This window comes from Macadamia integrifolia, chromosome 9 (genome assembly GCF_013358625.1).
Source record: "Macadamia integrifolia cultivar HAES 741 chromosome 9, SCU_Mint_v3, whole genome shotgun sequence".
Classification (NCBI taxonomy): domain Eukaryota; kingdom Viridiplantae; phylum Streptophyta; class Magnoliopsida; order Proteales; family Proteaceae; genus Macadamia; species Macadamia integrifolia.
In genome coordinates, this window is record NC_056565.1 from 12,501,547 (window position 1) to 12,645,725 (window position 144,179).

Consider the following 144,179-nt stretch of genomic DNA (forward strand, 5'->3'; position numbering starts at 1 on the left):
TGACACAAAATAAAGGTGCTGACTCCAACAATTTAAAAGCAGTACGATTGGCCCTCTTGAATATACCACCGGGGTTGCCGACTGTCCTAATGACCAGCCAGGTGTATGTCTAACCACCACAGTGACCCGACAACTGCGACCACTGCTTCCCCCAAATGGTAACCCAACACCTCAACCCCTGTTGGGAAGGGTCGTAGCACGGGAGGATGATAATCCTAAACCGCATGCTCCTATATGACATAGTACGATTGTATAGTGCCACCGCGTCCCATTCCACGGGCCACCAAGGCACTCGTTTCCAAGCCGACTATGGCATCTAGTCTGTTAATGCATCATGCACAATGATGTCAACATTTATCACATAAGCACATCATCATTGACATTTAGAAAATAAACACATCACACATGTCATAATAATATGAGGATGGCTAAGCTACATATAATTTGTATGATGACATGGCTAGTCTAGATACAATTAATGAATGCCATACAAGCCTTAAGATAATGCCAAACGTCCTCTCCCCACTTACTTGTAGTGTACAAAGACTCATGCCCAGTACAGGTGAGATCCGGTGCGAGAAGCGTAAGTTTTGGTGAACCTATCATAAGTGAATGGGGTTAGTATTTCACCACTTAGGGATCAAAACTAACAATATTTGATGATTAAATCATGTTTAAAATCCTAAAAGAAGGTCGCACGTCCGTTTTGGGTCCATTCGGACGTAAAAATCACGTTGGGAGCCTCTCGGGTGGGTCAGACAGCCCACCAGTTTTGACAGGTGGGTGGGTCAGCCCACCGGTCTTGACCGATGGGCAGGTTGGCTTGCCAATCGGCCCACCGGTTGGGCCCACCGGTGGAGGCCGAATGTCGACTAGGACCGACAGGCAGGTTGGCCTGTCGGTCGGCCGGTCTGGGCCCACCGATCTTGATCGACGGGCAGGTTGGCCCACCAGTCGGCCCACCGGTTGGCCCCGAGGTCCTGCCCTCTCAAGCGGGTGCCCTCAGGTGGGCCATTTGGCCCACCGGTCTCAGCCCACCTGAGAGCGAAAAACTGCCATTTTCCCTGAAACTTCCCCCAACCTTTGGGGAATCAAATGGGACTTTTTTAATCCAATTTTCCACACATTCAAGGTCTCATAAGGTGATTCTAACCTAGATCTAGGTTAGATTTAAGGAATGAAAAGCCATCTTACCTTCTTTGCTCAAGAACTCCTTCAAAACTCCAAAATCACTTCAAATCACCAATGCTTCTCCAACCTTGTAAACACTTCTTCAAATCCTTCAAAATGAACACATAGACCATCTATTAAACCTTAGATTCATCATCTCAAGGGGGATTTACAAGACCTCAAGGAACTCTACCCAAATCAAGGGTTTTACTTGGGTATGGTGAAAGTTTAGGGAACATAGCCTTTGCTCACCTCTAAACGTAGATCTCGTGTTGGGGGTCGCTCTCCCGGCATCGGAATGGGAAGATCAAACCTTGGCGCCACTTAAATCCATTTCTTCTTCCTCTTCCTTCCCCTTTCTTCTTCGTTCTCTTTTCTCTCTTCTCTCTTCTTTTCTCTCTCCTCTTAAATCTTTTCACCCACTTTTTCAGTGTAATAAATGAAATATAGAAAAACACAAATAATGCTATTTATACTTTCTAAAAACCATTAGTAGCACATGGGTGGGTCACTCAGGTGGGCGGATGCGCCCACCTGTGACCGCCCACCTGAGGGCCGAAAATTGGCCAACAAGTGGGTTTTTGATGGAGTTCGACTCTCGGCACAAGGTATGTTATACGTATGCGCATTAGGATACGACTACATACCAGCTTTATCCATACATAGCCTTATGATATGTGCATGTACACGGCTTGGGTACACCCGTCTCCTCTGGCACTGACTCGGACTTGTCTGGCCAACCGGTGTTCAAAGTCACCCTTGCCATCATGGTCTATAAGGAACCCGCCTTAACCCTCTCCAGTTCGGGTCCTGCATAGTTAAACTGGGTCAACCGTGTAATTAGACCGGGTTTAAAAAGTAGGGTATCACATTTTTAATGTTAGATGGCCTCAACCAAGTTCTCTCACTGAGCTAGCTCAATGGTGGTTCTCCAAGGCAAGCTCAATCCGTTCAAAAGAGGCGTGGCTGGATGAATTTTTACTTATTCCATATCATATTTGCTATGAATGAAATTGAAGATGATATGAGAGAATGGGTGTCCATCTGGTCTAATTTTGAAGGCGGCTTTAAGTAATATTGGGGAGTCATCTCATGTGAGGGCACTTCTCTTATGGTCAATTGTCGATTTTCTTCTATCTAGAAGCCTGGATTTTAAGGTAAAATTTACCTCTACTTCTCTCGCAATTGAAGAGCTGAAGTGGACTAGACCTATTGTTGGACTAGTCAAGTTGAATATAGATGGTTGTTTCTTGAGAAATCCAGGTTTGTTAGAGGTTGGTGGAGTGGTTCGTAATTGCTCTGGATTGGTTTTATTTAGTTATGCTATCCCGCTTGGAAATATGACTAACTATAAAGTGGAATTCTCCTCCCCATTTATTGGTCTGAAGTATGTAAAGGAGATGGGAGAGGAGAGGCTGTGGGTGGAATGTGATTCACCGACAGTGGCGGAGGTTGTCCTTAGGAAATCTATTCCTTGGGACTTTCTTCAACAATGGAGGTTATTTAGTCCCTTTCTTGAATCGATTGCTTGTAAGTTAACGCATTGTCTTGCGGAGGTAAATCACAGAAAGTGTTGGTCTAGAGCTTGAAACTAAACTAGAAGAAGCATCCTAAGCTCCCTTGATAAATAGGGATCCAGAAATGGAATGAAAGTTAAAATTCCACGACTGAAAAATGGCTATATGTCAGCGATGTTTCAAATGGACGACTAAGAACATCTTTTTTCCTCAAAGTCAACTTCATTCCTTCATAAATATCTTAAGAGTTTTTGTTTCCTTGAATTAATTAAAGGGTAAAAATAAAAGACTTTATTATTTCATGACATATTATCAATACAGATTACAAACAATAGATAGATCAAACTCTAGCTATCCAGGGTAATCTGATTATGCAGAAGATGCATCCCTATTGCATGCATTTTGTAAAGAGATTGGTGGGTCTGAAAATTTTCCAGTCACAATTTTATCGACAATAAATTTATTAGCTGCCTCAGTTAAATGGCTTCCATCCCAGTTAACTCTAACAGAAGGGTTTGCGCAAGATCCTATGAATGTTCGTTTCCCATCCACAACTACTGTCTGCCCACATCGTGCGGTATTGCTGAAGTTATATTTTCCTCCAAAGCCACAACAAGCTACCAGTGGTTGCTGAAATCCTGCAAGAAGAATCACAAATGTGTCAATCATCTCTCTCTCTCTCTCTCCCTCTCTCTTTCTAAAATTTTAGATGATGATGACTTACCAAAGTCCTGAGGTTGGCTCATAAGGAGGTACTTGACAGAGTAAATGTCCACATATGTGATGGCAGCCAAGGGAAGTTGCTTTCTTATTTTCACAACAGCTTCCTTCAACTTCTGATTGAAGTATTGTGATACCTCATTATAAGGAGTTGCACAACCAGCTTTATCTATGTCAGATGCATTACACACTGGAAAGTTTGTAAGGATATATGCAAAACAGCCAATAGGACCTGTGTTATGGATCCAGAATGATCTCCCTCCTAAACCATACACTGCCTGCAAATTAGAACCACATCCATCCATAAGGGTATGAAAATCAAACTGTAAATCATTTATCAAAACCGAACCAAGCCATTGACACAGAAATCATGAAATCGTTTAAGAAGTGGTCTAATGTTGGCTTCAAAATTGACATCGTTTAGTTGAATGGTTTAAACCTAACTGAACCCTTTTAAACCGATGACAAACTAATTAAAACCAATAAATGGTGACATAGTAAGTTAAGTCATTCAATGTTAAGTTTACATCCATTTCACTAAAAAATTAAAAAGGAAAAAAGACATTTGACAAAAAAAAAATTAAATTAACGATCTTGATTTCATTATCTAATCCCGTTTGTTAGACAATTCGGTTTCGGTTTAACCTAATATAGTTTACAAGCCATTTGCTCATCGACTGGGTGGCCCAATTGCAACATAATATACAAATCCATAATGTGATTAATGAAAACTTAAGAACCTCAACAAGTGATACACACCAACCACACTACTGCCTAGGAAATAATGAATTTACCTGGTTATTAAGATGGTTCAAACATTATTAATTACCTGAATATTCATGGAGAGCTTGCTAATTACATCAGGAATGTCAGCTTTGATTTTCGCTAAAGATTGGTTGCTGAATAAACCCAAACCGATATCATTTTGACCAATATCAAATGTGTACAAAGCTTGACCAAAAAACTCCTCCTTGGGTAACAAATTTGTGTAGATTCCACCTATCAACAGATGATGAATAGGATTTTATAAACCAGTACTGCTAAATGATTTATAGCTATAGAGAGATTTTAACTAATTAAATAATTACCTCAGTTCCTGATTAAATGTGATCTGGATTTGAATTGTTGGAACTGGGAGACTTGCACATCCAAGTAGAAGGGGCTGGGTCCTCTCCCAATTCGGCTTCTATCCGACGGCCTGATTGTTGCCCCCGATACCGCGAAATTAGCACCATGGCTGAAGTTAGTTCCCAATGAATCGAGATATGCGCTGAGGTTAGGTAATCTGAATCTTTCAGCTGATCAAAATATTCATTATTTTAAAAACAATAATCAAGTCAATAACTGTTCTGTTGTCTTTGCATTAACAATAAGAGATTCGATGAAAAAATAGGATTCATGTAGCCATCTTGTTGTTTGTAGATTTTTAGCTCAAAAGAAATGGGAAAAAGGCAGGGGGGAAGGGGGGTGTACAATTGGGGTACTCCTTAAAGCTTAATCCCATTACCTATAACTCATACTATTTGATCTATCCAAACACCACTTTACTTCATAGCCCATAGCATTGGCCTATTTCAGTCTCCCAACGTAAACGGCTTGAAAGCAACATATTCTGTGGTTTTCCCTACAAATATTAGGAATGGCAATGGGGTGGGTTGGATAGAGACTTGCCCCACTCCACCTCTAGTGCAGTGGCTTTGTATCACCGATATAGGGTTTGTGTGGTAGGCTTTAAAAACCTGAATTAGGATCTTGATCAGTCCCAGTTCATTCAGGTCTAGATCGATTCAGATCAGCCCTGGAATTGATATATTAAAGGGTTTTCACAGAGAAACAGCTTGAGTTCACACCCAACTATGTCTAGGTGTAAGTAGTGAGGGTGGAGTTCCTTCCCCCCACCTCAACAAAAAATCTAGGAAATAATGAAACAAAGTTTAATTTCTACCCATGAAATCAATGGTAAGCCTTCCATCTGAAGGTCTTCCAGCAGGCATGTGAAAAAAGTACTCCCCATAGGGTGGGGTGACAAGAGAGAAGGCAGCAGAATCAGCTCCTGTATCAGTATTTGAGTCCCCAAAGTTGAAGATTGCTGGAAAATTGCAACTTGTATTTGAAGCCAAGGCCGGAACACTTAAAATCACTATGGAAGACAATAACCCAATATAGAAAGGAGTCATCAGAATAAGTATACCAAAGGTATGAGAAGAATCCATCATCTTGAGAGACTAAGAGATGATGAGCAGTAGAGACTAGAGAGGATAATATTACTTTAGAGAACTGGCAGAGTATATATAGAGAGAGAGGACAACATAAGTATTGAATTACTTACTAGCTAAAGTGCTAAATGGAGTAATACCTGTAGTTTCCATTAGATTTTGGAAACAATTTTCCTATTTTTATTCCTAAAATTAAACAGAATATTTACTAAATTTAGTGTTTGGTTATATTTCTACAACTCTTTCAAAGTTTTCAAAAATTCCAAGAGAAGAAATCCAAAGAAAATAACCGGAATGGAGAGGATCTAAGAGACCAGCTAGTAGAGAAAATAAGGAATCATTCAGTGATAACATGTTCACTTTATTTTCACTCTGATGATCATTGGATCCAATGTCTCCACTATACTTTATATTGTAGTAGGGGACAAATAACACCAATAAAAAAAATACAATTTTTAGTGAACGAACCAATAAATAAATACACAATTGGTATGTGCTAATTAAAAAGAGTTTTGATTTTTACCCCCCAAAAAAAAATCGATATTTTATTTGATTCATAGGGGCTGGAATGATTGGACATTTTGGAATCCAAAGCTGATCTTTTTCCAAATTTGTTATGTTTTTAAAAATTGATTCAATACATAACCAGCCAAATAATATGTAAATCTAATTTATTCTATTATTAATCGTATCAGAGTTTATTTTCAGAATTTATTTCCCATGGATTGACCTATAGCTTGGTCATATGATTTTATCTGTTGCTTAAGATAGTTATAAAAAATGGAACAGAAAAAAAAATTTAAATAAACGATACATGTTTTAAATTTATTTTCACTAAGAATCATTTGTATAAAATATAGAAGAAAAAAAAAAATGGAATAATTTAAAAACTGAATGGAGCCAAAAAGAGACAGCCAAACAGCCAATAGGATGACTGAGGCCGACCTCGTAATCCACCGTCGGCATTTCCATCAGCAGAAAAAGAAGATCCAACCACATCAACCACACATGAGACGCAACAAATAGATCATAAAGGAAAAAGACACTAAGTCATCCTATATCTGGGACGACCCGAAGCGTCCATATTTAGATCCTTCTTGACCAAAGCCGGCAATGCCGTCACAGGGTCAGAGATATCAAAACGTGCAGCAGACTTGGAAAGAAAGTCAGCAATAGAGTTAGCCTCTCGCTAGCAGTGACTGATTTCCCACTCAACCGGATATAGGAACCTCATGATTAACCAATATAGGAGTTCTCTCCCCATTAGGAATCTCTATATGTTGTTTACATAATGAGAGTTCCTATGTTGGGAAACTGTATATATAGGCTGCATATTATGAATTCATATCCCTTGTATTAGTCAAGCCTCTCACATGTAGAATCCTACCTTATCATAATCTTTTGTATTCCAAATCTGTTTCAATTGACTAGGACAACCTCTTGTAATATATTTATACTCTCTGCGTGTGATATGCTTGACTAATACAATGCATATGAATTCCTATTATGCAGCCCGTATTTACAGTTTCCCAAAATAGAGACTCTCATCATGTAAATCGAATATAGAGTTTCCTAATGAGGAATTCCTAATATGCAGCCCATATATATAGTTTCCCAAAATAGGGACTCTCATCATGTAAATCGAATATGGAGTTTCCTAATGGGGAGAGAACTCCTATATCGTTTAATATTCATACAAGCTATCCACCTTTGATGAATGATCCATGGGACTTTTCTTTTCTGAACCAAAGTAACCACTATGACTAAATCACATTCAATCCATAGCCTTTGCACCCCTAATTTTTCAGCATGTTCAATCCCTGAAATCACAGCCATAAATTTTGCCACAAAGTTTGGATGAATTCTAAGGGAAATCCTGAAATTTGCCATCACCTCCCCTTTATCATTGCAAAATACACCTCCAGCTCCAGAGACACTTGGATTCCCAATAGAACACCAATCTATGTTTACTTTCCATAATCCACTCGGGGGCCAACATCAGAAAATTTCAAAAATTTCATTAGGCCTACCCTAAACACCTGAAAACTCTAGCCTTCAAGCACTTAGTGATCCGAAAGGGAGATCAACTTCCCTGAGTTAACTAAGGACTGTGATGCGATTTCACTTCTGATCATGGCAAAGCAGCACTCCATAGACTTTAAGATTCCATCATGTCTTCTAGCATTCCTTTCCATCCAAATGCTATAAGGAGTCAGCAAATTTTAATTTTTGGGGATAAAACCAAATGTACCGATTATTATCGTCAATAAAAATAACAAAGTATCTATGGCCATCAATAGAAAAAGAGGAGGAAGGATCCCATACATCACTATGAACGAAGTCTAAAGGAAACAAACTATAAGAAAAAGTTTACCCTAATGACAATCTACTAGCTTTGCCTAATTGGCAAGGAGGGCACACAGAACTGAGCTTGATGGAGAGAAACGACAAGGCATTTGCACCAACCATGAACTTGAGAAGACCAAAGTGAGGGTGACCAAGCCGTTGATGCCAACTATTGATGGAAGTGCACTCAGCGATATTGGCGACTAGAGAAGAATACGGAGAAGATAGGGTATAGAGACTCCCCTTACTCGGTCTGGAAAGCAGAATCCTCTTGGTTACCTGATCATTAACAAAGAAGTGAGGAGGGTGAAATTAAAAAAAGACTTTATTTTCGCGAGCAAATCACTGAACAAAAAGGAGAGGTTTTATGATAGAGGGAACATGCAAGACATCACATAAATTAAAAGAACGAGAGGGGGAGAGAGAAGGGAGAAATGAGGAACGAATATTACTGATAGAGAGTCCCTTACCATTACCCACATGAAGTTGGTCGTTACCATTGTACCCATCATACGACGTGAGAGAGTGAAAATCAGGAGTGACGTGATGGGTTGCACCAGTATCAGGGTACCAAGTCAGAGTGGCAAATGGGTTATAGTATGGTGGGTAGGTGGGTGTGGGAAGAAGAGGAGGGTTGGTTGTGAAGTGAACCGCTGGTCGAGGGTTGGATTAAAGCCAAGATAAGGTTGAGGGTTGGGGTAGCCGGGTTAGGTAGGGGGTCAGTAATAATAGGTGTTGGCATTGTGGTTTGTGCGGTTGCAGATGGAGCACCACATGTGCATGCCTGGTTGTGGAAAGCAGCCACCACGGCCACCACGACGAACTTGTCCACGCCCACCGCGACCACTATGACCACCTTTCCCATATTGAGAGTTGGAAGAGGTGGAAGAGGCATCACATTGAGCAGTGTTAGCTAATGGAGTGTCTATAGAGGCAGGAGGATAGGTCTCTAATGTGTTACGAGCAGAGGCCTTATTCATGAACTCGTGGCTGAGAAGAAAGCCAAGAAGATCAGTAGCGGCTCAAAATGAGCAAGGAGCATCGGAACAATGTCTTGAAAATCTTTGCAAAGAGTGCAAAGAATGTGAAGACAGAGGTCGGATTGTTTTATAGGAGACCCAGCAGCAGCAAGCTCATCAGAGAGGGACTTGGCTCATTGCATAAGGCTGGTCATGGATTCATCAGTTTCTATGTCAACGATGAGAGGGAGTGCTTCATCAAAGAGGGAGGATATAAGGAGACTCATAATCAGGGAGACTTGAACGTCTCAGTCAGAAGCAGCGGTTGTCTGAGTGGGCTGCGCTTTGGAGCCATCGAAATGGCCAAAAATTTCTGACCCTTGAGGAAGGGCCGTATCTGAGCATGCCAGAACAGAAAGGGAGCAGCTGTCCCTCTCCTACTTCGTGCTGTTATATAATTGTTGTTGTACACATATTAGAAGGTAAAATTCTTCCACCTTAATTGTTGTACAGTATTTCTATTATCGAGGAACAAAATTCACCTTGGTTCCCAAGCATGCAGCCACCCAAAGTGCGCAACCATAGACTGCATGCATGCGATTTGAGTGGAATTTAAATACAGAGACTGAATAAATTTAGTCATGCATGCTGTACCTATAAAAATTAGGTAATATACAGGTTGTATCTGGTCCCTGTAGCTATGCACAGCTGGGTTTTGGGCTGCATGCATGGGACTCATCATCCCAGAGATGAAAACCCAGCTGTAGCACCCATATAAATAAAATATGCTTGCTGAAATTGTAATTAGAATAGTGTACAGACCTTTGATGGTCTCTATAAACTCCCAGAATTTGGGTTCAGACCTTGCACGCAAGGGGTTTTATCCCAAGGTGGAAGTGAGTAACCTGAAATTTGAGTTTTGCTAGTTGGGTAAGCATTGGACTACATAAATTTAATTCTTTAGGATTGGTTGCCAAAGAATCCAAGACAATCAGAATATCTCCCCCTTCTCAGCATTCTGATTGGCTGACTGTCCAACACAAATAGAAGGAGATTTGTGCAGTTCCTCAATTGATGTTCTTTTAGTGTTTGCATTCAAATCGTGGCCCTCCTTCCCAACTACTTGATTGGTAGGTGAAGCTACTATTATGGAAAGAGGATCATGAGGGGCGATTTCCACAATGGGCGTTCTACCCGAGTGAGAGGCAACTCGGACCAAGTCCACTCTATCTTTAACGTATACTGCACCAGGTACAGAGGCCGACCTGTCCATAGCAGCTTGTTTTTCATCTTCAAGTGTCTTGGATCTACATTCTCCCACCTTATGTCCCAACCTCTTGCAGAAGCCACATCGACTAATGTCATCTTCATACTGGACTTGTTGTTTGAATCCAAAAACTCGCGTTGTATCGGGTTTGAGACGTTCAACTTGAACCTCCTCTATGCGAGATGCATTTTCAGTAGTGTCCATTTCAACTAGTACTCTAGCATAGTGACCCATTAATCCCTGCTTGGTATGGTGATCCAGGGCAACAGGTCTCCCTACAACTTTTGCAATGGATAAGAGAACATTCTCGTGCCAATATTCTAAGGGGAGGTCAGGGAATCGTATCCAGATTAGCTTGGACCAGGTCTGCTTAACATGGATGTTGAAGTCCAGTTTCCAGTGTTGGAAACGAATGAGTTGCGAGCCTATTTTCATAGGGCTTCTTCTCCAGACTGCCACCTTATCCCCTTCACGTTGAAATTGGAAGATAACAAAACCGTTTCCAAGGGGATGCATAGTAACCCTCTGGCTTAGGTTCCATTTGTCTGCGGCCTCCTTTCTTAGAGCATCCAAAGAAAGAGCTCTGAAATTGACCCTTCCAATAAGGGCAAAGCGGAAAGACTGCCTCTTAGATTCGTAATCCCATTGAGGGATTATGATTCTTCTAATCTTCCCTGCTTGAATCGGTTCTGGAAGAGAGTCGATCACAGGCCTTGATGCATTCCCTACCGCTTTAGCATAGGAGCGGTTGGATCTCAGTGCATCTGATTTTACTCCACCCATAGCCATGGTTGCCTGGGGCGCAGGACCTCTATCTAGATCCTCATGAGCCCCACCATCATCATCTGCTTCTTCGCCATTCCTCCTATTCTCTGGCATCATCATCTCTCCCGTCACTTCACCCGTTAAACATAGCCATTGATGTAGCTGCTGCGTTGGAATATCTTCATTTTGATTGCGAAACACCTATCATTCATTGTGATCTCGATAATAGTAGAATATATTAGATTTACATATTATTTAGCTGGATATGTCTTGAATTAATAATTAAAAAATTATAAAATTTGGTAAAAAATCAGCTCTGGATTCCCGGATGTCCAGTCATTCCAGCCCCAGTGAATCAAATAAAATGTTGACTTTTTTTTTTTGCTTAAAGATAATTTTATTAAAAGGTAGAGAAATACAAGAAACAAGGGAACAAAAGGACGAGGCCGAAACTCCTAAGCCAACTTGCAAACTCCACCTTCGGCATGGCCATCAGCAGAGAGAGCAAGCAAAATGCTTAGCAGAATAAAAAACGGTGCCTATCCAAAGCATCAGAAGCAATCTCTGACGCAACATGGTCCGGAAGGGCCACCAAATATTCTGAGAGGCCAAACTTTGACGCCTTTTTTTATTGGTTCGTTCAATAAAAAAATATATTTATTTATTGGTTTTATTTGTCCACTGCTGCAATATAAAGTGTAGTATAGACATTGGATCCAACAATCATCGGAATAAAAATAAAGTGAATATGTTATCACTGAATGTTTCCTTATTTTCTCTACTAGCTTGTCTCCTAGATCCTCTCCATTTCGGTTTTTCGTCTTTGGATTTCTTTTGTTAGAAAGTCTGAAAACTTTGAAAGAGTTGTAGAAATATAACTAGACATTAATTTTAGTAAAGATTCTGTTTAATTTTGTCAATCAAAACCGAAAAACTGTTTCCAAAATTTAATGGAAACGAACAGGTATTACTCCATTTAGCATTTTAGCTAGTAAGCGGTTCAATAATTATGTTGTCCTCTCTCTCTATATATACTCTACCAGTTCTCTATAGTAATACTATCCTCTCTAGTCTCTACTGCTCTTCATCTTTTAGTCTCTCAAGATGATGGATTATGCTCATAGCTTTGGTAAACTTGTTCTGATCACACCTTTCTATATTGGGTTGTTGTCTTCCATAGTAGTTTTAAGTGTTCCAGCCTTGGCTTCAAATACAAGTTGCAATTTTCAGGCAATCTTCAACTTTGGGGACTCAAATACTGATACAGGAGCTGATTCTGCTGCCTTCTCTCTTGTCACCCCACCCTATGGGGAGACCTTTTTTCACATGCCTGCTGGAAGACCTTCAGATGGAAGGCTCACCATTGATTTCATGGGTAGAAATTAAACTTTGTTTCATTATTTGCTAGATTTTTTGTTGAAGGGTGGGGGGGAGGGAACTCCGTCCGCACTACTTACACCCAGGCATAGCTAGGTGTGAACACAAGCTGCTTCTGTATCAATTCCAGGGCCGAACTGAACCAATCTAGACCTGAATCAACTGGGAGTGATCAAGATCCCAATTCAGGTTATTAAACCTTGCCACACCAACCCTATCTCGGTGATACAAAACCACCTCATTAGAGGTGGAGTAGGGCGAGTCTCTATCGAAGCCACCCCATTGCCACTCCTAATATTGGTAGGGAAAACCTTAGACTCAGAATACCCTTCAAACTTGTGATTTTTCGCTTTCAAGCCGTTTAGGTTTGGAGACTGAAATAGGCCATTGCTATGGGCTATGAAGTTAAGAAGTAGTGTTTGGATAGATCAAATAGTATGAGTTATAGGCAATGGGATTAAGCTTTAAGGAGTCCCCCTCCCCCTATTCCCTTTTCTTTTGAGCTAAAAATCTGCAAACAAAGAGATGGCTACATGAATCCTATTTTTGCATCTAATCTATTGTTGTTAATGCAAAGGCAATGGAATAGTTATTGACTTGATCATTGTTGTTAAAATAATGAATATTTTGATCAGCTGAAAGATTCAGATTACCTAACCTCAGTGCGTATCTCGATTCATTGGGAACTAGCTTCATCCACGGTGCTAATTTCGTGGTATCTGGGGCAACAATCAGGCCGTCGGATAAAAGCCGAACTGGGAGAGGACCAAACCCCTTCTACTTGGATGTGCAAGTCTCCCAGTTCCAACGATTCAAATCCAGATTACAGTTAATCAGGAACCGAGGTAATTATTTAATTTGTTAAAAACCCTCTATTGCTATAAACCATGTAGCAGTACCGGTTCATCAAATCCTATTCATCATCTATTTCTAGGTGGAATCTACACAAATTTGTTACCTAAGGAGGAGTTTTTGGGTCAAGCATTGTACACATTTGATATTGGTCAAAATGATATCGGTTTGGGTTTATTCAACAACCAATCTCCAGAGGAAATTAAAGCTGACATTCCCGATGTAATTAGCAAGCTCTCCAAGAATATTCAGGTAATTAATAATATTTGAACCATCTTAATAACCAGGTAAATTCATTATTTCCTAGGCCAGTAGTATTGTAGGTGTGTATCTGTTGCTGAGGTTCTTAAGTTTTCATTAGTCACAATATGGATTTGTATATTGTGTTGCAACTGGGCCACCCAGCCCATGAGCAAATGGCTTGTGAACTATATTAGGTTAAACCCAAACTGAATTGTTTAATAAATGGTTTTAGATAATGAAATCAAGATTGTTAATTTTAATTTTTTAATTTTTTATTCAAATGCCTTTTTTCCCTTTTAATTTTTTACTTAAATGGATGTAAACTTAACATTGAATGACTTAACTTACTATGTCTCCATTTATTGGTTTTAATTAGTTTGTCATCAGTTTAAAGGGTTCAGTTCGGTTTAAACCATTCAACTAAATGATCTCAATTTTGAAACCAACATTAGACCACTTAAATGATTTCATGATTTCTATGTCAATGGCTTGGTTCGGTTTCAATAAATGGTTTTTAGTTTGATTTTATGCCCGTATGGATGCATGTGGTTCTAATTTGCAGGTAGTGTATGATTTAGGAAGGAGAGAGAGAGAGAGAGAGAGAGAGGGAGAGAGAGATGATTGACACATTTGTGATTCTTCTTGTAGGATTTGAGCAACCACTTGTAGCTTGTTGTGGCTTTGGAGGCAAATATAACTTCAGCAATACCGCACGGTGTGGGCAAACAGTAGTTGTGGATGGAAAACCAACATTCATAGGTTCTTGCGCAAACCCTTCTGTTAGAGTTAACTGGGATGGAAGCCATTTAACTGACGCAGCTAATAAATTTATTGTCGACCAAATTGCCACTGGAAAATTTTCAGACCCACCAGTCTCTTTACAAAACGCATGCAATAGGGATGAGTCTTTTGCATAATCACATTACCCTAGATAGCTAGAGTTTGATCTATCTATTGTTTGTAATATTTACTGATAATTTGTCATGAAATAATAAAGTCTTTTATTTTTACCCTTTAATTAATTCAAGGAAAAAAAAAAAACTCTTAAGCGATTTATGAAGGGATGAAGTTGACTTTGAGAAAGAAAGATGTTCTTAGTCGTCCATTTGAAACATCACTGAAATAGCCATTTTCCTGTCATGGAGTTGTAGCTTTCATTCCATTTCTGGATCCTTGTTTATCAAGGGAGCTTAGGCTGCTGCTTCTAGTTTAGTTTCAAGCTCCAGACCAACACTTCTTGTGATTCACCTCCCTAAAACAATGCGTTAACCTCAAACTAATAGATTCGAGAAAGGGATTGAATAATCTCCATTGTTGAAGAAACTCCCAAGGAATAGATTTCCTAAGGACAACCTCCACCACTGCCTGTGAATCACATGCCACCCATAGCCTCTCCTCACCCATCTCCTTTACATACTTTAGACCAATAAATAGTGGGGAGAATTCTGCTTAATAATTTGTCATATTTCCAAGCGGGATAGCATAACTAAATAACACTAATCCAAAACAATTACGAACCACTCCACGAACCCCTGACAAACCTGGATTTCTTAGAGAACACCCATCTATATTCAACTTGATCCATCCAACAATAGGTCTAGTCCACTTCAGCTCCTCAATTGCAAGTGATGCAGAGGTAAATTTTACCTTAAAATTTAGGCTTCTAGACAGAAGGAAATTGATCATTGACCACGAGAGAAGTGCCCTCACATGAGATGACTCCCTAATATTACTCAGGGCCGCCTTCAAAATTAGACCAGATAGATGCCCGTTCTCATCATATCGTCTTCTATTTCGTTCATACCAAATAGGATAGGAAATAAGTAAAAATTCAGCCAGCCACGCCTCTTTTAAAGGGACTGAGCTTGCCATGGAGGACCACCATTGAGCTAGCTCAGTGAGAGAACTCAGTTGAGGCCATCCAACATTAAAAATATGGAAGAAATTGAACCCGACCTTACAAGCAATTGGACACTCCCAAAGTCCAATCTTGTCACAGCACTGGTTCTACATGCAAAAAAATGATGCAATGCATGCCTAAACAAATTATATGATGCTCATGATCCGATTTTAGCAAACAGTACCTAGCAAACAATTACTAAGTCCAGGATAGGGTATCAGTGCTATTACAACATAAATCGTATCCTTAGTCCTAGAAAACCCATCAGTCACCCCGCAAACCCCTAATGTGTGACCCCACCCTATAGCCTCTATCCTTGAAAATTCATCAGCCCCCCAAGCTGTAGAATAGTCACGGTCTCAAAAATCCCCTCGGTCACCCTTGCTGTGGGGCAGCGACAGTCTCGAAAAACCTACTGGTCACTCGTGCTGCATCACAAACATACCATCCCTGGGATTAGCCAGTACCTAACCCCTACTAGTAAGGGATTTAGAACCAGGGTCTATGAATCCTAACTAGATGCAATCTACATTTTTTCGCTAAAAAGTCATGTATATTAAAGGAAGAAAAAGAGGAAAAAAGAAATATAGTACATCAGATGAGAGAGTGAGAAATACCCAACACTCACAATAAGAAGAGAGGGAGAAGCATAAATTCCACCTTCGGCATTGCCATCAGCAGAATTACGCAACTACCCAACTCCACCAAAACAAAAAATCTGGAAAAAATTCCTACGTGAATCTGAACATAGGCCGACCCGATGCATCCATGTCTAATTCCATCTGGACCAGAGTTGGCCAAATTGAAATCGGCTCTAACACTTCAAAACGGGCGGCTGACTTTGACAAAAAATCTGCCATTGAATTTGCTTCCCTATAGCAATGGGTTATTTTCCATTCCACATCCTCCAAATAAGAAATACAATTTATCCATTTTTGCCGAGCTATCCATGGACTTTGCCTCTTCTGAAAAATAGTCACAAGTGCAACTGAATCACATTCTATCCATAGCTGTTTCACATTGTGCTGCTTAGATAATTCAATCCCTATCATAATGTGTATACTATCATCATTCATCACACACCATACATACACACATCCTCTGACCTCTAGGCCCAAGGTACCGGAAAGAATCTCGGCCACACTGTGCCCCAGACCGTCAATACCACAGTTACAATTATAGACCTCATCCATAGAATCACAATAACTTAACTCACTTACCTCTGCAGTTCAAAACCATTCTTCAGCCTCATCCTTCCATATTCACAAGTTAGCAATAATAATAGCACAAGGTAAATAAGTCCATAATATCAAACAACATGCATAGCAGCAATATGACATGTCATTCATGCACACAGTTCATGCAAAAATACAAATAATGCATAAACACTCCATAAAATAAAGTCAAACACCCATTCACCTCAAAAACCAAATCACATGTGCGATAGGATTCCTGCAATCAACTTTGTATTCTCGCCCGATTGTTTTAAGTTCCTAAACCAATGTGTATCATTTTTTTTAAGCATTTATACACCCAATATGACTATGTATAGGTTCACTACTAAAACCAAAAATGACTCTCAACAGCACATGCTCAATCTTAATTTGAAGTCTCGGAAAAGCCCTCGAACTACCCCTACCCATAGGGCTAATTTGGGTAAACAAGGTAGGGAACATAACCCACAAGGGCAGGTACTGTCAAGTAAAATTGGGGCTGATTTGGGCTTAACACCCCAACCAGTGGGAGACAACCAGCTGGCCGTTTGCCCAACTGGTGCGTCGATTTCTGCAGCATTTCTTCACTCCCAAAGGCTGTTCTATAGATTTCCTTGGGTTGGGCAGCTCATGGCTGATAGGTATTGACCATGGCAACATGGGGAAGGTTTCCTAAGGCCTCTAGGGTCCTTTTACATCCCCTAAAACTCCTAATTACATGAATTAAAATTCTTCCCTAATGAATTCCCTAATTTTCTTCCATGGGATAGTAGATTCAGGTCTAGGAACCCATTCCTGAACCTGCGGAGCTCAAACCCAATTTATGGGTAGCAGTAGGGTTATGCTATAGGTCTGAAAACTACCAATTACACAATTTCAGCACAGGAAAATTCTGCAAAATTAAATTTATATAGTCCCTATGCTTACCCAACTAGCAAAACTCAAATTTCATGTCACTAACTTCCACTTTGGGATAAAACCCATTGCATACAAGCTCTGAACCCAAATTCTGTGAGGTTATAGAGACCATCAAAGGTCTGTACACTATTTCTAATTACAATTTCAGCAAGCATATTTTATATATATGGGTGCTACAGCTGTGTTTCCATCTCTGGGATGATGAACCCCATGCATGCAGCCTAAAACCCAGCTGTGCATAACTACTTAGACCACATACAACCTGGATATTACCTAATTTTTACAGGTACAACATGCATGACTAAAGTTATTCAGTCTCTGTATTTAAATTCCACTCAAATCCCATGCGTGCAGTCCATGGTTGCAGACTTTGGGTGGCTGCATGCTTGGGAACCAAGCTGAATTGTGTTCCTACAAAATAGAAATACTGTACAACAATTAAGGTTGAAGAATTTTACCTTCTAATATGTGTACAACAACAATTATATAACAGAAGGGCAGTAGGAGAGGGACAACTGCTCCCTTCTCTCCTTCTATTTCTTCTTCTTCTTCTTCCTTTTTCTTTCTTTTTCTTCTTCTTCTTCCCTTTGCTGCTGTTCCACTGAATTTGCAGCAGCAAATAAGGTGAAACAGTGATGGTGGCTTGCTATATAATTCAGCCAAAGGGTCCTTAGGGCCCGTTTGGATGAACACCCTAAAAAACATAAAATTAAAACTAATTAAAATTAATTTTTTATTAATAGACCCCACCAATATTGACTTATTAGGTTGGATTTGGTCAGTATCATGACCTCTACATGTTAGGTAAGTGCGAGGCTCGGGGGTGTAGGGATGTGAGCCCCACAAGAAAAACCCAATTTTCCTGTATTCTACCAGCCGAACTGACTAGCCGGTTGGCAGCAGAGTATCCCACTGGTTTACCCATTTTAATCTCATTTGTTGTCCTAACTTTTGGGTTCTTAAGTCCATCTAATGTAAGACTGGTCCCACTCATATATTGGCTATTTTATGTACCTTCCTTGGCCAATAAATCAATCAAATTCCCTCTCTCTTACTACTATATATATCCATAGTAGAGCAACCTACTCTCTTATGCCAACTAGGCTATAAGATGAAGGTAAGTTGCTTCCAGTTTAGGGTGTTACATGCCTTGCTCGAGCTCCAAAGATGTTTCCTAAGCTCAAAGATTAGCTCAAAATGGGTTAAGGGTTTCGGACAAAAATTTCATGGAAATCACCACAAAATACACATGACAGATCAATGTTCATCTATTTACCTAAAACATCTCTGATCGGGATACCATTAAGATCTCTCCGAAAGAAAATTTTAAATTTAGGATGGATATGAAGTTTCCAAAAAAAATTCACCACATGGGAGTGAAAGTAAAAAGAGAATGGCTCCAAGGGGTCATCTCCCCAAAAAGGTCCTGTAAGAAGTGAAGATTGGAAGGTAATTAAGAAGATAACAAACTCACACATTTAAGATTAGAGGGTAAACAAGAAGATACAAGTTCATACATTCCATTGGTTATCAAAACTCTCGATTTTCCTTGTGAGAACATAAGCATCCAAGCTTAAATGAAAGGTGGGAAGTCCCTCTACAAATAAAACGCCCCGCCCCCATTAAGCTTGCAAAATATTGTCCTCTTTGGCCAATGGGCCTCAAACCTTAAAAACACTTTGTAACATGTTAAGGAGACTAGAGGTTACCAACTAGTGTAGTAATCTCTCCCTAGGCGATGTGGGACTAAAGTTTGCACACGCTCACCGATCTCCCAAGCTGCCTTGTACTTGCCATACTCTTGATGGAGACACCTCATCGATCTCCTAGGTGGGTCCGGTACTTGCCTTATTCTTTGGTGTCACAATCTTCCCCCTTTTGTCACAACGTCCCCGTTGTAGCCTCACACGCTATCGGGGTTTCCTTTAATATCATTTATAATGCCTCGGCCCCATTAACCTTGCACAGTATTCCCCTCCTTGGCCCATGGGCCTCAAGGCTTTAAAACGCATTGTGCCATGTTAAAGAGGCTAAAGGTTATCAACTTGCCCAGTAATCTCTCCCTAGGTGATGTGGGACTAAAGTTTGCACACCCACACTCCCAAACCCCTTGATACTTGCCGTATTCTTGGTGGTGACATTGCAATGATCTCCCAAGTGGGTCCAGTATTTTTCATATCCTTGGGTGTCTAAACAAATCCCACTAATCATATAAGGTCATCGGACCCGAGGAGTACAACACTTTCTGGGCTATTACCGGTAGATACCGAACGGTAGATCTATTATCATCCGATGACCATCTACCAGTTGATGGTTGGATTGAATTAAGCCTCTGTTTAGGTCACCTATAGATCAGACACCTTCTGGTGACATCTACTGGTGGTGTTTCTGAAGCGAAATTGGATTGGACTCTATGTCTGTCATCGGTAGGACCACTGGTAGATCATACATCCATCAGTGGACAATACTAAACTGTCTTTAAGGAAGTTTAAGGGGTTTTTAAATGAGCCTTTAAGGGGTTTTTTAATGGGCCTTTTGAAACCTTTAGACAACACTTACCCTTGTAACTAAGATACAAACATTCTCCTTTTGGTGAGGTTGAGTGGAGCACATTTCGGGCATTCTTTGATGGAAATTTCTTCTCCAAGTGAACAGACAAAGTGATGGGTGGTATGATTTCTTTTGAAGTGATGTTAAATTTTAAAACTAATGTATGCCATTTCACTCATGTGTTTTAAATTATAATCTCATGTATGCTTTACTTTCAAATATATCAAATGTTTGAGTATGAATTGTGGATGTAATGTGATTATGAATGGGTGGGATCTGGTGTGGCTGAGGGAAATACTGGTATTGTGATCGCCACGTGTTGTATAATGCATTTTGTGTGTATTATAGCTTAGATTGGGCATGGGTTGTGGTGTGGTTATTGGTAATTCCAGTGTAATAATGCCATACTAACTGTTTTATGCTAGAGTTAGGCTTGGGCATGGGATGCTGTGTTGCCCATGGTGATGCTGGCACCATATTTACAATTTTACAAGAATTTTCTGAATGGAATAAGTTGGGAAATTTCACACTGTTACAGGGAAGTTAACGTTGCTGCAGATAAGCTAGCAAAGCATGGAGCAAAATCAAAAAGTTCTACCTCATGGCTAATAGGTCCTTCATTTGTTTTATCTGATGTTAGCTGGGATTTTTAGAGAAGACCCAGATTTCAGTTTACATAGTCATTGTTATTGGGCTAAAAATCTTCTGATGGCCATTCAGAAGGTGGACTTTTAGTTCAATGATTTTCGTTTCTATTGTATCTTCTTTGATTATTAATGATATTCTTTACTGATAGCAAAAAAAAAAAAAAAAATTATCATTGCTAAAGACATGTATATTATTGTGGTTAACAATCTATATCCTATGCTACGACCCTTTGTCAATAGGGTGCAATGTTAGATAAACCAATATGGTAGGTTCGATCAGACTTTTTGGGAAGCAACTTTTGTGGTACTATGTGATTGTTGCTAGAGGTAGAAACTAGCCCAGTTTTGTGGCTATTACACCCCGCTTCTATTAGGAAAGCTCCAGTCAAGGTTAAAGGTATCGGGTTTTGACCCTTTAGGAGACCGAAATTTTGGTCAAAACCTGAGAAATTTCAAGGAAACCAGGGAATTTTTCCCGATTTAGTGGAAACTTAGGTTTCGACCACCAAACTATGTTTTTTTTTTTTTTTTTTTTCCTGATTTTTTGTGTACATCATATTTTAGACATTTATAACACGTTCACATCATTAGTTTCATAAAAAAACATATAAAGTCATACTTGTGTGGTGAACCAAAGGTTCGGTAATCATTACGCTGAGTTGTTGAATGAAATATGTTATAGGTAAATGCATTTTCAAAAACAGAAAAAATGCATTAACATGCAAAAAAATATTCGGTCACTGTGAATGCATAGATCGGGTCCTCCTAAGTAATATATAAAATATTTACATAATTTTACTCTATTTACAAGTATATTCTATAAAAAAAAAATAGTTTTTGGGGAAGTTGGAACTTACCTTTTTGGTCCAAGCTGTCTTTCTTATGTAGATGAAGCAAGAACCACCATTTGATTCAACTTTGTTAAGAAAAAAGTGGTAATCTCCATTATTTCCCCAATTTTCCCACTCCTAGGAGACAAAACTATGTAGGGAGAGTCGAATTCTACTAAAGAAGGCTTGGGTTACTTTTCAAAGTAACTTATATAGGACCTGGTTCAAGTCAAACTAGTTGGTTTGGTTGAAATTTCCCATGTTTTAGTTGAAACATGGGAAATTTCGTCGAAACATGATCGAAACCCATGACTTTTAAAAGTCACAGGACATATTGTTTCGACCCTTGGGGATACAATTGAAACCTGTGAAATTTCGTAAGTTTCGACCGATTTCTTGAACCATGCCTCCAGTGTGACTTGGACACTTACCAGTCCTATATCTCTACTAGGATCTCAAATTGTACTATCTTAACAATCTCAACCATCAAATGGATGAGGTCACCTTGTCGCAGACCACGCTTCACACCAAAAATCCCCTGAGGGCCTCCATTCACCAATATAGAAATTTTTGTAGATGCAAAAATTTGCTCAAGCCAGTTGATCCATTTGTCAAAGAAGCCAAATCTGTGCAGGACCTGGAAGACAAACGACCAAGAGATTGTGTCATATGCCTTCCTTATATCAATCTTCATCTTAAGGCCAACCCCTCTAGTTACAAAAAACATTAGGTTGGCCAACTCAGAAGCCACGCTAATGTTGTTATGAATCATCTTCCCCTTCTGGAATGCTCCCTGCTCATTTGAAATCAATCTAGGGAGGAGAATCTCCAGTCTCAGCACCATCACTTTGGAAATTAATTTGTAGAAAAAATTTCCCATGCACTAGGGTCTGAATTTATCCAGATAGTCGGCTCCATCAACTTTGGGATTAAGACAAGGAAATTGTAGTTTACCCCATTAGGCATAGAGCAAGTACTAAAAAATTGCCTTACCACGTTGCACACCACCATCTCAACCACTACCCGGCACATCCAAAAAAAGCCTCCATAGAAACCATCGGGGCCAGGGGAGTTGCTTAGGTCCAACTCCCATACCGCCCTCCTTATTTCATCGTTCCCAGGGAGCGAATCCAAGCTATAGCAATCAGCCTGATCAAGGACCCTTGGGATGCAGTCCAGAAGCTCCACATGATTCACTTTTGGGGTAGCTCTATGAAACTTTCATAGAAGTCAACAATGAAATCTCCCAACTGCTACTGCCCTTCCACAATATCCCCATCCTGCTTCTTTAGAGCTCTGATCATATTCTTATTTCTTCTCATCTTGACTGAAAGGTGGAAGAATTTGGAGTTTCTATAGCCAAATTTCAATCATTTTATTCTAGCCTTTTCTGCCCAGAAGCATTCATGGTACTCCAAGGCCTTGACCATGGTCGTCTTCACATCAACCTCTAAGGAAAAAAAATAGTCACTCATCCCTTCTCTCTCTATCTGCTCCTGAACCTGAGAGAGAGCAGTCTTTGCACATTCCAGTGCTCTATAAATGTGAAGAAAGGAAGAACGTGCCCAAGACTTCAAAACCCCTTTTAGGCATTTTAGTTTTTTCATAAGAACAAAAATTGGGGACCCGTAGATCCATTTAGACCAGGAGGATGCCACCACCCTGTCAAAATCTTTATGCTTCATCCAAAATTGATGAAATTTGAAGGGGCAATTAGGAGGGTGCTGACTAATCACAGAGGATACCAGTAGAAGGGTATGATTAGAAGAAAATCTTGGCATAACCTTCTACGAGCAATCTTAAAATCTTGCCAGCCACTCTTCATTGTAAAAACTCCAATCAAGCACTTCACAGACATTCCCTACTCTCCTATTGTTGCTCTAAGTGAACTTTCTCCCAATCGAAGGCTTCTGGGTCATGAACCATAGCACTGAATTCTGCTGCTGAGCCCAAACTGAGAGATCCAGGCCCTCTTTTTTCATTTGCTTGGAGGGTGGCATTAAAGTCACCAATCAAAGTCCACAGAGTTGGAGAAAGAGGGGAATCTATGACAAATTTCTGCCAAAGATTCCTTCTCTCCGCTCTGAAACTACTCGCATGAACAAAGGAAACTTGAACCTGGCGGAGATCCCGAGTCAAAGAGATCGTGATATATTGCTCCGAATATGAGACAACCATAGGAACACACAAATTTCTCTTCCACATAATCCACATATTAGAAATTCTACCATCTCTATTATTATAGATAAAACAATTATAAAACCCAATTTATTAAAAAATAAATTAGGGAAATCACTTACAGGCACCATTGGTTCTAAAATACACAGAAGGTCTAGATCCTTTTGCTTGATCAAATCCTTCAAGGCACACCTACCTACCACCTTCTTAATACCTCTGATATTCCAAAAGAGTATCTACATAAGATCACTTTTTGGAAACAGTCAAACAGTTAGATTTGGAGGTCTGCCCCATCACTGCGACATTCTTTCCCTTCCTTTTATCAATGTCCTCTGCCTTGACTAGGACATTGTCGAACTCTGCTACTTCCTGGTGTTGGATGATCACCCTCCCACCCCTAATGTGAGAGGGGGATAGACCTGAGACTACGTGTTCCTCACCACCCCAGTCCTGACCACACCAACTTTTACTGCCTCTTGATTGGTGTCGACCCCTGCACAGATCAGCGTACAACACTCTGTTCTTTCGAAGGCACAGAGTGCGAGCGATCTAAGCCAAATCCACTTCATTCATTTTTGATTCCCTAACATTAGTGTCCTCCACCATTTCTTCCTTGTCCTGTGTAGAAGCAAGGGATTCCTCCTCTGAAGAGGAGACTTTAGATCTGCCTGGGTCCGAACCGGATCCATACCCGCTGCCAAGTGGATTATCCACCATGACAGGTTTGTGCCGTGGGGCACTGGCAAAATCACTTTAATATTCCTTGATTGGCATTTCCAAAAATAGGGGATTCTCTTACCACAGTCTGAATATTCCTATGAAAGGAAGATTCCATAATAGGGCCACCAGAGTGGGCGGGCACTCCACCACCCTCTTCCGCCTGAAATCAATCAGCAATGGGGAAGCTGCCACCATCCTCCATCACTGGCTCCCTTCTCTCTTTGTTCTTCTTAACATGGCATTGGTCGACAGAGTGTCCAAGTGTTTTGCAAGAAAACCACCTAGCAATGTCATCTTCATAAGTGATTCACTGCTTGAAGAAGAAAAAAGAATCCTTCCCCGGCTGCCTTCTTTCTACCTGGATTTCCTCCACCCTGTTGCCGCCCAGTTCAATTGCGTTGAGAACTCGAGCATAGTTCCCCATTGCAGCATTCATTGTACGACGATCAATCTCCACCGGTCTACTTGAGGCTTTAGCCATCGATAATAGAATTTTTTTCATGCCAGTACTCCATTGGCAATTTTGGATATCTAATCCAGACTAGCTTTGTTTTGATGTGCTCTTCATGAATACTAAATTCTGGGTGCCGTTGCTGAAACCTTATGATCTGGCACTTAACATTCACAGGCCCTCGTTTCCACACTAAGGTCATATCTCCTTCCATCTCAAATCGGAAAAGAATATATCCTTTCCCTAGGGGTGCCAAGGTCACCTTACCTTTCAGCTTCCAAGTGGTCTTTGCCTCAGTCCTCACATCTTCCATTGAGACATACCAAATATTTACTCTGCCGATTAGAGCATAAGAGAAAGTTTGGAGTTTCTCTTCGCAAGCCTCCTAGGGTATTATGATCTTTGTGAAGGATTATCATGTTCTTAGACTTTCAATTATGGTAGTTCGATTTTTGTTTGTTGCTATTCTTAAAGTCTTGACTGAAAATTTGATATTCATGTTTTTCATGTTCACACCTTTGTATGCAAATACTAAACTAGTTGCAGCAAAGTCGCTCCGTCTTCTCAATGGCACACAAAAATTGACTATAGTTAAACTTTCTTTGTAGGTCATCATTGCTTGTACGCTTGAATGTCGGCATCTTTTTTTATTTATTTTATAAGAATGGCTATATAAACAGGAGGTCTGTTGGTAATACTATGAGATATCAAGACACTGGAGATCAAGACATAGGTTTGAATGTTGAGATTGAGCCTCGGGTCATATGAATTTTAATTCAGAGGCCAAGGCTTATAAATTCTACAATTCCATTGGGAAAGGATGGGTTTTTAGTGGGAGTATGCATATTGGAGAAGAATTGATAAGTTAATCTTAACTTCGAAGAAATTCATATGTAGTAAATATGGTTTGAGAAAAAAGACAAATGAGATATTTTTACAAAGATACCAAAAAAAAAAAAAGATTTTTTGGGAAGTTGGGACTTACCTTTTTGGTCCAAGTTGTCTTTCTTATGTAGATGAAGTAAGAACCACCCTTTGATTCAACTTTGTTAGGCAAAAAATGGAAATCTCCACTGTTTCCCTAAGTTTCCACTCCTAGGAGAAAAAATTAAGAAGAGAGGGTCGAATTCTGCTAAAGAAGCCTTGGGTTTCTTTTCAAAGTAACTTATATAGGACCTGGTTCAAGTCGAACTAGTTGGTTTGGTCGAAATTTCCCATGCTTTAGTCGAAACATGGGAAATTTCATCGAAATATGTCGATACATGGTCGAAAGCTGTGACTTTTAAAAGTCATAGGACATATCGTTTCAACCCTCGGGGATACGGTTTCGCAGGTTTCAATCAAGTTCTTGAACCATGCCTCCAGTGTGACTTGGACACTTGCCAGTCCTATATCTCTACTAGGATCTCGAATTGTAGTATCTTAACAATCCCAACCATCAAATGGATCCAAATTAAAATCATTATAGTGGAATTATTACAAAGATCAACTTATTATTGTGGAGATCAAAATGATAATCTTGTATTTTAACACGTTTATCACAAGCGGGTCATAAGACATATCCATATTGTATCACAAAAATTACTAACAACATCAAAATGTCCAAAATAATGATAACGGGTAGCATCATCCTTGACTGATGTTGTAATATAGGCACAACTATCAGATTCTTAATTTGAATCATTCTCCTCAGGCGCTTGTGTCCACCAATCCCTGCCGTAATACGTCATAGAAGAGGATGTGTAACTGCTTATAGGTACCACAGTACTTACATTATCATCTAACAAAAAACACACACATGGTGCGAGCCATAACTAGCTCAGTAATGGATGGCGTTAATGAAAGCAGTCATATATAATCCACGATGCAAGATGATGCAATTCATTTTATTATTGACCAATTCACATACAACTAAGTTGAATTCATGCTACTACGACACATTACTCAGTATACGTGGTCTAGGATGCGCCCTCAGTTACCCAACAAACCATTGATAACCCCTACTGGCAGCCACATCACGATAATCACCATCGGGCATGCCAAGCTAGTTTTCTCCTCTAATAGCAATCACATCGTACCACAAAAATGGCACTCCAAAAGGGTCCATCGAACTTACCATAATAGGTTATCCAACACCTCACCCCTTTTGGCAAGGGATCGTAACATAGTGTAATTATAATTAGCTAGCCACAATAATATACATGTATTTCATATTGATACAATTATTACGCATATGTAGTACCAAAATTTTCATCGGCCACATTGTATTACATGCCCACACTTGGTCTAGCATACATACAATTTGTATGGCCATAAAATATTAGTATTCGCATCGGCAACAGTGCATTCCATATCCAAACCAGCCACATTCATAATGCAATCAACACTGCAGCTATTATGACACAAGAATTCATTGCGGCCACATCAAATCCCATGCATATGCATACAACAATCAAAATAACACAATTTATACAGTTCAATATGGCATACATGTTAAATTAATCATAAAACACATGCTTGTAATGGCTATAAAAGACTTTAAATTAAGTTCAACCACCACTCACCTTATTTGTAGACCGGATGAGTTAAATTCCTAAGTAGAGATGCCTGAATCAAACCTTGCTAGACTTCATCGGATGTGAATATATCTATCTTAGTTACAATGGAGCGTTTAAATGTGCCAAGTGGTGTCTAAGATGGTTCCCTTAAAGGTCCCCCAAAATCCCCAAAATATGCCATAAGAGCAGTTCAGTATGGTCCACCAATAGGTGTGTCCTACCGATGGGCGCTACTAGTGAGATGGGCAGATGCCCATTAGGTCTCAGACACCACCGATTGATGGCCACCGGTACATGTCTATTCTTACTGGCTGTGTCAACCTGTGACATGGATAGTAGTTGTTTTCGAGCAAAGAACTCACTGGTTGGTAGTGGTCCTACCAATGGCCATCTATTGATGGAAAACTTAAAAAGTGCTGAACACTTTGGGGCTTTGCCACCTTGGTTTAATTGTCAAGATTTGTTTCATAGGGTTTGCAATGGGTCTTCCCACCTTCCATTTAAGTACAGCTGATTGTGTTTTTACAAGCCATTTGGGAGGTGATAAACATATTTATGTGTGAAATCTAGGGTAGTAAAATATGCATTTCACATATATAGAATTGAACTACTTTGGGTTTTATTCTCTTTTTGCAGGTTTTATATTTTCAAGGCCTTAAGGACTATCGGGCACTATATCTTCAATTTTACACATAAAGAAGACCTATTTCTTTTCATGGTTGCAAAGAGGATGAAATTCTGAGCAAGATGGACTTGTTCAATTAAAAGTATACATTCGTTTGGTCACCCGTACAAGTGATTATTCTTTTCAGGCCAGAAAAAGAATAATGGATCAGAACTGAACCAAGATACAGAACCAGCCCGTTTGCAGTTGTCCCAGAGGTATAAGGAATATTCCCAAATGCCAACAAGGATTGATAGACCACATCCTTAAGTGATTGAAGATTCGTTTTTTGTAACAACAACTACCTAGCGTAGTTGGTGAGTTGTGGTGTGCAAAATCCCTTGCTTTTTAGGAGGTCTCAAGTTTGACCCTCTTAGCTGTCATTTTGTTGAGGCTTTTTTTTAGAAGATTTTCTCTCTCCTACTCATCACTCAAAGGAGGTCGGCTAAAGGGTTTCTTACGCAAGAGGAGAGAGAAAAAAGGAAATAAAGAGAAAAATAGAAAAAAGGGAGAAAAAATAGGGAAGGAAAAAAAAAGAAAAAAAATAAAAAAAAATCATCCTAGATGCTACCCACGTTTGAAGAAGACAGAGAAAAGAAATAAAAAAAAAGAAGAAAAAAGGAAGCAAAATCATTGGAGATTTCCTACTTTCTACAATTCTCTATCTTCTCTCTTCTCCACCTCATCAACAAGATAAATTTTTTTTTTCTTTTTTAGAAGTTAAAATCGTTAGCTTCCCTTCCCCATTCTCTATATAATAGAATTAAAACAAGGGGAGGAGGCATTTCATTATTCTTCTTAGGCTTTTTTTAGTTGCTCTATCTCTTTCTCTAGTATTCTCTTTCTCTAGCTCTAGTTCTAGGTTTATGCTTTAAACACTTTTGTAAGTTCTTTTTATTCAATTAATGCAAGCACTTTTTTTTATTCAGTCTTTTATTTTTATTGTTTAAGCAATTGAAGTTGTAATTTTCAAGTTCTAGATCTAGGCTTAGTTCTAGGTGACAAGAACAAGTTATGAAGCATGTTTTTCAAGTTCAATTTTTTTTTCTTCAGATTTGTTTTCTCTAATACTAGAAATTTCAGATTTGGTTTATTTCATATCTGATTTTTTGTACTGGTAGTATCTCAAATCGATCAAGTGTTCAGTTTAAGGGCTGAAGTTCAAGTAAGTAGGCTCCTTCAGTAGTCTTCTCTCCCCCCTCTCATTCCCTCTTCTAACTACCCTTTCTTTCTTAATTTAGGATTTTAATTTCAGTCGTTACATTATTGCTATCCCTTTCCCCCAAGGTTCATGGCTAGTGTATATGTTGGTTTTGCCCCTCCTAGCCATAGAACCATCATTTTATTGTTTTTATTTTAATTGTCTCCCTTTCTCTAAAGCCAAGTAGAGTAACCCTTGTAAGAGTGACTCTCTGGTCAAGTAGGGAAGCTCATATTATGATGCATCCCTCGGGCTAAGTAGAGAAACCTACTTGTGAGTCTCTCTCTAGCTTTATACCCTTTCTTTTACTTTATTTTTATTTCAACATTTTTTTTCCTTCATTACTTTTTAATTGCGTGGGGTGTTTATTTTCAGCTATTTATTTATTTAATTTTAATTGCGTGGCTTGCATGTTTAAATTCTTAGATGAATGGTTAGGACGTTATTTTAGATATATATGTTTAGGATGATAAATAGAATTAGATCACAACCATTAATTGATTCACTTTCGTATTATTAAAAGAAGTAAAATAAATAAATAAATAAATAAAGTGGCTGCTCTCTCTGTGTTCGACCGGTAGCTACACTGATCCGTATGCTTATGGTTACATTTTAATATTTCAAACAAGTTTTTAGTATCATTTCCGGAGAGACAGTTCCATGTTATGTTTCGCTTTCTTTTGGTAAACCGAAATGCTTTGTTTTATTTTCCCTTTGCTTTTATTGAATTCTTGAGAAGATCAACTTGCAATAATAGTTGTATCGGTGGAGGTCGTCATGCCTCACAGTATGATAAAGATAGGTTTTGCCCTGTAGTAGTACCTCAGGAATTGACCTGAGCAACCCCAGATCCCTATCGGTAAGCTCCCAAAAAGCCAAAAAAAAAAATCAAAAAAATCATAAAAAAAAAAAAATTTTGCTATCAATTCTTTTGTGCTTGTCTTACTCTAGTTGTGGGTAGTTTTCTATTCCATGAGTGTTAGGTGGGTACATAATACTAAGAATTGATTAGAAAAAAGATATCCAATAAGTAGTGACCCTATATGTTTGTTCTCTTTAAAACCTTTCAATATGGGAGACCAACATCAAATTCACCTAAATCTCTGAAACATAGGTTCTACCTTGCTAGAATAGCTCAACCTTCCTGCATAGTTCTACCACAAGTAATAATTTTGAAGTCAAATCTCAATACATCACTATGTTGTCCCACTTCTATGGGTTGACCTCTGAGGATGCATACCTATTTCTAAGGGAATTTGAAGAGGTATGTGTTCTAATTAAGATCCAACAACTTTTTGATGATATTGTTAAGCTTAGGTTTATCACTTTTGCATTAAAAGAGTAAGCTAAGAAGTGGTTGTATGGGTTACTGACAAATTCCATAACCTCATGGGAACAGTTTATAGTTGTCTTCCTTAAGAATTGTTTCCCAACTCACAAAACCAATAAGCTTAGAAATGATATCCTTCAGTTTAGACAAAAGCCTAGTGAGTCCTTTTCCAAACTTATGGAGAGATTCAAGGATCTATTCCAAGAATAACCTCAGCATGGCCTAGACTTATGACATTTATGTCAAATAATTTATGAGGGTATTGATTACCCAATTAAACAAATGATACACTCTATGTGCCCTGAGGGATTCACATCCTTTACAACTGAAGGAAAAACATGAAAATTCTTACTTGACTTAGCTGACAAAACCCATGAGTGGGAATCAACCCAAGAGAGTGAAAGAACCATAGGAGAAAAAGTATATTTTGTGGATGGGATAGTAGCCAAGGAAACCCATTTGGATAGCCTAATCAAGAGGATTGGGGCTATTGTTCCTAGAGAGCCATCATCAGTCAATTTGGTTAAGATTTGTGCTTGGTGCCAGTCCCCTAGACATGTCATAGAAGAATGCCCCAACACCTCTAGGGGCACTTCTAATGATAGTGTTAATGCTTTATACTAGAATAATCCATATAGTAACACCTACAATCCTGGATGGAGAAATCATCCAAATTTCTCTTGGAATCAGGGCAATCAAGCAGGGCCTTCCAATTTTCATAATCAAGGTCAACCTGGACCCCAAAGGCCTTCCTTTGCACAATAATCTTTTTCCCAAAATACTTTTCCTAAATCAAATGTAGGACCTCAGGCTAGTTTTTCTAGGGCCTCTCTCCTATCATCTTATCAGCAACCCCCTAGGTTTACCAACATTGGAGAGGCAAGTAGAATAAGTGACTTGAAAAAAAATATGACCCTCCTTATGACAAGCCATCAAAATCTTACGAGAGAACTCATCCAAGTTGTCTCAATTATACCTGAGAGGGAGAAAGAAACTTTACCTAGTCAACCAGAGCCTAACCCTAGGCATCATCAGGCTGTTAGTTTACAAACACAAACTAATGCACCACTGAATATAGTACAAGGTTAGACCCAACAAGGGCCCTCTAACCAATGTAATGTTGTTTATGTCCTTAGGAGTGGTAGAGAGTACCGACAGAGCATTCCTAAATCTTCTCCATCTGTTACTCCTATTAACTCTCCTTCAGTTGAGGACACAAGTGTGCCTCTTATTCCAGGTTCGTCTGATGAACCTAAAGATTCTTTTAAAGTTAAAGATGATTTGGTTGAGGAAACCAAAAATGATTCTTCTGAAAAAGGGCAAATCCCTAACAGTCCTTATATTCCTCCTGTCCCATTTCCTAATCGTTTGGTAAACAAAAAGAAGATTGCTTCCATGGATAAAATTTTAGAAGTGTGAACATCCTTCTTTTGGATGCCATATCCTAGATCTCTGCCTATGTAAAGGTACTGAAAGATTTGTGTACTCACAAACATATCACTAGTGTGCCCAAAATAGCATTCTTGGCAGGTAACATTAGTTCCATAATTACTCAACCAAGCCCTTCTCAACTAAGGATGAGATCACAATAATTCTAGGAAGACCATTCTTGGCTATTAGTACTACATTAATCAACTGCCGGAATGGTTTCCTAAGGTTATCTTTTAGTAACCAAACTATTGAGTTTAACATATTTATGATAGGCAAGCAACCACATATGGAAGAATAGATCAATATGCTTGAGGATTTTCTAAATTTTTCTGATGATTTAATAATCAACTTTGATATTTATTTTGATTCAGAATTCAAGAGTGTATGGATGAGTTGGATGATGATAGTGAAAATTTCTTTTCTGAAGTCTTGAGTCTTCACACACCTGTGGAGCCCTTAGGACCCCTTTCCAATTCCATTCCTAAACCTTCCATAGTTAAGCCTCCTAAGGTAGATCTTAAGGAGTTGCCATCTAATTTGAGGTATACTTTCCTAGGGCCTGACCAGACTCTTTCTGTAATAATTTCTTCAAATTTGACTTCTAACCAGGAAGAGGAGTTACTTAAAGTGTTAAAAGATAATAAGGAAGCCCTAGGTTGGACCATGGATGATATCAAGGGTATAAATCTTTCTATTGTGCAACATCATATGCATCTTATGGAGGATTCCAAACCATCTACGGAACCCCAAAGAAGAGCTAACCCAATGATGATGGAAGCCATTAAGAAAGAGATCTTAAAGTGCTTGGATCATGGAATAATTTATCCTATTTTCTAACAGCCAATGGGTAAGCCCAATTCACGTAGTGCCTAAGAAGTCTAGTGTGACTGTAGTTCCTAATACCAATAATGAACTAATTCCAACCCGTGTCTAATCATGGTGGAGAGTGTGCATAGACTATAGGAAACTTAATGTGGCAACCTGGAAAGATCACTTCCTATTGCCATTTATTAACTAGATGTTAGAGAGGTTAGCTAGACATGAATACTATTATTTTCTTGATGGATATTCCGGCTATACCAGATCCCAATTTCTTAGAGGATCAACATAAGACCACTTTTACATGCCCAAATGAAACATTTGCTTACAAGCATATGCCCTTTGGGCTTTGTAATGTCCCTGCTACATTCCAATGATGCATGATGAGCATCTTTTCTGACATGGTTAAAAAATTCTTAGAAGTATTTATGGATGACTTTTTAATTCATGAGAATTTCTATTCTGAATGTCTTCATAATCTTTCTCTAGTTTTAAAAAGGTGCATATCTAAGAATTTAGTTATGAATTGGGAGAAATTCCATTTTATGGTTAAATCTGGTATTGTTTTAGGCCATGTAATATCTAAAGAGGAAATTAAAGTAGATAGAGCCAAAGTGGATTTAATTGATAATTTACCACCTCCTCAATCTGTTAAGGATGTCCAATCTTTTCTAGGGCATGCAGGCTTTTATAGAAGGTTTATTAAGAACTTTAGTCAGTTAACCCGACCTCTCACTTCATTACTTGTCAAAGATCAAACTTTTGAGTTTTCTAAAGAGTGCCTAGAATCCTTTAAGCAACTTAAGAAGGAGTTGACCAATGCACCCATTGTTCAACCACCTGTTTGGACTGAACCTTTTGAACTGATGTGTGATGCTTCAGATTTTACTATAGGAGCGGTTTTGGGTCAAAGGATTAATAAATTATCCACTGTCATTTACTATGCTAGTAGGACCTTAAATGATGCACAACTCAATTATACAACCATTGAAAAAAAAATTTAGATGTTGTGTTTGCATTAGAAAAGTTTCGGTCTTACTTAGTTGGTTCACATGTGGTGGTGTGTACTGATCATTCTGCTCTCAGATACCTAGTTCAGAAGAAGGATGCCCAAGCCCATCTCATTAGGTGGGTTTTACTTTTATAAGAGTTTGATTTAGAAATTAGGTATAAGAAAGGAGTTGAAAACCTAGTTGTAGACCATTTATCCCGGCTTTCAAATTCCTTGACTATCGATTTTTCAGTCAACGAGAACTTTTCAGATGAATAGTTATTTCCAGTGTCTAGTGAACCATGGTTTCCTGACATTATCAACTTCTTAGTTTCAAGTGTGACTTTGGATGACTGGTCCACCCAAGATAAGTATAGGTTTCATTCCCATGTTAAACACTTTTTTTGGGATGCCTTATTTATTTAAGATATGTCAGGATCAGATTATCCGATGATGTGTTCCTGATCATGAGCAACATTCCATTCTCTCTTTTTGTCATAATCATGCATGTGATGGACACTTTGGACTTAAGAAGATTGCCGCAAAGGTTATCTAATACGGATTTTATTGGCCCACTCTTTTTAGAGACTTTTGATTTTTGCAAGGCTTGTCTCACCTGTCAGTCTTTTGGCAGTATCAATAAGAGGAACATGATGCCCCTCAACCCTATTTTGGTAGTTGAGATCTTTGATATATGGAGCATCGATTTTATGGGACCATTCCCTAATTCCTTTGGGAATTTGTACATACTTTTGCCATTGATTATATTTCTAAATTAATAGAGGCCATACCTTGTAAATCTAATGACCATAAAGTGGTGGTCCAGATTCTCAAAGAGAATATTTTTTTCTGTTTTGGTGTACCACGTGCAATAATTAGTGATAGGGGTACTTATTTTTGTAATCGACCTTTTGAGGCCTTAATGAAAAAGTATGGGATCACCCATAAGTTATCTACCCCTTATCACCCCCAAACTAGTGGCCAAGTGGAGGTGTCTAATAGACAGATCAAACAAATCTTGGAGAAAATTATTAATCCCAACTGTAAGGATTGACCCTTGGGCTCATTGATGCCTTGTGGGCCCATCGGACTGCATTCAAGACTGACCTTGGTCAGTCTCACTATTGTTTGGTGTATAGGAAAGCTTGTCACTTACCAGTTGAGTTGGAGCATAAGGCTTTTTGGGCCATCAAGAAGCTCAACTTTGATTTGTCTGATGTGGGAATTCATCGTAGGCTCCAACTATCTGAGTTGGAGGAACTTAGGAATGATGCCTATGAAAGTTCTAGGATTTACAGGGAAAAGACCAAAGCTTTCCATGATAAGCACATTTTGCTTAAATCTTTTACAATTGGTGATAAGGTCTTATTATATGACTCTTGATTGCATCTTTTCCCTAGTAAGGTTAGATCCCGATGGGATAGCCCATTTATTGTCTATAATGTATATCCCCATAGGGCTGTGGAGATTTTGAATATAAGAATAGAAGTAATTTTGAAGGTTAATGGTCAGCGTTTGAAACAATTCCTCAAGTTTCCTACTACTGGTAGTGAAGAGGTTATGGATCTCCATAAACCTCTTTACACTAATGACTAACTTTTAATTAGATATGACCCCCTTGTATTGTCTTCGCTATTAATTCTTTCCATGCATTGAGGACATTGCATGACTTGAGTGTGGGGGAGGGAAACCAGTTTTTGCTTTTTCCACTTTGTTTTGTTTGTTTTTTTTTTTATTTTTAAACTTGCTAAGGATGAAGTCCTACTTTGACTTTTAGCTATTGATCATACCATTCGGTTGCTTGATGTATGAAAATAAAAGTTTTGATTAAGGTACCTATTTTGAACGTATAAAAACCCTGTTGAGAAGAAAGAAACAAGCCTGTGTCTTGAGATGGGACTTTCTTTTGAAAAATGAGAGACCCCTGTTTTATGGTGTTGGACCATATGTAAGTCTATGGGTTCCTTGTACTTTTGATTTGAAGTTGAGATATTCTTTTTAATTTGGCATGAGTTGACAAATTCATAATTTTAAATGAAGTGTGAAATACTGTATAAAGAAGAATAAGAGTTGATTCCTTTGGAATTAGACAGGGCATTGCACCTCAGGAAGCGTGGTGTCTTGATCGAAATTCCTAGGGAGGAAACTTCTGAAAGAACTCTAGCATCACTATCTTTATGGGTATATGCAAAAAGCAAAGCTACATAATAACTTGGGTGTCTAGTGTTTGCTCCACCATGTCATTCAGGCCAAAAGTAGTGGAGTAGAATAGAGTTTATTAAGCGAAAAAAGGAGAAAAAAAATTTGCAAATGTCATTAATGCTAGGTAACATGTTTGGTAAAAAACACTCCAACGCCTTAGTCATTGGTTCCCTATTTCTTCATAAGTGGTTTTGCCTTAAGATAAGGATGTTTTGGAAGAGACGAAGTGAGTTCCAAATTAAGAAATATGTTAGTGCCTAGAATTGATAAAGGGTAATAAAATTCAAGTGTGGGGGTCCCTTTTAAGAAGAATTATCTTTGCTCTGGAGCGGTATAGCCCTACCTTTAGCCAATGTTGAGATTTATTTATTCTGAATTTTTGGTGTATATTCACAGCAAACACCCACGAGACACAACTCGTCCACTAGGGGTGACTTAGGGGTTTAAATGCTTGTTACTCAAGTTAAGTGCAACCATGATTCCTATGAAAGTGAGTTAGGTTTTTTGTTTTTACTCTTTTTCTTTTTGTTTTTCTCGAGGACTAGCAAAGTCTAAGTGTCGGGGAATTCTGATGAGCACATTTTTGTGTGAAATCTAGTGTAGTAAAATATGCATTTTACATATTTAGAATGGAGCTACCTTGGGTTTTACTCTATTTTTGCAGGTTTTATATTTTCAAGGCCTTAAGGACTATCGAGTACTATATCTCCAATTTTACACATAAAGATGTCTTATTTATTTTTATGGTTGCGAAGAGGACGAAATTTTGAGCAAGATGGATGTATTCAATTAAAAGTACACATTCATTTGATCACCCATACAAGTGATTATTCTTTTTAGGCCAGAAAAAGAATAATGGATCAGAACTGAACCGAGATGCAAAACCAGCCCATTTGTAGCTATCCCAGAGGTACAAAGAGTATTCTAAATACCAACAAGGATTGATAGATCATTCTTGGTAACAACTACCTAGCATAGTTGGTGAGTTGTGGTGTGCAAAATCCCTTGCTTATTAGGAGGTCTCAAGTTCGAACCTCTTAGCTGCCATTTTGTTGAGGTTTTTTTTAGAAGATTTTCTCTCTCCTACTTATCACTCAAAAGAGGTCAGCCAAAGGGTTTCTTATGCAATAGGAGAGAGAAATAAGGAAATAAAGAGAAAAATAGAAAAAATAGGAAAGGAAAAAAAAGGAAAAAAATAATTAAAAAATATCATCCAAGATGCTGCCCACGTTTGACTAAGAGAGAGAGGGAAAAAAAAGGAAAGAAAAAGGAAGCAAAATGGTTGGAGATACCATACTTCCTATAATTCTCTATCTTCTCTCTCCTCCACCTCATCAACAATATAAAAAAAATTTTTTTTTTTTAGAAGTTAAAATCGTTAGCTTTCCTCCCCAATTCTCTATATAATATAATTAACACAAGGGGATGAGGCACTTCATTATTCTTCTAGGGTTTTTTTTTAGTTGTTCTATCTCTTTCTCTAGCTCTAGTTCTAGGTTTATGCTCTAAACACTTTTGTAAGTTCTTTTTATTCAATTAATGTAAGCACTTTTTTTTTGATTCAGTCTTTTATTTTTATTGTTTAAGCAATTGAAGTTGTAATTTTCAAGTTCTAGTTCTAGGCTTAGTTCTAGGTGATAAGAACAAGCTATGAATCATGTCTTTCAAGTTCAATTTTTTTCTTCAGATTTGTTTTCTCTAGTACTAGAAATTTCAGATTTGATTTATTCTAGATATGGGTTTTAGTACTAGTAGTATCTCAAATTGATCAACTTTTTAATTTAAGGGTTGAAGTTCAAGTAAGTAGGCTCCTTCAGTAGTCTTCTCTCCCCCTTCTCATTCCCTCTTCTGACTACTCTTTCTTTCTTAATTTAGGATTTTAATTTCAGTCATTACACTATTGCTATCCCTTTCCCCCAAGGTTCATGGCTAGTGTATGTGTTGGCTTTGCCCCTTCTAGCCATAGAACCATCATTTTATTGTTTTTATTTTAATTGTCTCCCTTTTCCTAAATCCAAGTAGAGTAACCCTTGTAAGAGTGACTCTCTGGTCAAGTAGGGAAGCTCATATTATGATGCATTCTTCGGACTAAGTAGAGAAACCTACTTGTGAGTCTCTCTTTAGCTTTATCCCCTTTCTTTTACTTTATTTTTATTTCAACATTTTTTTCCTTCATTACTTTTTAATTGCGTGGGGTGTTTATTTTCAGGTATTTATTTATTTTATTTTAATTGCATAGCTTGCGTGTTTAAATTCTTAGATGACGAATGGTTAGGACGTTATTTTAGATACATATGTTTAGGATGGTAATTAGAATTAGATCACAACCATTAATTGGTTCACTTTCACATTATTAAAAGATGCGAAAAAAAAAAATAAATAAAGTGGCTGCTCTCCCTGCATTCAACCTGTAGCTACACTGATCCGTACGCTTGCGGTTACATTTTAAAATATCAAATGGGAGGTAAGCCAATTCATTCAATAGACATCCTAAACCCACATTTGAGCAAAAAAAATTCTTGGAACTTGGGGAAGCATGGGAAAGTGTAGTGTGCACATTCCTGGCCATCCAGTAGGTCACTGTCCAACCAATGGGTTCAACTAATGGACGAGTACTAGTTGCGGTACTTATCTCTGTTTCAACCCTTTTATTCAACATAGCAGGGGTTCCCTAGGGACTTGTGCATGATCATATGGTGAGTTTTTATGATGCATTGAATATCAAATGGAGGGGTGGTCGAATCACTTACCATCAAGGGGTGGGAGGATTGAATGCCTTCCAGTTTGATCGGCAATGTCCACTTTGACATGTAGGGTCATACCTCATCTCCATGCAGTATATTATTTCAAGCTGTTAGGTAGTAGAGCTGACACTCTAAGGTGTATCACTTATTGAAAAAAGTTTAAGTTTGATCAGATTAGAGCATGGGTGTAATAGTGGCTGTCGGATGCCATTATTAGGAGTCTGTTGGGTGATAGATGGTGTAATCTGAGAGTAGTACTCATAATTGAAAATAGGGTTTGTATCGTTGGGTGACTGTTGTTTGATTTTTGAGAACAAAGATACTATCTTATGTGTTGCGACAGCATTATACCCTACTTAGTTGTATGCTATGTGGATAATAATGAAATTTTGAATTGCATTATACTCACATCATAGCCTATATGTGTCTACTTACCTTAACCCCATCCCTTACTGAGCTTAGTGAAGCTCACACCATGTGTATGTTCTTTTTTAGATAATGATGCATGTATTGTGGTTCCTATGAGGAGCGACACACCCTTTTTTTTGGCTGACTACAATGGGGACTGGTAGACAGTAGAGGTTGAGGACCACGACATAGATTGTGCTTGTGAAATTTGTGCTTACAGTGCACCGTGATTAAGGGTTGTGCTGTCTATCATCCTTTTAATACATTTTTTGACATTATATTATGGATATTTATAATGTATGACTTGATACATTGCTCCTTGTAAAGCTAATTTGATACATTTCTCATTATATCTCCTTGAACTTAGGTTGAATGCACGGATGCTAAAATTATGGTACAAAGTAATGTCTCTATTGAAAAGGGTTTTTAAAGCAATGACTCCTAAGTACTCCAACTAAACATGCATTACTCTGGGAGTGTGTTGGCCAACTGTCATAATGAACAACACCATAGCCAAGCCACATTGCTCAACTAGACTTTTAAATTTTTTTTTTATTTTTTTTTATTTTTATGTACGTTGAAAAATCTTATTTAAAGGATAGAATTGAGGTTTACATTGTCTCCATCCATTTACCTAAAACACCTTTGACCGGAATACCAATAAGAAGTTCCTCCAAAACAAAAGTTTGAATTTTGGATGGATGTGAACTTCCAATCTTAAAAAAAAAATAAAAAAATAAAAAACCACTTGGGAGTGAAACAAATCTCGTAGCCAGTTTGCATACAAGATTAGAAGGTAGCCAAGAAGATAACTAGTGCATATTCAAGATTAGAAGGTAACAAGAAGATAACAAGTTCACACATTCAACTGGACATCAAAAATAAAATCTTGCACCCAGTCATTAGAAGGATGCGAAATACAATCAATAGGAAGATGAGTAAATAAGTTATCTAAGGGTCTTTCGAAAAACAAGTATTCCTTCAATTATCCACTATTATATAGACAAATATCTGCAAGATAGGTAAGATGTTAGCAACTAAAACTATTGGTCGATGGGTATTATCATTGTGGTGGACAATCTCTAGAGGGAACGAAATAGTCGGCGTTTTGATGTAAACATCTTGCTTGCAATCTTGTTTTTGAAAAAATAAAGCAAAATTTCCACAGCATCAATGTTACCTTTCAAGATAAAATCAAAGATTCATCTGATCTTATTTGCTGCCGAACACTTGGTTTGCAAATGTGGTCCAGCCAAGCATCTCGCATACTGAAGGTATTTTGGTGCAAACCTATGCGCAACTGGTCGAAGCTGAATGTGGGTGGTTGCTCTCTTGAAAATCCAGGAAGAGATCTGGTGGATTTCTGAGAAACAACAATGGGGCTGTTTTGGGTTCTTTTAAAGTCTTCATTGGAATCCATTCGAACTACGTGGCTGAGTTCAAAGCCCTGATAGATGGTTTGTATATGGCCAAAGATTTAGTGTTAGATTGCTCTGGATTGAAAGCGACTCGGCTGCAATGGTCATTGTTGTCCAAGCAAAAGCAATTCCTTAGTTTGTTGAGCAGGAATAGAACTCGATGCAGCCATACCTGAGCTCTATAATTTGGAAGATCACTCATTGCTTTAGAGAAGCAAATTGCATTGCTGATTTCCTAGCTAAGGAAGCCGCAAAAACTAGATTATCTGAAAAGAATGTAATTTTTCCCAATCATATAGGGGATGAGATCAATTATGATACTGAATCTAGGCCTAGATATAGGTTTGATCAATTTGGGTTTTTCTCCTCTGCTGATGGCAATGCCGAAGGTGGAGGTAAAAAACCCATTCCTTTTGTCCTCTTTGTAATTTTTTCTTTCTTAATGAAATCTCATCCTTCTAGCAAAAAAAACAAAAAAGTAAGATGTTATCAATGCTATTCCAACCGCAAGACCCCATTTTCAATATAAATTGTAGATAAAAATAAATTCACAATTAAATATTGACTCATAAAATTTTAACCCAATGAACATCTCGCTCAAAAAGTAACTGCCACCCCAATTTAAAAAATAACATTTTATTTTGAGTAGCAAAATCTCTCAAGCCTAACCCCCCAATTGATTTACGGGAACAAATCTTACTCCACGCAATTAGATGAAGTTTGCTAGAGTACCCCATATCCCCATTCCAAAAATGAGAAACAAATGGAGTCAATATTCTTGTAAATTTCAAGTGGGAAGCCAAAACTAGATATAAGGTAAGTTAGCATCGATGCAAGGACAGATTGGGTTGAAACTTTACGACCACAATAAGAAAGCAACTTAGATTTCCAACTAATCAATCATAGCTCTAGTTATTAAACAAAAATGGAATTGATATTTGGTTAGAAGAAACACCAATAAATACGAAGAAAAGAAATACAAATTTACACAAGACACATAGATTTAACGAGGTTCACACACCAATGTGGTGTGCCACGTCCTCGGGCGAAGAAGAAGATGATTTACCATGTTGAAAGAAAAGATACAATTGAGATCTCTCTCAAGAACACCCAAATTGTGATATTCATTAAAATTTTATTTACTGATTCTTCAATACCTACTATGGTAGAATATTCATTTGGCATCTTCTCAGATTTTGCATGTGTGATACATATTCCTTCTATTTCTCCAAGTAAAGCCCTTTGCATTGCGATGCCTATCCTAACGGCTTGACCTTTCATACTTGTTTGAGAGAAGGTATGAATATATAATTTAGAATATAGTATTCCTTTACAGTGAAAAAAGTTGAGAAGAGGTTGTCAATAATAGATTACCTAGAGAAATAGGTAAAAGAAAATTTCACCCAAGANTCCTTTTCTCAACATGCCTTTCTTTCATAGGGATACAATTCGTGGTTCAAAATTTCAAGAGACTTATTTTCTTCCAAGGAGTAGATTCTAAATTAAGGTAAGGAATGACAAATATGAAAATAAGGGCTTCTGTCAGAAAACTTGACCAAAAACCTTACATTGAAAACCCCAAATTTCAAAACTAACTTGCTCCACTCGACGATAGTATATATATATATACTAGTAAAAATACATGGGCAAATGCACGTGGGATAGTCTCCTTCAAGCTTCCTTCTCTCTGCTAGTGAGCTCATACATTTTACTATGTTATTATCAATCACCTGGGTACTTCTTTTAGTCTCATCTCACCATCCCAAGAGAGAGAGAGAGAGAGAGAGAGAGAGAGAGTAAAAATAGTTGGTAATTCTTGTTGTAATATTACTTCATTCTGTTCAGTAGAACTTTGGGTCTAATGAAGATTATTTTCATTTTTGATTGTGTGGGAAATACAATTCCTGCCTATAGTTCACTAATGGAAGGGTCCCATATATGTGAACAAGACAAAATGCTTCAGGTTCAAAAAATAAGAATCTCTAGAGACACAACAATTCCCCTTCATATTCCTCACCAAGTTTTAGTTAGTAAACACATTTGACAATGACATAAGGTATCATTTAACTCCAATCTTTTGCTTGGTCATCACTATGGTTGTGCCCAGCTTCTTAATCATACTTGGAAAAAATGTATGAAAAATAAGAAATGCATTAGTTTCACTGATCAATGGATGCATTCCGGAAATAAGAAATGCATTAGTTTCACTGATCAATGGATGCATTCCGGAGGTGTGTAGTATACATTATATGAAAATTAATTGCTTAAAAAAATAAAAACTAAGAGAATGAATTCAGAGCTACAACTTGGTTGGACCCAAGGAGTAATCCGTATTTTGAGGTACAAGAATTCATCTTCTCCTACAACCCCCTTATTTATTATTTTTTTCTTCGGGGGGGGGGGGGAAGGGGTTGGTTATTGAATTGACACCAGAGCAAGATAAATATAAAAATTGATTCGTCCCAAGCATCATCTAGAACCAACAATGGTGGCTTTGTCTTTCTCTCCTCCAGAAGGTAATGAAATTGTTTAATTGCATTTTCTTCACTCAGGACGGACTCTCTGAGGTGGGCGTCCTTGAAACAGTTACAAAGAATATTTTATCCTTGAATATATCTGTAACAAATAGAGTATAAGAAAGTTGAAATGCTGTTAGTGGGAAATAACAAAGCACAGAGTTTGCACCAGGTTAGTAGGAAATGTTGTTCTTCCTTTGTCAGGACAACATCCAAGATGATTTCGTTTGTCATTTTCTGTTTTCCTCTATTTTGTAGACTCCTCCCTCTTATGATTCCAAACCCTAAACTCAGCAATTTCAAATCTATCCCAGATAGATAGAGTCTCTTCCATTGGAGCTGTAGTGATCGTATTTATATAAACTGTAGATAGAGAGAGAGAGAGAGAGAGAGAGAGAGAGAGAGAGAGAGAGAGAGAGAGAGAGAGAGAGAGAGAGAGAGGGCATAAAATCCCCGAATAATGGTTCCACGTCATTTTTTTTAATGGAGACCATTATTGTTGACACCCTCACCACCCTCCATAATTCTCTCTCTCTCTCTCTCTCTCTCTCTCTCTCCATCCATATTAATTTTTGTAAATCTCTCCATAATTATTTTGTAAAGGGGGAGGTTTTAAAAAAAATCTTTAATAATTAGGAATAAAATCGTGGGATCATTATTTTGGGATTCTATTATTATGCCATTACAAAAATAATAATAATAAACGTGTAGCACAAAGGTGGGGGAGAAAAAATAGGGAGATTTAAGGAGTTAATTATGGAGAGATTTACAAAATTAAGTATGGATGGAGAGAGAGAGAGAGAGAGAGAGAGAGAGAGAGAGAGATTTAAGGAGGAGCAAACGATTTGATTCCTAATTATTATTATTATTATTATTATTATTATTATTATTATTATTATTATTATTATTATTATTATTTTTATTATTTTTAAACCACCCCTGTTGTATGTTATTATGTGCCCATGATTTGATTCCTTGTTATTAGGGTTTATTTTCTTTAAAACCTCCCTATCCCCAAGTAAATTTTTATCTCCAACATTTGAGGGTTTCTAGGAATGTTAACATTGAATTTAAATATTTAGTTATGAGGGGTAACCATGAGGTGAGGTGGCAATCTGAATTAGGGCTTTCATAATAATAACATTGAATTAGGGATTTAAATATTTTGTCTTCTTAAATCTCTCTCTCCCTCTCTCTATACCTTCTGGTCCCAGACGGTAAGTGATCCAACTCCCCACACTTGATTTCTGGCACGTATCATAATTTTTGAAAAACCTTGGGCATGTCGGAGGGCAACCACCCGTGCAAGACCAACCATAGGATAGCAAGTTGTCTTGACCACCGGAAATAAGCCACCAGAAGCAGCCTGGGCCTAAATCCGGTGCCTATTTTTGGTGGGTTGACAGGCTACTATCGAGGTTCCGATACCCATGGTTCCTGCCACTCGCATCGTAAATGACTTTGGATGATTCCAAATCATCCTCTATACCTTCCTAGTGATGTGGGCACTTTATGGACCTAAATTTGTGGGTCCTCGTGCCCTAAATTTCATTTTAACCCCATTGGTTCAAAAGAGGTCCAAACCAAATAGACCCTAAGGCCCACTTAAGTTATAAGTTGGGAAATGAGGATTCATTTCCTCATTTCCCTTGTGCCCAACGTAGGAGAGGAGAGAAAGAGGAGAGGAAGGAAGAAGAAGAGGAAGAAGGAGAAGGTTGGAGGCCTACCTTGGTGCCAGCTACTGCCTTGTTGCCAGAGGTAAGTACAACATCTCATACCACTCTCCCTTTTCATTTCGACTTAGACAAAGCTAGGTATGGATGGAATCTTGATATACACACCATGTTAAGGTTTTAGGATGAGTGTTCTACTCTCCCAGTGTTATTGCCGAGCTCAAACCAAGTCCAATGAGCTTTGGCAACATGTAATGCCAAAAGACCAATTAGGGTTTTGATCATTTGATCGACGTATCTTCCAAATGGCTTAGTGGAATTGAAATTTTATTGGGTTAGAATGATGCTAAGAACATCCCCTACAAACTCCAAGGAACAAATCCAGGCAATCGAGCCCGAGCCAGAAAGCCCCAATTCAAGTTGGACCTTTTTGTGTCCACCGAAAATATGGCACAGGAAACACTGTAGCTATTTCTAGAGGGTTGTTTTTGGTGGACAAATGAGCCTTAAGTGCTCTCTATCACCTCCACCGGAAACAAGACAGATATTTTCGGTGGAAATGCCCTGTTTTTGATGGGTGTTTCCGATGACAGTACTGTCACCTAGGAATTGTGTCTGTACCCTTTAGGGGTAACCTATGTGGGTCCATCCCAATTTTTTTGATGCGTATTGATGTACGATTTTCTTGTGTCTAGGACAGTGATGTGCACATGCCCTGAAGTCGGGATTGAATTGATCGATTGGTAGTCGTACTTGAACCCCAAACAAACCTGATCGTAAAACAGGTGAGGGATGGATTGTGTTTATTTTTGGAATGTTTATTATTTATTAAATTACTCACATACTTAGAATTATATATTTAATTGTAATTGTCATTTTACGATCATGATATGAATTGTATTGAGATGTAGGATGGGATCCGGTGTGGCCAAGTTGGTACTAGTATCGTGATCGTCGTGTGTTTGGTTGTGTGTCTGAGACGAAATACAATGTGACCGAGGTGGTATTGGTGCCATGATTATTGTATGTATGTTGCATTCATGCATTGATTATGTGCATTAGAGTTAGTTGTAGTTGCAAGTTACACTTTGTAGCCAATGTCTCGCTATTATTGTGTACCCCGGGACTGTATTTAGAAATAGATACTCTTCATGGCCGAGGTCTTACTAGTGTTGCATAGTCTATACTCAACTACTATTGGCATGCTAGATTAGGTAAATGGTCTTAGGTTTCACTTTGTGACCAAGGTCTCTCTGGTATCGTGTACCCGGGACTGTATTTGGAGATGGATTACACTTTGTCACCGAGGTCTCTCCAGTATCGTGTAATCTATACTAACTATATTATTATGAAGGCATATAGTATATATATGGTTAGGTATCACTCCCTATGCTATGCACCCTTGCCAACAGGGGTTGAGGTGTTGGATAACCCATTATGGTATGTTTGATGTGCCTTTCCGATGTGCCACTCCTGCAGTACGATGTGATTGTTGTCGGAGACGGGAACCTATCTGGTATGGCCGATGTGTTACTAATGTCATGACTACCAGAAGGGGGTTATCAGGGGTTTGCTGGTGACCCATGGATGCATACGGGGACCGACAGGCTTTTAATCTTGGCTAGGGTCTGTATCGCTGCGTAGTCGATGTCGTTTTTGAGACGAGGGATACAACCTAATGCGCCATAGTAGCATTTACCAGCTTAGTTTGTATTGTTAGGTGGATAATAAATAAATGAACTGCATCACAAGCATCATGGACTATGTGTTTAAATTCCACAATTATGCATTATAACTTATTACTGCTAATGACTTGCTTGGATGTGCTTGACCCCACCCCTCACTGAGCAAGTTGGAAAGCTTACCCCACTTATACACTCTTTTTTTAGATGATGATGCAAGTACCGTGGTGCCAATGGCGGGTGATCCAGTATCTTCTGAGTAAGAGTATGGTGTGAGTGACTGGTGGATGCCAGAAGCAGAGGAGCACGATCAGGATTGTGCTTGTGACCACTGTGTTTACGCCGCACCATGAGATCGTACATCATACTTGATACTTTTGGGTATAACAATGGATTGTATATTTTGAGATTTTATTATATATCATAGATGAATGTAACAGAATAACTCGGTTATTGCTATTATATTATCATTAGATGTTTCCCCATCTTATTTATGATTCTTCTAGTAGACTCTGAATCCACTGCTTATGTTGGTTTGTGATGTGGGATTGTAAAAATATTAAGGTACTTCTATTAGAGATCCTAGTAGGTTTGTAAGATAGGTACATGTCTTACTCACACCATCGGTATTCCTAATGGTAAGTTGGGTCTACTGGGAGTGGGGTGTGACAGATATGGTATCAAAGCCCGATGCTCTGCCTTAACTCACAATCTCAGCCAAACCTTGATTTTAGGGAAATTAGGATTAAATAAAAATCTCAAGACAACAATAATAGAAATTGCACAATTTGAAGACAAATATAGGTGTTAAAGCCGTTTCATTATAATAAAGAACTTGAATACATACCTTACACTTTTTATAAAATTAAAGTACTGAAAGCAAAAAATCCTAACTAGCCTAAGTCTAGAAAATTAAACAAATAAAACAAATGACATAATGTAAAAGTTCAACTAAACCTAAAACATCAAACTCAAATAAAACATAAAAAAGGAAATCCTAGAAAAACTACACTGGCAAACATGCCACTACTCTTGCTGTTACTGCTGCTGGTTCTATCCTTGGTCCAGAGCCTAGTTTAGACCATGCATTCCTGGAGGAGGCACTAGAATATCGAGATGGAAGAACATCACCTGCATCTGTGCCTCTGGGGAGGCCACTCTATTGTCCATAAGATAATAGGTCATGTCTATGCTCTCAAGGTGGCCATCTGTGCTCTTCATTAGTGACATAGTGGTATCCAGAGGAGCCATAACATTAGTGAGACCGAAAGGCCTTGCACCCCTAGTACTCTGAGAAGTAAATGCTACCATAGAACCCATAGCCTGGGGGTCAGGTAGTGGAACCCCACCAACCCCAGCAGCTTCTCCTCCTACAACACCAACATCACCGGCACCGCCACCCTTTACCTCCATAGGCTGCTGACCCTCTCCTGGAATAGGAGTCACCTTCTATAGATCTATGGTCATCTTGCTTAGAGAATCTTGGTTGAATTCTGTGACCTCTTCACCCAAGCGTGCCTCACCCTCCAAGTGCACCCCAAAGTGGCAGAAGATGTCAATGGTCATATCCTCCTGTAGCATAGGTTCCTAACTCGACGATCCTGCCCCTCGAACCAAATTACCATGGTCCACATTATGAGATAAGGAAGACGTATCTACACGCCCATATATACGCAATAAGTCACATAGGCATGCAATGCGGATACCTCATCGTAGTGCCTACAGGTGGGGAGGATGTTCAGCTGGACTGCCTGGCAGACAACCTTCGGAGTGGCAAGGTAGTTGACTATGTGATCCCATCCATTGGCCTTCTTAGTCAGTATATTGTCTACCTCTTGAAGGGTGTTGGGACTCTGGAAGTTAATAGGCTGGAGTTTGAGGTGGGCAGTACACTAGATCACTTGCATTGCTGATCATCAAAATATTGGCTAGCTGCCCCATGTCGAAGGATATTTTCACCCCCTTTACATAGGAGGTGATCCACATCTCTTCGGTAACCCGGTTCACACATTCCATGTTGGAGGAGAATAGCCTGACCAATATGGGGTAGTAGTATTTGTTAGGTTTCAGGATGCGGTACCACCCAATCTCCTCAAACCATTGATGAGGACAAAATGTGTGGAAGTCATTGGCCCTCACATAGACTCATGGGTCTACGTTACGGTACTCGAAGAATTCCCAATGGTCTCGCTCAACCACAAAGCAGAATAGGATTGGGTTGAACTGATTGGCGGCGTCTTGCTCCTCTTGTATAAGACACGTCGGGTATGTACACAGCATCCAGACATCGTTGCAAGATGATTCCTAAGGATTTGGAATGGAAAACCTAGTTAAATGGCTGAATCCAAAACTCACAGAGAAGAAAATTATAAAACTAGGTTACAGAGAGGAGAAACATACCTTGGATGTGAATGAAGCATCGATCGATCATGAAATAGCGAGAGGAAGGTAGAAAATGGGTAGTAAAATACTTCTTGGCCGTTTCCACACCTTTCCCATAAGAGAAATTAGTGTTTTTTGTAAAAGAACCAAGACTTGAGCCTATATATATACGTGTTGAATCCACCGGAAACACTGGGCATGAATCTGTTGTCTGTTTCCGGTGAAATAAAAAGTCCAATTAAGCTCTCTGTTTAGTTCACCAGAAATAACACTGACATTTTTGATGAATTAAACCATATTTTCGGTGATATGACCCCTTGTTTCTGATAGACTTTTTGGAAAATAAATTATTTCTTTTTATTTTTAAATCTAAGATTTTATTTGGTTACTTTAATGTGGTACCCCTTTGGGATACGTGTGAGATCGGATCTTAATATGTGTGGACCCCACTTATGCATGCCCTAACCCTAATTTTGCCTATTGGATACATGCGGGACCCACTATGTATGCATGTGTTCCAATTACATGCAACCTTGTTTATGCATGTTCACTAATCAGATTCCTTCACAGGAATCTTGTCACGTGGAAACTCTCAATCCCGATCCCAATCACACCCATAGCCTCCCGCTTCCCCTACACAGAATCAAGGTAGACCCCACAATGCACCTCTAGCTCTGTCTATACTTATAGCCCAGGATGTGGCATCCATCATGAATAACATGATGCTGGAAGTGGAAGAAAGGCGAAACCAATTTATGACCGGGATCGATAATAGAATTCAAATGTCAATGGAAGCCCACAATGCACCACCCACACCTCCTACTCCATCGGCATCCATTCCAATACCCGTTGGATCATCTACCTTCAAGCATATAGTGGGGCACAAGTGCATGGGCATGTGCAAGACCCGATGTCGGAACAAGCTCAAGCCCATGTAGAGGGCTGGATAGAATTGAAAAAAATGATGGAGAAGTTTCAACGGCTTAGGCCCCCATGCTTCTGAAAGGTGGGCCAAGACCCGTTGTATCCATCAAGATGGATTGGTTGAATGGAGAAGGTTTTTAGACTGATGGGCTGCACTGATGAGCAGAAAATTTTGTGTGTAGGCTATCAGTTACAGAATGAAGCGAATGATTGGTGGAGAACCACCGAGCCTATTCTGAGGGCTAGTAACCCAAACCCTACTTGGGTAGACTTCAAAGGGGCCTTCTTTGATAACTATTTTCTGGAAAGCTTCTAGGATAGGAGAGAGAGTGAGTTCTCTTAGTTGGTTCAAGGTTCCCGGTCTGTGCTCGAGTATCAGCAATGCTTCGAGGTGCTATTCTATTTTGCTCCTAAGCATATTAGAGGTGATAGAGCTAAGGCAAAAAAGTTTGAGAAAGGGTTGAGGCTAGGTATTAGGTCAACCTTTATGGGGTTGAAACTACAAACCTATGTAGAGATGGTCCAAATGGCCAAGTCTATTAAAGATCGGTATAGGGATAACTACACGATTTAGAAAAGAATGGGAAAGAGGCCAATGGGATCTACTGATTCTAGGGGAGGCAGCAAACCTTTTCGAGTGCCCTATGTCAACCCAACTTCAATATAGTTCAGGAAGTCTGAAGCTAGTCAAACTTCTCAGCCCTCCCGATCTAGTGCTATATCTCAGTCCTCGAGATTGAGCCCGAGATGCTTTCAGTGTGATCAGTCGGGCCACATGGCGAGGATATGTCTCCATCGAAGGCCAGGTGATGCACCCTATGCTATGCCACCTAGACCCCAGAAGACATATTCAGCCCCTAGACCAGCATAGCCCCTACAGGGCCAGAGACCACAGGGCAAAGTGTTTGCTATAGCTACAGAAGATGCTGAGGCTGCACTCGGTGCAATGACAGGTACATTATTGATATCATTATTGCCTGCACATGTGTTATTTGACTCAGGTTCCTTGCATTCATTTGTGTCACTAGCATTTGTGAAGAAGATGAGATTTCCACCTAAGGGATTGACTCAATGTTTGGCTGTGAGCACCCCTATAGGAAGTGTGGTGGTTTTGAACTATGTTTATGAGCCTTTCCCAGTGACCATAGGTGATCATAAGTTGAATGCTCACTTGATCGAGTTGGATATGACCAATTTTGATGTGATTTTAGGAATGGACTGGTTGTCCACATACAGATCCAATGTGCTATATGCAGAGAAGGCTATCATTTTCAGACCTCGTGATGATGATGAGTTTGTGTTCCAAGGGGATAATCGCAAGAAACCTAAGAAAGTTATCATATCCGAGCTCCAGATGAAGCAGTTACTGGATAAGGGATGTCAAGGCTACTTAGCATCTGTGATGGATACTGAGATAGAGATTAGGCCATTAACCGAGCTAGATGTGGTGAGGGAATTTTCCAATGTATTCTCGGATGACCTGACAGGTTTATCCCCTGATCGAGTGATAGAATTTGCTATAGACCTACTCCTCGGCTCGGCACCAGTGTCAAAAGCCCCTTATCGCATGGCCCCCACAGAATTGAAGGAATTATGGTTGCAACTTCAAGACCTTCTAAAGAAGGGATTTATTAGACCTAGTGTATCCCCATGGGGAGCACCGGTATTGTTCATCAAAAAGAAAGACAGAAGTATGAGATTGTGCATCGATTATCAGGAGCTTAATATGCTAACCATCAAGAACTGGTATCCCTTGCCAAGGATAGATGATTTGCTTGATCCGTTGCAGGGTGCCAAGGTGTTCTCCAAGATCGACCTTAGATCGGGCTACCACCAGCTCAGGATTAAGGATAACGATGTTAGTAAGACAGCCTTTAGATCAAGGTATGGACATTATGAATTCTTAGTAATGTCATTTGGGTTGACCAATGCACCAGCTGTATTTATGGATTTGATGAACTGGGTATTCCAGGATATCTTAGATAAGTTTGTGATAGTATTTATTGATGAAATTTTGGTCTACTCCAAGAATGCAGAGGAACATGTTGTTCACCTAAGGTTAGTACTGCAATGGTTGAGAGAGAAGCAACTCTATGCCAAATTTAGTAAGTACAAGTTTTGGCTATCACAAGTGCCATTCCTATGCCACATTGTTTCAGCCAAGGGTATAGAGGTTAACCCAAGTAAGGTGAAGGCAGTTCTAGAATGGGAGACTCCCAAGAGTGTAGCAGATATACGATATTTTTGGGGATTTATCAGATACTACAGGAGGTTTATCGAGAACTTCTCTCACATTGTTACTCTGATGACCTAACTCACGAAAGGGTGTAAAATTTGAGTGGTTTGATGCTTGTGATAAGAGCTTCAAGGAGCTAAGGCAAAGGTTGGTATCAGCTCTAGTTTTGACTATTTCAACCGGCACAGGTGGTATGGTTATGTATAGTGATGCCTCCAAGCTAGATTGGGTTGTGTATTGATGCAACAACGGAAAGTCATTGCTCATGTGTCCCGTCAATTGAAGGATTATGCGAAGAACTACCCCACCCATCATTTGGAGTTGGCAGCTGTGATTTTTACACTGAAAATATGGAGACACTACCTATAGGGTGAGAAGAGTGAGATTTTCAGTGACCATAAGAGCCTCTAGTAATTCTTCACCCAAAAAGAGCTTAATATGAGATAGAGGCACTGGTTAGAACTGATGAAGGATTATGATTGTACTATCCACTATCACCCAGGAAAGGCTAATGTGGTAGCTGATGCACTTAATCAAAAATCCCAGTCACTGACTCTTGCATCACTGACCACCAATGAGTATCTCCTAGAGGAAGCCAGGAAACTAGACTTGGAACTGTTAGTAGAGGGTGTCACTTTGTCACTATCGACATTAATGGTGCAACCTGATCTGGTGGAAAGGATCACTATAGCTAAAGTTACTGATGCAGAGTTGTAGAAGCCGGTAGCAAAATGATAGGAAGGAACTAAAAAGGACCTAGAGTTCTCTATAACCGAAAACAGAATTCTCAAGTTCAAAGGGAGGTTCTATGTGCCTAGTGATGGTGATTTGACAGACACAGTTTTGAGAGAGGCATGTAGCTCTCCATACTCCATTCGCCTTGGCAGCACTAAAATGTACAAGGACCTCAAAGGCTCCTACTAGTGGAAAGGAATGAAGAATGATGTAGCCACACATATGTCTAGATGCCTCACATGATAACAAGTCAAGGCTGAGAGACAAAGGCCCCATGGGTTATTGCAATCCCTACCTATTTCGGAGTGAAAATGGGAGAATATTACCATAGACTTCATCGCATGCCTACCCCATACAGAGAAGGGTATGGATGCCATTTCGGTAGTTGCGGACCACTTGACCAAGGCAGCTCACTTTATCTCAATTACGATTACATTTTATATGGACAAGTTGACCAAGTTGTATATTGATAGCATCGTTAGGTTGCATGGTGTACTAGTTAGTATCATCTCTGATCGAGATCCCAGGTTCACTTCCAAGTTCTAGACATGTGTGTAGAAGGCTATGGGCACATAGTTGGCTTTTGGCACTGCCTTTCACCCTCAGACCGATGGTCAATTAGAGAGGACTATTCAGACATTGAAGGACCTACTCTGTGCATGTACCTTGGATATGAGTTATAGTTGGGATGAGTACACTTCCCTTATTGAGTTCTCCTATAACAACAATTATCAGGCCACCATTAGAATGTCCCCATTCGAGGCACAGTATAGCAGGAAGTGCCGAACTCCACTCTATTGGGACGAAGTTGGTGAGTGGCATATTTTGGATCCAGACTTGATACAGGCTACCAGTGAGAAGGTGAATGTGATTAGAGAAAGGATTAAGGAACTTTAGTCCAAGCAGAAAAGCTACGTGGAAGCCTTGGATCTTTCTGTGTCCATAAAAAATATAGCACAGGAAACATTGTAGCTATTTCCGGTGGGTGGACAAATGAGCCTTAAGTGCTCTCTGTCACATCCACTAGAAATAGGACTGATATTTCTGGTGGAAATGCCCTGTTTTCGGTGGGTGTTTTCGGTGACAATACTGTCACCTAGGAACGGTCTGTACCCTTTGGGGGTGACCTATGTGGGTCCCTCCTAATGTTTCCGATGCATACTAATATATAATTCCCTTGTGTCTAGGATAGTGATGCACATATGCCTCGAAGTCAGGATTGAATTGATCGATCAGTGGCCGTACTTGATAATTATAATTATCATTTTACGATCATGATATGAATTGTATGGAGATGTATGACGGGATCCAGTGTGGCTGAGGTGGTATCAATACCGTGATCGCCGTGTGTTTGGTTGTGTGTGAGACAAAATCTGATGTGGTCGAGGTGGTACCAGTGTCGTGATTATCGTATATATATTGCATTCATGCATTTATTATGTGCATTAGAGTTAGTTGTAGTCACGGGTTACACTTTGTGGCCAAGGTCTCGCTGGTATCGTGTACCTTAGGATTGTATTTGGAAATGGATACTCTTCATGGCCGAGGTCTTGCTGGTGTTGCGTAGTCTATACTCAACTGCTATTTGCATGCTAGATAAGGTAAATGGTCTCGAGTTTCACTTTATGGCCAAGGTCTCTCTATTATCGTGTACATGGGACTGTATTTGAAAATGGATTACATTTTTTGGTCAAGGTCTCTTCGGTATCATGTAATCCATACTAATGGTATCATTATGAAGGCATGTAGTATATATATGGTTAGGTATCACTCCCTATGCTATGCACCCTTACCAACAGGGATTGAGGTGTTGGATAACCCATTGTGGTATGTTTGATGTGCCTTTCTGAAGTGCCACTCTCGTGGTACGATGTGATTGTTACCTAAGGCGAGAACCTATCCGACGTGGCCAATGTGTTACTGGTGCTGTGATTGCCAGGAGGAGATTATCAAGGGTTTGCTGGGTGACCCATGGACACATACGAGGATTGGTAGGCTTCTAATCATGGCTAGAGTTTGAATCATTGCGTATTCGATGTCATTTCTGAGATGTGGGATACACCCTAATGACCATAGTAGCATTTACTAGACTTAGTTTGTATTGTTAGGTGGATAATAAATAAATAAACTACATCACGAGCATTTTGGACTATGTATTTAAATTTCGTAATCATGCATCATAAATTATTACTACTATTGCCTTACTTGGATGTGCTTGACCCCACCCCTCATTGAGCGAGTTGGAAAGCTCACCCCACGTATACACCATTTTTTTAGATGATGATGTAGGTATCGTGGTGCCAATGGTAGGTGACCCAGTATCTTTTGGGTCAGAGTATAGTGTGAATGACTAGTGGAAGAGCACGATCAGGTGTGCTTACGACCACTGTGCTTACGCTGCACTGTGAGATTGAAATCATACTTGGTATTTTTGGGTATAATTGTGGATTGTATATTTTGAGATTTTATTATATGTTATGGATGAATATAACAGAATAACTCGGTTATTGCTATTATATTATCATTAGATATTTTTCCATTTTATTTATGATTCCACTAGTATACTCTGATTCCACTGCTTATGTAGGTTTATGATGTGGGATTATGAAAATGTTAAGATACAACTATCAGAGATCCTGATAGGTTTGTAAAATAGGTATGTGTCTTACTCACACCCCTGGTATTCCTAATGGTAAGTTGCGTCTACTAGGAGTGGGGTGCGATAGATAGTACAATCATTATCCTTCATTAGCTCTAACTAACGCCTTTGTCTCATGTTGAGCTCTTTTTGGGTGAAGAAGTACTTAAGCCTCTTATGGTCACTGAAGATCTCACTCTTCTCACCATACCGGTAGTGTCTCCAGATTTTCCATGCAAAAATCACAGCTGCCAACTCCAAATCATGGGTGGGGTAGTATTTCTTATAATCCTTCAATTGACGGGATGCATAAGCAATGATTTTCCTATGCTGCATCAATATACAACCCAATCCCAGCTTGGAGGCATCACTATATACAATCATACCACCTGTACTCCTTGAAGCTCTTCTTACAAGCATCAGACCACTCAAATTTTACACCCTTTCATGTGAGTTAGGTCATCAGAGTAGCAATGCGAGAGAAGTTCTCGATAAACCTCCTATAGTATCCGGCCAATCCCATGTCTGCTACACTCTTGGAAGTCTCCCATTCTAGAATTGCCCTCACCTTGCCTGAATGCCACCTATGACAGCCATAACTCACACTTGTTAAATTTGGCATATAGTTGCGACTCCCATAACCGTTGCAATACTAACCTCAAGTGAACAGCATGTTCCTTTGCACTCTTAGAGTAGACCAAAATGTCATCAATAAATACTATCACAAACTTATCTAGGACATCCTGGAATACCCCGTTCATCAAATCCATAAATGTAGCCGGTGCATTGGTCAACCCAAATGACATTACCAAGAATTCATAATGTCTATTCCTTGATCTGAAGGCTATCTTACTGACATCACTATCCTTGATCCTGAGCTAGTGGTAGCCCGATCGAAGGTCAATTTTGGAGAACACCTTGGCAGCCTGCAACTGATCAAATAAATCATCTATTTTTGGCAAAGGATACCGGTTCTTGATGGTTAGCTTATTAAGCTCAAGGTTATCAATGCACAATCTCATACTCTTGTCTTTCTTCTTGACGAACAATACCGGTGCTCCCCATGAAGACATAGTAGGTCTGATGAATCCCTTCTTCAGAAGGTCTTGAAGTTGCACTTGTAATTCCTTCAACTCTATGGGGGCCATTCGGTAAGGGGCCCTTGACACTGGTGCTGAGCTGGGGAGTAGATCTATAGCAAACTTTGCTTCTCAATCTGATGGAAAACCTGTCAAGTCATCTGGGAATACATTAAAAAATTCTCTCACCACATGTAGCTTGGTTAATGGCCTAATCTCTATCTCAGTATCCATCACAGATGCTAAGTAGCCTTGACACCTTTTATCTATCAATTTCTTCATCTAGAGTGCAGATATAATAACCTTCTTGGGTTTCTTGGGCATATCCCCTTAGAACACAAACTCATCATCATCATGAGGTCTAAAAATAATAGTTTTCTCTACACATAGCACATTGGCTCTGTATGCGGATAACCAGTCCATTCCTAAAATCACATCGAAGTCGATCATATCCAACTCGATCAAGTGAGCATTCAACTCATATTCACCTATGGTCACTAGATAAGGCTCATGCACATAGTTCATATCGACTACACTTCCTATAGGAGTACTCACTACCAAACACTGAGTTAGTCCCTTGGGTGGAATTCTCATCTTCTTCGCAAATGTAAGTGACATGAACGAATGCAAGGCTCCTGAGTCAAATAACACATGTGCAGGAAATAATGATATCAATAATGTACCTATCACTACATCGGGTGTAGCCTCAGAATCTTCTGTAGTCATAGCAAACACTCTACCCTGTGGTCTCTGACCCTGTAGGGGCTACGCTGGTCTAGGGGCTTAATATGTCTGCTAGGGCCTAGGTGGCATAGTGTAAGGTGCATCACCTGGCCTTCGATGGGGGCATGTCCTCGCCATGTGGCTTGATCCCAAAGACTAAGATACAACACTAGATCTGGGAGGACTGGGAAGTCTGACTAGCATCAGGCTTCCTGAATTACACTGAAGTTGGGCTGACATAGGACACTCGAAAAGGTTTGCTGCCTCCCCTAGAATCAATAGATCCCATTGGCCTCTTTTCCATTCCTTGCTGGGTTGTGAAGTTGTCTCTAGGTGGATCTTCAATAGATTTGGCCACTTGGACCACCTCAGCATAAGTCTATAGTTTTATTCCCACAATGGTTGACCCAATACCTGGCGTCAACCCTTTCTCAAACTTCTTCACTTTAGCTCTATCACCTTTGAGATGCTCAAGAGAAAAATAGAATAGCTCCTCGAAGCATTGCTGATACTCGAGCACAGATCGAGAACCTTGAACCAACTGAGAGAACTCACTCTCTCTCCTATCCATGAAGATTTTCCATAAATAGTTCTCAAAGAAGGCCCCTTTGAAGTCTACCCAAGTGTGGTTCGGGTTACTAGCCCTCATAATAGGCTCGGTGGCACTCCACCAATCATCTACCTCATTCTGTAACTGATAGCCAACACACAAAATTTTATGCTCATCAGTGCAACACATCAATCTAAAAACTTTCTCATTCCACAATCCATCTTGATGGACACAACGGGTCTTGGCCCACCTTTAAGAAGCATGGGGGCCTAAGCTGTTGAAACTTCTCCATCATTTTTGTCAAGTCTATCTAGCCCTCTATATGGGATTGGGCTTGGGATTGATCTGACATCGGGTCTTGCACCTGCACATGCACTTGTGCCCCACCAGATGTTTGAAGGGTAGATGATCCAGTGGGCTTCGAAATGGGTGCCGATGGAGTAGGAGGTGCGAGCGGTGCACTACGGGATTCTATTGCTACTTGGATTCTATTATCAATCCCGGCCATAAATTGGTTTTACCTTTCTTCAATTCCCCGCATCATGTTATTCATGATAGATGCCACATCCTGAGCTACAAGTATAGGCAAAGCTGGAGGTGCATTATGGGTTCTACCCCGATTCTGTGTAGGGGAAGCGGGAGGTGATAGACATAATTGGGATCAAGATCGGGTGTTTCGACGTGACATGACTCCTGTGGAGTAATCCAATTAGTGCACATGCATATACAAGGTTGCATGTAACTGGAACACATGTATGCATAGTGGGTCTACACATATTAGGATCCGATTGTGCAAGTATCCCAAAGGGGCACACCATTAAAGTAACAACATAAAAATTTAGATTTGAGAAAATAAAAATAATTTATTTTCCAAATTAGTCCACCAAAAATAGGGAGACTTATCACTATAAATATGATTTAATCCACCAAAAATATCAGTGTTATTTCCGATTGGCAAAACAGAGAGCAAATATGGAATTTTCACTTCACCGGAAACAGGCACCAGAAGCATGCCCAGTGTTTTCGGTGGCACCAAAACAGCTATATATAGGCTCGGGTTTGGGTTTCATTGTACAAAACCCTATTTTCACTTGTGAAAAAGTGGTGGAAATGGCCAAGGAGAACTTTGTAACCCATTCCCTACCTTCCTCTCGCTATTTTACGATCAATCGGTGTCGTATTCCCACCAAAGGTATGTTCCTCCTCTCTGTAACCTAGTTTTGTGATTTTCTTCTGTGAGCTTTACATTCAGCCATTGAATCTGATTTTTCATCATAAATCCTTAGGAATCATATTGCAACAATGTCTGGATGCCCTGACGTGCCATTAAACAAGAGGAGTAAGACGTCGTCACTCAGTTCAACCCAATCTTATTCCACTCTGTGGCTGAGCAAGATTGTTGGGAACTCTTCGAGCGTTGTATTGTCGACCTGAGAGTCTATGTGAGGACCAATAACTTCCATGCATTTTGTCTCCATCAATAGTTTGACGAGGTTGGGTGGTACCACATTTTAAAACCCAACAAGTACTATTACCTCACATTGGTCAGGTTGTTCTACTCCAACTTGTAATGCGTGAAATGGGGTACCAAAGAGATGCTGATCACCTCCTATATGAAGGGGGTGGAGATCTCCTTTGACATGGGGCAGTTAGCCAATATCCTGATGGCCAACAATGCAGGTGACCTAGTGTACTGCCCGCCTCGGACTCCAGCATATGAATTCTAGAGTCCAGATACCTTTCAGAAGACAAACAACATGCTGACTAAGGAGGCCAAGGTATAGAACCATTCAATCAAATATTTTTTTACTCCAAAGGTCATCTTCCGTGCGATTTAATTGAATGTCCTCCCCACTTGCGGACACTATGATGAGGTATCTGCACTGCAAGCCTACGTGACCTACTGTATATACATGGGGGCGTCGATACGTCTTCCTTACCTCCTTATGTGGACCATGGTACTTTGGTCCAAATGAGTGGATCGTCAAGCAAGAAGCCTATGCTATACAAAAATGCTTACTAACATCTTCCGCCGCTTTGGGGTGGACTTTGAGGAAAAGGCACGCTTGGGTGAAGAGGTCATAGACTTCAACCAAGATTCTATAGGGAAGATGACCATAGATCTATGGGAGGTGACTTCTCTCCCAGGAGAGGGTCAGCAGCCTATGGAGGTAGAGGGTGGCGGTGCTGGTGATGTTGGTGGAGGTGTTGGTGGTGTAGGAGGAGAAGCTACTGGGGTTGGTGGGGCTCCACCATCTGATCCCCAGACTATGGGTTCTATGGCTACTTCTACTTCTTGGGGCACTAGGGGTGTGAGGCCTTATGGTCTCAATGATGTTATGGCCCGTTTAGACACCACCACATCTCTGATAAGGAGAACAGATGGCCACCTCAATAGCATAGACAGGAACTATTGTCTTATGGACAATAGAGTGGCCTCCCTAAAGGCACAGATGTAGGCGATGGTCTTCCATCTTAATATTCTAGTGCCTCCTCTAGGAACCCATGGTCCGAACCAGGCTCAGGGCTAAGGACAGAACTAGCAACAATAGTGGCAAGAGCAGCAAGAGTAGTGGCATGGTTGCTACTGTGGCTTTTAGGATTTCCATTTCCATGTTTTAGGTTTAGTTGAACTTTTACATTATGTCATTTGCTTCAGTTGTTTAATTTCATAGACTTATGCTAGTTAGGATTTCCTACTTTTAGTACTTTATTTTCTTATGTAAGTTGTGTATTCAAATTCTCTATTATAATGAATCGGCTTTAACACCTATGCTTGCCTCCTAATTATACAATTTCTATTATTTTTGTCTTGAGATTTTTATTAAATCTTAATTTCCCTAAGTTATGGTTTGGCTGAGATTGTGAGTTAAGGGAGAGCATTGTGCTTTGATACCATAGCTGTCACACCCTAAATCCAGTAGACCCAAGAGCATCACGCTCTGATACCACAACTGTCACACCCTAAATCCAGTAGACCCAACTTACCATTAGGAATATCGATGGTGTGAATAAGACATGCACCTGTCTTATAAACCTACCAGGATCTCTGATAGTAGTACCTTAACATGTTCATAATCTCATAACATAAACCAACATAAGCAGCAGAATCAGAGTATAGTAACGGAATTATAAATAAAATAGGGAATCGTCTACTGATAATATAATAGCAATAACTGAGTTATTCCGTTACATTCATCCATGACATATAATATAATCTCAAAAAAATATAAAATCCACAGTTATACCCAAAATTATCAAAGTATGATGTACAATCTCATGGTGTGGCATAAGCACAGTCCTGATTGTGCTCCCCTACTTCTGGCATCCACTAGTTGCTCACACCATACTCTGACCTAGAAGATACTGGTCACCCGCCTTTGGCACCACAGTACCTGCATCATCATCTAAAAAGGGGTGTATATGTGGGGTGAGCTTTCCAACTAGCTCAGTGAGGGGTGGGGTCAAGCACATCCAAGCAAGATAATAGTAGTAATAATTTATGATGCATGATTATAAAAATTAAACACATTGTCCATGATGCTCGTGATGCAGTTCATTTATTTATTATCCATCTAACAATACAAACTAAGTCTGGTAAATGCTACTACAGCACATTAGGTTGTATCCTTCATCTCAGAACCGCCATCGACTATGCAAGGATACAAACACTAGTCATGAAAAGAAGCCTACCGGTCCACGTATGTGTCCATGGGTCACCCAGCAAACCCTTAATAACCCCCTTCTGACAGTCACAGCATCGGTACATCATCAGCCACGCCAGACAAGTTCCCACCTCTGGCAACAATCGCATCATACCGAGGGTGAAGTATTTTAGAAAGGCACATCGAACATACCACAATGCGTTATCCAACACCTCAACCCCTATTGTCAAGGGCTCGTAGCATAGGGAGTGATACCTAACCACAATATGATACATGCCTTCATAATGATACAGTTAGTATGAACTACACGATACCGGCAAGACCTTAGCCACAATGCGTTATCCAACACCTCAACCCCTGTTGCCAAGGGCTCGTAGCATAGGGAGTGATACCTAACCACAATATGCTACATGCCTTCATAATGATACAGTTAGTATGAACTACACGATACCGGCAAGACCTTAGCCACAAAGTGTAATCCATCTCCAAATATAGTCTCGGGTACACGATACCAGCAAGGCCTTGGCCACAAAGTGAAACCGAGACCGTTTACCTAATCTAGTATACATATTACAATTGAGTATAGACTCCACGACACCGGTACCAATCATCAGCCACGAAGTGCATCCATTTCCAAATGCAGTCCCGGGGTACACGATATTAGTGAGACCTTGGCCACAAAGTGTAACTCACAACTACAACTAAATCTAATGCACATAATCAATGTATGAATGCAATATACACAAGGCAACCATGGCATCGGTACCACCTCAGCCACGCCAGATTCTGTCTCACACACACAACCAAATACACGGTGATCATGGTACAGATACCACCTCGGCCACATCGGATCCCATCATATATTTCCATACAGTTCATATTGTGATCGTAAAATGACAAATACAACACATCAGCATTGTATTTGAGCAATTATAATTAAACATATAATTCTAAGTATGTGGGAAATTTAATAATAATAAACATTTCAAAAATAAACACAGTCCATCCCTCACCTAGTTTGTGATCGAGTGTGTACGACTACCAATCGATCAAATCAATTTTGACTTCGGGGCTGTGCGCATCTGTGTCCTAGACATAAAGGGAATCGTACATCAATACGCGTAAAAAATATCAGGAGGGACCTACATAGGTCATCCCCAAAGGGTACCGACACTGTTCCTAAGTGACAGTACTGTCACTGAAAACACCCATCTAAAATAGGGAATTTCCACGGGAAATATCTGTCTTGTTTTCAATGGAGAATACAGAGAGCACATAAGGCTCATATGTCCATAGGAAATATTCCACTAGAAACAAACCCAGTGGATCCGGTGGGCTATTTCCGGTGGTGATTCAAGATAGTCCACCCATCTTAGGGCATTTCGACTTGGGCCCGATCGCTGGGATTTATTCCATGGAGTTTGTAGGGGATGTTCCTAGCATCATTATAAGCTAAGAAAATTCCAATTCTACCGAACCATTTGGGAGATACATCGATTGAACGATTAAAACCCTTATTGGTCTTTTGGCAATACATGTTGTCGAAGCTCACCGGGCTTGGTTCGAGTTCGGTAATAATACCGAAAGCGTAGAACACGCATTCTATGACCTTAACATGGTTTGTACACTAAGGTTTCACCCATACCTAGCTTTTTCTAGGTCGAATGAAGAGAGACAGTGGTATGGGAGGTTGTACTTACCTCTGGCAACGATTCCGATAACAAAACGGCATTAGGCACCAAGGTAGGCCTCCAACCTTCTCCTTTTTCCTCTTCTTCTTCCTTCCTCTCCTCTTTCTCTCCTCTCTTATGTTGAGCACAAGGAAAATTAGGAAATGAATCCTCATTTTCCAACTTATAACTTAAGTGGGCCTTAGGGTCTGTTTGGGTTGGACCCCTTTTGGACCAATTAGGTTAAAATGAATTTCGGGACATGAGGACCTAACAATTTAGGTCCGTAAAGTGCTCACACCACGAGGAAGGTGTGGAGGATGATTTGGGATCATCCGAAACCATTTACAATACTAGTGGCAGGAACCATGGGCATCGGAACCCTGACAGTAGCCTATCAACCCACTTGACACAGGCACCAAATCTAGCCCAGGCTGCTTCTAGTGGCTTGTTTTGGTGGTGCTGAAATTCAAGTGTGGAGAGTTGGGTCACTTACCGTCTAGAATCGGAAGGCATGAATCCCCTCTATTTAGATAGGCACATAATGCATGAATATATGGGGTCATCTCTACCCCTTTGGCAATGTGCAGCCACAAGCCAAAACCCAGTCATACTTTCGATCATCGATCCAAGGCTTGTCACAATAGTTTAAATTAGACCGGATTAGGGCACGAGTGTAACAGATCTTAATTGGATGACAATCACCACAACCAAAGAATCTAATCAATCCAGAGAGAGGTCACTCCTAGATGAAAATCCATTTTTATCCCTTCCATCATAGCATGAAATTTTACTACGTAATTATTCAGAATCCCAAGGAAAGCCTTGAAAGAACCAGTCACCATGCTGAGGTGATTTCGAATTACTCCACCTACACCAGCCCTTCTAGGATTGCCTAAGGAGCAATCGTCCACATTTATTTTCAAACATCCAGTAGAAGGCTTGCACCAGAACACTTCTAAGATTTCAGATCGATTTCTAGAATCAAAGGACAATCCCAAGCTTCTACAACAGATCAGATCGAAAATATTTTTTATATTATTATAGAGGATAACTTTCGAGTCTTGAAAATCTCTTTTGATTTTTTCAAAGACACAGAAAGGAGAGAGCTTCCTATCTTCAAAGTGCCTAGCGTTCCTTTCTTTCTAGATGTTATTAGTAACTAAGATCATTGCCATGGACCAAGGTTCTTTAAGAACCATCACCCTACGCTTTCTGACCCACCATTGAACTAGGAGGCTCAAGTCTTCTATTTGTGGACAAGTGTTTCTGAAGCAGTCCATAAGCTTTTTCCAGATGGTCACAAAAAACTTATAGCTAAAAAATAAGTGAGTAAAAGTCTCAGAGAACTCTTCACATAAACTACACTTTGAAGCTAAAGGAATACCTTTAGCAGAAATGATATCATTTGTGGGAAGCTTCTTGTGCATCATTCGCCAACCGAAGGTAGATTGTCTTGGTTGTAAAAACTTCCCCCAGAATATGGAGCTGCATGGGACCATAGGATTATGTGATCTAATCTCATCCTAGGCAGAGAAAGAAGAGAAAACACCAAAGGGGGTATAGCTCCACAAATCTATCCTTCGGGGGTGAGTGCAGAAGAGAAATAGAGCAGGTAGCATCAAAACAATTATGGAGAATGGGAGAGTGAACAACAGGGAAAACCCTTTGAGAATTCTGAATAACATCTGCCACCTGAAGAGAAGAACTGTTAATGAAAGCAGCATCTAATCCATAGATTTTAGCAATAGATTTGTCTCCAAGCCATGTATTAGACCAAAGTCTAATGTCGTGCCCATTGCCAATTATCCAACGCTCTCTGCTAGAAACAAAGCTCCATACTTGCGCAATCCAAGCCAAATAGAAGATGAGTTATAGGTTGTCTTAAGGGTTCCATTTCTAAGAAATCTAGCCTTAAACAATCTACTTATCCCTGAGCCACCATGTTTAATGTTCCATACTTGCTTGCAGAGAAGAGATTTGTTAATGTCACAGAGATGACGAATTCCCAAACCTCCTTCATCCTTGGGCTTGTTAACATTCTCCCATTTGACTGTCACTGCTTTAGAGTTGTCCATATCGCCTGTCCAAATGAAATTTCTCATCCACCTCTCCATCAAGGTGATGAGGGAGTTTGGCCACCAATATACTGCCATGTTGTGAATAGGAATTCCCATCACTACAGAGCGAATCAGTTGGACTCTACCAGCCATCGAAAGGAGCTTTCCTTTCCATCCTAACATGCACTCCTTCACCTTATCCAAAATAGAAAAAAAGAAATTTTTCTTTGCCCTACCTTTAAAGATCTGAACTCCAAGGTATTTTGTGGCAAAATTGCAGACAGAAATTCCCAAGGCTTCCAAGATATCTCTCGAGCGAGAAGGCCTAATTTGCCCCATGAATAATTTTCTTTTTTCAAGATTTACTTGTTGTCCTAAAAATTCTTGATACTTCTTTAGAAATACATTGAGATTTCTGACATATTTTATAAAAGCATTCAAGAAGATAAAAATATCGTCAGTGAATAAAAGATGGGCTAGCATTAGCTCACCTCTAGGACCCTGAAGGGCTTTGATTATTAATGATATTCTTTGCTGATCTTTAGCAAAAAAAAAGTATCATTGCTAAAGACATGTATATTATTATGGTTAACAATAGATATCCTACGCTATGACCCTTTGTCAATAGGGTGCAGTGTTAGATAAACCAATATGGTAGGTTCGATTAGACTTTTAAGGATGCCACTTTCGCGGTACTATGTGATTGCTGCCAGAAGCAAAAACTAGCCCAGTGTTGTGGCTACTTCACCCTACTTCCATTAGGATAGCTCTAGTCAAGGTTAAAGGTATCGGGTTTTGACCCTTTGGGGGACCAAAATTTCGATCGAAACCTAGGAAATTTTGAGGAAACTAGGGAATTTTTCTCCATTTAGTGGAAACTTAGGTTTTAACCCCCAAACTATGTTTTTTTTTTCTGATTTATTTTGTACATCATATTTTAGACATTTCTAACACGTTCACATCATTAGTTTCATAAAAAAACACATAAAGTCATACTTATGTGGTGAACCAAAGGTTCGATAATTATTACATTGAGTTGTTGACTGAAACATGTTATAGGAAAATGCATTTTCAAAAATAGAAAAAATACATTAACAAGCAAAAAAAAATTTGGCCACAGTGAATGCATAGATCGGGTCCTCCTAAGTAATATATAATATATTTACATTATTTTACTCTATTTACAAGAATATTCTATAAGAAAAAAAAGGATTTTTAGGGAAGTTGGAACTTTCCTTTTTGGTCCAAGTTGTCTTTCTTATGTAGATGAAGCAAGAACCACCCTTTGATACAACTTTGTTAGGCAAAAAGTGGAAATCTCCACTGTTTTCCCAAGTTTTCCACTCTTAGGAGAAAAAACTAAGAAGGGTGGGTCGAATTCTGTTAAAGAAGGCTTGGGTTTCTTTTTAAAGTAACTTATATAGGACCTGGTTTAAGTCAAACTAGTTGGTTTGGTCGAAATTTCCCATATTTCAACCAAAACATGGGAAATTTTGTCTAAACATGTTGAAACATGATCGAAACCCATGACTTTTAAAAGTCATAGGACATATCGTTTCGACCCTTAGGGATACGGTCGAAACCTACAAAATTGAACCATGCGTCCAGTGTGACTTTGACACTTACCTGTCCTATATCTCTACTAGGGTCTCAAATTGTAGTATCTTAATAATCTCAACCATCAAATGTATCTAAAATAAAATCATTATTACAAAAGATCAACTTATTATTGTGGAGACCAAAGTGATAATCCTGTATTGTAACACATTTATCACAAACGGGTTATGAGACATATTGTTACACCTGTGCCCTGACTCAAACTAATTTGAACTGTTGTGGTAGGTCTCGGACCGAAGATCAAAAGCAAGGTCAGGTTTTGGCTTGTGGCTGCCTATTACCGAAGGGGGAGAGATGACCCCAAGTGTTCGTGCATCGCATTTCAATCTAACTGGTGGGGGTTCATACCTTCCAATCCTAGATGGTAAGTGACCCGACTCCTCACACATATATCTCAACACGTAACAAAGTTATCGAAAGACCATTAGCACAACCAAGGGCAACCACCCATACAAGACCAGCTGTAGGACAGAAAGCAGTCAAGACAACTTACTGTCTTGACCACTAGAAATAAGCCATCAGATCTATTGGGGCTGAATCCGGTGGACTGTTTCTTGTGAGCCTAACAGATTGCTGTGAAGGTTTCGATGCCTGTGGGTCCCGCCACTCGCATCGTTGATAGTCTCGGATGATCTCAAATCATCCTCCACACTTTCCTCGTGTTATGAGCATTTCACGGACCTAAGTAGTTGAGTTCTTTAGCTTTGAAAGTCGTATTAACCCGATCAATCCTAATAGGGTCCAACCAAACAGACCCTAAGGTCCAAAATTGACACTTAAGTTGGAAATGAGGATTCATTTCCTCATTTCCTTAGTGTCCAATGTAGGAGAGGAGAGAAATAGGAGAAGAAGGAAGAAGAAGAAGGAAGGGTCTTACCTTGGTGCCGGCTACTGCCTAGTTACGAGAATCGTTGCCAGAGGTAAGTACACTCACTTCCACCACTCTCTCTCTCTCTCTCTCTCTCTCTCTCTCTCTCTCTCTTCATTTTGACCTAGATTAAGCTAGGTTTGGATGGAATCCTAGTGTACAAACCATGTTGAGGTCGTAGAATGCATATTCCACCATCCCGGTGCCTTTGCCGAGCACAAACCAAGCCTGGTGAACTCTGGCAACAAGTAATGCCAAATGACCAACTCGGGTTTTGATAGCTCGATTGATGTATCTTCCAAATGGCTTAGTGGAATTGGAACTTTATTGGATTAGAAGGATGCTAGTAACATTCTCTACAAACTCCATGGAACAAATCCGGATGATTGGGCCTGAGCTGGAAAGCCCTAAAATGGCTGGACACTCTTGTACCACCATCGAAAGCAAGCCACCGGATCCATTGGGCCTACTTCCGATGGGTTGTTCTGGTGAACCACAAAGGCTTATGAGCTTTCTGTCACCACCATCGAAAACAGGATTGATATTTTTGGTGGAAAAACCTTATTTTCAGTGGGTGTTTCTGGTGACATTATTGATGTATGATTGCCCTTATGTCTATGACAGTGACACGCATGTGCCTCGAGATCGAAACTGGGTGGATTGATTGGTGACCTTATCGAAACCCTAACACAAGCAAAGATCAACAAGGTGAGGGATGGTTGCTTTATTTTTTTGGATTGTTTATTATTGCAGAATTTCTCACATGTGTAGGATTATACATGATTATTAAATGTTCAAATGATGATGCTCTATCACATTTTTTATTTTTATGATAATGATATGAATTGTTATGGAGATACATGGTGGGATCCGGTGTAGCCGAGGTAGTACCAGTATCATGATCGTCGTGTTTTTGGTTTTTTATATGAGATGAAATATGGCATGGTAGAGGTGGTACTGGTGCCATGATTACCGTATGCTTATTGCATTCATGTATTGAGTATGTGCATTAGAGTTAGTTGTAGTCACGGATTACACTTTGTGGCCGATGTGTTATCAGTATCGTGTGCTCTGGGACTATATTTGAAAATAGATATGCTTCGTGGCCGATGATTGGTACCGGTGTTGCATAGTCCATACTCAACTGTTATATGCATGCTAAATTAGGTAAACGGTCTCAGGTTTCACTTTGTGGCCGATGTGTTATCAGTATTGTGTACCTGTGATTGTATTTGAAGATGGAATACACTTTGTGGCCGAGGTCTTGCCAATATTGTGTAATTCAAACTAACTGTATCATTATGAAGGCATGTAGCATATATGTGTTTAGGTATCACTCCCTATAATACGAACTCTTACCAACAGGGGTAAAAGGTGCTGGATAACCCATTGTGGTATATTCAATGTGCCTTTCCAGAATACCACACCCACGGTACGATGTGATTGTTGTCAGAGGAAGGAACTTGTTAGGCATGGCCGATGATTGGTACTGGTGCCATGACAACCAGGAGGGGGTTTTCAAGGGTTTGCTAGGTGACCCATGGATGCATACGGGGGTCTCCAGGCTTCTATTCACGGCTAGGGTTTGTATCCCTGCATAGTCAATAACAGTTCTGAGACGAGAGACATAGAAAAATGTGCCATAGTAGCATTTACCAGACTAAGTTGTATTGTTAGATGGATAATAAAATAAATGAATTTCATCATGAGAATCATAGACTATGAGTTTAATTTCTGTAATCATGCATCACAAATTATTACTGCGATTGTTATACTTGGATGTGCTTGAACCCCACCCCTTACTAAGCGAGTTGGAAAGCTCACCCCACATATACACCCTCTTTTTAGATGATGATGTAGGTACAGTCGTGCCCATGGCTAGTGATTCTCTATCTTACAAACCCGAGTATGGAGTGAGCGACTGGTGGATGCCAGACGCAGAGGAGTATAGCCAAGACTGTGCTTATGATTTCTGTGCATACGAGGCACCATGAGGTGTTCGGCGTATTTTTAGTGATTTTGATGTGAGTATGTGGATGGTACATTTCTTTTAAACTTATTAATTATACGTCAAAAATAATTGTAAAAGGATAATTGGGTTAAGGATAATATTTTGTCATTAGATAATTTCCCCATTTTATTAATGATTCCGTTACTATACTCTGATTCCACTACTTTTGGTTGGTTTGTGATGTGAGATTGTGAAATGTTAAGGTACTACTATCAGAGATCCTAGTAGGTTTGTAAGACAGGTGCGTGTCTTATTCACACCACCAGTATTTCTAATGGTAAGTTGGGTCTACTGGAAGTGGGGTGTGACAGCTATAGTATCAGAGCGTGATGCTCTGCCTTAACTCACAATCTCAGCCAAATCATGATTTTTGGTAAATTAGGATTTAAATAAAAATCTCAAAGACAACAAGTTATAGAATTGCACAATTAAGAGACAAGCATAGATGTTAAAGCCATTTTATTATAATAGAGAACTTGAATACACAGCTTACACTTTTCATAAGAAAATAAAGTACTGAAAGCAGGAAATCCTAACTAACCTAAGTCTAAGAAATTAAACAACTGAAGTAAATGACAGAAATGAAAAAAAGTTCAACTAAAACTTAAAACATCAAACTCAAATAAAGCATGAAGGGAAATCCTAAAAACTACAGTGGCAAACATGCCACCACTCTTGCTTTTGCTGCTACTGGTTCGAACCATGCATTCCTGGAAGAGGCATTGAAATACCAAGATGAAAGACCATCGCCTGCATCTGTGCCTCTAGGGAGGCCACTCTATTGTCCACAAGTAATAGGTCCTGGCTATGCTCTCGAGCTGGCCATCTATGCTCTTCATCAATGATGTGGTGTTGTCCAGAAGGGCCATAACATCATTGAGACCATAAGGCCTCGCACACCTAGTACCCTGAGATGTAGAAACAACCATAGAATCCATAGCCTGGGGGTCAAGTGGTGGAACACCTCCAACCCCAACAGCTCCTCTCCCTACTCCATCGGCACACGTTCCAATACCTGCTGGATCGGCTACCCTTCAAACATCAGGTGGGGCATAAGTGCATAGGCAAGGGCATCCAAATGAGTATGGGTAGGTGCAAGACCCGATGCCGGATCAAGCCCAAGCTCATGTAGAGGCTGGACGGACTTGACGAAGATGATGGAGAAGTTCCAACAACTTAGGCCCCCATGCTTCTGAAAGTTGCGTCAAGACCCGTTGTATCCATCAAGGTGGATTAGTGAAATGGAGAAAGTTTTTAGACTAATGGGCTACACTGATGAGAAAAAAAATTTGTTTGCAGGTTATCAGTTACAGAATGAAGCGGATGATTGGTGGAGTGCCACCGAGCCTATTCTGAGGGCTAATAACCCAAACCCTACTTCGGTAGACATCAAAGGGTCCTTCTTTGAGAACTATTTTTCAAAAAGCTTCAGGGATAGGAGAGAGAGTGAGTTCTCTCAATTGGTGTAAGTATTCTGGCCTATGTTGAATGCTTCTAGGAGCTGTTTCGCTTTGCTCCTGAGCATCTGCGAGGGGATAGGGCTAAGGCCAAAATGTTTGAGAAAGGGTTGAGACCAAGTATTTGATCAACCATAGTTGAGTTGAAACTGCAGACTTATGCCGAGGTAGTCCAAGTGGCCAAGTCTATTGAAGATCGAAATAGAGATAATTTCACAGCCAAGCAAGGAATGGGAAAGAGGCCAATGGGATCTACTGATTCTAGGGGAGGCAGCAAACCCTTCTTAGCATCTTATATCAACCCAACTCCAGTGTAATTCAAGAAGCTTAAAGCTAGTCAAACTTCTCAATCCTCCCGATCTAGTGTTGTATCTCAGTTTATAGGATCCAGCCTGAGGTGTTTTCATTGTGATTAGCCGAGCCATATGGCGAGGATATGCCCCCACCGGAGGCTAGGTGATGCACCATACACTATATCACCTAGGCCCTAGCAGACATACGCAACCCCTAGACTAGCACAGCCCCTATAGGGCCAGAGACTATAGGCAAAGTATTTCCTATGATGGCAGAAGATGCCGAGACTACACCCGGTGTAGTGATAGGTTCATTACTAATATCCTTATTGCCTGCACATGTGTTATTTGACTTAAAAGCCTCACATTAATTCATGTCACCGACATTTGTGAAGAAGATAAGAATTCCACCCAAGGGACTAACTCAGTGTATGGTAATGAGTACTCACAAGGAGTGTAGTAGGTTTGAACTATGTGTACGAGCCTTGTCTAGTGATCATAGGTGAACATGAGTTGAATGCTCACTTGATCCAGTTAGATATGACCGACATTGATGTGATTTTAGGAATGGACTGGCTATTCGCATACAGAGCCAGTGTGCTATATGTAGAGAAAGCTATAACTTTTAGACGTCTTGATGATGATGAGTTTGTGTTCCAAGGGGATAAGCCCAAGAAACCCAAGAAGGTTATTATATCTGCACTCCAGATGAAGAAGTTGATAGATAAAAGGTGTCAAGGTTACTTAGCATTTGTGATGGATACTGAGATAGAGATTTTACCATCGATCGAGCTTAATGTGGTGAGGGGGTTTTCTGATGTATTTCTGGAAGACTTGACAAGTTTTCCCCCAGACCAAGAGATAGAGTTTGCTATAGACCTACTCCCTCGCTCAGCACCAGTGTTGAAAGCCCTTACCGCATGGCCCCCATAGAGTTGAAGGAATTACAGGTGTAACTTCAGGACCTTCTGAAGAAGGGATTCATTAGTCCTAGTCTATCTCCATGGGGAGCACCAGTGTTGTTCGTTAAGAAGAAGGAAGGAAGTATAAGGTTGTGCATTGATTACTGGGTGCTCAATAAGCTAACCATCAAGAACCGGTATCCTTTGCCAAGGATAGATGATTTGTTTGATAAGTTACAAGGTGCCAAGGTATTCTCTAAGATCGACTTAGATTAGGCTACCACCAGCTCAGGATCAAGGATAGTGATGTTAGTAAGATAACCTTCAGATCAAGGTATGGACATTATAAGTTCTTGGTGATGTCATTTGGGTTGACCAATGCACCGGCTACATTTATGGACTTGATGAACTGGGTATTCCAGAATGTCTTAGATAAATTTGTAATTATGTTCATTGATGACATATTGGTCTACTCTAAGAGTGCAGAGGAACGTGCTGTTCACTTAAGGTTAGTATTGCAACGCCTGAGAGAGAAGCAACTCTATGCAAAATTCAGCAAGTGCGAATTTTAATTGTCATAGGTGGCATTCCTAGGCCACATTGTTTCAGATAAGAGTATAAAGGTTGACCCAGGCAAGGTGAAGGCAGCCCTAGAGTGCGAGACTCCCAAGAGTGTAGTAGACATACATAGTTTTCTGGGATTGGCCAAATACTAGAAGAGGTTTATTGAGAACTTCTCCCGCATTGCTACCCCAATGATCCGGCTCACACGAAAGGGTGTGAAATTTGAGTGGTTCGATGTTTGTGAGAAGAGTTTTAAGGAACTAAGGCAAATGTTGGTATCAGCTTCAGTCTTGACTGTTTTAATGCATTAAAAAATCTAGAGATGCTACCTGTGTGGTGAGAAGAGTGAGATCTTCAGTGACCATAAGAGCCTCAATTACTTCTTCACCCAAAAGGAGCTTAACATGAGACAAAGGCGTTGGTTAGAGCTGATCAAGGATTATGACTGTACTATCCACTATCACCCAGGAGAGGCCAATGTGGTTGATGATGCACTTAGTCAAAAATCCCAATCACTGACTCTTGCATCACTTACCACCAATGAGAATCTCAATAGAGAAGGCCAAGAAACTAAACTTTGAGCTATTAGTGGAAGGTGTCACTTTATCACTATTGGCATTGGTGGTACAACTTAGTATGGTGGATAGGATCACTGTAGCTCAGGGTAATGATGCAGGGTTACAGAAGCTAATAGTAGAATGCTAGGTAGGAACCCAAAAGGACCCGAATTTCTCTATAACTGAAAATAGGATTCTCAAGTTCAAAGGCAGGTTATGTGTGCCTAGTGATAATGATTTGAGGGATACAGTTTTGAGAGAGGCACACAGCTCTCCATACTCCATTCACCCTGGTAGCACTAAAATGTATAAGGACCTCAAAGGATCCTACTGGTGAAAAGGAATAAAAAATGATGTGACAACGCATGTGTCTAGATGCCTCACATGCCAGCAAGTCAAGGCTGAAAGGAAAAGGCCCCATGGTTTATTGTGGTCACTGCCTATTTCGGAGTGAAAATGAGAGAATATTACCATAGACTTTGTCACAGGCCTACCCCACACACAGAAAGGTATGGATGCTATTTGGGTAGTTGTGGACCGCTTGACCAAGGTAATTCACTTTATCCCAATTAAGATTATGTTTTCTATGGACAAGTTGGTCAAGTTATATGTTGATAACATCATCAGGTTGCATGGTGTACCAGTTAGTATCATCTTTGATCGAGATCCCAGGTTCACACAACTAAATTTTAGTATAGCCTTTCACCCCTAGACCGATGGTCAGTTGGAAAGGACTACCAGACATTGGAGGACCTACTTCGAGCATGTGACTTAGATATGAGTTATAGTTGGGATGAGCACATTTTCCTTATTGAGTTCTTCTACAACAACAGTTATCAAGCCACCATCAAAATGTCCCCATTTGAGGCACAGTGTGGTAGGAAGTGTTGGACTCCACTCTATTGGGATGTGGTTGGTGAATGGTATGTTTTGGGTCCAGACTTGATACAGGCTACTAGTGAGAAGGTGAATATGATTAGAGAAAGAATCAAGGGAGCTCAGTCTAGGTAGAAAAGCTATGTAGATGTCAGAAGGAAACATCTGGAGTTTGGTGTTGGGGAGAAGATGTTTTTACGGATCTCCCCAGTTAAAGGGTTGATGCGGTTCGGTAAGAAGGGAAAGCTAAGTCCAAGGTTTATGGGACCGTACAATGTGCTGGAAAGGATCAGACTGGTAGCATACCAGATAGCTCTACCACCAGAGTTGGAGGGTAAACATGATGTCTTCCATGTATCCATGTTGAGGAAGTACATCTCCGACCCCACTCATGTCTTGATTTACATACCCTGTGAGTTGGACTAGGATTTTGCATACGTGAAGTGTCCAAAGAAGATTGTTGACCGGAAAGAGCATGTTCTCCACAATTGCACCATTTCCTTTATTAAGGTGAAATGGATGAACCACCCAGAATAGGAAGCATCTTGGGAGAGGGAAGATGAGATGATGAAGCAGTGTCCTGGATTGTTTGATTTTTCAGGTATGTTCAATTTTGAGGATGAAATTCTTGTAAGGTAGGGGGAATGTTACACCCGTGCCCTGACTCGGTTTGATTTGAACTGTTGTGGTAGGTCTCAGACGGGAGATCAAAAGCACGATCGAATTTTGGCTCGTGGCCACCCATTGTCAAAAGGGGAGAGATGACCCCAAGTGTTCATACATCGCATGTCAATCTAACTAGAGGGGATTCGTACCTTTGAATCCCAGACGGTAAATGACCTGACTCCTCACACATAAATCTTGACACTTATCGAAGTTATCGAAAGACCATGAGCATGACCGAGGGTAACCATCCGTGCAAGACCAACTATAGGACGACAAGCAGTCAAGGCAACAAGCTGTCTTGACCACCAGAAATAAGCCACTGGATCCACTGGGGCTGAATCTGATGGGCTATTTTCGGTGAGCCTAACTGACTATTGTCAAGGTTTTGATGCCTGTGGGTCCTGTCACCCGCATCGTAGATAGTCTCAGATGATCCCAAATCATCCTCCACACTTTTGTTGTTCATAAGCAATTCACAGACCTAAGTAGTCAGGTTCTCGGGCTTCGGAAGTCGTATTAACCCAATCGATATGAATAGAGTCCAACCAAATAGACCCTAAGGTCCAAAATTGACAATTAACTAGGAAATGAGGATTCATTTCCTCATTTCCTTACTGTCCAACATAGGAGAGGAGAGAAAGAGGAGAAGAAGGAAGAAGAAGAAGGGGAAGAAGGAAGGGTCTTACCTTGGTGCCGGCTACCGCCTAGTTACGAGAATCCTTGTCGGAGCTAAGTACACTCACTTCTACCACTCTCTTTCTTCATTTTGACCTAGATTAAGCTAGGTTTGGATGAAATCCTACTGTAAAAACCATGTTGAGGTCATAGAATGCGTATTTTACCCTCCCGGTGTCGTTGTCGAGCTCAAACCAAGCCCGGTGAACTCTGGCAACAAGTAGTGCCAAATGACCAACTAGGGTTTCAATCGTTCGATTGACTTATCTCCAAAATGGCTTAGTGGAATCATGATTTTATTGTCTAAGAAGGATGCTAGGAACATTCCCTAAAAACTCTATGGAACAAATCTAGGCGATCAAGCCTGAGCTAGAAAGCCCCAAAATGGCTGGACACTTCTGTACCACCATCGGAAGCAAGCCACTGGATACACTTGGCCTACTTTCAGTGGCTTATTTCTGGTGAACCACAGAGGCTTATGAGCTTTTTGTCACCACCATCGAAAACAGGACTAATATTTTTGATGAAAAAACCTTATTTACAGTGGGTGTTTCTAGTGACATTACTATCACTGGGAAACCTTGTTTGTACCTTTTGGGGGTGACCCAAGTGGGCCTCTCTCGATCTTTCTAACACGTACTAATGTATGATTGCCCTTGTGTTTGGGACAGTGATGCGCATGCACCCCGAGATCGAAACTTGGTGGATTGATCGGTGGCCTTATCTAAACCCTAACACAAGTAGAGTTCAACAAGGTGAGGGATGGTTGCTTAATTTTTTTTGGATTGTTTTATTATTGTAGAATTGCTCACATGTGCAGGATTATACATGATTATTAAATGTTCAAATGATGATTTTCTATCACATGTTTCATTTTTATGATAATGATATGAATTGTTATAGAGATGTATGGCGGGATCCAGTGTGGCCGAGGTGGTACCAGTACCGTGATCACTGTGTGTTTAGTTGTATTTATGAGATGGAATCCAGCGTGGTCGAGGTGGTACTGGCACTGTGATTATTGTATGCTTGTTTCATTCATGTATTGAGTATGTGCATTAGAGTTAGTTATAGTCGTGGATTACACTTTGTGGCCGATGTGTTATTAGTATTGTGTGGTATGGGACTACATTTGGAAATAGATATGCTTTGTGGCCAATGATTGGTACTGGTGTTGCGTAATCCATACTCAACTGTTACATGCATGCTAGATTAGGTAAACGGTCTCGGATTTCACTTTGTGGTCGATGTATTATTAGTATCGTGTACCTATGACTTTATTTGGAGATGGATTGCACTTTGTGGCTGAGGTCTTGCCGGTATTGTGTAATTCAAACTAACTGTATCATTATGAAGGCATGTAGCATATATGTGATTAGGTATCACTCCCTATGCTACGAACCCTTGCCAACAGGGATAAAGGTGTTGGATAGCCCATTGTGGTATATTCAATGTGCCTTTCTAGAATGCCATACCCACAGTACGATGTGATTGTTGTCTAAGGCAGAAACTTGTCAGGCATAGCCGATGATTGGTACTGGTGCCAGGATGGGATTTTCAAGGGTTTGCTAGGTGACCGATGGATACATATGGGGGCCGCCAGGCTTTTATTCAAGGCTAGGGTTTGTATCCTTATGTAGTCGATGGCGGTTCTGAGACGAGGGATAGCCTAATGTGCCATAGTAGCATTTACCAGACTTAGTTGTATTGTTCGGTGGATAATAAAATAAATGAATTGCATCACGAGCATCATGGACTACGTGTTTAATTTTTGCAATCATGCATCATAAATTATCACTGCGATTGTTATACTTGGATGTACTTGAACCCCACCCCTCACTGAGTAAGTTGGAAAGTTCACCTCACGTATACACCTTCTTTTTAAATGATGATGGAGGTACGGTCGCACCCATGGCTAGTGATTCTCTATCCTTCGGACCCAAGTACGGAGTGAGCGATTGGTGGATGCCGAACGAGGAGGAGTATAGCTAAGATTGTGCTTGTGATTTCTGTGCATACACGGCACCATGAGGTGTTCGGCATATTTCTGGTGATTTTGATACGAGTATGTGGATGGTACATTTCTTTTAAACTTATTAGTTATACGTCATAAATAATTGTAAAAGGATAATTCGGTTATAGATAATATTTTATCACTAGATAATTTTTCCATTTTATTGATGATTCTATTAGTTAGTTTGTGATGTGAGATTGTGAAATGTTAAGGTACTGCTATTAGAGATCCTGGTAGGTTTGTAAGACAGGTACATGACTTACTCACACCATCAATATTCTTAATGGTAAGTTGGGTCTACTGGAAGTGGGGTGTGATACATATCCATATTGTATCACAAAAATTACTAACAACATCAAAATGTCCAAAATAATGATAATAGGTGTAGACACCCAATTTTGTCACCCTCCTCTGGCTATGATGAACTATAGATCTTGGATGGGATCTTTTGCTTCCTATCTATAGAGATGACAACTGACTGAGGTAGTTATTCCTAGAAGCATTCCATGCTTACCTAGAAATCTCAAAAATCCCACAAGAGAAATGAGAGTTTATTTTTTGACATTTTACATATGAAGGAATCCGATCAATATGACCGTACGGATGGATAGCACTTGAAAATAAGATTTCGATAATATGTGGTACATAAAAATTGGACTATGGGATCTCCCGTAATCATCCCCAAAAAATCACATTTTCTCGTGCACATACGACATGCACTGGCCAGCCTACTGAAAATCAAAAACGTTCCCCACCTACCCAAATACCCTAAAATTCCCCACCTACTCGAAAACCCCAAAAAATCGTATAAGAGGGAAGAGGGTCTAATTTTGACTTTTTATATATGAAGGAATCCAATCATGATGATCATATGGATAGATAGTACTCGAAAATAAAATTTCGATGATATAAGGTATGTCAAAATCAGATGGTTGGATCTCCCACAATCGTCCTCGAAAAATCAGTCGCGTACTGTGTGCACTGGCCAGCCAGCCAGCAAGCCAGCTCGCATACATACTGAGTGCATTAGCCAGCCAGCCCGTATCACAGCCCTGTGCACACTCCCGCTTATATACCTGTGGATCCTGACATCTAGGCTTGTGTGCCCCCGCGTGCATGCCTGTGCACCCCTGGGTGCATGCCTAGTGCCCCTACCCACACACCCAGGCACCACTGCCTGCACACCCATGCACCACTGCCTAAACACCCACGCGCCATTGCCTCTACACCCATGCACATTGCCTGCCAGCCCTGTGTACCCATGCCTGTCATGCCCCATGCACCTCTACCCAGCCTCATGTGCCGCCGTTAAAGGTCGGGATTTGTATTCCACTGACCAAGTGGGTGAAGAGAGAATCTCTTCAATGCATATACACTACCCTGCTAGCATACCCTACATCGCAACCTTCCATTGGCCCAAAAAAGAATCTTTTTACCTTATTGGCCCAAAAAAGTTACCTTTTCTCCCATTGGCCAAAGAAAATCCCCCTCTCCCATTGGTCCAAATTTTCATACTTTCCTCCCATTAGTTCAAAAAACCCACTTTTTGCCCCTATTGGCTAGGAAATTCCCCTTTCCCCTCCCCATTGGTTTAAGGATCCTATATATACCCCCCCTCCCTTTGGTTTTACACACCAAAATCACAACCCCACAACCATCCTTAGAGAGAAAAGCTCCACCCTCTCTCCTCCTCCCCTCCCCCTTTGAGTTTCTTCGGGTCTTTAGATCGATCTTTGTCAAGATCTGAAATCCTTTTTGGATCTTCGAAGTGTTATTTGGGACTTTGAAGATTTTCAATCCAAGTTTTTAGTTCAATCCATTTTTTTTCCAAAATGGTATTTTTTTTAGCTTCTCTCCTTTAAGTGTTCTTAGTTTTTACCAAAAGTAGAAATCCCTCCCCCCTTGAAGTTCTTTGGGTCTACGAAGAGATGTTTATCAAGAACTGAAGTTCTGTTTGTATCTTCAAAGTATTCTTCGGGGCTTTGGGGATCTTCAATCCATTTTTAAGTCAATCTATTTCTTTTCAAAAATAGTCGTTCCTAATGGAAGCTTTGCTCGAGTGCCCCTAGAATCTTTCCAAAAATAGCCATTCCTAGCGGAAGCTCTGTCAGAGTCTCACCTCAGCCTAGCTATCCCATAGCCTATTCCTAGTGGAAGCTTTGCCCGAATGCCCTTAGAATCTTTCTAAAAATAGCCATTCTCAGCGAAAGCTCAATCGGAGTGCCACCTTATCCCAGAAATAGCCTTTCCTAGCCAAATCCCTGTCTGAATCCAAATCTAGAAATAGCCTTCCCTAGCCAAAGCTCTGTCTGAGTTCAAATCTGAAAGTAACCATTCCTAGCTGGAACTCTATCCGAATATCATCACAGTCAACATCTCTTAAGAAAGGAAGTTGGAGGTCAAGACCATCTTCCCCTGAGCCAGTAGAATCCAAAAGACAGTTCGAGCAGGTACTAATCAGGGGGCCACTCCTTTTGACCCGAAACAGGGGTCAAGCTCAAGTATAATTTCAGACCCAAATTAGCATAATGTAAACTTTATATTGACCTTTTTTTAGTGTATATAATCATTTAAATTCAGTCAATGTACATATGTGTAATAACTTAGCTTTACATGCAGAATAGGAATAATTATGGAAAATGTTCATTCTTAAGCATCTAGCAGGAAGATCGATTGAACCGAGCAGATTGGGTGCCTAATACCTTTTCAATTCTATAACCTGACACTTACCCTAAATCTCTAGACTAGACCAACTTTCGTGCCCTTTTTTTAGGAACTGGGCCCACCCTCGGGTCCTAGGCCCATAATCTTAGGTGGTGACTCTAAACCCTTTTGTATGATCCCAATCCCCATATTGGACCATAATCAAATCCACATCTCAAATGATGAACTTTACACTCTTGTAAAATAGGCTTCCACGTATCTCCGAGTGGCGGTGCGATGATGCGGGATCCGTAAGCAAAGCACGCATGACACATCCCTCCCTCATGAAAGAGAGAAAGGAGAGAGGATGGGATGAAAGACAATTTCCCTGCCAAATGGGGAAGAGAAGATATCATCTTCTAGCCACTAGCCTTATAGTGGCGACTCCACTAGGGATAGATGTCAAGCTTTCGACTCTAGATGTTACCATTAAATGCAAGAACATTTTCCACCACATCTGTTTGAAAACATGTTTGGCTAACCCCATATTTGTAATTATATTCGCTAACTGCATCATACATCGTGTTTGAAGTGAAATCATTTGGTGAGGGACTCCCTATCATACCCGCACCCTCGGGGAGGTCAGTGCATGTCATGGAGAATACTCTAAGAGTAAATAGTAGCCGCTTCCTATACAAGGGTGTAGGGTATTGTTAAACGGCGAGGATGTTCATATTTGTTCCAGCACCCTCGAGGAGGTCCGTGCACTTTATGACGTTTTGAGGTCGAATAATGATATTCTCGCATTACACTTTTGCACACAATCACTCAAGGTTCCACCACCCCGTGGCCAGTTGCTTAACCTCATGTGTAGTCACTAGTAATGGGCAAGGAAGTCACACCTTTGATCTCGTACCTATGGGTATATCAAAAGGATCACGTACCTTGCGTATATAGATCCTGTCGAGGAAACCTTGTTAGTCTTATTGCATCCACTGGATACTAGCATGATGTAGGAAATAGATGGAGAACGCTAGGAACTTCACAAGCTGATTTGTAAAATTTGTTTGCGGTCTTAAAAAAGAATATTCCTATGATATATTCTAGTCATAAAAAAATGCTCTCCTAAGTGGGTTTCGGATAAAAGGTGTCCTTCCTCCTTATAAATGAAATATGGATGATTTGGCATATGTGATCCGGATGACTTCTGTTAAAGTCTCACAAAATGCTGAATTATCTAAAAGATCTGAGGAAACTAGGAGGAAGGTCACCTAGTGGGTTAAGATTAAGGAAAACATGACTTTACTAGAAAAGAATGCATTAATAGGGATGTTCGGATCAAGCCATTTGTATGTACCTCCCACTTATAGCATTGAGTGGACTAAGGGCATCAACCCCTATCCACTCCCTACCATTAAGTGGACTAACTTTGGATTGATCATTGGTTGTTAATCTAGTGAATGTGTAAATAAGGGGTTGGAAATTCAGGATTCCCAAAAGAAGCCATTTTTGGTTCAGGCACAATTCCACACCTCAAGTATTCTCTGTGATCCATTTGGACACGTCAGGGTAATAGGTTGACTCGCTTAAGTCCAGTGTCACCCCCATCGTCTCTCCGAGATTGTCTATCGCTAAGTGATTATAGCCCAGTTAGCATGAATGCACACAACTCTAAATCACCCGAGCAAGCATGGGTCCATCCCATAGAGACTTTGCAGACAGAGATGGCCAAAGTGAAGAGAAGATTAGCCCAGATATTGTATGTACTTCAAAACTCTCCTAGGGCTGAACCAGCACAAGCTACTGAAGAGTTAGATCAAAATGGACCTACGGGTCATCGCGGGAACTCTTCCTGAGTTGACTTAGGAGAACCAAAGCAAGTTAGGCCAACCGGTCATAGAGGAGTCTCACCTACCTGTCCAAATGGTCAATGAGGAACCTACTCCAGGGTCCCTCCTCCCAGGGTAGTGATTGAAGACGAGGAAGAGGAGTTTGCAGCACACATCTGGATGGAACCTCTAGAAATAGAGAGAGAAATATAAGTTAGAGAGCAATTAGAAAAATTGAAAAATATGCTCCGAATGGAGAAGAGTTCGAAAAACCAAATAGTGGATTCAGATGAAATGAGTTTCTTTTCTAGGGCCAGGATTCCTGAAAAATTCAAGTGGTAGACTGACAGGTTTGATGCGTCAGGAGACCCCAAGGCTCATCTCAAAGTTTTCTCAACATCGTCAAGTCATGGCAATGTATAGACAACCAGATGGGGTAAGCCTTCATGTTAACCCTATTAGGACTGACACTTAGGTGGATCACACAGTTGGAGTCATCCCAAACTCAGAATTGGACAATAGTGGTGAAAGCCTTCACTATGTAGTATTCATACAATACCAAAGTGGATGTAAAACATCGAGAGCTTGAAACGTTGAGACAATAGCCTAGAGAAGGATCTTGATGAGGTTTAGGGATAAGGCCCCCAAGATGGTAGATCGACCTTCAGAAGCAGAGCAAGTGGAGATGTTGATTGAGAATTTATCAAAGCCTTGTTATGTTGTCCTCTACTCCCAACATCTATAGACTTTTGATGCCTTAATAGCCATCGATAAACGTGTGAAAAATAGAATTCTGAGAGAAGCCCAATATCAATGATCCTCCCAAGAAGCAGGCAAGAACACTAGAGTTGGACAAGGAAAGGGCACTGAAACCAATGTGGTAGTTAGGGTCCATCAATCAGTTTCTTCTATCACTCCTTCACAACCATTTGTGATACAAGCAGATGCACCCTCCCGAAAGGCTTCTCGTCCAAAAAGGCAGTTTATTGATTTGGAAATGCCCGTTACAGCAGTGTATGAAAAGCTAAAGAAATAACGATTGCTAGAGACAGTGGCTCCAAGAGTGATCAACAACTTTCTTCCAGCTTGGTATAGGGATCATGAATATTGTGCTTACCACACTTAGAAAGGGCACAATACTGAAAGATGCATAGGTTTGTAACATACAATCCAAGACTTGGTAGACAACTGGACTATTGAAGTCATGATTATGCAACTTCCCAATGTCAACACCAATCCACTTCCCGATCATGTGAACAATCTAGATCAAGAAGCAAAAGAGAGTGATCCAACCCAACTCATTGAATCCCGAGCTTGGAAGAATCGCATGAATGGCCTCGCTTACTGGAGACTCATGAGTCAAAGAGCCAGAGCCATGAGAACTCCCCAAAGGAAGGAGTCATCAGAAGAAGAGCCAAAAGATCAGTCACCCTCCGTTCATCCATCCTCATCAACAGAAGAATTCACCACACCAAACCTTCAACCTTCACTAGATTACCACCCTCCACCATATTACCAACCTCCACCGTATCATCAACCTTCACCACATTATCAAGGAAAAGGAATTTCCTCATCTTATTGCCCCCAATCTTCATATCAACCTTCACCACATCTCATACCACCTTGTCTCATATCCCTTATCACCCTCATACCAATCCCATTCTCAATGTTCGGTATACAACCCAAAAGAAGGATGGACAGACGGGTACAATTGGAAGGATATGCTTACACTACCAAACTCCCAAAAGATGTCCTCATCAACCGGATCAGTGAATGCATTAGAAGAAGACCAGGAGGGTGACCCTACTTGTCTAATTCAGCTCACTATATCATCAGAGGATAACCCAGAGATGATTAAAGAAGTCATAGATGATCTTCTCAGAGTAGTAACCGCAATGGCCATAGGGGAGCAGATTAAAGAGTACACCTCCCTAATCCATATAGGGAGTGACACAGAGGATGATGATTTAGATGAAGAATCAAGAAAGGGGGAAATCAATGAAGAATAGAATGATGGAGACGGCTCTAGTTCTAAAGATGATGATGAGTAACAGGACCGGAATGACGACCAGGGGCCTTTGCACAATGGCAATGATGATGAATCAGGGTACTACTCACCTAGGGGTCCGGGAAGATATTCTATGTATACAATTGGTGAGGATGACCCAATGGTTGATCCCACAGATGCTATTCAGCCAGCACTCTCAATTCACATAAAAGGGGAAGATCCGGCATCTGATTCAGAAGATAGTGAAGGATATGAGATCACTTTGGAAGGAGAACCAAACCCTATAGTAGAGCACAAGGCTTATGCCTATAATCGTTTGATTGATATCAAACTCGAGGCTGATGAGATTGATCAATTGTTAGGCGAAGTAGCCACCAGTGAACAATGCTACACCAAGTAGTTGATCTTCCTTCAAAAAGTATGGGGACATTCCACACTTGTAGCAAATGATAGATACAGAAATTGCATGGTTTTCTAATGCAGTCAAAAAGGTGTGAGCCAGGGCTATGGACATTTGTGTAGGACCTCGACTTCCTACCCCAAGTAGTGAAGAAGAATCTGAGAAGAAGATGATTCAATGGTAGGGATAATTACCATAACAAACAACGATGATGAAGATTGCTATCCCACAGAGATCATTGTGAAGAAAGTTGTCCATGTGATGGAGACCAAAAGTGGAAAAGACTACAAGGGCAAGGCCTTAGCACTAGAACGGTCAAGGGCTAATGAGGCAGGAACTAGCAACTTGAAGAAAGAACTAGAGAACCCAGTCTTGGTTGAACTCAAGAAGTGCCAGGCTAATATCTCAATTTGGGTATTATTGATATCATCCCCTACATACCGTGGAGCAGTCTTGAAGTCTCTAACCAATGTGCAGGTGCCGATTGAGACAAATCCAGCACATCTCACACACATATTAGGGACAATATATGCAGTACAATCCTTGATGTTCTCAGATTTAGAGCTCCCTAAAGGAGCCCAGCACAACAGAGCTCTCCACATCACTGTAGAATGTCTTGGCAAGGTGGTTCCTCAGGTTCTCGTTGACAACGGTTTTTCCTTGAATGTTCTGCCCTTGAGATCGACAAAGAGTATTGGCATCAACTTGGAAGAAATGAGGTCGACTACCCAAACCATACAGGCATATAACAATATAAAGAGAAAAATCCTTGGCATTCTTACCCTTCCTGTAAAGATTGGCCCGATGAAGTTTGATATTGATTTCCAAGTCATTCATATATCGGCATCTTTCAGCATGCTCTTGGGAAAGCCTTGGTTGCATCATGCAATGGTAGTGTCCTCTAGCCTCCATCAAAAGATAAAGGCGTACCCTACACTGCAATCTCCCATTGGTCCAAAAAATAATCTTTTTTTCTTATTGGCCCAAAAAAGTTACCTTTTCCCCCATTGGCCCAAGAAAATCCCCCTCTCTCCCATTGGTCCAAATTTTTATACTTTCGTTCCATTAGTCCAAAAAACCCACTTTTTGCCCCCATTGGCTAAGAAATTCTCCGTTCCCCTTCCCATTGATTTTAGGATCCTATAAATACCCCCTCCCTTAGGTTTTACACACCAACATCACAACCCCACAACCACCCTTTGAGAGAGAAGCTTTGCCCTCTATCCTTCTCCTCTTCCCCTTTGAGTTTCTTTGGGTCTTCGGAGCGATCTTCGTGAAGATTGGAAATTCTTTTCGGATCTTAGAAGTGTTCTTCGGGACTTTGAAGATTTTCAATCCAAGTTTTTAGTTCAATCCATTTTTTTTTCAAAATATTATTTTTTTTAGCTTCCCTCCTTTAAGTGTTCTTGGTTTTTACCAAAAGTAGAAATCCCTCCCCACTTGAGGTTCTTCGGGTCTACGAAGAGATCTTTGTCAAGATCCTAAGTTCTGTTCGGATCTTCAAAATGTTCTTTGGGGCTTTGAGGATCTTCAATCTATTTTTAGGTCAATCTATTTCTTTCTGAAAATAGTTGTTCCTAGCGAAAGCTCTGCCCGAGTGTCCCTGAAATCTTTTCAAAAATAGCCATTCCCAACGGAAGCTCTGGCAGAGTGCCTTCCTAATTGAAGCTCTGCCTGAGTACCCCTAGAATCTTTCCAAAAGTAGTCATTCCTAGTGGAAGCTCTGCCGGAGTGCTACCTTAGGCTACCCCTCCCATAGCCTATCTCTAGCGGAAGCTTTGTCAGAGTGCCACCTCATCCTAAGCCTGGAAATAGCCTTCCCTAGCCAAAGCCCTGTCCGAATCCAAATCCGAAAATAGCCTTTCTTAGCTAAAGCTCTAGCCAAAGCTCTGTCCAAATTCAAATCCGAAAGTAATCGTTCCTAGCCGGAACTATCTGAATATCATCACAGTCAGCATCTCTTAGAAAAGAAGTTGGAGGTCAAGACCATCTTCCCCTGAGACAAAAGAATTTGAAAGACAGTCCAAACCGGTACTAATCAGGTGCCCACCCCTCTTGACCCGAAACAGGGGTTAAGCTTCAGTATAATTTCTTACCCAAATTAGCATAATGTAGACTTTAAGTTGACCTTGTTTTAGTGTATATAATCATTTAAATTCAGTCAATATGCATATGTGTGATAACTTAGCCATGCATGCGGAATAGGAATAATTGTGGAAAATGTTTATTTTTAAGTATCTAGTAGGAAAACTGGTTTAATCGAGCAGATTAGGTACCTAACACCTTCCCAATTCTGTAACCTAACACTTATCCTAAATCTCTAGACCAGACCAACTTTTGAACCTTTTTTTTACTAATTGGGCCCACCCTCGGGTCCTAAGCCTATAATCCTAGGTGGCGGCTCCAAACCCCTTCTGTATGATCCCGATCCCCGTATGACAAACTTTACAATCTTACAAAATAGGCCTCCATGTATCTCCGAGTGGTGGTACGGTGGTGCGAGGCCCTCAAGTAAAGCACACACGATATACCCCTCTCTCATGAAAGAGAAAGAGAGGAGAGAGGAAGGGATGCAAGTCCTTTTCCGCCCTAAAAGGGGAAGAAAATATATCATCTTCCGGTTGCTACCCTTACAATGGGTAGCATCATCCTCGACTGATGATGTAATATTGGCACAAGTATCAGATTCTTAATTTGAATCATTCTACTCAGTCGCTTGTGTCCACTAATCCCTACCGTAATCCATCAAATGTGTTGGTGAGATGGTAATATATATCGTATCATCCACTTTTTATGAGGAATTAATAAGTAAAAAAGGGAGAAAAAATTCCTAGTTGTAACGAGAAAGTAGTTGTTAAGGAAAAAGGTATTGTAAAGACAATATAACAACTACATAAATGAATAATATAACTAGTGAGAAACCCTCTATTTGAGTATTGACATTAATTACATGGTGCTACTAGTAATGGATTTATGGGTTTTTCTGTAAGGGGATACAATCTCTTGATTGTAAGAGTTTTTCGGACAACAAATTAGTTTTTTTTTCCTGGGTCAAAGACAACCAATTAGCTGGAAGGTTGTTTTAAAAATAATTGAATTCGATAGTTTGGTTTTTCTTCCTTACTATACAAAAAAAGTTGATAGTACGCGTGGTTATAAATTGTGGTTCCTGAAAATTTTTGAGTCGTTTATGGACATACTATAATCAAAATTTTATTTTATTTTATTTTTTCTAGTATGAATTTTTAAAATTATGCAACTAATGAAGCTAATGGTGATAACTGTTATTGTCATGCACCACCGAGAAAGAGCAATTACAAATTAGATATAATGGTTAGGACCAAGTTTTCTTGCACCCACAATGAATGAGAATTCATTCATCACATGTAATCAGAGCCACTCGAAGGGGGAAGGGAGGGGGCACATGATTTTTGGACCCTTAGATCACCTGGTGAACTTCATTATGAGGTAAAGGGAAACTTTCTCTTAATGGTTAGTTATATATTTTTTTTTTTTTTGGGAAAAAGAACATTGCTAGTATCACATAGAAAATGCCCAGATTGAGTTCAGCACAAAAAAAACCGTGCTGCCCCCACCTGTTATGGGCTGAATATGCTGCAGTGCGCTCTCCCAGTGGCCTGCGTTTGGCATTTCTTTCGCCAAAGGAGCAGGGTTTTTGCACCCATATATTTTTTTTCTTAATTACATTTTGAGTGTGCGTGCCTGTATTAACCACTAAGATTGGGTTCAACATCTGATAGTTATTTCACAGGATTGTTTAGGGTCAGATGATGAACAATTGATGCATTTAAATTGAAAATGGGCGATTTCAATCATTCTTTGTAGGAGATTTTTATTTTTATTTTTATTTTTATTTTGTTGGAGGAGGAAATCCCATTAAAGAGTTTCAAAAAAGAAAATATGAATTAACCCAAAAATCTACATGGGTTACAATAATTTTAGTAGGCAAAAACCTAATAGAGACATTTGGAGAGAAACTAACCATTAGAACGTCATCTAGTTTCAAACTTTCATTCTTTATTAATTTTTTTGCATGTTTTGTTTCTCTTGTTATGGGATGTTGGTGGAGAAAATTTGAAACTTTTCCTCTCATAAGTCCATCTAATTCTCTCTAGAACTCATTTAATAAGTTTCTCACTTCATCATTTACTTGTCAGAACTTTTCATCATTTTTTACTTTTCTAAGTAGGAGGGGTATAGAGATGTATCGTTTTTATTTTTCTTGTTTTGGAACAATATTTGAAGTTTGAGGTTCTGATTCATCAGATGATTCAATAATTGAATCTTGAGATTTTGATCCAATAAAGAAAGATTTCTTCTAGGACTCTGTGAGACATTCTTCTTTGTTGTCTCTCTCTTCACTCTCACTGAAGTTTTTATTTATTTATTTATTTATTTGCTTCCCCTTCCTGTTTTTATGTATGAATGAAAAATTACTTCATTAGTTTATGAAGAATATTTAGGTTACTAATATATTTTTATATGATGATTGGACTTTGCTTTTATGTATTTAGGTTCCTTTATTGTATTTAACAAGGACAATGTTTTAACTTTGTTGTCTTATTAATTCACAACCATTATAATGTTGCAAAATATCATATGCGAGGGGTAGCAAAACAATCAACATGACAACATGTTGAAGTTATCCTATAGATGTAAGTCCATCTTAAAGCAAAGTTTTTCCTAATACTTCTCGTGAATTTTTGCTTTTGATAAATTAAAAATTTTTGAAAGCTTACAGTAAGAAATTATTATTATTATTATTATTATTATTATAGCTTACAAAGACATCCTACTCCATGTATAGAAAGATTATAATTTTTTTTTCTAAAAGAATGGAGCATCCAGTCTAACTCGGCATCCTTTGGAACTTGCAATGCCTACCCACCTAGAAACTAGAAAGTAGAATTAAATCAGTATATATATATATATATATCCTATATGAAATACAGATATTATAATTACCCATCAGCAAGTCACTTACATTATAATTAAAATTTAAAAATTAAAAGTTCAATTAAAAAAAAAAAAATTTGATGAACAATTTTCAGAACATCCAGATAAGCTTTGATGTCATTAAGCAAGCCTCTTCTTTTGCAACTGATCTAGTATTAATCAACTGTATAAAAAATCACCTCATATCAATCTGTAACATCTCTATTTACACACAATCCATCTCTATGGTATGCAAAACAAGACTTAGTATTCTTTGACCTTCTATTTCATGTACTATTTGTTCTTCATTTTATTATTTTAAAATTTTATTTATAAAGAATATATCCTCTTTGAAAAAGTTTTTATTTTCGTTCTCTTTGATTTTTTTTTTCTAGAAGATGAATTTATTAAAGGAGAAGAGAAAAAGAACAACCAAAGAGAAACAAAGACAGACCGCAACCACTAGGGCAACTTAAACTCTCCACCTTCGGCACGGCCATCAGCAGAGAGAAAAAACAACACCCTAATAGTAACAAAATCTATGCCTATCCAATACATCATTTTCTAAATCTCAGCAATGTGTCTCGAAAAGGACACCGAGAATTTCGAAGTCCTAGATTTTGTGGCCTTCTTAGCTAGGAAGTCTGCAATTGGGTTAGCCTCACGAAAGCAGTGCAAGATCTTCCAGGGGATAGACTCCAAGAAAGGGATAGCAAATCGCCATTTTTGGAGAATAAACCTTGGATATGATTTCTCTAAACTGTAGCTACGACCGCGCCTGAATCAGATTCAAGCCATAGGCCTTTTGTCCCTAGCGCCTTGGCCATTAAAACCCCTTCCATTACCGCCTCAAACTCAGGCTCATAAATTTTTTTTTTTTTTTTTTGTGCCCAAAAAAAGGCTAAAGGAGTCACGAACTTGCCCCTCACTATCTCGAGCAATTCCTCCTGCACCACCCCTTCCTAGGTTTCCCAGGGAGCTCCCATCTACATTAATTTTAATCCAATCCCTCTAAGGCTTGCACCAATGGACTTCGATAGGGGGACGAGAGCTAACGAATTCCACAGGCAGACCCAATTTTCTATGGTAAATGACATCAGAAGGCAATTTCACTTCCCCTTTTGAGCTACCTAGGCATAGGGTAAGCTCACTGCGCGCAAATTAAAAAATTTGCCAATCAGGCCTAGATGAGGCCTCATGAAGTCTTTTGTTTCTTTCCCACCAAAAATTAGCTGCTAAGATTGAGAAACCCATAAGCCAAGGATTTTTCAAATTTTTACTTCTAGCCTTACCTTTCCACCATTGAATAAGATCTTCAATCGACTGATGGCGCTGCCATCCAACTTCAAAACAATCTGCGAACTTTTTCCACACCAAGGATGAAAAATCGCAGCTTAGAAAAATATGTTCAGCGGTATCTTCCTTTTTCTTACAGAGAACACATCTTGAGGCTAGGCATATCCCCTTACATTTTACCTGATCTTTCGTAGGGAGTTTTCCATAGGCCAATCGCCACGCAAGGGTAGAGAACCTTGGTGGAAGGCCTTTCCGCCACACTAGCAAGAACCAGGCCACTTTTGTGCCTTTGTCTCTCACCTCCTCCCAAGCCGAAGCAGTAGAAAAACGACCCGAGGGCATCAGGTCATCCACTATCATTGTTGGAAGTTTAACCTCTTGAATCTTAGAAAAGATATTTTTCAGCATCTCAGCTGATACCTGTGGCAGTGCCCATTCTCCATCTTTTATAAAGTCGCCCACTCTGGCATTATGGCGCATAGAAGAATGTCCATTTGTTGTATCTCATCCAGCATAGACTTAGGCCCCCACCACTTATCCTTCCAAAAGTTTGCCAGATTACCAGTGCCAATAATCCATCTTTCGTGATCATCCACGGAACTACAAACTTTCTTCACGCCTAGGGCAATTGAAGAAGAGTAGTTTCCTCTACGAAGGCAACAATTTTTCTTTACAAATCTGGCCTTTAGAAAAGCACTAGCAACCGATTTTTCATGCTTTAATCTCCAAACCATCTTGCTCAACAATGCCTTGTTTGTGTCTTTGAGCTTCTTGATACCTAAACCCCCTTCCTCCTTAGGCTTGCAGAGACTATCCCATTTCACAATTATCTTTTTAACTGAGTCCACATCGCCTGTCCATATGAAATTTCTCATCCACCTCTCCATCATTGCAAGGAGAGAGGATGGCCACCAGTATACAGCAAAACTGTGATTTGGAATCCCTGAGATGACTAAGCGAACTAATTCTGCCCTTCTCGCTATAGATAATAGGTTGCCTTTCCAACCAGCCAACCGCCCCTTCATCATATTCAGCATAGGTAAGAGGGCCTCCTTCTTCACTCTACCCTTAAAGATCTCAACTCCTAGGTATCGGGTAGGAAAGCTGCATATTTGGATTCCCATAGTATCAGCAATGCACTACTTGCTCTGGGGCGACCATACCAAGGAAGATTTTACTTTTTTCGAAGCTGATAATCTGACCAGAAAATTCTTGATGCTGCTTCAAGAAATTTTTTAAATTTTGAACGTACCTCAAGGAGGCGTTGGTGAAGGTGAAAATGTCATCCGCAAAGAGGATGTGACCCGGAGTGGGACGCCCCTAGGCCCATTAATCGTTTGGAGCTATTTCCTCTGAACCAAGCACATCAAGCCCCTGGAGAGCACTTCTCCCGCTATTATAAATAGCATTGGAGAGATGGGGTCACCTTGTCGCAGACCACGCTCCACACCAAAAAAGCCCTGAGGGCCTCCATTCACCAATATAGAAATTTTTGTAGAGGCCAAAATTTGCTCAAGCTAGTTAATCCATTTGTCAGAGAAGCCAAATCTGCGCAGGACCTAGAATACAAATGACCAAGAGATGGTGTCATATGCCTTCCTTATATCAATCTTCAGCCTGAGGCCACCCCCTCTGGTTGCAGTAAACATTAGGTTGGCCAACTCAGAAGCCACGCTAATGTTGTCATGAATCATCTTCCCCTTTTGGAATGCTCCTTGCTCATCTGAAATCAATCTAGGGAGGAGGATCTCTAGTCTCAGCGCCATCACTTTGGAAATTAACTTACAAAAAAATTTCCCATACACAAGGGTCTGAATTTATCCAAATTATCGGCTCCATCAAATTTGGGGATTAAGACAAGAAAATTGCATTTTACCCCATTAGGCATAGAGCTAGTACTAAAAAATTACGTTACCGCGTTGCACACCTTCATCTCAACCACTACCCAACACCTCTGATAAAAGGCTCTATAGAAACCATCGGGGCCAGGGGAGCTGTCTGGGTCTAGCTCCTATACCACCCTCCTTATTTCATTGTTCCCAGGGAGCGAGTCCAAGCAATAGCAATCAGCCTGATAAGGACCCTTGGGATGCAGTCTAAAAGCTCCACATGATTCACCATTGGGGTAGTCTATGAAATCTTTTATAGAAGTCAACAATGAAATCTCCCAGTTGCTGCTGCCCTTCTATGGTATCCCCATCCTACATCTTTAGATCTCCGATCGTATTCTTGTTTCTTCGCATCTTGACTGATAGGTGGAAGAATTTGGAGTTTCTGTCGCCAAATTTCAACCATTTTATTCTAGCCTTTTCTGCCTAGAGGCATTCATGGTACTCCAAGGCCTTGATCATGGTCGTCTTCACATCAGCCTCCAAGGAAAAGAAATGGTCACTCATCCCTTCTCTCTCTATCTGCTCCTAAATCTTAAAGAGAGCAGTTTTTGCACATTCCAATGCTTTGTCAATGTGAGGAAAGGAAGAACGTGCCCAGGACTTTGAAACCCCTTTCAGGCATTTTAGTTTGTTCATAAGAACAAAAATTGTGGACCCCTAGATCCATTAAGACTAGGAGGATGCTACCACCTTGTTGAAATCTTCATGCTCCATCCAAAATTGGTGAAATCTGAAGGGGCAATTGGGAGGGTGCTGATTGATCACAGAGGATACCAGTAGAGGGGTATGATCAGAAGCAAATCTCGGCATAACCTTTTACGAGCAATCTTGAAATCTTGCCAGCCACTCTTCATTGTAAAAACTCCTATCAAGCACTGCATAGACATTCCCTGCTCTCCTGTTGTTGTTCCAAGTGAACTTTCTCCTAGTTGAAGGTACCTAGGTCATGAAACACGCATCAACCATAGCATTGAATTCCACTACTGAGCCCAAACTGAAAGATCTAGGCCCTCTTTTTTCATTTGCTTGGAGGGTGGCATTAAGTCACCAATCAAAGTCCATGGAGTTGGAGAAAGAGGGTTTCTACGACCAAGTTCTACCAAAGATTCCTTCTCTCTGCTCTGAAACTTCTAGCATGAATGAAGGAAACTTGAAGCTAGCTAAGATCTTGAGTCAGAGAGATCGTGATATGTTGCTCTGAATATGAGACAACCATAGGAACACATAAATTTCTCTTCCACATAATCCACAGATTAGAAATTCTACCAGTTCTATTATTATAGAGAAAACAATTATGAAAACCCAATTTATTAAAAAATAAATTAGGGAAATCACTTATAGGCACCATTGGTTCTGCAATACATAGGATGTCTAGATCCTTCTACTTGATCAAATCCTTCAAGGCACGCCTACCTACCACCTTCTTAATACCTCTGATATTCCAGAAGAGGATCTGCATAAGATCACTTTTTGGAAACAATCAGATGGTCAGATTTGGAGGTCTGCCCCGTCGCTACGACATTCTTTCCCTTCCTTTTATCATGTCCTCTGCCCTGACCAAGACATTGTCGAACTCTGCTACTTCCTAGTGTTGGATGATCACCCTCCCACCCTCAATGTGAGAGGGGAACAGACCCAAGACTACGTGGTCCTCACCACCCCAGTCCTGACCACGCCCACTTTTGCCGGCTCTTGATTGGTGTCGACCCCCGTGCAGACCAGCGTACATCACTCTGTCATCATTCTATTCTTTCGAGGGCCTAGAGTGCGAGTGATCTGAGCCAAATCCACTTCATTCATTTCCGATCCCCTAACATCATCGTCCTCCACCATTTCTTCCTTGTCCTGCGCAGAAGCAAGGATCCTCCAAAGAGAAGACTTCAGATTCGCCTGGGTCTGAACCGGATACATACCCGCTACCAAGTCGATTATCCACCATGATAGGTTTATGGAAATCCACTTCTTGGTCGTGGGGTACTGGCAAAATCACTTCAATATTCCCTTGATTGGCGCTTCCAAAAATAGGAGATTCTATTACCACAATCTGAATATTCCTATGAAAGGAAGATTCCTTAATAGGGGAAGCAATCAGATTACTTTCCAAATTCAGACTCCCATGAATGGAGCCACCAAAGTGGGCGGGTGCTCCACAACCCTCTTCCTCCTGAAACCAATCAGCAATGGGGAAGCTACCGCCATCCTCCATCGTTGGCTCCGTTCTCTCTTTTGTTCTTCTTTACACGGCACTGGTCGACAGAGTGTCCAAGTTTTTTGCAAAAAAAACACCTAGCAATGTCATCTTCATAAGTGGTTCGCTGCTTGAAGAAGAAAAAATAATCCTTCGCCGGCTGCCTTCTTTCTACCTGGATTTCCTCCACCCTGTTGCCGCCCAGTTCAATTTCGACGAGAACTTGAGCATAGTTGCCCACTGTAGCATTCATTGTATGACGGTCAATCTCCACCCGTCTACCCGAGGCTTTAGCCATCGATAATAGAATTTTTTCATGCCAATAGTCCATTGGCAATTCTAGATATCTAATCCAGACCAGCTTGTTTTTGATGTTCTCTTCATGAATACTAAATTCCAGGTGCCATTGTTGAAACCTTATGATCTAGCCTTTAACCTTCATAGGCCCTCGTTTCCACATCGAGGTCATATCTCCTTCCATCTCAAATCGGAAAAGAATATATCCTTTCCCTAGGGGTGACAAGGTCACCTTACCTTTCAGCTTCCAAGTGGTCTTCGCCTCAGTCCTCACATCTTCCATTGAGACATACCGAAAATTTACTCTGCCAATCAGAGTATAAGAGAAAGTTTGGAGTTTCTCTTCGTAAGCCTCCTGGTGTATTATGATCTTTATGAGGGATAATCATATTCTTAGACTTTCAATTATGGTAGTTCGATTTTTGTTTGTTGTTATTCTTACAGTCTTCCTTAATTGAAAATTTGAGATTCATGTTTTTCATGTTCACACCTTTGTATGCGAATCAGTACTCAAACTAAACTAGTTGCAACAGTCTCTCCATCTTCTCAATGGCACACAAAAATTGACTATAGTTAAACTTTCTTTGTAGGTCATCATCATTGCTTGTAAGCTTGAATGTTGGTATCTTTTTACTTATTTTATAAGCATGGTTATCTAAACAGTAGGTCTGTAGGTAATACTATGAGATACCAAGACATTGAAGATCAAGACATAGGTCTGAATGTTGAGATTGAGCCTTGGGTCGTATGAATTTTAATTCAGAGATCAAGGCTTATAAATTCTACAATTCCAATATGAAAGGATGGGTTTTTAGTGGGAGTGTGCACATTGGAGAAGAATTGATAAGTTAATCCTAACATCGAAGAAATTCATATGTGGTCAATATGGTTTGAGAAAAAAGACAAATGAGATATTTATACATAGATACCCAAAGCAAAGGTAATAACTGATTGTAATGCATGGAGAAGAACTATGCATGTTGATAATGGATAATATCAGTATAATATATTCGAGCATAATCATCCCCTTCATTTATTGGCTACCTTGTATATGTTGTGGTCACAGCAAAATGTTTCAAATGCACATAAGATAGAGATTGATTTTGTTGTCACCCGGCAATCACTAAGAGAGGGTGAATCAGTGAGTCCAATTCAAATTTCCAAATTAATGTGACCATTGATTTGGCAATCCCTGTAAGATCTATACTTGTTCGCACACAGTCGTATACACACTCAGTCCCTCATAACCACTTCTAAGTGTGCACACTCATTCCACATTCCAAGCACTTTATAAAAAAAATACAATACAAAGAAATCCACACCCACAACACATGGGTTTTTACAAGGTTTGGAAAGATACATATGTCCTGGGAGTAGTGCCTATAAAGGCTTCGTACCTACTCAATACACTACATTAACTGCACCCAATTTTTCTCATACAGTTAAGAAGGCACACACAGTGCCGGTACAATTTGGTGCAGCCACTCCCGATGCTTAGTACACACTAAACACCTAATACAGAGATACCCAATAAAAATGGGCTCCTATATTATGCCCTACAATCCAACTTAAGCTAGCATGCATAGTCGACATTGACAACTATAGCTAGCATACATACATCATCGCAAATGAAACTTGTAATGCAAATCTAGGGTTAGAGAGCCTCATAGCCCTTAATTGGTGTTCTTAGAGTTGTCTCAGAGCAAGTCTTCATATACAAGAATCTTCAACTTCTCTTTTTGTGGAAAACTTGAATCTTCAAGTAGATACTCCAAGCATAAGTCCTCACACCTTCTCTCCATTGTCTTATTGAGCTTTAATGCATAAGGAAACCCGTGCTCTCTATTTTCTCTTCTTTTTTATCTTCTCTTGATTGGGAATCATTGTATGGTCAAGACAACCCAACAACATTCTCAAATCACACATAATGGCGTGAATGCAACATCCAAAAGTCACCCAAACTCATTCCATAGCTCACACACAAAAGGGTGAGCTTATCTCTTCAAAATCGTGGGTGTCTTTTTTTTTCTTCTATAGACCCTCTTTTCAGCTTCCATTACATAGAGCACAAAATTGTGAAAATCTTACAATTTGAATGGACCAATTTGTCCTTGTGGTTAAAAAGTTATTGCATTTTGAAGTTGGACCAACTAGAAACAAGGATATAGAATCTTTCCTGGGTGGCATATGGTACGCTGGCGGTGAAGGGTACAACAGCATAGATCTCAGCCATTGGATCTGCCTTAAATAGCACCTAAACTTTCATCTATGAGATCAAGGTAACGATCAATTGACCTAGACTGCTGACTCGGCATATGTGCTAGCGTAGGCTGATGTAGCTGTCTGTGCTAATGTCATGCAACAGACACATTGTCGTCACTTAATTGGTTGGTGCAATGCACGATGGGGGATGCCATAGGATCTATCTCAGATGTCAGGAAGCTTCAGAGACCAATAGATTGGTGTCACAAGATCTCGATGAACCAGATCTCAGGATTGGAATCTTCGGTGCTAGTGTAGATGTGTGTGCGAAGCGCATAGTCTTGTATGATTTGATGGATGTAGACCACTCAGGGAGCTCGCCGGAGCATCTTTTGTGTCATTGTCAGCTCAAACTCATGCCCTCCATTGGATGGATACCAGGGCCATGTGGCATATTCGTACCGTTAGATATAGGATCCCACAGACTTCTTTAATTACACCCAGGCCCTCCAACCTTAGAAAAAAAAAAATGCTGAAACTCCTCATGGCCAAAAATTTTGAATTTTGCACAAAAAAGCTTCATTTCAAACAAAAAATGCTTAAACTGCCTCTCCTACACCGAGAGCATTTAGCCAATTCTAGTTTGGAATTTTGGCACCGATCCAGTGGCATCGCCATAAATTCTTCATATGACTTTGAATTGAGTTAAAATGAAAAAGGTATATATCATGACTCGAAGCTTCTACAATTTTTCAGAAGACCCAATCATCAGCCTTCGCCATACAAAAAGACCAAATGAGCCCTAAACATTATGGATGCTGTAACTTATTCATCTGATATTGAAACGAGATGAAACTATGTGCAATGAAAAGAATAAATTAGCCTCATATTGTTACATGGATGATCTATCTTCCAAAACAAGTATTTTCAATGCCAAAAATGCCCCTAGGGTAAATTAGGCCAAATTTACTAGTTTTGGCCCAAAAATTCGCACCACCGTACTTGAATAACCCAATTCACTTCAAACACTTCGTACACCATTGCCATCTCATTGGAGAGATTGTACACTACCATGCCACCACTATTATGTGGCCGAGATTGCCAACAAGGACAACCAGAATACAACAAATTTGGGTGATAATTCTGGGACATAACATAAGGCCATATTTGAGTACATTTTTTTTTTTTTTTTTTGTAGAAATTCATATGTATTAAAAAAAGGGGAAAAATATAGTACATAAAGAGTACATAAAGAACTAGGAATTAGCTGATAACTAATCCACCTTCGGCATTGCCATCAGTAGATAAGAAATCAAAACTAAGACCTAGCCAAAAACTGGACTAAAATTCCACATTATTTAAATCGGTATCTAGGTCGATTCTGCTTGTCTACATCAAGCTCCATAGCAATCAAAGAAGGCCAAGCTGTAATAGGCAAAGAAACTTCAAATTTTGTAGCCGACTTTGCAAGGTAATCAGCCACAGGATTTGCTTCACGCAGGCAATGGGTAATTTTCTAGGAAATGCTTTGAAGAAAATTTCATATGGTCACCCATCTCTGAAGCGCACACCAAGGGACTTTTCAGAGGGAGATTAGCAGGACCACTGCCACTGAGTCACACTCTATCCATAAATGAGTTACACTCAGATCTCTTGCCATTTTCAGGCCATAAATGACGGCTAAAACTTCAGCCTCAAAGTTTGCGTGAACCCCCAAAAAATGCCTGAAAGAAATAATCACCTCTGCATTCTCATTCCAAAGGATTCCACCTACCCCTGCCTTTCCTAGATTTCCCAGCGAGCAACTGTCAAATTTAAGCTTAACCCATCCTGGAGGGGGAGGACACCAGAAAACTTCTAAAATCTCCCTGGGCTTATAATGAATCCTGGAAATACTCAGCCGTCTGGCACAATGTCACACCCCAATTCCAGTAGACCAACTTACCATTAGGAATGCCGTGGTGTGAGTAAGACACGTACTTGTCTTAAAAGACACGTACCTGTCCTACAAACCTATCAGGATCACTGATAGCAGTACATTAACATTTCCAAATCTCACATCACAACCAACCAAAAGCAGCGGAATCAGAGTATAATAGCGAAAGCATCAGTTATAAATGGAGAAATTATTTAATGATAAACATAATATCGTTAACCAAGTTATTCTTTTTACAATCCTTCAAGACTTACATATATCAAATTTAAAACATAATATTCACAGACCTGTATCAACATAATTAAAAATACACTAAATACCTCATGGCACCGCATATGCACAAAAGTGACAAGCACAGTCCTGGCCATGCTCCTCTGCTTCCGGAATCCACCAATCGCTCACTTTGTACTCAGGTCTAGAGAAAAAAAATTCACTAGCCACAGGCACGACCATACCTACATCATCATCTAAAAGATGTGTATACGTGGGGTGAGCTTTCCAAATCGCTCAGTGAGGGGTGGGGTCAAGCACATCCAAGCAAGACAGTAGTAATAATAATTCATGATGCATGATAGCAAAAATTAAACACATAATCCATGATGCTCGTGATGCAGTTCATTTATTTATTATCCACCTAACAATACAAACTAAGTCTGGTAAATTCTATTACGGCGCATTAGGTTGTATCCTTTGTCTTGGAACCACCATCAACTATGTAAGGATACAAACCTTAGCCATGAATAGAAGCCTGTCGGTCCCCATATGCGTCCATGGGTCACCCAACAAACCCCTGATAACCCCCTCCTGGCAATCATGGCATCGATAACACATCGGCTATGCCGAACAGGTTCTTGCCTCTGGCTACAATCACATCGTACTATGGGTGTGGCATTTTGGAAAGGCACATTGAACATACCACAATGGGTTATCCAACACCTCAACCCCTGTTGGTAAGGGTTTGTAGCATAGGGAGTATACCTAACCACATATACGCTATATGCCTTCATAGTGATATAGTTAGTATGAATTACATAATACCGGCAAGACCTCAGCCATAAAGTGTAATCCATCTCCAAATATAGTCCCGGGTACACGATACCAGTGAGACCTTGGCCACAAATTGAAACTCAAGACCATTTACCTAATCTAGCATACATATCAAAGTTGAGTATGGACTACACAACCCCAGTACCAATCATTGGCCACGAAGCTTATCCATTTCCAAATGCAGTTTTGGGGTATACGATACCAGCGAGACCTTGGCCACAAGGTATAACCCATGACTACAACTAACTTTAATGCATATAATCAATGCACGAATGCAACATACACATGGCAATCAAGGCACCGGTACCACCTCGACCACGTTGGATTCCATCTCACTCACCCAACCAAACACACGATGATCACGATACCGATACTGGCTCGGCCACATCAGATCCCGTCCTACATATAAATGAACAGTTCGTATGGTATCCATAAGAATGTAACATATGATAATCACCATCATCATGTGAGTAATATAATTAAGTATATTAAATCTATGCATGTAAACAATTCTATAATAATTAAACAATCTAAAATAAAACAACCATCCCTCACCTTATTGATCTCTACTTATGTTGGGGTTCAGATAAGGCCATCGATCAATCGACTCAGTTTTGGTCTCGGGGCTCATGCGCATCACTATCCTAGACACAAGGATAATTGTACATCAATACGTGTCAAAAATATTGGGAGGGACCCACATGGATCACCCCCAAAGGGTACAGATAAAATCCATCAGTGACAGTAATGTCACTGGAAACACCCACCGAAAACAGAGAATTTTCATCGGAAATATCAGTCCTATTTCTGATGGAACTAACATAGAGCTCCTAAGGCTCAGTGGTCCACTAGAAATATGCCACCAAAAGTAGACCCTGTGGATTCGATGGGCTGTTCCGGTGGTGGTTCAGGATAGCCCACCCATTTTGGGACTTTTTAGCTCGGGCCCGATCATCGGGATTTATTCCATGGAGTTTGTAGGGGATGTTCCTACCATCATTCTAAGCCAATAAAATCCCTATTTCATCGAGCCATTTGGGATATACATCGATCGAATGAATTAGACCCTAGTTGGTCATTTGGCAATACTTGTTATCGGAGCTCACGGGGCTTGGTTTGAGCTTGACAACACCGGGAGGGTAGAACACGCATTCTGCGACATCGACATGGTTTGTACACTAAGAATCCATCCATATATAGCTTTTTATAGGTCAAAATGAAGAGAGAGAGTGGTGGAAGTGAGTGTACCTACCTCCGGTAACGATTTCGATAACTTGGCGGCAGCTAGCACCAAGGTAAGCCTTCTCCTTCTTTCCCTTCTTCTTTTTCCTTCTTCTTCTTTTTCTCTACTTCCTTATGTTGGACACAACAGAAATGAGGAAATGAATTCCTCATTCCTAACTTATAAGTTAAAATGGATCTTAGGGTCTGTTTGGTTGGACCCTATTTGGACTAATTGGGTTATTATGACTTTTGGAGCCCGAGAAACCACCCACTTAGGTTCAAAATGCATTCACGTCATGAGTAAAGTGTGGGCAATGATTTGGGATCATCTAAGACTATTTACGACACGAGTGGTGGGACCCACGGGCATCGACTCCATGACAGCAACCTGTTATGTTCACTGAAAATAGCCCACCGGATTTAGGCCCAATGGATCCAGTGGAATATTTCTGGTTGATTGCTTGCTGTCCCATGGCTGGTCCTACACGAGTGCTTGCCCTCGGCCATACTTAAGGCCTTTTGATAACTTCGATACGTTCCTGGACTTATGTGAGAGGAGTCGGGTTAGTTACCGTCTGGCATTGGAAGGTATGAATCCCCTCCAATTAGACTGGCACGCGATGCACGAACACTTAGGGTCATCTCTCCCTCTTTGGCAATGGGCAACCGTGAGCCAAAACCCGGCCGTGCTTCTGATCTCTGGTCTGAGACCTATCACAACAGTTCAAATTAGACCAAGTCAGGGCTTGGGTGTAACACATAGAGCATTGATTCAATAGAAATAGGAGATCCAGAGGCCACCATCGCTTGTAGACTGATCTCGTTTTTCATCATAGCAAAGTAGTACTTGGTTGGAATAGATTTTTCTTGAAAGCGCATGGCATTTCTGACCTGCCATATAAGATATGGGAGAAGGCAAAAGCCACTCAGCCACACCAATCTAAAGTGACATTTTCTAGCTATTTGCTTCCACCACACGCACAGACTGTCCACATCCACAAATGGGGGTCACTGCACACTAAAACCATCACAAAATTCTTTCCACATACATGTTGCAAAATTACATTTGAAGAAAATATGAGCCAGCAACTCCTCTCGGTAACATAGAGAGCACTGACATGCAATGGGGATTCCTCTTCTACAGACATTATCATTAGTTAGCAATGAGTTCTAGATTAATCGCCAAGCAAAAGAAGCTTGTCTTGGCTAAATACCAGAATTCCAAATAATAGGGAACCAACTAATTTTCTGACCTTTTTTTTTTCTGGACTCTTCCCAGGCCAATTTCATAGAAAAATCCCCTGAAGATGTTAATTGCTAGACACAAAAATCATCCCTGTTCTAAATTATAATTTTCTTGGCTTGGGTCCACACATAAGTAAGGAAAGACGATTCAACTGGAGGGAGATCCCAAGATGAATTGACAATATAAACTATCTTTAAGGAAGTTTAAGGGATTTTTAAATGACCCTTTTGAAACCTTTAGACAACACTTACCCTTGTAATTAAGACAGAGACATTCACCTTTCGGTGAGGCCGAGTGGGGCACTTTTCAGGCATTCTTTCATGGTAATTTCTTCTCCAAGTGAATAGACAAAGTGATTGGTGATATGATTTCTTTTGGAGTGTTATTAAATTTTAAAACTAATATATGCCATTTCACTCATGTGTTTTAAATTATAATCTCATTTATGCTTTACTTTCAAATATGTCAAATGCTTGTGTATGAACTGTGGATGTAGTATGATTATAAATGGGTGGGATAAGGCCTGGCTGAGGGGAATATTGGTATCGTGATCGCCATTTGGTTGTATAGTGCATTTTGTGTGTATTAGAGCTAAGATTGGGCATGGGATGTGGTGTGGCTATTGGTAATTCCAATGCAATAATGCCATACTAACTATATGTATGCTAGAGTTAGGCTTGGGCATAGGACGCTGTGTTGCCGATGGTGATTCTGGCACTACATTTGCTATACTAACTGTATCATTACTAAAGACATGTATATTATTGTGGTTAACAATATATATCCAATGCTACAACCGTTTTTCGATAGGGTGCAGTGTTAGAAAAACAAATATGGTAGGTTTGATGAGACTTTTAAGGATGCCACTTTCACCGTACGATGTGATTGTTGCCGGAGGCAAAAACTAGCTCAGTGTTGTGGCTATTACACCCAACTTCCATTACGATACCTCTAGTCAAGGTTCAAGGTATCAAGTTTCAACCCTTGGGGAGACCAAAATTTCGGTCGAAACTTAGGAAATTTCAAGGAAACCAGGGAAATTTTCTCGGTTTGGTGGAAACTTAAGTTTCGACCCCCAAATAGTGTTTTTTTCTTGATTTTTTGTTTACATCATATTTAGTCATTTCTAACACGTTCACATCATTAGTTTCATTAAAAAAAAAAACACATAAAGTCATACTTGTGTGGTGAACCAAAGGTTTGGTAATCATTACGCTGAGTTATTGACTGAAATATGTTATAGGTAAATGCATTTTCAAAAACAGAAAAAAAGCATTAACATGCAAAAAAAATTCAGCCACCGTGAATGTATAGATTGGGTCCTCTTAAGTAATATATAAAATATTAATTTTATGCTATTTACACATATATTCTATAAAAAATGATTTTTGGGAAAGTTGGGACTTACCTTTTTGGTCCAAGCTATCTTTATTATGTAGATGAAGCAAGAACCACCCTTCGATTCAACTTTGTTAGGAAAAAAATGGAAATCTCCACTGTTTCCCCAAGTTCCCACTCCTTGGAGAAAAAATTAAGAAGAGAGGGTCGAATTCTACTAAAGAAGGCTTGGGTTTCTTTTCAAAGTAAATGATATAGGACCTGGTTCAAGTTGAACTAGTTGGTTTGGTCGAAATTTCCCATGTTTCGATCAAAACATGGGAAATTTCATCGAAACATGTCAATACATGGTCGAAACCTGTGACTTTTAAAATTCATAGGACATATCGTTTCAACCCTTGGGGATACGATTTCGCAGGTTTTGACCGAGTTCTTGAACCATGCCTCCAGTGTGAGTTGGACACTTACCAATTCTATATCTCTACTAGGATCTCGAATTGTAGTATCTTAACAATCCCAACCATCAAATGGATCCAAACTAAAATCATTATAATGGAATCATTACGAAGTTCAACTTATTATTGTGAAGACCCAAATGATAATCTGGTATTTTAACATGTTTATCAATAGCGGGTAATAAGACATATCCATATTGTATCACAAAAATTACTAACAACATCAAAATGTCCAAAATAATAATAATGGGTAGCGTCATCCTTGACTGATGGTGTAATATTGTGAGGGTAGCGGCCGAAAAATATGCGTATGCATTCCTCCTTTATGGGGGTGGAAAAAGGGCTTGCATCCATTCCCTCCTCTCTCCTCTCTTTCTCTTTCATGAGGGAGTGGTGTATCGTGTGTGCTTACCCTATGTGCCCCGCACCACCGTATCATCACTCGGAGATGCGTAGAGGCCTATTTCGTAAGAGTGTAAAGTTCATCTTTCGAGACAGGGATTTGATGATGGTCCAATACAGGGATCAAGATCATGCAAAAGGGTTTGGAGTCGCCACCTAGAATTATGAGCCTAGGATCCGGGGGTGGGCCTAGTTCCTAAGAAGAGGGCTCGAAAGTTGGTTAGGTCCAAAGATTTAGGGTAAGTGTGGGGTTGTAGAGTTGGGAAAGTGTTAGGCACCCAATCTACCCGGTTCAACTGGTCTTCCTACTAGATGCTTTAGATAGAACATTTTTCATAATTATTCCTATTCCGCATGTATGGCTAAATTATCACACATATGCACATTAACTGAATTTAAATGATTATATACACTAAAACGAGGTCAATATAAATTCTACATTATGCTAATTTGGGTAAGAAATTATACCTGTGCTTCACCCTTGTTTCAGGTCAAGAGGGGTGGGACTCTGATTAGTGCCAGAACGAGCTATTTTTTGGATTCTTCTAGCTAGAGGGAAGATGGTCTTGATCTTCAACTTCCTTTCTTGAGATACATTGACTGTGGTGATATTTGGATAGAATTTTGACTAGGAACAGTTACTATCGAGTTTTGGGCTGAGGTATCAATTCAGCAGAGCTTCCTCTAGGGAGGGGCTATTTTTGGAATTTGCAGAGGTGTCGATTCAACAGAGCTTCCACTAGGAATAGGCTATGGGAGGGCTAGGCTGAGGTGGCACTTTGGCAGAGCTTTCACTGGGGATAGGCTAATCCTAAGGATTGAGGAATTTTGAAGGCCCGAAGAACACTTCGGATTTTTATGAAGATCTCTTCGAAGGCTTAACGAACCTCAAAAGGGGGAGGGAGACTAAGGGGAAATTTTCCTACGAAAACTCACTCAAAGGAAACAAAGGATTGAAGAGTTTAGAAGGCCTGAAGAACACTTCGAAGATCCGAAGTGTTCTTTGGATCTTATGAAGATCTCTCCGAAGACTTAAAAAACCTCAAGGGGGAAGGGGGAGGAGAGAGGGGAGAGCTTCTCTAAGGGAATGCTCACTAAGAGACTTGGAACCTTGTGGGGTTGTGTTGGTGTGTTGTTTTTGTTAAAAACCAAAGGGAGGGGGTATTTATAGGATTCTTGAACCAATGGGGAGAGAAAGCGAATTCCCTTCGCCAATGGTAGAAAAAAATGGTTCTTTTAAACCAATGGGAAGTAAAAATGAAAATTTGGGCTAATGGGGTAGGATATATTTTTTTTGGACTAATAGGAAAAGTGAGTCTTTTTTTTTAGGCCAATGAGGTGAGAATATTCTTTTTCTAGGCCAATGGGAGGTTACGGTGTAGGGTATGCTAGCGGGACAGTGTAAAATGTGCAAATGGGTGAAGAGAAAATTTCCTTCACCCACTAGATCAATGGAACTCAAATCTCGACCATTGACGGTGGCACACAAGGCTGGGCAGGGGTGTACGGAGCATGCATAGGTGCGTGTGGGAGGCTGGCAGTGGTATATGGCATATAGAAGGCATAAGTGCACAAGGATGCTAGGCAACAGGCACGCCTGTTGGGGCTAGCACTTGGGGGTGCACTGGCTGGCAGGCAGAGTGTGCATGGGCTAGCCAGTGGGTACACACGGGCTGGGTTGTGGCTACACTCGGGCTGGCCTACGGGCATGAGCGAGGTGTGCGGTGAGGGTAATAGGGGTGTGCGGTAGGGGCACACGAGGTGTGCAGTATGGACAAGCGAGGTGTGTGTTAGGGCCACGCGAGGTGTGCAGTAGGGGCCTGAGAGGTGTACGATAAGGGTGCGCAGGGTGTGCGGCAGGCACGCACTATGTGTATACGAAGCTAGCCTGCTAGCTGGCTAGCCAGCTAGCGTACGACATGCGTGGAGGGTTGGCTAGCGCATACAGCATGTGTGTAGGGTTGGCCTGCTGGTTGGCAAGCATGGTAAGCAGGCAAGGTGGTTGGTTGGCTGGCTGGTGCACATGACACGTGCATGAAAAAATATGATTTTCTAAGGGAAGATTACGGGAGATCCAACAGACTAATTTTGACATACCATATATCGTTAGAATTGTATTTCTGACTACTATCCATCAGTATGGTCATTTTGACCAGATTCCTTTGTATATAAAAATTCAAAATTAGACCCTCTTTTCTCACACACAGGATTTCAATGGTTTTTTGGGTAGGGAATGTTCCTGGTTTCCTTAGTCAATCATCATCTCTATCGATCGAAAGTAAGAAGTCACTTCTAAGATTTGCATTTCATCATAGTCGGAGGGGCTGACAAAATTGGGTGTCTACAAAATGCTCCTCTTTGGCCTAGGCCAGTGCCGACGACCGAAGGGCAAAGAAAAGAACAACCACATTTTGTCACCCGAAGTATGTACTACCATCATTTTGCTCATTAATGACGGAGTTGAAAATGCAATAGGTAATATCTCTTAACTACTTTAAAGTTTTAAGACTTACCTGGGCTGTTGATTGTAGGAAATCGTTGCTCTTCTAATCCTGCAAAAGATGTTAGTACTTTGATCTTTGACTTTCCCTAGGTCAGGCTTCCATGTGCCGGCTTAGGGAATTTGGTCTCCAGGCTGGGTCTTTCGAACCAATTTGGGCTATCAGGGATTATTGATTACAAGAAAGAAATTCACTGCTCTTTCCATCTTGCAAAAGACAAAAATATTTTATTCTTGGATTTTCCTCAATTGGGCTTCGATATGCCAGTTTAAGGAATCAATAATGAAATCGGGCCACTTGGGGCCAGGTTAATGACATTGGGCCACTTGGGGCGGGATAAATGACATTAGGCCACCTGGCGCCAGGTAAATGCAATTAGGCCACCTGGGACCGGTTCAATGAAATTGGGCCACCTAGGGCCGGGTAAATGCAATTGGGCCATTTGGGGCCGGGTCAATGAAATTGGGCCACCTGAGGCTGGGTTAATGAAATTAGGCCACCTGGGACCGGATAAATGCAAACCTGGGGCTGAGTTAATGAAATTGGGCCACCTGAGGCCGAGTAAATGCAATTGGGCCACTTAGGGTCGAGTCAATAAAATTGTTTCTTTTCTTGATTTTCCCTTGATTCTTGATCTTTGGTTCTTTGATTTGGAATCTTGCTCTTCGATTTAGAATCTTTCTTTTTTGCTTTTGATTTGGAATCTTGCTTTCACTTTGAATTTTGATTATGAAAAATTCTTTACCTACCCATAAAATTTTGACTTTTACCTTCCTCTTTTCCTTGTGACATAATTTTCACTTACCACATGAATTTGAATTTTACTCTCCGTTCGATTTTTACTTTCCACTTTCATGTGATATAATTTTCACCTACCATATGAATTTGAGTTTTACCTTCACTTTGATTTTTACTTTCCATTTTTATGTGATATTTTTCACCTACCACAAAAAAATTTTGAGCATAGCATTCAGTGGTAAGAATTTTTTATTTGTAACTTGGAATTGAAGTCTCAAATTTCTTTTTTTTCTTGGGAAAATGAATTTTTTACCCATAAAATGCCCCCCCCCATTTGTTTATTCCTCATTCTGGCTTTTCTAAGTTGGGAACGATTTGTGAGTGAGTGAGTTCGGGTTTTGGCATCTTCTCGAAGATCCGAACCTTTTGAATTTTTTTCGGGTTTCTTCATATTTTTCCCGAAGATCTTCAGGTTTTCCTTGAATTTTTTTCATCTTTCTCATGAAAGATCTTCATAGTTCTTGAGGAAGGAGTCCTTTGGATAATTTGACATCATTTTGCGCTTTTGTGCAAATTAAAAAACTTCTTGGGGTTTTTTGTGATTTTAGACTGAAAGAAGAAAGAAAAAGACTTGTAGAGAAGTCCAGCTGGATGGTTGTAGCAACTCTTCCCAAAGGGATGAGGGCCTTGTAGATTGGTACTCCATACAGACTCTCCATAACACTCGGAACCATATCTGTAACTCAGTATGGGGTTCTTTGGTAAGTCTTTACATTTCATTCATTGTTTTCTCATTCATTTTTTTGTTTTTATTTTCATTTATTTTCATTTATCATCTTTATTGTTACCTTTTTTATTAGCATAAAGGTGGGGTACTACCAACCTTGGCTCTGTATGGCCATCCAAACATGGTTCGGGCATGGTACAAGAGACTTCCTTGCAAAGTAAAGGAGATGGTTGACTCATCTTGCCTGAGTCGATTAGCTTTCATAAAGACCAAGAAATTCAGTCCAGCATCAGTAGGGGCCCTGATGGAGCGATGGTGGCCTAGTACCCACTCCTTTCATCTTCCTATTGGTGAGATCACCATCACGCCCCTGTGCTTCTATGCCTTGACAGGCATACCATTTGGGGGGAGACCCTTGACCTTTCCTGAGACTTCGACAGCCAGGTAGTTCGCAAACTTGATAGAAATTGATATTATAGATGATCAGACACATATTCGCCTTGGTGAGATTAGTGCATGTTGGTCGAGCACTAGCCTGGGGGTAAACCTTGGTAACATTGCACAAGTGACCCGCTCTTTCCTATTGTTTATTGTGGGTCAGTGTCTCTTCAGTGATCTCCGAGGAGGGGTGGATATTCGCCTGGTAGCCTTCTTCCAAAATCTTCGGGAGATAGACACTTGGGGTTGGGGTGGGGCCACCTATGCATACCTTTTATAGACCTTAGACTTGTTATAATACGGAGATTGAGGTCTCGAGGGAGCGAGCTACATTCTCCAGGTAATTCTTGTACTCATTTCCTTTCATTTGGTTGCATTTCCTTACTTTGATCTTTTAAATCAGCCCTGGTGCTTTGAGCACCTGGAGATTATAGCCCCCAAGTTGAAGGACCCTCAAGCATTACCCTTTCCCATAGTCACGAGATGGGGAAACAGTCGGGTACTTAGGGGCCGGCGCCATCCTCCAAGGACCACTGCTCGTTCTCTTATGAACGACCTTACAAAGGTATGCCACATTTGTCATTAAATTTCCTTCTGTCCTATGCCGTACTTACTTCTTGGATTCGCAGGTCACTTGGAGGCCATACCAGCCTCTTACAACCCCAAACCTTGATGAAGTCGCTTTGGCTAGGTATCTATCTGAGAACCGGGTCCTATTCAGGGGCATATGGGGCCACACCTGGTACTTGGGAGAGAGAGTCGTACCCCAATGGTCTGATTTCGAGACATGCCTCTCTCCTTGTCTCCCTCCTCCCACCATGCGTTGTCCAGAGTGGTCTGATTTTGAGGCATGCCTCTCTCCTTGAGAGGTTGGCTGATGGAGTATGGGATGGTTCATTCCTTAACTAGGATAGGGACTACAAAACCTTCCTTGAGGAGGAGATAGTATGCACCCCTCTTAGCCCTGATGGTCCAATGGTATGTTGCCCTATCTTGAGCATTTCCTTCATGCTTCAATTTCTTTTTACCTTAATCTTGACTGAGGTTCTTTCAGGGGAAAACATGATGTGTAGATCTTTTTATAGTTCAGTCACAAGTCAGTGTTGCTGGTCCATCACAAACTGGACCCTCTACTAGTGTGGGTAGGTCTCTCAGGATAGCCACCATCCCCTTCCATGGCTTCCCAGGTTGGTGCTACCCCAATGCAGCCAATCCTAGCCTCTCTCATCTTCTGGAGCGGAGAACATATGTAGATGTTTCCCTTAGGTTGCCCATTCCTTATAACTATGTTAGTATCTGACCATCACTCAATTGACTTTCGACCTCCCTTGACTGATACTCTCTTTCTGAGGTGTCTCTGAAGGTCTATTCTGAGATCAGTAGGATGCATCATGGCTTGTGTGAGGCGATGATTGCCAAGGTATTTTCTATCTCTTTTTTCTTTTTGCCCTTCTTCTTTCATTTCTCTTCTTCTTGATCCTCTCCTATATTTCTTAGGACGGAAGGATTGTTGCCATGGAGAGCCAAGTCAACTCCTACCAGTAGGAGAATGACCAGCAGCAAGCATTGATTCAAGACTTGACCTAGAGACTGGACAATACTGGACTGGCATCCTCGAGGTCCTCGTCATTCCATGAGAGTGACTCAGAGTATGGTTCAGATGAGCATTTTGGCCCTTAGGGATCTGTTCTTGTAGTTCTTACAATCACAAACACATGTATGTTTTTTCTTTTTCTTTGCCCTCCTTTTATTTTTTTCATTTTTTTTATTATTTTAGCATTTTCTGGATGGAAACCTATCTTTGGCACAAAGAAAATTTCCTTTTATTTATGGTTTGGGAATGTTTAGGAAAAATTAATTCTACAACTCAAGACTTCAATGGAACAATCGGGATAACACAAAATCTAAGTATTTCCCCATTTTACTACCAAGTGAATTATAAGAAAATAACTTTCCTACCATAAATAGGATAACTAGGTAACAATATAAGGAGACAATTCTTGGGGTGGGTAAAAGTTCACCAACTTCTCGGAGTCACCTGCTTCTAATCCATACTGTTGGCTGATATAAGTGGGCAAGTAAAAAGACGTATGAGTCAATCCCATGAACCTGATGTAATTGTATCTAGGGGTCTTCATCAGAAAATCCTCCCGTGGCTTCCCTAGGCATCTTCATGCAATGTCCTTTGTAGTTCTTCCTTGTAGGTACTCTTTCCAATCAACAATGAGCTTGAACTCTGAGGCTTCCCTCCTCTCTTGGTAGCAAAGAGCTCCAAGTTGGCATTCTTTCAGTGGCCTATTTAGCTTCAACTTCTCAAGTAGCCATAATTGAAAAATGGCGGGACTAATGTGATAATGATCAAGTCTGAAGCTATAGCTATGGCTCATGTCATCGAGTTCTTTGAGAGTCTCTGCAAGGACGGTGGGAATGATATCTCTTCCTTTCTTCAATTACTTTATCACTTCTAATAGGACAATTGGTGCACCACGTCTCGAAGTTCGGAGAACATAGCATGCTATCATGCATAGTAGATAAGTATCTTGTGACCTTTGCAGATGGATTCCCCCCAGTGGTAGGTATTGACTAAAGATCTTGGCCACCTTTAGAATATCAATCTTTCCATATCTGATGAATTGCTTCATTTCCTCCTTTTCCCATCCGATAAAGTCCTGAATCTCTTCTGAGTGATCTTTCTTCAAAGATGGTTAATCAACTTGCTCTTAGGTGGAGATAACATATAAACTCAGAATTCCTCGAGAGTTGGATAGATCTTAACTAATCCAAACTAAGACACATGAAGATTGGTATCCCAGTGTTGATGCACTTGTTGGAGTACATGGTGATGTAGCTTTATGCATCCGATCCGACTAAGCATTGGCATATTCACGGATTCTAGTAGCCCTGGTGCCCTCATGTTTATGTCCAAGGTCCATTTTCTCAACATCTCATCCAACGAATCCATCACTTTTCCTACAACCATCACAAACAAAAGGGAAGACTATGATTTACCAAGTATCACTCATTAGTTAATGACACAACCAAACTTTTACCACTATTGTATCAAAGATACTCTTTTTTTTTTTTACTAATCAAGGATGGGGAATGAACTCGCCTTGATATACTAGTGCTAGATGGTGAATTTTGGGAGATGGAATTCTGGATACGAATCTGGGGGACCATAGACGGATGAAGGATGTCTAATGGCCTTGCATGCCAATTGGCGATTCTTGGGGCACACAAGCTATGATGATTTTTTAGATACCTTGATTATTAATTTAGGAACCAATTATTGCCTTGATCTGGTTGAGACCGCACTTACACATGTCAAGTTGCATATGTATCCCTTGAGAGGAATCAGGTCTGACGTAGTTCGGGCTATTCATCCTTTTAGATATAGTATCTCTTGAGTTGATCTATGTTGACCAGTTTGCTTATTTCTTCACCGTTGTGGTCTATGAGTTTTACAGCTTTGCTTCGTAGAATTTCTTTGACAGTGAACTGGCCACTCCAGTTGGGCCTGAATTTACCTCTTGGGTCATGAATTGAGGCTCTTTGCTCTCGAAGAACAAGTTTCCCCTCTTCTATGTGACGAGGCTTCACATTCTTGTTGAAGGCCCTTGCCATTTTGAGTTGATATTTCTTCAGATTATCCATGGCTTTCATATGTCTTTCATCAAGGAAGTTGAGCTCATCATGTCTGGCCTTTACCCATTCTCTTTCAGTTAACTGACTATCCAAAAGCACTCTTAAGGATGGCACTAGGATTTCCATGGGCAGCACTGCTTTAAACCCATACATCAAATAGAAAGGAGTTGCCCCTGTCGAGGATTGCACAGAAGTCCAACATGCCCACAGGGCAAGGGGTAACTTATCTACCTATTCCTTATGTGTTTCAGCCATTTTCTGTAAAATGACTTTGATGTTTTTATTGGCTGCTTCTACTGCTCTATTGGCCTCTGGCCTATAAGTGGTAGAGCGATGCCTTCTAATACCAAACTTTGTGCTGATTTTATCGATTTTGTCCTAGAAATGGAATCCCTGATCTGATACTAACTCTTGAGGTACTCTATATCGACTAATGATGTTTTCTTAGATGAATTTTTCCACCTTAGCAGATGTAAGGACTGCATATGACTGGGCTTCTACCCACTTGGTAAAGTAATCAATGGCTACCAGGATAAACTCGTGACTATTGGATGCCTTGGGGTTGATCTTCCCAATGATGTCAATGCCCCAAGTAGAGAATGGCCAACGAGAATTGAGTGAGTACAACTTCGTTGGTGGGATATGTGTGATATTAGCAAATATCTGACATTTATGACATTTCTTGACAAAACTCACGCAGTCTGCTTCCATTGTATTCCAATAGTATCCCAGCCTAAGAATCTTCATAGCAAGCATCTTGGCATTCATATGGGGTCCACAGAGGCCTTGATGAATTTCTTCCATGATGGTTGTAGCTTGTTCTTCATCCACACACAGTAATTTTATTTCGTCATAGGACTTCTTGTACAATAAGTCTTCTTGAAAGATAAACTGGGTGGTATATCTTCTCAGAAATTTCTTTTCTTTTTCTGTGGCTTCAACCGAGTATTTTCTTTCTCTGATGAAATCCACAATATAAGCAAAATAAGACCGACCACCTATGGTGAGAGAGTTCACTGAATTCTAATAAATGGGCTCGCTTCTTTGTTCTACTAAGAATGGTCGGACTCTAGCCATAGGGTTGCATTCTACCATAGATGCCAAGGTTGCGAAGGTATCAGCAAACCTATTGCTATATCTCTGGAAGTATTCAAACGAAATCTTCTCAAAGTGTCCAATCACCTCTTCCAGATGTTCTTGGTATGGCTTCAGCTTTTCATCTCTGGTCTTCCACTTCCCTTGCATCTAACAAATGACAATGGATGAATCTCCATACACCTTGATCCTTTTCACCCCAATGGTTAGGGCAGTTTCAAGTCCCAAGGCACAAGCTTCATATTCAACAATGTTATTAGTACAGGGAAAATTAAGGAAAAATGATGAAGGCAAATAAAAACTATTAGGGGTGAGAAGCAATATTCATACACCACACCCCTTTTGATTAGCAGCTCCATCAAAGAACAATTGCCATTCATTAGTGTGTCTTCTTCTTCTATTACTGTGATTACTTTATCAGGAAAAGCATCATCCAAGGCTCTTCCATCTTCTGTGGGGTGGGCAGCTAAATGATCAGCTATGGCTTGCCCCTTGATAGATTTTTGAGTAACATAGGTGATGTCAAATTCTGATAGCAGGAGCAGCCACCAGGCCATCCTTCCTGTTAGAGCTGGTTCCTGAAAGAGGTACTTGATTAGATCCATCCTTGAGATCAAACGTATTGGATAAGCTACCATGTAGTGTTGCAGCCTTTTTGTTGCCCAAATCAGTATGGCACAAGTTTTTTCCAAAGATGTGTACTATGTCTCATATTCCAGAACTTCTTGTTGAGGTAATATATAACATGCTCTACCCTCTTTCCCATTGATAAGTATAACAGAAGTGATTCTCCTTCCACTGGTGGTGCTAATACTGGTGGGTTCATGAGGTATCCTTTGATCTTGTCAATAGCTTGTTGGCATTGGTCATTCCATTCTGTGGGCCAATCCTTCTTTAGCAACTTAAAGATTGGTTTGCATATTGCAGTCAACTGGGCTATGAATCTACTAATATACTGGATGTGACCCAGAAATCCTCGTATATGCTTCTTAGTGTGAGGCATGGACATTTCTTGGATTGTCTTGATCTTGATAGGGTCGACTTCAATGCCTCTTTCGCTCACCAAGAACCCCAAAAATTTTCCTGTTGTTGCCCCAAAGACACACTTCTGAGGGTTCAATCTCAACTAATACTTCTTGATTCTTTCGAAGAATCGCCTTAATGCGAGAATATGCCCCTGCCTATCTTTTGACTTCACTATCATGTCATCCACATAGACTTCCACATCTTTATTCATCGTGTCATGTAATATGGCCAATGCTGCTCTCTAATAAGTTGCCCCGGCATTCTTTAGTCCAAAAGGCATCACCTTATAACAATAGGTTCCCCATGGAGTGGTGAAGGCTTTCTTCTCTCGATCTTTGGTGTGCATGCTCACTTGGTTGTATCCCAAGAATCCATCTATGAATGATAACAAGGCATGCCTTGCTGTGTTGTCAACCCATACATCAATGTGAGGTAATGGGAAGTCATCTTTAGGGCTCACCTTGTTAAGATCTCGAAAGTCTACGCACATTCGTACCTTGCCATCCTTCTTTTGCACTGGTACAATATTGGTCAACCATTGAGGATATTTTACCACTTGTAAGAACCCCGCATTCCATTGCTTTACTGCTTCCTCTCTGATCTTCTCATTCCATTCTGGACGCATCATTCTGAGCTTCTATTTGACTGGCTTTGTCCCAAGGTAGGTCGACAAGCAGTGTTGCACAATTTCGGGATCTATACTAGGTATATTGATGAGCACATTTATGTGTGAAATCTAGGGTAGTAAAATATGCATTTTACATATTTAGAATGCAGTTACCTTGGGTTTTACTCTCTTTTTGCAGATTTTATATTTTCAAGGCCTTAAGGATTATCGGACACTATATCTCTAATTTTACATATAAAGAGGTCTAGTTTCTTTTCATGGCTGTGAAGAGGACGAAATTCTAAGTAAGATGTATATGTTCAATTAAAATTACACATCCATTTGGTCACCCGTACAAGTGATTATTCTTTTCGGGCCAGAAAAAAAATAATGGATCAAAACTGAATCGAGATACAGAACCAACCCATTTGCAATTGTCTCAGGGGTACAAAAAATATTCCAAATGCTAACAAGGATCAATGGACCACACCCTTAAGTGATTGAAGATTTGTTTTTTGTAACAACAACTGCCTAGCATAGTTGATTAGTTGTGGCGTGCGAAATCAGCCCTCATTAGGAGGTCTCAAGTTCGAACCTCTTGGCTGTCATGTTTTGGAGATTTTCTTTTTTAGAAGATTTTCTCTCTCTTCCCTCCACCTCACCAAAATGTCGTCTAAGGGGATCCACCCTTGGACATCCTTCTCTCTCCTTTATTCCTTATAAAAGGGAGAACCCTAAAGGGTTGTCCCTCTCTTGCTCTCTTTTTCTATAATTTTTAGTTATGCTCTCTTTCTAGTTCTAGTTCTAGTTCTAGTTCTTCTTAGTTTTCCTTACTTTAAACACTTTTGTAATTGGTTTTTATTTAATGAATGCAATGTTTTTTTCTATTTTTATGGTTCATGTTATTCAAGTTATTCAAATATGTAATAATTTTAATTTCTAGTTCTAAGTTTAGTTCTAGGTGACAAGAACAAGTTGTGGAGCATCTCCTTTCAAGTTCAAGTTTCTCTTTTAGATTTATTTTCTCTAGTACTAGCAATTTCAGATTTGGTTTATTTCAGGTCTAGTTTTTAGTACTAGTAGTATATGAAATCGATCTAGTTTTCAGTTTAAATATTGAAGTTCATATAAGTAGGCGTCTATAGTAGTCTTGTCACTCCCCTCTCATTCCCTCTTTTTACTACCCTTTCAGTTCTTAATTTAGGATTTAAATTTCAGTTTTTATTTTGATGCTTTCTCTTTCTTTCAAGGTTCATGGCTAGATTATGCATTGGCTTTGCCCCTCTCTAGCTATGGAACCATCCTTTTATTTTGATTATTTATATTGCATCCCTTCCCCTAAGCCAAGTAGAAAAGCCCATGTAAGAGTATTCTCTAGTTAAGTAGGAAAGCTTGTATTATTTATGGTGCATCCCTCGGGCTAAATAGAGATACATACTTGTGTGCCTCTCTAGCTTTTTTTTCCTTTTTATTTTATTTATTTACTTTTTAGCACTTTTACTTTCATTCATTTTCTTTTTAATTACGTGGTTTGAATATTTAAATTCCTAGATGTGAATGGTTGGGTCGTTCAATTTTTATTGCAATTTCAATTCCAATTTCCCTAGATGTGTTGGTTAGGACGTTTTTAGATACATTTGTATTAGGTCAGTAGTTAGAAATAGATCACCATAATTAATCTATGCACCTGGGCCACCAACTGTGGAAAGGAATTCGCTGCCCTTCCAATCCTGTTAGAAGATGTTGAACTGACATTTTATAGAGATTGGAGCCCTCCCTGCAGAAAATGTTTGTACATGAAGAATGTTCTTCCTAGGCTGGACTTCCATCCGCCAGTCCTAGTGATTTGTCCATCATTTGTAGAGATTTGAGCCCTCTTTGCAGAAGATGTTAGTACATGAAAAATGTTCTTCCTAGGATGGACTTCCATCTGCCAGTCCCAGGGTTTTGGTCTATGAGATCGGGTCTCTCGGAACTAATTCAAAGGGGTTGGGCCAACTGGGGCCAGGTTAAGGACATTGGGTCATCTGGGGCTAGATAAATGTGATTGGGCCACCTGGGGCCGGTTCAATGAAATTGGGCCATCTGGGGCTGGGTCCATGAAATTGGGTGTGCTGGGGCCGGATAAATGCAATTGGACCACCTGGGGCGGGGTCAATGAAATTGGTCCCCCTAGGGCCAAGTCAATGAAATTGGGCCACCTGGGGCCGGGTAAATGCAATTGCTTCTCTTTTTGACTTTCCTTTGATTCTTGATTTTTGATTTTTAGAATCTTGTTCTTTGCTTTTAATTTAGAATCTTTTTTTTTTTTATCTTGAATTTTGATCTTTACTTCCCTCTTTTGCTTTTCATTTTCCACATAAATCTCTACATTTCCTTTGAATTTTTACTTCCCATTGACATAATTTGCAACTACCACCAAAATAAATTTTAATTTTAATTTTGTATTTGGTACTTTAATTTGCACTTTGGATTTAGAATCTCAATTTTCTTTTCTTTTTTTGGGAAAACAATTTTTTTCCATAAAATGGTCCCCTTCCCTTGTCCATTCTTCATTCTAACATTTTTGAGTGAAGTGAGTTCCTACAGCTCTCTGGTTTTTCTTGAAATTTTCCTTGTTGTTCTTGAAGTTCTACATTTTGTTCTTGGAGTTCTTCATCTTGCTCTTGAAGTTCTTAAAGATCTTCATCTTGTTCTTGAGGGAGGAGTTATTTGGAGAATTTGATATTCTTGCGGACTTTTGTGCAAATTGGGAAACTTTCTGGGGCTTCTTGTAATTTCAGAAAGTTTTTGAGGCTTCTTACAATTTCTGAAAATATAGTTGAAAGGAGAAAGAGAAAGACTTTGGGAGAAGTCTAGCTTGAGAGTTGCAGTAGTCCTTCCCACAGGGATGAGGGCCTGGCCGACTGGTACTCCGGGCAGACTCTTCACAACAGTCGGAAACACATTTGCAACTTTATATGGGGTTCCTGGGTAAGTCGTTCCATTGTATTCATTATTTTGATTATCTTTTACTTTTGTTTTGTATTTTTTTTTATGTTGTTTTTGTTTTTTGTTGTTTTTTCTTTTTATGCATTCTTTATTTCCATTAGCATGAGGGGAGGGAACCACCTACCTTGGCCTCGTATGGCCATCCGAACATGGTTCAATCATAGCATAGGATGCTTCCTCGTAGAGTGAAGGAGATGGTTGATGCATCATACCTGTGTCGGCTAGCCCTTGTAGAGACCCAGAAGTTTAACCCGACACTGGTGGGGGTTCTGATGGAGTGGTAGTGGCCCAGTACTCATTCTTCCATCTACCTATTGGCAAGATTACCATTACGCCTCTGCGCTTCTATGCCTTGACAGGCATTCCATTCAGTGGTAGATCCATAACCCTTCCTAGAGTTTTGACTGCCAGGGAGTTCTCAGACCTGACCAGTATCACCATTGCTGCCAGCCAGACACACACCCGATTTTTTTAGTACTAGCTTTATGCCTAATGGGGTAAACTACAATTTCCTTGTCTTAATCCCCAAACTTGATGGAGCTGACTATCTGGATAAATTCAGACCCTAGTGCATGGGAAATTTTTTTTGCAAATTAATTTCCAAAATGATGGCATTGAGACAGGTGATCCTCCTCCCCAAATTGATTTCAAATGAGCAGGGAGCATTCCAAAAGGGGAAGATGATTCATGACAACATTAGCGTGGCTTCTGAGTTGGTCAACCTAACATTTTCTGCAACCAGAGGGGACGGCCTTGGGCTGAAGATTGATATAAGGAAGGCATATGACACCATCTCTTGGTAGTTTATCTTCCAGGTCCTGCACAGATTTGGCTTCTCTAACAAATGGATCAACTGGCTTGAGCAAATTTTAGCCTCTGCAAAAATTTCTATATTGGTGAATAGAGGACCTCAGGGCTTTTTTGGTGTGGTGCGTGGTCTGTGACAATGTGGCCCCATCCATTTGAAGGTTGAGATTGTTAAGATACTACAATTTGATATCCTAGTAGAGATATAGGATTGGTAAGTGTCCAAGTCACACTGCAGGCACGATTCAAGAACTCGATCATAACCTGCAAAATTCATAGCTTTCGATTGTATCCCCAAGGGTCGAAACGATATGTCCTATGACTTTTAAAAGTCACGGGTTTCGATCATGTTTCAACACGTTTTGATGAAATTTCCCATGTTTCAACCGAAACATGGGAAATTTTGACCAAACCAACTAGTTCGACTTGAACCAGGTCCTATATAAGTTACTTTGAAAAGTAACCCAAGCCTTCTTTAGTAGAATTCAACCCTCCCTTCCTAGTTTTTTCTCCTAGGAGTGGGAAACTTGGGGAAATAGTAGAGATTACCACTTTTTGCCTAACAAAGTTGAATCAAAGGGTGGTTCTTGCTTCATCTACATAAGAAAGACAGCTTGGACCAAAAAGGTAAGTTTCAACTTCCCCAAAAATCATTTTTTTTTATAGAATATACTTGTAAATAGAGTAGAATTATGTAAATTTTTATATATTATTTAGGAGGACCCGATCTATGCATTCACGGTGGCCGAATTTTTTTTTGCATGTTAATGCATTTTTTTTCTGTTTTTGAAAATGCATTTACCTATAACATATTTCAGTCAACAACTCAGTGTAATGATTACCAAACCTTTGGTTCACCACACAAGTATGACTTTATATGTATTCTTATGAAACTAATGATGTGAACATGTTAGAAAAGTTTAAAATATGATGTACACAAAAAATCAGGAAAAAAAAAACACAGTTTGGTGGTCGAAACCTAAATTTCCACTAAATCGGGAAAGATTCCCTGGTTTCCTCAAAATTTCTCAGGTTTTGACCAAAATTTTGGTCTCCCAAAGGGTCAAAACCCGATACCTTTAACCTTAACTGGAGCTATCCTAACAGAAGTAGGGTGTAATAGCCACAAAACTAGGCTAGTTTCTACCTCTAGCAACAATCACATAGTACCGCAAAAGTGGTATGCCAAAAAGTCTGATCAAACCTACCATATTGGTTTATCTAACACCACACCCTATTGACAAAGGGTTGTAGATATATATTGTTAACCACAATAATATACATGTCTTTAGTAATGATACTTTTTTTTTATTGCTAAAGATCAGCAAAGAGTACCATTAATAATCAAAGAATGGAGATACAATAGAAACGAAAATCATTGAACTAAAAGTCCACCTTCGGAATGGCCATCAGAAGATTTTTAGCCCAATAAAAATGACTATGTAAACCAAAATCTGGGTCTTCTCTAAAAATCCCAGCTAACATCAGATAAAACAAATGAAGGAACTATTAGCCATGAGGCAGATCTTTTTGATTTTGCTCCATGCTTTGCCAGCTTATCTGCAATGGCGTTAACTTCCCTATAAACAGTGTGAAATTTCCTAATTTATTCCATTCAGAAAATTCTTGTAAAATGGTAAATATGGTGCCAGAATCACCATTGGCAACACCGCATCCCATGCCCAAGCCTAACTCTAGCATACATACAGTTAGTATGGCATTATTGCACTGAAATTACCAATAGCCACACCACAACCCATGCCCAATCTTAGCTCTAATACACACAAAATGCATTATACAACCACGTGGTGATCACAGTACCAGTATTCCCCTCAGTCACACCAGATCCCACCCATTCATAATCATATTACATCTATAATTCATAGTCAAACATTTGATATATTTGAAAGTAAAGCATACATGAGATTATAATTTAAAACACATGAGTAAAATGGCATACATTAGTTTTAAAATTTAACGACACTCCAAAAGAAATCATACCACCCATCACTTTGTCTGTTCACTTGGAGAAGAAATTTCCATGAAAGAATGCCCGAAAAGTGCCCCGCTCAACCTCATCGAAAGGAGAATGTCTCTATCTTAATTACAAGGGTAAGTGTTGTCTAAAGGTTTCAAAAGGCTCATTTAAAAATTCCTTAAAGGCTCATTTAAAAATCCCTTAAACTTCCTTAAATACAGTTTAGTATTGTACACTGATGGATGTATGATCTGCCAGTGGTCCTACTGATGACAGACATAGAGTCCAATCCAATTTCACTTCAGAAACACCACTGGTAGATGTCACCAGAAAGTGTCTGATCTATAGGTGACCTAAACAGAGGCTGAATTCAATCCAACCATCACCTGGTAGATAGTCATCGGGTGATAATAGATCTACCATTCAGTATCTACCAGTAACAGCCCAGAAAGTGTTGTACACCTCGGGTCCAATGACCTTGTATGATTAGTGGGATTTGTTTAGACACCCAAGGATATGACAAATACCGAACGCGCCTGGGAGATCGTTGCAGTGTCACCACCAAGAATACGACAAGTACCAAGGGGTTTGGGAGATTGGTTTAGGTATGCAAACTTTAGTCCCACATCGTTTAGGGAGAGATCACTGGGCTAGTTGATAACCTCTAGCTTCTTTAACATGGCACAACGTGTTTTAAAGCCTTGAGGCCCATGGGCCAAGGAGGGGAATACTGTGCAAGGTTAATGGGGCCGGGGCATTATAAATGATATTAAAGCAAACCTTGAAAGCGTGTGGGGCCACAGCGAGGACGTTGTGCCAAAAGGGGGGAAGATTATGACACCAAAGAATAAGGTAAGTACAAGACCCGCCTAGGAGATCGATGAAGTGTCTCCACCAAGAGTGTGGCAAGTATGAGGCGGCTTGGGAGATTGGTGAGTGAGTGCAAACTTTAGTCCCACATCACCTTAGGAGAGATTACTGCGCTAGTTGGTAACCTCTAGTCTCCTTAACATGCCACAAAGTATTTTTAAGACTTGAGGCCCATTGGCCAAAGAGGACAATATTGTACAAGCTTAATGGAGGCCGGAACATTATATTTGTAGAGGCACTTCCCACCTTTCATCTAAGCTCAGATGATCATGTTCTCATAGGGCCAATCGAGAGTTTTGATAACCAGTGGAATGTATGAACTTGTATCTTCTTGTTTTCCCTCTAATCTTGAATGTGTGAGTTTGTTATCTTCTCAATTACCTTCCAATCTTGTATGCAAATTGGTAGTGAGATTTCTTCACTTCTTACAGCACTTTTTTGGGGAGATGACCCCTTGGAACCATTCTTTTTCTACTTTCACTCACATGTGGTGAATTTTTTTTTTCTTTGGAAACTTTGTATCCATCCTAAATTTAAAATTTTATTTCAGAGAGATCTTCATAATGGTATCCCGATCCGAGATATTTTAGGTAAATAGATGAAGATTGATCTGTCTTGTGTATTTTGTGGTGATTTCCACGAAATTTTTGTCCAAAACCCTTAACCCATTTTGATCTAACCTTTGAGCTTAGGAAACATCTTTGGAGCTCGAGCAAGGCATGTAACACCCTAAACTGGAAGTAGCTGACCTTAGTCTTATAGCCTAGTTGGTATAAGAGAGTAGGTTGCTCTGCTATGGATCTATATATATAGTAGTAAGAGAGGGAATTTGGCTGATTTATTGGCCAAGGAAGGAGCATAAAATAGCCAAATATGAGTGGGACCAGTCCTACATTAGATGGACTTAAGAACCCAAAAGTTAGGACAGCAAATGAGATTAAAATGGGTAAACCGGTGGGATACCCTGTTGCCAACTGGCCAGCCAGTTCGGCTGGCAGAATACAGGAAAATTGGGTTTTTCTTGTGGAGCTCACATCCCTACACCCCCGAGCCTCGCACTTACCTAACATGTAGAGGTCATGATGCTGACCAAATCCAACCTAATAGGTCAATATTGATGGGGTCCATTAATGAAAATTTGATTTTAATTAGTTTTAATTTTATGTTTTTAAAACAAATTTTGGAAAGTAATTTTAGGGTGTTCATCCAAACGGGCCCTAAGGACCCTTTGGCTGAATTATATAGCAAGCCACCGTCACTGTTTCACCTTATTTGCTGCTGTAAATTCAGTGGAACAGCAGCAAAAGCAAGAAGAAGAAGAAAAAGAAAGAAAAAGGAAGAAGAAGAAGAAAAAAAAAGAAAAAGGAAGAAGAAGAAGAAAAAAAAAGAAAAAGGAAGAAGAAGAAGAAGAAGAAATAGAAGGAGAGAAGGGAGCAGTTGTCCCTCTCCTACTGCCCTGCTATTATATAATTGTTGTTGTAGACATATTAGAAGATAAAATTCTTCCACCTTAATTGTTGTACAGTATTTCTATTATGTAGGAACAAAATTCAGCTTGGTTCCCAAGCATGCAGCCACCCAAAGTTCGCAACCATGGACTGCATGCATGGGATTTGAGTGGAATTTTAATACAGAGAGTGAATAACTTTAGTCATGCATGTTGTACCTGTAAAAATTAGGTAATATCCAGGTTGTATGTGGTCTATGTAGTTATGCACAGCTGGGTTTTAGGCTGCATGCATGGGATTCATCGTCCCAGAGATGAAAACACAGCTGTAGCACCCATATATATATATATATATATAATATGCTTGCTGAAATTGTAATTAGAATAGTGTACAGACCTTTGATGGTCTCTATAACCTCCCAGAATTTGGGTTCAGAGCTTGCATGCAATGGGTTTTATCTCAAAGTGGAAGTTAGTAACCTGAAATTTGAGTTTTGATAGTTGGGTAAGCATTGGGACTATATAAATTTAATTTTGCAGAATTTTCCTGTGCTGAAATTGTGTAATTGGTAGTTTTCAGACCTAGAGCATAACCCTACTGCTACCCATAAATTGGGTTTGAGCTCCGTAGGTTCAGGAATGGGTTCCTAGACCTGAATCTACCATCCCAGGGAAGAAAGTTAGGGAATTCATTAGGGCAGAATTTTAATTCATGTAATTGGGAGTTTTAGGGGATATAAAAGAACCCTAGAGGCCTTAGGAAACCTTCCCCATGTTGCCATGGTCTATACCTATCGGCCATGAGTTGCCCCACCCAAGGAAATCTGCAGAACAGCCTTTGGGAGTGAAGAAAATTCTGCAGAAATCGACGCGCCCGTTGGGCAAATGGCCAGCTGGTTGTCTCCCACCGGTTGGGGCGTTTCAAGCCCAAATCAGCCCAAATTTTACTTGACAGTACCCTGCCCTTGTGGGTTATGTTCCCTACCTTGTTTACCCAAATTAGCCCTATGGGTAGGGGTAGTTCGAGGGCTTTTCAGACTTTAAATAAAGATTGAGCATGCGCTGTTGAGAGTCATTTTTGGGTTTAGCAGTGAACCTGTAAATAGTCATATTGGGTGTATAAATGCTTAACAAAAATGATACACGTTAGTTTAGGAACTTAAAATAATCAGGTGAGAATACGAAGTTGATTGCAAGAATCCTATCGCACTTGTGATTTGGTTTTTGAGGTGAATGGGTGTTTGACTTTATTTTATGGAGTGTTTATGCATTATTCCTATTTTTGCATGAACAATGTGCATGAATGACATGTCATATTGCTGCTATGCATGTTGTTTGATATTATAGACTTATTTATCTTGTGCTATTATTATTGCTAACCTGTGAATATGGAAGGATGAGGCTGAAGAATGGTTTTGAACTGCAGAGGTAAGTTAGGAAAGTTATTGTGATTCTATGGATGAGGTCTACAATTGTAACAGTGGTATTTACGATATGGGGCATAGTGTGGCCGAGGTTCTTTCCAGTACCCAGGGCCTAGAGGTCAGAGGATGTGTGTATGTATGGTGTGTGATGAATGATGATGGTATACACATTCATGTAGATTGCATTTGGTTGGGATTCATAGACCCTGGTTCTAAATCCCTTGCTAATAGGGGGTTAGGTACTGGCTAATCCCAGGGGATGGTATCTTTGTGATGCAGCATGAGTGACCAGTGGGTCTTTCGAGACCGTGGCTGCGCCACAGCACGGGTGACCTAGGGGATTTTCGGGACCATGACTATTTACAGCTCAGGGGACTGATGAATTTTCTAGGACTGAGGCTGTAGGGTGGGGTCACCCATTAGGAGTTTGTGGGGTGACCGATGGGTTTTCTGGGACTAGGGATACGATTTATGTTGTAGAGCACTGATACCCTATCTTGGACTTAGTAATTATTTGCTAGGTATTGTTTGCTAAACTCGGATCATGAGCATCATATAATTTGTTTAGGCATGCATTGCATCATTTGTTTGCATGTGCTTACATGTACACCCCTCACTGGGCTTGTGAAGCTCCCTTCCTCGTTGATTATTATTTTTAGATGGTGGAACCAGTGCTGCGGCAAGATTGGACTTTGGGAGTGTCCAATTGCTTGTAAGGTTGAGTGCAGTTTCTTCCATATTTTTAATGTTGGATGGCCTCAACCGAGTTCTCTCACTGAGCTAGCTCAATGGTGGTCCTCTATGGCAAGCTCAGTCCCTTTAAAAGAGGCGTGGCCGGCTGAATTTTTACTTATTCCCTATGCTATTTGGTATGAACGAATAGAAGATGATATGATGAGAACGGGCATCTATCTGGTCTAATTTTGAAGCCGGCCCTGAGTAATATTAGGGATGCATCTCATGTGAAGGTGCTTCTCTCATGGTCAATGATCGATTTTTTTCTATCTAGAAGCCTGAATTTTAAGGTAAAATTTACCTCTGCATCTCTTGCAATTGAGGAGCTGAAGTGGACTAGACCTATTGTTGGATGGGTCAAGTTGAATATGGATGGGTGTTCTCTAAGAAATCCAGGTTTGTCAGGGTTCGTGGAGTGGTTCGTAATTATTCTAGATTGGTGTTATTTAGTTATGCTATCCCGCTTGGAAATATGACAAATTATAAAGCGGAATTCTCTTCCTATTTATTAGTTTGAAGTATATAAAGGAGATGGGTGAGCGAAGGTTGTGGGTGGAATGTGATTCACAGGCAGTGGTGGAGGTTGTCCTTGGGAAATCTATTCCTTGGGAGTTTTTTCAACAATGGAGATTATTCAATCCCTTTCTCGAATCTATTACCTGGAGGTTAACAAATTGTTTTAGGGAGGTGAATCACAAGAAGTGTTGGTCTGGAGCTTGAAACTAAACTAGAAGCAGTAGCCAAAGCTCCCTTGATAAACAAGGATCCGAAAATGGAATGAAAGTTGCAATTCCACGACTGGAAAATGGTTATTTCAGTGATGTTTCAAATGGACGACTAAGAACATCTTTCTTTCTCAAAGTCAACTTCATCCCTTCATAAATCACTTAAGAGTTTTTGTTTCCTTGAATTAATTAAAGGGTAAAAATAAAAGACTTTATTATTTCATGACATATTATCAGTAAATATTACATACAATAGATAGATCAAACTCTAGCTATCTAGGGTAATGTGATTATGCAGAAGACTCATCCCTATTGCATGCATTTTGGAAAGAGATTGGTGGGTCTAAAAATTTTCTGGTGGCAATTTGGTCAACAATAAATTTATTAGCCGCCTCGGTTAAATGGTTTCCATCCCAGTTAACTCTAACAGAAGGGTTTGCGCAAGATCCTATGAATGTTGGTTTCCCATCCACAACTACTGTTTGCCCACACCGTGCGGTATTGCTGAAGTTATATTTGCCTCCAAAGCCACAACAAGCTACCAGTGGTTGCTGAAATCCCACAAGAAGAATCACAAATGTGTCAATCATCTCTCTCTCTCTCTCTCTCTCTCTCTCTCTCTCTCTCTCTAAATATTAGATGATGATGACTTACCAAAGCCCTGAGGTTGGCTCATGAGGAGGTACTTTATAGAGTAAATGTCCACATATGTGATGGCAGCCAAGGGAAGTTGCTTTCTCATTTCCACAACAACTTCCTTCAACTTCTGATTGAAGTATTGTGATACCTCATTATAAGGAGTTGCACAACCAGCCTTATCTATGTCAGATGCATTACTCACTGGAAAGAGGTTATATGCAAAACAGCCAATAGGACCTATGTTATGGATCCAGAATGATCTCCCTCCTAAATCATGCACTGCCTGCAAATTAGAACCACATCCATCCATAAGGTTATAAAATCAAACTGAAAACCATTTATAGAAACCGAACCAAGCCATTGACATAGAAATCATGAAATCGTTTAAGTGGTCTAATGTTGGTTTCAAAATTGAGATCATTTAGTTGAATGGTTTAAACCGAACTGAACCCTATACACCGATGACAAACTAATTAAAACCGATAAATGGAGACATAGTAAGTTAAGTCATTCAATGTTAAGTTTACATCCATTTCAGTAAAAAATTAAAAGGGAAAAAATGCATTTGAATAAAAAATAAAAAAATTAAAATTAACAATCTTGATTTCATTATCTAAAACCGTTTATTAAAAAATTTAGTTTAAGTATAGCCTAATATAGTTTACAAGCCATTTGCTTATGGGTTGGGTGACCCAATTGCAACACAATATACAAATCCATATTGTGACTAATGAAAACTTAAGAACCTCAACAACAGATACACACCTACAACACTACTGGCCTAGGAAATAATGAATTTACCTGGTTATTAAGATGGTTCAGATATTATTAATTACCTGAATATTCTTGGAGAGCTTGCTAATTACATCGGGAATGTCAGCTTTAATTTCCTCTGGAGATTGGTTGCTGAATAAACCCAAACTGATATCATTTTGACCAATATCAAATGTGTACATTGCTTGACCAAAAATCTCCTCCTTAGGTAACAAATTTGTGTAGATTCCACCGAGCAATAGATGATGAATAGAATTTGATGAACCAGTACTGCTACATGGTTTATAGCAATAGAGGGTTTTTAACTAATTAAATAATTACCTCGGTTCCTGATTAACTATGATCTGGATTTGAATTGTTGGAACTGGGAGACTTGCACATCCAAGTAGAAGGGGCTGGGTCCTCTCCCAGTTCAGCTTTTATTTGAAGACCTGATTGTTGCCCCAGATACCGCGAAATTGGCACTGTGGATGAAGCTAGTTCCCAATGAATCAAGATACGCACTGAGATTAGGTAATCCGAATCTTTCAGCTGATCAAAATATTCATTATTTTAAAAACAATGATCAAGTCAATAATTGTTCCATTGCCTTTGCATTAACAATAAAAGATTAGATGCAAAAATAGGATTCATGTAGCCATCTCTTTGTTTGCAGATTTTTAGCTCAAAAGAAAGAGGAAAAGGGGGAGGGGGACTCCTTAAAGCTTAAGCCCATTACCTATAACTCATACTATTTGATCTATCCAAACACTACTTCTTAACTTCATAGCCCATAGCAATGGCCTATTTCAGTCTCCCAACCTAAACGGCTTGAAAGCGAAAAATCACAAGTTTGAAGGGTATTCTGAGTCTGAGGTTTTCGCTACCAATATTAGAAATGGCAATGGGGTGGGATGGATAGAGACTCGCCCTACTCCACCTCTAATGAGGTGGTTTTGTATCACTGAGATAGGGTTGGTGTGGCAGGGTTTAATAACCTGAATTGGGATCTTGATCAGTCCCAGTTGATTCAGGTCTAGATTGGTTCAGTTCAGCCCTAGAATTGATATAGAAGCAGCTTGAGTTCACACCCAGCTATGCCTGGGTGTAAGTAGTGTGGACGGAGTTCCTTCCCTCCCACCCTTCAACAAAAAATCTAGCAAATAATGAAACAAAGTTTAATTTCTACCCATGAAATCAATGGTGAGCCTTCCATCTGAAGGTCTTCCAGCAGGCATGTGAAAAAAGGTCTCCCCATAGGGTGGGGTGACAAGAGAGAAGGCCGCAGAATCAGCTCATGTATCAGTATTTGAGTCCCCAAAGTTGAAGATTGCCTGAAAATTGCAACTTGTATTTGAAGCCAAGGCTGGAACACTTAAAATTACTATGGAAGACAACAACCCAATATAGAAAGGTGTGATCAGAACAAGTTTACCAAAGCTATGAGCATAATCCATCATCTTGAGAGACTAAAAGAAGAAGAGCAGTAGAGGCTAGAGAGGATAGTATTACTATAGAGAACTGGCAGAGTATATATATAGAGAGAGGACAACGTAAGTATTGAATTCCTTACTAGCTAAAATGCTAAATGGAGTAATACCTGTTCGTTTCCATTAAATTTTGGAAACAGTTTTTCTGTTTTGATTAACAAAATTAAACAGAATCATTACTAAAATTAATGTCTAGTTATATTTCTACAACTCTTTCAAAGTTTCCAGACTTTCTAACAAAAGAAATCCAGAGAAGAAAAACCGGAATAGAGAGGATCTAGGAGACCAGCTAGTAGAGAAAATAAGGAAATATTCAGTGATAACATGTTCACTTTATTTTCATTCCGATGATCGATGATCGTTGGATGCAATGTCTACATTACACTTTATATTGCAGCAGTGGACAAATAAAACCAATAAATAAATACATTTTTTTATTGAACGAACCAATAAAAAAAAGGCGTCGAAGTCTGGTCTCTCAGAATATTCGGTGGCCCTCCCGGGCCATGTTGCATCAGAGATTGCTTCTGATGCTTTGGATTGGGACCGTTTTCGATTCTACTATGCATTTTTCTTGCTTTCTCTGCTGATGGTCATGCCGAAGGTGGAGTTTGTAAGTTGGCTTAGGAGTTTCGGCCTCGTCCTTTTGTTCCCTTGTTTCTTGTATTTCTCTTCTTTTTAATAAAATTATCTTCTAGCAAAAGAAATCTAATATATTCGAATTTTTAACCAAATTTTGTAATTTTTTAATTATTAATTCAAGACATATCCAGCTAAATAATATGTAAATCTAATATATTCTATTGTTATCAAGCGTATCAGATTTCATTTTCAGCATTAATTTCCCATGGATTGACCTATGGCAAGGTCATATGTTTTTATCTTTTGCTTATCATAGTTATCAAAAATGGAACGGAAAAAAATGTATTCCGAAAGTACACGTTCTAAATGGCATATAATGTTGAACAGTAATGTAGGAAAAGATGAAAAAAGGGGAAACGGATGGTATGAATTTACTATATATATATATATATATATTTTACCACCCATTATTAAGTTCCTAGACATATAATCCAATATCATCCTAAACACATTATCCACATCAATTCAATTTTTTTTTAATGACTCGAGCTACGATAGATTACTTGCAAATCTAATTTGCTTTCTTATGCCGGTCGTAAAGTTTCAACCCAATCTGTTCTGGCCTCTATACCAACTTACCTTTTATCTAGCTTTGTCTTCCCACTTAAAATTTGCAGGAATATTGACTCTATTTGTTCTCGTTTTTCCGAATGGGGACAAGGGGTACTCTAGAAAACTTCATCTCATTGCTTGGAGTAAGATGTGTTCTCCTAAATCAATTGGAGGATTATTCTTAAGAGATTATGCTACTCAAAATAAAGCATTATAATTGAAATTCGGGTGACGGTTACTTATGAGGGAGATGATCTTTGGGATAAGCTTTTTTGAGTGAAGTATTTTATTGCAAATCTATTTTTTATCAAAAAGTTATAGGGTAGAGGGAGTCTTGGTGTTGGAAAAGCATTGGCGGCATCTTACCTATGTTGCAGAAAATTGTCTATATAATAGTGGGTAATGGAAGGAATAATTGTTTTTTGAGAGCCCCTTGGATACCTTATTTACCTTTGTTTCATCTTCCTATTGATTGTCTTTTGCTTCCTTCTTTTGATCGGTTGCTAGATTTTATTTTTGATAACCAGTGGAACGTGTAAACTTGTATCTTCTTGTTTACCCTCTAATCTTGAATGTGTGAGTTTGCTATCTTCTTGGTTACCTTCCAATCTTGTATGCAAATTGGTAGTGAGATTTCTTCACTTCTTACGGCACTTTTTTGGGGAGATGACCCCTTGGAGCCATTCTTTTTTTACTTTCACTCCCATGTGGTGAAATTTTTTATTTTATTTTATTTTATTTTTTGGAAACTTCGTATCCATCCTAAATTTCAAATTTTCTTTCGGAGAGATCTTTTTTTTTTTCTGCTAGAAGGATGAGAATTTCATTAAAAAAGGAAAAGATGGATTTTTAACCTCCACCTTCGGCATTGCCATCAGCAGAGGAGAAAAACCCAATATTAATCAAAACTATATCTAGGCCTAGAATCAATGTCATGACTGATCTCATCCCTTATATGATTGGAAAAAATTACATTCCTTTCTGTTAACCTTTTCTTAGCAGCTTCCTTAGCTAGAAAGTCAGCAATGCAGTTTGCTTCTCTGAAACAGTGAGAGATTTTCCATGTTATGGAGCTAGGGCTGCAATGAGTTCCATTCCTGCTCAACGTACCAAGGGATACTTCTTGCTTGGACTGCAGTGACCATTGCAGCAGAGTCACTCTCAATCCAAAGCAGACTAACTTCAAGGTCTTTCGCCAGACTCAGGCCTTCCATCAGAGCTTTAAACTTAGTCATATAGTTCGAATGGATACTGATGAAAGTTTTGAAAGAGCCCAATACAACCCCATTATTGTTTCTCAGCACTCTACCAGAACCAGCTCTTCCAGGATTGCTAAGGGAGCAACCATCCACATTCAACTTCTTCCAATCACGCATAGGCTTACATTGAAAAACTTCCAAAATGCGGGATTCTCGGATGGAACCCATTTGAAGCCCAAGTGTTCGGCAGCAAATGAGATCAACTGGATTTTTTATTTGATCATGAATAAAAAACAAGAGAGCAGTCGAGCTATGTACCTTCGAAACGCTTGGTATTTCGTTCCCTCCATAAATTGTCCGTCACAATGATAAGGCCCATCGCCCAAGCATCCTTTAGCAATAAAATTCTGCACTTTCTATTCCACCATTGAATAAAAGCATTAATGTTTTCGATACCAGGCCAAGCAACACCAAAACAATTGAGGAATTTATCCCAAATTTTTAATGCAAAGCTGCATCTCAAAAAAAAATGATTAAAAGATTCACAGTGAGACAAGCAAAAATTGCAAATAGAGATTACTAGAATCTCTTTCACAGAGATTGCATCATCAATGGACAGTCTGTAGTGCATGAGGCGCCACCCAAATGTAGATTTCCTTGGTTGCAAAAATTTATTCCAAACAATGGGATACCAGGGTACTTTTGGGTTGCATTTCCTAATCTCCTCCCAAGCCAACAAGGAGGAAAAAGCACCTGAGGCAATGCAGCTCCAGACGCACCTATCTTTACCATCATGTTGAGGCAGGCAGATGGAGCGAGCTTCTTCAAAACATGCTTGTAATGGAGGAAACCGAGCAACAAGAATTTCCCAATGGTGGTTGTTTATCAAGCTCGCCACCTTCAAAGAAGAACCTTTGGTGATTTCAAGGTTGATGCCGCAACTTTCAATGATTGATTTTTGGCCAATCCAGTTGTCATGCCAGAGGTTCACGTCATTACCATTGCCAATAATCCAGCGCTCTCTGCTTTGGACAAAACTCCAAATTTTCCGCATACCTGGCCATACAGAAGCCATGCTTGATGTTCCACAATTGTTTGCAAAGTAGAGATTTATTTATGTCCCGGAGGCAACGAATGCCCAAACCGCCTTCATCCCTAGGCTTGCAAACTTTGTCCCAACTAATTATCACAGCCTTGGAACTGTCTATATCACCCATCCAAATGAAATTCCGCATCCGTTTTTCCATTAAGGAAATAAGGGAGTTTGGCCACCAATAAGTCGACATACTGTGAACTGGCATTCCTTGGATCACTGAGCGCACCAATTGAACTCGACCAGCCATGGAAATAAGCTTTCCTATCCATCTTGCCATTCGATCTTTCACCTTGTCGACAACAGAGAGCAAAAATTGTTTTTTTACCCTACCTTTGAAAATTTGACCCCCAAGATATTTGGTAGGAAAATTTCAGACCGAGATACCTATAGCATCTGAGATATTTCTTATCCGAGTAGGGCTGATTTTCCCCCATAAAGAGCTTGCTTTTGTCATGGTTTATCCGTTGGCTAGAGAATTCTTGATATTTTGTCAAAAAAGCATCCAGATTCCTCACATATTTAATGGAAGCATTCATAAATATAAATATGTCATCAGCAAAAAGAAGATGGATTGGCATCAACTCACCTCGAGAGCCTTGTAAAGGTTTGATTTTCCCCTCCTTAACCATTCTGCTCATGCCTCTACACAAAACCTCCTTGGCAAGAATAAAAAGAATTGGGGAGATCGGTTCTCCTTGATGCAAGCCTCTTTCAACATTAAAATAACCCACAGGACTCCAATTAATAAGATGCAAATTTTGGATGAAGAGAGGAAATGATAAATCCAGTTCACCCACCTATCAGAGAAACCAAAATTTCTCAGAACATGGAATAAAAAATCCCATGAGATGGTGTCGAATGCTTTTTGAATGTCAATCTTGATCCCCGTGCCCCCTCCTCTGGTTGCAGAGAACATGACATTTTCCATTTCAAATGCCAAGCCAATATTTGTTTGGATCAGTTTCCCCTTTTGAAATGCCCCTTATCTGAACCGTTTTTCTAAATCCGCATCCTTGTAGTGTATGTTATTTCAATCAAACAAATAAAAATTATGTTAAATTTCTGAGCAGATCTTGTAGTGGTTGAGAATTTTACTTGATGGTTCCTCTCACTTTTGCCTTTTTATGTATGTTTACAGAGTTTAGTGCTTGTGTTGGATTACTCAGCATTAGATGGTGATCAGGTTGATAACCTCAATTTGTCCAACAAAAGAGGACATACAAGATACAACTACTTAAGGTGGGAAGAATTTGTTGACTTATCATTGTTATTTAAATTATCTTTATTAGTATTATTAAGGATTAAATTATCTTTATTAGTTAAGGTTAAATTTTTGATATACTTGTGGGCATACCAATTTCACCTATTATTTCATTTATCCTTGTGGTCAAACTAAATAGGATTTTTACTCCTTTCACCTTATACTGTACTTATAGTGCCATGCTCATATCTACAATGGAGATAAAGAAAACTTAAGGAGATGTGAACAGGTTAGGGGACTTCTGCTTTCTTTACTTTCTCTTCTCATTATTACATTTCATTGTCTACAAATTGGTGCGGGTTAACTTCTCTTTCCATATTGTAGGCTTTCCGAACTCAGGATGCGCCAAGGTGGAATCTAATCTGTGACACTTGTTCTCCCGATTTTTCAAGTATTACAAAAATAGAGGTTATAGTTTCAATGTTCAAACTTAATTTTTCAATAAATCGAAGTTTGGAATCACTTAGCGGTGGTTGTGGATGCTTGTTGTATCTTTTTATTGGGTAGCGTAGTAAATTCACGTGCTTCCATTTTCCCTTAATAGGAGCATCATAGTGGGAAAAAAAACATAGGATTTATTAGCTATGGAATATTATATTTCGATTTGGTTTTCTTTATCTCTCTTTAATAATGGTTTTTATTATTTAAATATTGGTCTTTAACTCAATTGGTAGAGTACTTGTGCTATAGGAAATGGTTCCATAACTCAAGAAGATGGTGGTTCAAATCCACCAAGTCCTTTATCTATATTTTGATTTAAATCTCAATGGTAATGTCATGAGAATAATTGGGTTTTTAGATAGGAAAAACATTGCAATTTTTTAAATGAATTCTGGAGGAGGGCTTTGGTTGTGAATTTTACAATTTTAAGTGATAAAGTTTATTTGAAATAATATTAACTTTGAGTCGAGTCACTTAACTATCTCTCTCTCTCTCTCTCTCTCTCTCTCTCTCTCTCTCTCACACACACACACACACACACACACAACAAAGCCACACGTGCATATTTACTAGTATATATCATACTAATATTAAAAAATACATACTCTCTGTCTTTGGTATACTTTTTCAAAAAGACAAAAAAACCATTGACATCTACCCAAAAAAATTTCCAAATGACCAAAAAAACCCTCAAAATAGAAGATGAAAAAAATAATAATTATTTATCTCCCTCTCCCCCCACCCCTTTGTGCTCCATGTTTTTTCATCCTATAAGAGATTTAAATATGGAGTTTCATAAAATAAAAAAAATAAAAAATAAAAAATAAAAATGGAGAGAGAGATTTCAGGGGCTGTTTTTTTTTTTTTTTTTTTTTTTTTTTTTTGGGGGGGTGGGGGGGGAGGTATGTCTATCTCCATAGATTTAACTCTCTCTCCCCCCCGCCTTGTGCTCCACTTTTTTTTATATCCCTCCTTTGTTATCTTTTTAATAAATAATTATAGAGATTAGAGAAAGAGAGAGAGAGAGAGAGAGAGAGAGAGAGAGAGAGAGATTTAAGGAGAGAAAATAATTAAATCCCTAATTCAATGTTATTATTATGAAAGCCCTAATTCAGCTTGCCACCTCACCTCATGGTTACCCCTTATAACTAAATATTTAGATTCAATGTTAACATTCCTAGAAAATTTTATTTGGGGATGGGGGGGTTTTAAAGGAAATAAACCCTAACAACTAGGAATCAAATCATGGGCACATAATAACACACACCAAGGGTGGTTTAAAAATAATAATAATAATAATTAGGAATCAAATCATTTGCTCGTCCTTAAATCTCTCTCTCTCTCTCTCTCTCTCTCTCTCTCTCTCTCTCTCTCTCCATCCATATTTAATTTTGTAAATCTCTCCATAATTACCTCCTTAAATCTCCCTATTTTTTCTCCCACACCTTTTTGCTACACATTTTTTTTTATTATTATTTTTTGTAATGGAATAATAATAAAATCCCTAAATAATGATCCCACGATTTGATTCCTAATTATTAAAGATTTTTTTTAAACCTCCCCTTTTACAAAATAATTATGGAGAGATTTACAAAATTAAATATAAATGGAGAGAGAGAGAGAGAGAGAGAGAATTGTGGAGGGTGGTGAGGGAGTGAACAATTATGGTCTCCATTAAAAAAAAAAAAGATGCGGAACCATTATTTGGGGATTTTATGCCCTCACTCACTCACTCTCTCTCTCTCTCTCTCTCTCTCTCTCTACAGTTTATATAAATACTATCTACAACTCCAATGGAAGAGACTATCTATCTGGGACAGATTTGAAATTGCTGAGTTTAGGATTTGGAATCATAAGAGGGAGGAGTCTACAAAATAGAGGAAAACAGAAAATGACAGACGAAATCATCTTGGGTGCTGTCCTGACAAAGGAAGAACAACATTTCCTACTAACTTGGTGCAAACTCTGTTCTTTGTCATTTCCTACTAATAGCATTTCAACTTTCCTATACTCTGTTTGTTGCCGGTATATTTAAGAATAAAAAATTCTTTGTAACTGTTTCAAGGATGCCCACCTCAGAGAGTCTGGCCTGAGTGAAGAAAATGCAATTAAACAACTTCATTACCTTCTGGAGGAGAGAAAGCCAGAGCCACCATTGTTGGTTCTAGATGATGTTTGGGACGAATCAATTTTTATGTTTATCTTGTTGTGGTTTCAATTCAATAACCAACCCCTTCCCCCCCCCCCCCCCACCCCCTTAAAGAAAAAAATAATAAATAAGGAGGTTATAGGGGAAGATGAATTCTTGTACCCCAAAATACGGATTACTTCTTGGGTCCAACCAAGTTGTAGCTCTGAATTCATTCTCTTAGTTTTTATTTTTTTAAGCAATTAATTTTCATATATGTATACTATACACCTTCGGAATGCATCAATTGATCAATGAAACTAATGCATTTCTTATTTTCCATACATTTTTGCCAGGTACGATTAAGAAGCTGGGCACAACCACACTGATGACCAAGCAAAGGATTGGAGTTAAATGATCCCTTTTGTCATTGTCAAATGTGCTTACTAACTAAAACCCAGTGAGGAATATGAAGGGGAATTGTTTTGTCTCTGGTGAGGAATATGAAGGGGACCCTTCCATTAGTGAACTATAGGCAGGAATTGTATTTCCCACACAATCAAAAATGAAAATAATCTTCATTAGACCCAAAGTTCTACGGAACAGAATAAAGTAATATTACAACAAGAATTACCAACTATTTTTACTCTCTCTCTCTCTCTCTCTCTCTCTCTCTCTCTCGGGATGGTGAGATGAGACTAAAAGAAGTACCTAGGTGATTGATAATAGCATAGTAAAATGTATGCGCTCACTAGCAAAGAGAAGGAAGCTTGAAGGAGACTATCCCACGTGCATTTGCACATTTATTTTTACTAGTATATATATATATATATATGTACTCTCGTCAAGTGGAGCAAGTTAATTATGAAATTTGGGGTTTTCAGTTTAAGGTTTCAACATGGTAAATCATCTTCTTCTTTGCCCGAGGACGTAGCACACCACATTGGTGTGTGAACCTCGTTAAACCTATGTGTCTTGTGTAGATTTTTATTTCTTTTCTTCGTATTTATTGGTGTTTCTTCTAACCAAACATCAGTTCCATTTTTGTTTAATGACTAGAACTATGACTGATTAGTTGGAATCTAACTTGCTTTCCCATTGTGGTTGTAAAGTTTCAACCCAATCTGTCCTTGCATCGATACTAACTTACCTTATCTCTAGTTTTGGCTTGCCACTTGAAATTTACGAGAATATTGACTCCATTTGTTTCTCATTTTTGGAGTGGGGATACGGGGTACTCTAGCAAACTTCATCTAATTGCGTGGAGTAAGATTTTTTCTGGTAAATCAATTGGGAGGGTTAGGCTTGAGAGGTTTTGCTACTCAAAATAAAATATTATTTTTTAAATTGGGGTGGCAGTTACTTTTTGAGGGAGATGTTCATTGGGTTAAAATTTCATGAGTCAATATTTAATTATGAATTTATTTTTATCTGCAATTTATCTGGAAGATGGGGTCTTGCCATTGGAATAACATTGCTAACATCTTATTTTTTTGCTAGAAGGATGAGATTTCATTAAGAAAGAAAAAATTACAAAGAGGACAAAAGGACTGGGTTTTTTACCTCCACCTTCAGCATTGCCATCAGCAGAGGAAGAAAACCCAAATTGATCAAACCTATATCTAGGCCTAGATTCAACATCATGACTGATATCATCCCCTATATGATTGGGAAAAATTACATTCTTTTCAGATAATCTAGTTTTTGCGGCTTCCTTAGCTAGGAAATCAGATGCAGTTTGCTTCTCTAAAGCAGTGAGTGATCTTCCAAATTATAGAGCTCAGGTATGGCTGCATCAAGTTCCATTCCTGGTCAACAAACCAAGGAATTGCTTTTGCTTGGACAGCAGTGACCATTGCAGCCGAGTCGCTCTCAATCCAGAGCAATCTAACACCTATATCTTTGGCCATATACAAACCGTCCATCAGGGCTTTGAACTCAGCCACGTAGTTCGAATGGATTCCAATGAAGACTTTAAAAGAACCCAAAACAGCCCCATTGTTGTTTCTCAAAACTCCACCAGATCTAGCTCTTCCTGGATTTTCAAGAGAGCAACCATCCACATTCAGCTTCGACCAGTTGCACATAGGTTTGCACCAAAATACCTCTAGTATGCGAGATGCTCGGCTCAACCCCATTTGCAAACCAAGTGTTCGGCAGCAAATAAGATCAGATGGATCTTTGATTTGATCTTGAAAGGTAACATTGGTACTTTTGAAAACTTGCTTTATTTTTTCAAAAACAAGATTGCAGGCAAGTTGTTTACCTTCAAAACGCCAACTATTTCGTTCCCTCCAGAGATTGTTCGCCACAATGATAATACCCATTGACCAATAGTTTTAGTTGCTAACATCTTACCTATCTTGCAGATATTTGTCTATATAATAGTGGATAATTGAAGGAATACTTGTTTTTCGAAAGACCCTTGGATAACTTATTTACTCATCTTCTTATTGATTGTATTTCGCATCCTTCTAATGACTGGGTGCAAGATTTTATTTTTGATATCCAGTTGAATGTGTGAAGTTGTTATCTTCTTGTTACCTTCTAATCTTGAATATGCGCTAGTTATCTTCTTGGCTACTTTCTAATCTTGTATGCAAACTGGCTACGAGATTTCTTCACTTCTTACAACACTTTACTTTTTTTTTTGGAGATGACCTCTTAGGGCCATTCTTTTTTTTTACTTTCACTCCCAAGTGGTGATTTTTCCTTTTTCCTTTTTTCTTTTTTTTTTTTTTTTTTTTTTTTTTTTTTTTTAATATTGGAAGTTCACATCCATCCAAAATTTAAAATTTTCTTTTGGAGGAACTTCTTATTGGTATTCCGGTTAGAGGTATTTTAGGTAAATGGATGGAGACAATGTAAACCTCAATTATATCCTTTAAATAAGATTTTTTCAACTTACATAAAAAAAAAAAATTCAAAAGTCCAGTTGACCAATGTGGCTTGGCTATGGTGTTGTTCATTATTGAAAGTTGGCCAACACACTCCCAGAGTAATACATGTTTAGTTGGAGTACTTAGGAGTCATTGCTTTAAAAACCCTTTTCAATAGAGACATTACTTTGTACCATAATTTTAGCATCCGTGCATTCAACCTAAGTTGAAGGTGATATAATGAGCAATGTATCAAATTAGCTTTATAATGAGCAATGTATCAAGACATACATTATAAATATCCATACTATAATATCAAAAAATGCATTAAAAGGACGATGGACAGCACAACCCTTAATCACAGTGCACTGTAAGAACAAATGTCACAAGCGCAGTCTATGTCGTGCTCCTCAACCTCTAGTGTCTACCAGTCCCCGTTGTAGTCAGCCAAAAAAGAGGATGTGTTGCTCCTCATAGGAACCACAATACATGCATCATCATTTAAAAAGGAACATACACGTGGTGTTAGCTTCACTAAGCCCAGTAAGGGATGGGGTTAATGTAAGTAGACACATATAGGCTATGATGTGAGTATAATGCAATTCATAATTTCATTATTATCCACATAGCATACAACTAAGTAGGGTATAATGCTACTACAACACATTAGGCAGTATCCTTGATCTCAAAAATCGAACATCAGTCACCCAATGATACAAACCATATTTTTGATTATGAGTACTACTCTCAAATTGCACCATCTATCACCCAGCAAACTCCTGATAATGGGATCCGACAGCCACTGTTACACCCATGCTCTAGGCTGATCAAATCTGAACTTTTTTCAATAAGTGATACACCTTAGAGTGTCAGCTCTGCTACCTAATAGCTTGAAATAATATACTGCACGGAGATGACGAATGACCCTACATGTCAAAGCGGACATTGCCAATCAAGCTGGAAGGCATTCAATCTCCCACACCTTGATAGTAAGTGATTCGACCACCCCTCCACTTGACATTCAATGCATCGTAAACACTCACCATATGATCATGCACAAGTCCCTAGGGAACCCCTGCTATGTTGGATAAAAGGGCTGAAACATGATAAGTACCGCAATTGGTACTCGTCCATTGGTAGAACCCACTGGTTGGACAGTGACCTACTGGATGGCTGGGAATGTGTACACTACACTTTCCCGTGCTTCCCCAAGTTCCAGGAAATTTTTTGCTCAAATGTGGGTTTAGGGTGTCTATCGAATGAATTGGCTTACCTCCCAAATGGCTTGTGAAAACACAATCATCTGTACTTAAATGGAAGGTGGGACAACCCATTGCAAATCCCATGAAACATATCTTGACAATTAGACCAAGGTGGCAAAGCCCCAAAGTGTTCAGCACTTTTTAAGTTTCCTATCGGTAGATGGCCACTGGTAGGACCACTACCAACTAGTGAGTTCTCTGCTAAAAAACAACTACTATCCATATCACAGGTTGATACCGCTAGTAGGAATAGACATGTACCTGTGGCCATCAATCGGTGGTGTCTGAGACCTAATGGGCATTTGCTCGTCTCACTGGTAGCGCCCACAGGTAGGACAAACTATTGGTGGACCCTACTGAACTGCTCTTTTGGCATATTTTGGGGATTTGGGGGGACCTTTAAGGGAACCATCTTAGACACCACTTGGCCATTTAAACGCTCCATTGTGACTAAGATAGATATATTCACGTCCAATGAAGTCTAGCAAGGTTTGATCTAGGCATCTCTACTTAGGAATTTAACTCATCCGGTCTATAGACAAGGTGAGTGGTGGTTGAACTTAATTTAAAGTGTTTTATAGCCATTGCAAGCATGTGTTTTATGATTATTATAACATGTATGTCATATTGAACTGTATAAATTGTGTTATTTTGATTGTTGTATGTATACGCATGGGATCTGATGTGGCCGCAATGAATTCTTGTGTCATAATAGCCACAGTCTTGATTGCATTATGCATGTGGGTGGCTTGGATATGGAATGTAGTGTTGCCAATGGGAATGCTAATATTTTATGGCCATATTAACTGTATGTATGCTAGACTATGTGTGGGCATGTAATACAGTGTGGCCAATGAAAATTTTGGTTCTACATATGTGTACTAATTGTATCAATATGAAAGACATGTATATTATTGTAGCTAGCTAATTATAACTACACTATGCTATGATCCCTTGCCAACAAGGGTGAGGTGTTGGATAACCTATTATGGTATGTTCAATGAACCCTTTTGGAGTGCCATTTTTTTGGCACGATGTGATTGCTATCGGAGGAGAAAACTAGCTTGGCATGCCCGATGGTGATTATAGTGATGTGGCTGCCAGTAGGGGTTATCAATGGTTTGTTGGGTAACTGAGGGCGCATCCCAGACCACGAATATTGAGTAATGTGTCGTAGTAGCATGAACCCAACTTACTTGTATGTGAATTGGTCAATAATAAAATGAATTGCATCATCTTGCATCATGGATTATATATGACTACTTTCATTAACCCCATCCATCACTGAGCTAGTTATGGCTCGCACCACATTTGTGTTTTTTGTTAGAAGATAATGTAGGTACCGTGGTACCCATAAGCAGTTACACATCCTCTTCCATGACGGATTACGGTAGGGATTGGTGGACACAAGCACCTGAGGAGAATGATTCAAATTAAGAATCTGATACTTGTGCCTATATTACAACATCAGTCGAGGATGATGCTACCCGTTATCATTAGTTTGGACATTTTGATGTTAGTAATTTTTGTGATACAATATGGATATGTCTTATGACCCGCTTGTGATAAACGTGTTAAAATACAAGAGTACCATTTTGGTCACCACAATAATAAGTTGAACTTTGTAATAATTCTGCTTAATGCTTTTAGTTTGGATCCATTTGATGGTTGGGATTTTTATGATACTACAATTTGAGATCCCAGTAGAGATATAGGACTGGTAAGTGTCCAAGTCACACTGGAGGCATGGTTCAAGAACTGGTCAAAACCTACGAAACCGTATCCCCAAGGGTCGAAACAATATGTCCTATGACTTTTAAAAGTCACAGGTTTCGACTATGTGTCGACATGTTTCGACGAAATTTCTCATGTTTCGACTAAAACATGGCAAAATTTCGACCAAACCAACTAGTTCGACTTGAACCAGGTCCTATATAAGCTAGTTTGAAAAGAGACCCAACTTCTTTAGCAAAATTCGACTCTCTCTTCTTAATTTTTTCTCCTAGGAGTGGGAACTTAGGGAAACAGTGGAGATATCTATTTTTTGCCTAACAAAGTTAAATAGAAGGGTGGTTCTTCATTTCATCTACATAAGAGAAACAGCTTGGACCAAAAAGGTAATTCCCAACTTCCCCAAAAATCTTTTTTTTTTTGGGTATCTTTGTATAAATATCTCATTTGTCTTTTTTCTCAAACCATATTTACTACATATGAATTTTTTTGAAGTTAGGATTAACTTATCAATTCTTCTCCAATGTGCATACTCCCATTAAAAACCCATCCTTTCCCATTGGAATTGTAGAATTTATAAGCCTCAATCTCTGAATTAAAATTCATATGACCCGAGCTCAATCTCAACATTCAAACCTATGTCTTGATCTCCAATGTCTTGATATCTCATAGCATTACCTACTGACCTACTATTTAGATAGCCATGCTTATAAAATAAATAAAAAGATACCAACATTCAAGCGTACAAGCAATGATTGTGATCTACAAAGAAAGTTTAACTATAGTCAATTTTTGTGTGCCAATGAGAAGACGGAGAGACTTTGCTGCAACTAGTTTAGCTTGAGTACCGATTCACATACAAAGGTGAGAACACGGAAAACATGAATATCAAATTTTCAGTCAAGACTGTAAGAATAACAACAAACAAAAATTGAACTACCATAATTGAAAGTCTAAGAACATGACAATCCCTCACAAAGATCATAATATCCCAGGAGGCTTACGAAGAGAAACTCCAAACTTTCTCTTATGCTCTGATCGGCAGAGTAAATTTTTGGTATGTCTCAATGAAAGATGTGAGGGCTGAGGCGAAGACCACTTGGAAGCTAGAAGGTAAGGTGACCTTGGCACCCCTAGGGAAAGGCTATATTCAATTCCAATTTGAGATGGAAGGATGTATAACCTTGATGTGGAAACGAGAGCCTGTGAAGGTTAAAGGCCAGATCATAAGGTTTCAGCGATGGCATCCGGAATTTAGTATTCATGAAGTGCACATCAAAAATCTAGTTTGGATTAGATATCCAGAATTGCCAATGGAGTATTGGCATGAAAAAAATTCTATTATTTATGGCTA

General features: G+C 39.7%; 3 protein-coding genes, 1 non-coding gene and 1 pseudogene across 4 annotated transcripts; 1 reads left to right on the forward strand and 4 right to left on the reverse strand.

The window, feature by feature from the left end:
* Positions 1-2,951: 2,951 nt before the first annotated feature.
* On the reverse strand, positions 2,952-8,949 carry LOC122089520 (esterase-like). Its single transcript, XM_042659269.1, has 7 exons — positions 8,754-8,949; positions 5,353-5,547; positions 4,540-4,705; positions 4,440-4,444; positions 4,237-4,406; positions 3,412-3,685; positions 2,952-3,325 (listed from the first exon to the last, which is right to left on the reverse strand). Exons 1-7 carry the CDS (start codon positions 8,947-8,949, stop codon positions 3,057-3,059), a joined length of 1,275 nt encoding a protein of 424 aa, XP_042515203.1. The 3' UTR covers positions 2,952-3,056.
* A 970-nt stretch (positions 8,950-9,919) lies between these two features.
* Positions 9,920-11,080, reverse strand: LOC122089521. Its single transcript, XM_042659270.1, has one exon. The coding sequence runs from the start codon at positions 11,078-11,080 to the stop codon at positions 9,920-9,922; it is 1,161 nt and encodes a 386-aa protein (XP_042515204.1).
* A 987-nt stretch (positions 11,081-12,067) lies between these two features.
* LOC122089522 (GDSL esterase/lipase At3g26430-like) lies at positions 12,068-84,519 on the forward strand. The gene is made up of 4 exons (XM_042659271.1): positions 12,068-12,335; positions 12,973-13,182; positions 13,272-13,441; positions 84,166-84,519. Exons 1-4 carry the CDS (start codon positions 12,068-12,070, stop codon positions 84,517-84,519), a joined length of 1,002 nt encoding a protein of 333 aa, XP_042515205.1.
* LOC122090265 lies at positions 30,711-30,817 on the reverse strand. Its single transcript, XR_006143504.1, has one exon. It is a non-coding gene; the product is annotated as a small nucleolar RNA R71 (small nucleolar RNA).
* A 42,523-nt stretch (positions 84,520-127,042) lies between the features above and the next one.
* On the reverse strand, positions 127,043-129,601 carry LOC122089523 (annotated as a pseudogene).
* Between the last annotated feature and the right edge of the window lie 14,578 nt (positions 129,602-144,179).

Bases quoted from the DNA above. Each gene is read 5' to 3' on its own strand.
- LOC122089520 (XM_042659269.1), bottom strand. From the start codon at position 8,949: ATGAATAAGGCCTCTGCTCGTAACACATTAGAGACCTATCCTCCTGCC. The intron at 4,706-5,352 runs GTAGAAATTAAA...TATTTTGATCAG, and splicing joins GCTTACCATTGATTTCATGG to CTGAAAGATTCAGATTACCT. The intron at 3,326-3,411 runs GTAAGTCATCAT...TTCTTCTTGCAG, and splicing joins GAGCCAACCTCAGGACTTTG to GATTTCAGCAACCACTGGTA.
- LOC122089521 (XM_042659270.1), bottom strand. From the start codon at position 11,080: ATGATGATGCCAGAGAATAGGAGGAATGGCGAAGAAGCAGATGATGAT.
- LOC122089522 (XM_042659271.1), top strand. From the start codon at position 12,068: ATGGATTATGCTCATAGCTTTGGTAAACTTGTTCTGATCACACCTTTC. The intron at 13,183-13,271 runs GTAATTATTTAA...ATCTATTTCTAG, and splicing joins ACAGTTAATCAGGAACCGAG to GTGGAATCTACACAAATTTG. The intron at 13,442-84,165 runs GTAATTAATAAT...GATGAGTAACAG, and splicing joins AGCTCTCCAAGAATATTCAG to GACCGGAATGACGACCAGGG.